Source organism: Leptopilina boulardi, unplaced genomic scaffold (genome assembly GCF_019393585.1).
Source record: "Leptopilina boulardi isolate dan_hultmark-lab unplaced genomic scaffold, ZJU_Lbou_2.1 LbouV2_392, whole genome shotgun sequence".
Lineage (NCBI taxonomy): Eukaryota > Metazoa > Arthropoda > Insecta > Hymenoptera > Figitidae > Leptopilina > Leptopilina boulardi.
Window position 1 is genome coordinate 1678890 of NW_026137965.1, and position 144179 is coordinate 1823068.

The 144179-nt window shown below is 28.9% G+C and overlaps 1 protein-coding gene across 6 annotated transcripts; it reads left to right on the forward strand.

The window, feature by feature from the left end:
* Window positions 1-3763: 3763 nt before the first annotated feature.
* On the forward strand, window positions 3764-65510 carry LOC127288621 (uncharacterized). Of its 6 annotated transcripts, none has more exons than XM_051316196.1 (6): window positions 3764-3930; window positions 17114-17280; window positions 17393-17521; window positions 18233-18394; window positions 19325-19624; window positions 19726-20464. In XM_051316196.1, the coding sequence occupies exons 2-6, from the start codon at window positions 17172-17174 to the stop codon at window positions 20136-20138; spliced, it is 1113 nt and encodes a 370-aa protein (XP_051172153.1). In that variant the 5' UTR covers window positions 3764-3930; window positions 17114-17171; the 3' UTR covers window positions 20139-20464. The 6 variants fall into 6 exon arrangements, with proteins under 6 accessions (XP_051172153.1, XP_051172150.1, XP_051172154.1 ...); XM_051316193.1 differs by lacking the exons at window positions 17114-17280; window positions 17393-17521; window positions 18233-18394; window positions 19325-19624; window positions 19726-20464 and adding exons at window positions 60889-61097; window positions 61804-61932; window positions 62421-62579; window positions 64685-64975; window positions 65077-65510 and having other exon boundaries at window positions 3776-3930; XM_051316194.1 differs by lacking the exons at window positions 3764-3930; window positions 17114-17280; window positions 17393-17521; ... (1 more) ...; window positions 19325-19624; window positions 19726-20464 and adding exons at window positions 45457-45611; window positions 60889-61097; window positions 61804-61932; ... (1 more) ...; window positions 64685-64975; window positions 65077-65510.
* The last annotated feature ends 78669 nt before the right edge of the window (window positions 65511-144179 follow it).

Here is a 144179-nt window from a genome sequence, read left to right on the forward strand (position 1 = left end):
CGCAATGACAAAAAATTCAATATCTCCGAAAGTTTAAGACATACCATTAATTTCTTGGTCTTAAAATACTCATGAAATCTTAAGGAATCCAAATATCAACAGTGAAAAAAATAAAAAATACAGTTATAAACAAAAAATTTGTTTAAACAATAAAAAATTTTTTTTTTACAACACTAACCTCTAAAGTTAAATTTTACACACCGTAAAGTGTGTGTAAAAAAGCTCTTTTTAAAACGGTGTGTAAAGTGATTCACTTTACGCACTGAAATTTACTTTACGCACCGAAATTTATATCACATAATGTAAGGATTGTTTTAGACCATACAAAACCACAAACTTAAAGAAAGAACTTTACTTTTAAATTTACAAAAAAATTTGGACTCATATTTGTTGCATTTCAAAATGAGTGTATGTTAAATGACATAGAACGTGGCGCCATCTGCCTGTCTCATTTTTTATGCGTATCAAATTGAGTATAAATTTTGTACTCAATTTGAGATTAGGTTTTTTCTGTGTTTATACACTACTGCTTAATGATATTTTTCCTGATCTTCGATTGTTTTTTTTAATTCTATACAATAAAAATTATTCTAATATAGAGTTGGAATTCTTCATAATAGGTACTTAACTTTAGAGGTGGGTGTTGCAAAAAATGTTGTATGATACACGTGCGTAAATTCATCCATTGCTCTTGAAGATATAACGATTTCATAATTTAAAAAAAAAATTTTAATTCCGTAAATCCAAAAATTTTTAATATTTTCAAAAATTACTTTTAGAAATTTTATTTACATGCATTTCTTTACCTTTTTACTAAGTTTTATTAAAATCGATAAAGTAGGGGACAACATTGATATTTTAGGCCTGGTTTCACCCTACTTTAAAAGTTAAACTTCTTCTTCGCATTTCTAGCAATTTTGACTCCAGAAATAGTAAAATTTACTCCTGAAATATGTATATCGATTTTAGTCTTATTTCACGGAACCCTTCTTAAGGGTATGTGTGAACCTTCCACGTGACCTAGTATGGGAAAATGTGTTTTGTGTAGTATACATCTTACTCTAAAATGAAAAAAGATTTTTGTCTAAAATTTTAAAGGGTGATAGATGTGGGTACAAGGAATCTCGCTGTTCCCCGAAAAATACATAATATTGCGTTAAATTGTTAAAAAATGAAGTTTAAAAAGTGACAGTTTGAAACGAAAATGAAAACAAACATGGCGGTGCTTACACAAACGTTGCTTGAGTGTGTCATATCCTTAATGCACAAATTTTAGTCAAAACAATTCCAAAACTGTCAGTATGGAAAGATAATTTTTCTTTGTGTATAGGTGCATCTATGAAATGCTGTTGAATACTCCTGCTAGCTTTAGATAACTAGAAGTAATAGGTTCAAGTTCAACGACACAAGTAACATTTTTTAGATGAATGAGAGTAATTTAATAAAAACCACCTTTCATATTATATCCACCATTTAAAAGTTTTGAAAACTAACACCAGATTTATGATCAGCGACTCCGAAAACCCCCGAGTAATAATTTTAAAGTGAATCCAACAAATAATTTTTAAATTAGCCGACATATTGTATTCGCCATTTTGAATTTTGAATAATCGACATCGTATTCGTAATCAGCGACCTCAAAAACCCCCGAGTATACATTTTCAAGTAAATCCAATGAAGTTTTAAAACAAAGTCCGTCATATTGTATCCGCCATTTTGAATTTTGAAAAACTGACGGTAGTGTTACGTCTCAAATAGAGAAATAACTAACGAAATCATATTTTATTTATGGCCGCTCGGTGATTCAGTGAATTTCTGTTTCATTTACAGAGCAGAAGGCTCTGAGCTAAGGGTAGAGAGAAGAAAGAGAATATTAATTTTTAATGACAAGGTTACAAGTTTATTTAGATAAATATTTAGTGTTATAAAATTGATCTTTGAAAGAGAGTATGTTAAGCAACCATTCTTGAAATAGGGAAGTTAGCATTCCACTGCAACAAGGAATGTAAAGGTTACTACAAATTTTATAAGGAGTTAGGAAAGTTTTATATAAAAAGTATTACTACTTACCTTAAAAATTTCAATGTAAGATGTATGAAAAAGGACCACTGATGTGTTCTTAAATATGGGCAGGAAAACGGCTGGTACCAGATGTCGTTTATGAGTGCTCAGGAGGGTTGACGGGCCTAGGTGGTTCCCACAGGTCCAGAGTTCAATGCACTGTAATGAAAGCCCAAATATCCTTTGTATGGAAATGAGAAGATGTTTCCAATTATTATGGCAGGATACTAGTCGTATACTTGGAAGGCTCCTCCTTGATGTAGAGACTTTTAAATAATTGACTTGAAATTCTTATAAGTCGAACTTGAGTATGAAATCGATCAGAGTAACAATGCTTGTACTAGATTTCGTATAAGACGAAGACGTGCTGATACCAAAATATGAACTGAACTCTCCAGGCAAATGTGGACCTTTTTATACAAGATTTTTACAAAGAGCGCGCACAAATTTTCATATGAGGGTTGCAGTTTCCACCCTTTTTAATAAGTAAGAAGTTAACTAAATGTTATGAATTAAGGTGACTCCCTTTTACATTCAATAAGTTTGTGATAACACAAGGTATTTTCTCTCAATAAAACAGGATATTAAAATAATCCAACAAATTTTATATTTTTGGAATTCTAAGAGAAACCGATGTTAATATAAGTGGAATTGTACAATTTAATTATCGAAACTTACAGATGGTCGGCTTTATGAGTTTATTGCCCATTTCCTGTACACTTGTAGGGCTGCTTAAAGGGGTATAAAACATTTAATGGAAAATCTACGTTATCATATCTGATTTTCCGATTCATTAAATAATATTGAAATACTTAGTCAGTCAGACTACTGTCGCGACTAAAGTATTGATTTTATACAGAAAAGTTAAACAAGTAAGGGCCTTTGTTACAAAAATGCAGCAACAATGTTTAACAACGTTACGGTGACGTGACATTAGAATCGTAATCCCCGACCCCAAAAATCCTCGAGTAACAATTTTCAAGTGAAACCAATGAAATTTTTTTTTAATAAGCCGCCATATTGGATCTGTCATTTTGAATTTTGAAAAAAGCCACTCAGCATTTAAAAGTATTTGTTTTTATTAAAATTTTAAGCCCTTGTCCGATTTTTTATATCTAAAACAATTTTGGAGAGAGGGGGGCTTCTGTTGATAAAGAATGCCTCATATATATATATAATAGGTGTACTAAATATAAAAAATTTATAAGTAATGTTTTTAAAACTAGTTTAATGAAGATTAATAAGACACTGATGAAATATCTCAATAAAACTTTGAGCGATTTTTGTCAGGTTTCTAATTAATGCAGTATAATAAAAGAAGATGAATATTGCTAAATTAGTCATTACTTATAGTTGATCTGTGCAGGGACTGTCACAAAATATTTAGAACTGTCACGCATGGTCCAGGGAAGGGTCCAGGCATACATTTTTACAGTATTGTCAGGAGTATATAAATTGTCGAAATAAAAATATCTAAAAACGTGACTTTTCACTGTTTGTACGTTGATAAAAAATAATAAAATTTTAATTTCAAATGATGAAACAAGATGAAATATTGCAATATTGTCTACTTGTGAGTCACCAGTATATAAATCGTTGAAATAAAAAATATCTAAAAACGTGACTTTTAATGTAGCTTAGTTATTAAATTTTAATATACTGCATCTATTTTATATACTCCATATCTGCATGCAGAAGAAAAGTGTACATGAAATGAACACAAAAAATTAATATTTTAACTTGATAGCGTTCTTTTTATTATTTTACTGTGTTATCTACCTGCTGTCAGCAGTATATAAATGGTCGAAATTTATATTAAAGACATAGTAAAACTAAAGAAGTCTAAAGAAGAAGAAGAAGGCAGAAGAGGTAACTATAAAAATAACTTAACATTCGCTTGTATTTCAATATAACATTTGTTAAAACCTGAAAACATAACCTCTATATTTAAACTAATGAACTACGATACGATATTTAGTTTTGTTAGGCTTAATTGTCTGATACTCTTTAATTGTTAATAATATCCTTGAAAAGTTTGACAAGTTTAATTAGACTCAGCGAGAATTGCTTTAGTGCCGCCCGGCACATTGTATTTCTGGTTTTGATATTTGATGCCGCTCGGCACACTTATCAATTGGGCCTTCTTGAATTGTTAAAAATATATAAATATATTCTAATAGAATTTGTTCATTGTGCCGCTCGGCACATGACATATTTGGCATTGACATTTGGTGCCGCACGGATCACCTTTCAAGGTAAAATTCTCCTTCCTTTTCCACAATAATTAAAAAATATATCAGCGAACTCGAAATCCCCCAAGTGACGAATAAAAAAATTTGTTCTGAGGATTTCACTTATCTCAACATTTTTATAAAAATTAAAAGAAATTAACTATTTAATTTTTAACTATTTATAGAAATTTTTGTAAATCTAGAATCCTGAACATTTAGATCTTTCAAATATCTCATTTTCATATTAATTAATAATAAAAATGAAGAAATTTTTTTTTCAAATTTAATGGCTTCCTTAAGATCATAGACTTCAATAGTAGAGGCTCAGAGTGGCCTTTGAAATTTTGACCTTGATTTTTAAGTCATTGTGTATATGGGGCGTTCTATGCCAAACCAACATATCGTCAACATTGACATTTTCGATTTGGCTCAAGTTTTTTTTACCGTTTTATACTCTCCGAAAAAGAGCTTCATGATTTTTTCAAAGTCTTTCATCAAGCACGATGTGCCTTAACCAGACTCAAACCCAAAAGTCTTTGCTTAGTAAAAATTTTTTTTTTTCAGTGAAAGTATATGAAAAATAGAAACTTTTCTCACAAAAATCAATATAATCTGTGGAGCCGTTTTTAAGAACGGTCCCATTAAATATTTTTGCCATTAAAAGTACATTTTTTAAAATGAAAATAGCGAAAAGAAGTTTATTATTGTATTACAGTTTCTGTCGCGGATCCAGAATCACATTTACATGCCCACCCCCAAGAAACATAGTGGGGTTTTGGGGTTGAAACCTCCACCCACGTGAAATTTTGAATTTTTTTGAGAAATCTAAGCAAACATAAAATCTTTTCTGAAACTTTTTTTTTCCTTCGCCCCTGAAAAAAACAATTGAACTTATAATAATTTTTCTCGCCAACTTGTCTGTTTGTCAAATTAATTTTTACAACGAAATAATAATCGTTTTGTATTGTATACGAGTGTGAATTAAGAAAATATTATAGGACAAAAATTTTAGTGTTTTCGTTAATGGAAACATCTCTTTTATCTTGCAAAAGCATAATAAATTCACTTTTAAACGATTTTCATCTCACTGTAAAAAGTCATAAGGGAATTTTCCTAAATTTTTTTCACTATCACTGATAGAGAATTTAAAATCGTTGGTAATAGCAGTTCTTATAATGCGGCAAAAATACAGAATCTAAAATGAAGAACATAAAATTTTTTAATTTTCCCATTTTAAATAATTGTCAAATCTCCGATGATTTTGATACTTTCATTGTGTAACAATTTTAGTTATTTATTTTAAGTTATAAAAAAAAGAATAGCTGAATTACTATTTTTCTTTAATATCTCCAAAATATTTAAAATCATTAGATTTAAATATAGATTATTCTCGTTTCAGAGTGGTAAAATGAGTCCAGCTTCTGGCCTATTAATTCAGGCCGTTTCCGTTCTTATTTGTATTATAATATTTCTTTTATTGGTTTTGGAATGTTTTGTTTGTTGAATAAATTGTTAAAGTCATTTGCATAAAAGTATAAAATTTTATTGAATATTTTTGTTTTCCCCCTTGTAATGTTACATTAAATTGTTTTTAATTTTATTATTTTTTTTTTTTGTAAAAAAAAATCTTTTTAAATTAAAATTTATATTGTGTGTGTTTTGTGTTGTGGAACGATACCCTTTACATTACCGATTTTTGATGAGATTTGCTGAGTTTTCCTTGTCCTTGATTTTTCTTTATTTTTACTTTTATAAAATTTTAGTTTAACTTTAATTCTACCTCAAAAAAAAATTTTGAGGGCAATCAATTTGAAAAAAAATTTATTAACTGTAGTAAAGTTGTTTAAACAAGGTAGAAATTCGAAAGACCACTTGCTTCGTGTTGCTTTGAAATCTATCTACTAATGTTTAATAAATGTATTTAATTCATTCATAACTTCTTCATGCCACTTGCTTCGTGGGAATGTAGAAATTTTATGAATTTATTAAACAATTTAACGTCACTATTAGATAATTTTAGCGAGGCCACTTGCTTCGTAGGAGTTCGCGAATTTCTATTCTATTATGACGGACAATTACAATCTCTACCGCGATAATATAATTAATCGCACATACGGATGGAGAAGAAATGCGACAGGTACTTCCTCACATCATTCATTGTCACCTCGGTCCCCTTGTGCTACTTATGGTGGGGAGAAACTACTCTCAGTGGGCCTCCGCGGTCGCTGGCGTCTACGCGGTCAATTTTTGCTGAATTTGGAATTCACACGCTCTAATGGTATTCTTGCGCGAAAGTAGTGCAGGTAGACTGATGTCCCTCTACCCCTCGCGCAACTCGGTCTTGGTGCATCTATATGATTGTCTCTTATTAATGTATATCTATTTTTATTATCTTTTTCAATTTATAATTTAACATTAAACTTCCCGCGTGAAAAACGAACTATGGGAAAAAGCTATCAAAAGCTGGCAAAAGATGGGAGAAGATTTTCGCCATTGTTTTTAAGTTTTATCCCATACTTCAAAGAATTGCAAAAAGCTCACAAACCATTGCTTATGAGCCTTTCCCATACTTTTTTTTAATATCATATAACATTGCTAAAATCTTGCCAAAGTATTGCAAAAATATGGGAATAAAATAAAGTCAATTTTTTCTAACTTACTTCTTATTTTTCTCATTTTTTTTCTGAAAATCATTGCAAAACAATGGGAAAAAGATTAAGAAAGAAAAAATTTATTTTTCTCATTTTTTCATCTTTAAAAATTAGATTTTTAAAGTATTGCTAAAACCTGGCAAAAATATACGAACAAAATTAATCAATTTTTCTCGTTCTTTTAGCTTTAAAAATCTGATTTTTGAAGTATTGCAAAAATATGGGAATAAGATTTTGAAAGAAAAAATCAATTTTCCTCTATTTTTCAACTTTGAAAATTTGATTTTTAAAGTATTGCAAAAATATGGGAAAAAGATTTTGAAAGAAAAAATCAATTTTTCTCTATTTTTCAACTTTAAAAATTTGATTTTTAAAGTATTGCAAAAATAAAGAGGAAAAAGATTGGTAGTGAAAAAATCAATTTTCCTTATTTTTTAAACTTTAAAACTTTGTTTTTTAAAGTATTGCAAAAATATGGGAAAAAGATTTTGAAAGAAAAAATCAATTTTCCTCTATTTTTCAACTTTAAAAATTTGATTTAAAGTATTGCAAAAATATGGGAAAAAGATTTTGAAAGAAAAAATCAATTTTCCTCTATTTTTCAACTTTAAAAATTTGATTTTTAAAGTATTGCAAAAATATGGGAAAAAGATTTTGAAAGAAAAAATCAATTTTCCTCTATTTTTCAACTTTGAAAATTTGAGTTTTAAAGTATTGCAAAAATATGGGAAAAAGATTTTGAAAGAAAAAATCAATTTTCCTCTATTTTTCAACTTTGAAAATTTGATTTTTAAAGTATTGCAAAAATATGGGAAAAAGATTTTGAAAGAAAAAATCAATTTTCCTCTATTTTTCAACTTTAAAAATTTGATTTTTAAAGTATTGCAAAAATATGGGAAAAAGATTTTGAAAGAAAAAATCAATTTTCCTCTATTTTTCAACTTTAAAAATTTAATTTTTAAAGTATTGCAAAAATATGGGAAAAAGATTTTAAAAGGAAAAATCAAATTTCCTCTATTTTTCAACTTTAAAAATTTAATTTTTAAAGTATTGCAAAAATATGGGAAAAAGATTTTGAAAGGAAAAATCAATTCTTCTCTAATTTTCAATTTTAAAAATTTGATTTTTAAAGTATTGCAAAAATATGTGAAAAAGATTTTGAAAGAAAAAATCAATTTTTCTCTATTTTTCAACTTTAAAAATTTGATTTTTAAAGTATTGCAAAAATAAAGAGGAAAAAGATTGGTAGTGAAAAAATCAATTTTCCTTATTTTTTAAACTTTAAAACTTTGTTTTTTAAAGTATTGCAAAAATATGGGAAAAAGATTTTGAAAGAAAAAATCAATTTTCCTCTATTTTTCAACTTTAAAAATTTGATTTAAAGTATTGCAAAAATATGGGAAAAAGATTTTGAAAGAAAAAATCAATTTTCCTCTATTTTTCAACTTTAAAAATTTGATTTAAAGTATTGCAAAAATATGGGAAAAAGATTTTGAAAGAAAAAATCAATTTTCCTCTATTTTTCAACTTTAAAAATTTGATTTTTAAAGTATTGCAAAAATATGGGAAAAAGATTTTGAAAGAAAAAATCAATTTTCCTGTATTTTTCAACTTTAAAAATTTGATTTTTAAAGTATTGCAAAAATATGGGAAAAAGATTTTGAAAGAAAAAATCAATTTTCCTCTATTTTTCAACTTTAAAAATTTAATTTTTAAAGTATTGCAAAAATATGGGAAAAAGATTTTAAAAGGAAAAATCAAATTTCCTCTATTTTTCAACTTTAAAAATTTAATTTTTAAAGTATTGCAAAAATATGGGAAAAAGATTTTGAAAGGAAAAATCAATTCTCCTCTAATTTTCAATTTTAAAAATTTGATTTTTAAAGTATTGCAAAAATATGGGAAAAAGATTTTAAAAGGAAAAATCAAATTTCCTCTATTTTTCAACTTTAAAAATTTAATTTTTAAAGTATTGCAAAAATATGGGAAAAAGATTTTGAAAGGAAAAATCAATTTTCCTCTAATTTTCAATTTTAAAAATTTGATTTTTAAAGTATTTTCCTCTATTTTTCAATTTTAAAAATTTGAGTTTTAAAGTATTGCAAAAATATGGGAAAATTGATTTTTCCTTTCAAAATCTTTTTCCCATATTTTTGCAATACTTTAAAAATTTAATTTTTAAAGTTGAAAAATAGAGGAAAATTGATTTTTCCTTTCAAAATCTTTTTCCCATATTTTTGCAATACTTTAAAAATCCAATTTTTAAAGTTGAAAAATAGAGGAAAATTGATTTTTTTTTTCAAAATCTTTTTCCCATATTTTTGCAATACTTTAAAAATCAAATTTTCAAAGTTGAAAAATAGAGGAAAATTGATTTTTTCTTTCAAAATCTTATTCCCATATTTTTGCAATACTTCAAAAATCAGATTTTTAAAGCTAAAATAACGAGAAAAATTGATTAATTTTGTTCGTATATTTTTGCCAGGTTTTAGCAATACTTTAAAAATCTAATTTTTAAAGATGAAAAAATGAGAAAAATAAATTTTTTCTTTCTTAATCTTTTTCCCATTGTTTTGCAATGATTTTCAGAAAAAAAATGAGAAAAATAAGAAGTATGTTAGAAAAAATTGACTTTATTTTATTCCCATATTTTTGCAATACTTTGGCAAGATTTTAGCAATGTTATATGATATTAAAAAAAAGTGTGGGAAAGGCTCATAAGCAATGGTTTGTGAGCTTTTTGCAATTCTTTGAAGTATGGGATAAAACTTAAAAACAATGGCGAAAATCTTCTCCCATCTTTTGCCAGCTTTTGATAGCTTTTTCCCATAGTTCGTTTTTCACGCGATTGATCGATAATTAATCAATAGTATTGTTTTTTTTATTTGACTTTTCAATTTTATTGAAATTTTTATCCTTCTTTAGGTGATAAAATTATGGCCGAGGTACGCGAATAGTAATTTGATCACTTCCGGTATCGAGCCAGCGAATGCACAAACTCACTGATAGTAGCCTCAAGCAGAAATAATATAATAAATTTGTTTTCTAGTTTAATTTCCTGATTTTAGTTTGCTCAGCAATTCTCATTTACAATTTAGTAAATAATATGAATATAGTAGAACAATTTAGAAGAATATAATTTGAGCTAAATATAGTTTTAACAATTTTATTTATTTATTTTTTTTTATTTTTTTAAAAAAAATCATAGCATATAATTTGGATTAAATCTGAGCGTGACACATTGTAGGTAATAATAGTACCAACTTTTAATGTAGCAAAATAACTAATGAAATTACAGCAGATGGGAAAATTCTCATTGCCGAACGTAAACTTACCATGTTTAAAATAGCAATTATCTGGAAGGTGGGAATTTTCTTTTTACCAAATCAAGGACTATTGATAATTTTAATATGGTACAATTATTTGTTTAACCCATATCGGACAGCTACAATTCCAGACGCACTTACAAATGTAAGTGGCATAATTATTGTAATTGTTTATCAATTTTTGATCTTTAAAAATTTGAACTTTGTTGAAGTTTGACTAGTCGAACAGTTTGTTCGGTCCTATATGGGTTAAGTATAAGTGATACATTAAAAGTGGATAATAATCGCTCCCTCTTTCAAACAGTTAAAATTCTTTAATACTTTATACAGTGCATGCGTAAACGCATGATCTTTGGACATTTTTAATATTTTCTTAATTCACACTTGTATACAATATTTATACCCTTCACCCTTATGTATACCCTCCCCAAGGAGGGTTCTGATACCGGATCAGTATCGGACCGATGTCGGATTTTGACATACCAATGTCGTCTCGATACTGATATTCGGTACTGTTTCGGTATCGAAAGGATGTTGGAATGTAAGATCGAACCGATACAAGTTATTTTCTCTCAATAAAACAGGACACTAAAATAATCCTACAAATTTTATATTTTTTGAATTCGAGGAGAAATCGATGTTAATATAAGTGAGATTAGACATTTTGATTATCGAAAATTACAGAGGGTCGGATTATGATTTTATTTCCCATTTTCTATACACTTGTAGGGCTGCTCAGAGGGGTATATACCATTTAATGAGAAATCTACGTGATTTTCCGATTCATTAAATAATATTGAAATACTTAGTCAATCAGACTACTCTCGCGACTATAGTATTGATTTTATACAGAAAAGTTAAAACAAATAAGGGCCTTTCTTACAAAAATGCAGCTGCAATGTTTAGTAACGTTACGGTGACATGACAAATGCATGAAATGCATAAGATATAAAAAATGTATTTCAATAAAATCTACAACTACTTTCTAAAAGTTTTTTTAATTTTGCATATTCTACCCAATAAATGAAATAAAACAAAAATTTTATTACTTTTTTTATTGTTTTCACCCTAAAAAATGAATGGCGTCATTGCGGGAAGTCTATATAACAGATTTTGAAATGTAACTACAGAAAGATTTTTTTTACAATTTTATATATATATTATTATATTTAATAACAATAATAACATTTATGAAATATTTTTGATTATTTTAGAAATTTTATTTTTTCACAACATTGAAATTTAAAATACAATATGTTTAGAATTCAATGAAATTGACAAACTTGTGAACTTGCAAATTTTCCTGATCGGTAGTATTTTCACTAGGCTAATTCTCAAAAAATGATTTTTTTTGTAAAAAAAAATTAAAAATTTCGAAAAATATTTAATCAATTGAAATTTCTTCAAACATATATCAAGACTTTAAACCAACAAACACTCTTACTGAGTACCCATGTAGAGAAATCTTCTGCAACGTCTAAAGTCAAGCCTAGAGCAAGCTAGAAAGCGTCTAGCATCGCTAGTCTGCAAGGTCTGGCTTGGCCCAGTTCTGGTACTACTTAGCCTCTAGTCAGACCTTATTCTTTTGCAAACTACTTTAGTTTAACTATATCGATAAAACAAATTTTAACCATTTATATAATGCTGACAACAGATCTATTGCAGCAACGATTGCTTGTGTTTCTAATATGGTTCTAATATTTACATGACCTAATTCTCATTTGGCCTATTTTTACTATATCCTAATTTTAACTTGTTCTAATATTTATCTAATCTAATTCTCAATTCACCTAATCTTAATGTAATCTAATTCTCATTTGGCCTGATCCTTACCTGGCCTAAATTTTATTAGTCACCCGCTCATGAACGCGAATCATGAGAGAGAAAGTGACAGAACATATTTTTGTTCTTTTCTCTCTTATTATTCACGTTCAAGAATGTGTAACAAATAAAGTTTAGGCCAAGTGAGAATTAGATCAAATGAGGATTAAGCCAAATGAGAATTAGATTACATTTAGATAAGGCGAATTAAAAATTAGATTAGATTAATATGAGAACAAGTAAAAATTAGGATATAGTAAAATTAGGCCAAAAGAGAATTAGGACATGTAAATATTAGAACCATATTAGGTTATAATATGATTAGGCCAAATAAGAATTAGGTTTTATAAAAATTAAATTACATGGAAATTAGTTTAAGCAGCGTTTAGTCCAAACAATAATTGTGCCAGATGAAAACTATTTCAAATGAGAATTATGGCGAATGATGTTTAGGCCAAGTATAATAATTAAGTCAGATAAAAATGAGTCCAAAAAAGTATATAGTTACAGAAAATTTAGGCCAAGTAAGATTTAAGGCAGATATATATTATGTTAAATCAGAATTAGGTTATTTTAAGATTAGGCCAAATGAGAATTAGGACAAATGATGATTAATACAAATGAGGATTAGATTGAATGAAGATTAGGTCAAATAAGAATTAGGTTATATACAGATTATGCCAAGTAATAGTTAGTCCATACGACTTTTAGGACAATTGAATTTAGGTCAAATAAGTGTTAGGTCATTTTAAATCTAGAGAAAATTTATGCGCCTCATTATTTGTTTTCGATTTTAAAAACTGTTGAATAAACTTTCTGGCACCTTGAACTACCCTTCCGGCGAACAATGATTTATCGGCGCATCACGTTGCTGTAGAAGGGGTTGAAAAAATTAATTTTTTGACAAAAGTATATTTTATTCCGTTTAGTAGTTTTCGAGAAAAATTAGTATTAATATTTTACTTTCCTTCTCCATAACTCCCGTAAAAATTTTAATTATGGATTCATACTTTCAGAATTTTATACTCATATGTGTAGCAATATATGGTGCAAATATTATTTGAATATATGCAGGGGCAACTTTTGGATACTTATCCTCCTCTGCCCTTTAAAAATTAAATTTAAATTTAAAAAAATGTGTTTTTTCTTAATTAAACTTAATGATGGACGCGTTTTACATTTAAAAAATGGAAATATAGGACTCTATTCTTTTTATTAATTAATAATAGTAAAATAATAAAATAATACATATTATTTTATATATTTTATATACCTATCTATATAGTTTAAATATTAAATAATATTGCTTAATTCAGAATAATTTTTGAATATTTGCATTTTGATAAAAATTAATGAAATGTTTAAACAAAATGATGAAACACAAGGAATCGTTGCTACAATTGATCGGTTGTCAGCATTATATAAATTATTATAATTTGTATTATCGATATAATAAAACTGAAGTAGTTTGAAAAAGAATAAGGCAGAAGGTAACAATAAATTGTCAATCACTATAATTTTCTAAATTCCTAGAAATAGAATTAATGTTTATAATAAAAAATGATTATATTTATAAAAATTTGTTTGAAACTTTTTTAAAAATCTCAATTGTTTGAATTTGATTTCTTTTTGCAATTTTTAATTGCCAATATGTATTAAATTCATATATATGAAGTAAATTTATCTAAAAAGACGTTTTTTATAATTAATTTTAAACGTTTAAAAAACTTGATTTTATAGATGTTGTCATCTTTTATAACAATTTTCAATTGCTAAAATGTATTTAATTTCTAGATTTAATCTGAATTTTTGCGAAAAAATATTTTTCTTTAAAATTATCATGAAGTGTATTTTCGAGCATCTAGTTGCGCATCACACTTTCGAGCGCGAGTGCTATGATGAGAATGTTATCCTTAAAGTCAAAAACTTTAAGAAAATTTATTTTATTTTGTACATGAATATAATTATTATTTCTCATGTATGCTAAAAAAATTTAAATAATATACAACTAATTTTTTAAACTATTACATTGAAGTTTTTTTATTACAATGTTTCAACATTGCTATATTATAATTCCCCAGACAGCACAAAAACTTGCAACAACCTTGCAGCATTATAAAATGCCAGGTTCCCAAGCTTGCGCGGCAAGCTTCCAGCAAGATTGCTTCAAGTAACAAAATGTCCCACATTAGCAAGCTTGCAATGAAAGGTTGCTGTAAGCTGTCAAAAAATGTTGCCGCAATCTTCGAATGAAAGGTTGCTGCAAGCTTTCAAAAAAATGTTGCCGCAATCTTGCAATGAAAGATTGTTGCAATCTTGCAGTAAAAGCTTAATGTAAGCTTTCAATAAAACGTTCATATGTGCTTAACACAAGCTTACAATATGCTTGCTGCAATCTTACAAAAGACTTGTGCTTAAAATCACAAAAGGAAAAAATTTTAATTTTTTATTTATTAAGTTTTTTCTTTGCATTATATATATTTTTCTATGTTAACTAAATATTACACGAAAAAATCTTGGGGGGTATGGGGATTCGAAATCTGATTTTACGCACGCAAGTCGAGAACGCTAATCGATCTACTACAACGGACACGTATGAGAGAATAAAATTTACTCTCTTTTATGCAATCGAAACATAAGAGCATCGAAATGTAAGAGCATAAGAGAGAGTTAATTTTATTCTCTCATACGTGTCCGTGGTAGTAGATCGGTTAGCGTTCTCGACTTGCGTGCGTAAAATCAGGTTTCGAATCCCCATACCCGCCAAGATTTTATCGTGTAATATTTAGTTAACATAGAAAAATATATATAATGCAAAGAAAAAACTTAAGGGGGGGGGGGTAAGGTTAATTCCATGAAAAAAATGCATATTTTTACGAATTTTTTTGGCTATACAGAAAGAGTTAATATATTTATTAAATTTTTATATAATAGTACAACATTTGAACAGTATTTCACCAAAGTTTCATTGCAAAATATTGAGAATTGTTCGAGTGACAGTACATTTCCTCTGGCTCCCCAAAAAAAAGTTATTTTGCGGTGTTCACTGTAACTCGCAATAGAATCATCTAAAACAAAAGAATCAAAATGGATTTGTTAAAGGAGATGTTTTTTTAGGGATCCCTGCACAGAGAGAAATCTGCTGCGATTTGCGCATGAGCAAGTCCATAGGAATATAGCATTGACACTTCCAAGCAAAAACCATAAGATTCCATCTGAATATCAGGTGAGACTCATACAATAATACCTCGCTCACTTAGGATTTTTGCTTGAAAGCGTCTATTACTATATTCCTAAGGACATGCTCATGCGTAAATCGCACCAGATTTCTCTCCGTGTGGGAGGGTTTTTTTTTTTTATTTTTGAATTTTTTGTAGCACTTTGAAGCCAAAAACCCGATTTTCTCTATAAAAAATCAGCCGGGTTTTGGCTTCAAAGTGCTACAAAAAATTCAAAAATAAAAAAAAAAAACCCTCCCACACGGAGAGAAATCTGGTGCGATTTACGCATGAGCATGTCCTTAGGAATATAGTAATAGACGCTTTCAAGCAAAAATCCTAAGTGAGCGAGGTATTATTGTATGAGTCTCACCTGATATTCAGATGGAATCTTATGGTTTTTGCTTGGAAGTGTCAATGCTATATTCCTATGGACTTGCTCATGCGCAAATCGCAGCAGATTTCTCTCTGTGCAGGGATCCCTAAAAAAACATCTCCTTTAACAAATCCATTTTGATTCTTTTGTTTTAGATGATTCTATTGCGAGTTACAGTGAACACCGCAAAATAACTTTTTTTTGTGGAGCCAGAGGAAATGTACTGTCACTCGATCAATTCTCAATATTTTGCAATGAAACTTTGGTGAAATACTATTCAAATGTTGTACTATTATATAAAAATTTAATAAATATATTAACTCTTTCTGTATAGCCAAAAAAAATTCGTAAAAATATGCATTTTTTTCATGGAATTAACCTTACCCCCCCCCCCCTTAATAAATAAAAAATTAAAATTTTTTCCTTTTGTGATTTTAAGAACAAGTCTTTTGTAAGATTGCAGCAAGCATATTGTAAGCTTGTGTTAAGCACATATGAACCTTTTACTGAAAGCTTACATTAAGCTTTCACTGCAAGGTTGCAACAATCTGTCATTGCAAAATTGCGGCTACATTTTTTTGAAAGCTTGCAGCAACCTTTCATTGCAAGCTTGCCAAAGTGGGACATTTTGTTACTTGAGGCAATCTTGTTGGAAGCTTGCCGCGCAAGCTTGAGAACCTGGCATTTTTATAATGCTGCAAGGTTGTTGCAAGTTTTTGTGCTGTCTGGGTCGTTTCTATGCGTTAATCCTATTTCGATTTCCAATGAACCTTACAAGCTCAAAGTTTGCTGAGGAGTAAAGATGTTAAAAAATAATGAACTAAAAAGATATACCTTTGAAGTATAGCCAAACATAAGTCTTAAAGTAATTTCATTACTTTATATAAAAAAAAGATTGAATAATTTTTAGTACGAAAAAAGATTAAAATGCCTATAAATATTAATCCTGATTAATTAGGCATATTGTTACAAAAATTATGTAAATCATGTAAACATGCCAACAAAAGCAGTTTTCATTTTTCAACCCAATATTAGATATATTAAATTAAAATTTATCAAACTACTAATCTATTTAATGATGTCTATGATGATCCTATAAGTAAAACATGAAAATAATTAGACACAAGATATGGACTAGGCATCATGCGTGTGGTTAACGACCGCATTCGATAATACCTAAATTAAAAATTCAAGAATTTTCAGATTAAAATTAATATTATACATGGAAAATTACATTTTGCTTACTGGCTTTCATGCCTTTAATGAAATTAATTTTAGGCCAGTAAATTTGTTTCTGTAGTATCATTTATGTCTTTAAAATCACACTTATGCTAGAGAGGTAGAAGCATTATAACTCCGACTTGTTTTATTATTTATTACTATTTGAGCTTATTTTTTTTACACTGATGTGTTTCAATATATTATTCAGGCTGCCACATCTGATCTTACTCTATTGATTGCTTACCTAAACCATAATCGTTAGCAAAATGTCAATTACAAGATTATTGGGTTTCTATTCACCCATTATCACCATTCTGTCAATATTCGTTCACACATATTGTCAAACGACACCAAGTGAGAATAGTTCTTCAGAAGGTAAGAAGGATTTAATTATAATTAGTTGTTTTCACTTCATACTTAATTATCAGCTTTGGTAAATTGTTTTCTATATTCGTATTTTATTTTAATTTCATATTTTTCTTAACAGGTATCTGTTTTAGTTCCAATGATGAGGTTTATGTGGAAATGAAAACATCAGGTAATTTCACCCTGAAATGGAAAAAGCCCAATCGCACTGGTTTAATAATTTATCAAATAAGTCCTTATAAAACTTATGGTGAGTAACAATTTGTTGAAAAATAAGTTTCTGTTATCAATAGACTCGTGAGATAAAACTGTGTCTAATACTCGAAATTAAAAATGTAAATTTTAATTATTTGTTAAAATTAATTAGTATTGAATTGACAGTAATTTGCAAAAAATTTTGAATACATTGGAAAGAAAACACACGAAGTTCTTAGCGTATTTCAAAATCTGCAAAAGACATTAAATACATCGCGAATTACAGTTTAAAATCATACGCCAGGACTTTAGTGTTTTTTAATCTGTAAATTTTTATGAATTTTTTACATTGGATTTGCTCTAAAATATCTCACAAGTGCATTATTAAATGCAATTGTTTAAATAATCAATTTTTAACCCCTTCACTGTTATTGACCTCTATAGAGGCATAAAAATATCGTGCCACCAGTGTGTATGACCGCTATAGTAGCATCTAGAAAAAAATAAGTAGACACAATACGATAAACTTGTCAATAGGTATTCTTAGGTATGGTAACATCAAGTTTTTTTTTAAAAAATTTTTTTTACCACATACGGGGCACGGAAGCTTTATTTCTGCTACACAGCGAAGGGGTTAATTGCAAAATTAGATATTGTACTAGCAATTGAATGAGTGAATAAATTGTTTTTTCATTACGGTGTATTGATACCATAATAATTTTATAAAACAACGAATTAATATTAGACATATATGTTTTCCTTGTAGAATCTGGGTATTGTCATTATTATAGTACTAGTGATGATTGTCCAACTTATACATTATTCAATGTGATTGAAGATAAATATGTTCAATTTTTTGTTCGTATTTTTGACGGTACTCCTTATAGTACGTTGTCTAGCTCTAGATTTAACTTCACAGAAATAAAGGGTATGTATCTGAACATTCAGTAATTAGTTGTAATATTAACTTTTATTAGGCTTAGTAAAAACCATTTGAAAATCAGGATTCTTATTTTGCATTTTAAAGTTTCATGAAATAATTCTTAAAAAGAATTGTAAAACAACAACACACATTTTAAAAAATGATGTTTCTTCATTTTTGTCGTATTTTAAATTTTTGAGAATAATCACTAAAGATTGACAAAACATTTATGAAACTTAAGTGTTTAGGAACATAAGCTAATAGAGTAAAATATTGGGCTGAAGAACGTAATGTTAAAAGTTTAACAAAAACAAAATTCATATTTATGCATTCAATTCAATAAAAATAACGAACATTATACATCAAACACTTAAATAGTAAATATTAAAAGCAAATCTAAGTGATTTTGATGTGCGACAAATTTTAATTTTTTGGGTGATTGCAATCGTTAATGTTAAAAACGGAAAATATTTTTTTTCTTCGTTGAGTTTCAACCCTTAGCGCTCTTCAAAATTAAAAAAATATGGACGTTTTCGACACATTTTTTGGTGCTCTTTTGAATGGCATGATTTAAGAGTGTAACAAATTTTTATTTTTTAGTAATTGCAATCGTTAATGTTGAGAACGAAAGATATTTGTTTTCTTTGTATTAAAATGCATTATTTTCCCTATTATTATCAAAATCACTTAGATTTGCTTTTAATATTTACTATTTAAGTGTTTGATGTATAATGTTCGTTATTTTTATTGAATTGAATGCATAATTATGAATTTTGTTTTTGTTAAACTTTTAACATTACGTTCTTCAACCTAATAGTAAAATTAACTTTTCAGTTTAAAGCTTAATTCAAACTTTTGTTTTAATACACATTAACAACCTGTTAAGGGTAATTTTTAAATTTGAATTTTATTGTAATTGTATATTTTAATTTCTAGATGGTTGTCTACTTAGGGGAGGTTTAGAAGTATTTAATATCACTGTAACATCTGTCATTCTACAATGGAACAAGCCTAAAAATTGTAACTACATGTTTGTGAATTATACTGTGTTGATAAATCATCTGCGGACATTTGAAAAGGTATATCAGGAAATACCTTTTCCTTTTAATTCTACCAATTTCACAGTGAAAAATCTTTTACCAAGAACCGTATACGAATTTACATTAGTTGTTCATCATTTCGGAGCAGAAACTAGTAATATCTATAGCCCACATATCAGAACTAAACATCATTTAGGTACGAAACAGCATTTAGAATTCACATATCCTTCTTTTTTAATGCTTATTAATTAACATGCATTGAAAAAATACTGCTATTTTAATAATATTCTGTTACAGATTCAAAACTTGATTCTTATATCAGGGAAACTGGCGATGTTAAACTCGTCAATGTTTTAAAAGTCACTAATAGTAGCGTCACAATTGAGTGGACTATACCTGAGATTTCCGTCGCTGCAGACATGGAGATTTTTATAATCGATTTAGATAATACTGGGGAACCTGAATTGTTTGAAAGTGCATTTCCTTTTAGACTAGGACATATCTTTCCTGACACTTTTTCGTTAAAATCTTGGTATAAGGAAAAGACAATCTCAAATTTAAAATTCCAAACAAATTATATATTTCTAGTTGCGTATACGGATGAGAAGGGAGTTATTTTTCTCAAAAGCAAAAAAGTTTTTACTTTACTCACAAAAGCTGATGAATTTAATGAATTATTTCATGGATATAGATTTAGGCTTAATTATTAAAATATATAAGGAGAGTCAAGTATAGATGAATGTGGGAGATAAGACAAATGTAAACCAAGTCTGTTTCTGGACCAAATAGGTTGAAATAAATAAATTATTATATATATTACAAAACTCCCAATACAGTACGATTTCGGTAAGTGTCAGGTTTGATAAGTGTCGGATCGCGATATATGTCGGATTTTTTCCACGCCTACAATCTTGGCAAGTGTCGGGTGCCTTTCTCCTACTTTTTGCGTGCGCATCAAAAACCAACGCCGTATAAAAATGTTTTCAAATATGTACGTTAATAAAATAAAAATAATGTTTTTACTTATGAATTTTAAGTAGGTAAATTGAATTAATTTTGGTTGTAACATATCCTTTATATATACGAATCGATTCGTTTCAATGCAAGGAATATAATTATTTTATGTATTAACTTGAATTTATATAAACACAACATTTTTTGGCTAAAATATGAATTTTTTATTCTTCAATTTTCATCGATTCTTAAAATTTAAATCAAATCTATACTTTATATATACCAATCGATTAGTTTCAATGCAAAAAATAAAATTATTTCATATATAACCTTGAGTTTAAGTAAGCATAAATTTTTTTAGCTAAAATGTGAATTTTTGATTTTTAACTTTCATTAATTCTATAAATTTAAATTAAACATACACTTTATATATATTAATCGATTCGTCTTGACGTAAGGAAGACGATTTTATTATATGTGACCTTAAATTTTTCTATTTAAAAACTTTTTCAATTAAAAAAAAAATTTTGGAAAAAAGACGATAAAATTTTTTTAGGGGTATTTTTAAAAATTATCTCGTCATTTTTGAGAGATTAATGTGATAAATAAGCCTACCAAATTTTACCTAAATCGATTTAAACCTGTTAAAGATATCGTGTTCACAAAAACGATCCACACATACATCGTCCGGAAATTTGACCAGGATCTCATATAACATGTTTTTATATAGAGGAAAATTTGTTTTCACCATTTTTAAAAATTTTATAAACGAAAGGACTACAAAGCTTCCTCCAGGAGGAAGCAATATATTTACGAGACATAATATACATACTAGAACTAATTTTTACGCTCTACGTGCGTCCATTTATTCATCTTGGACTACTATTATGAATGAAATAGTCCATACCATCTATTACAACTTATCTATACTCCTTCCCTAAACTGTAGATATATTTACTTTAATTGAAAACTAGCAATGCCGAAAATCCTTAAATAACAACTTTTTGAAAAATTCCAAACTAATTAAATTTTTTTCGTCGCGGTATTAGATCAGCCATTTTGAATTATTAAAATCTAACATTATATTCATAATCAGCGTTCTCGAAAACCCCTGAGTAATGAGTTTCAAAATCCTCTGGTGAATTTTTTAAATTTCACCCACCATATTAAAACCGCCATTTTGAATTTGCAAAAACAGACATGATATTTGTAATCAGCGGCCCCGAAAACCCCTTTGGCAACTGTTTTATACGAATCTGATGAATTTTTAATTTTTGGGCCGCCATATTAAATCCGACATCATATTCGTAATCAGCATACCAAAAACTTTAAAAATGATATATGTTGAGGAATTATTATTACGATAGTTAATTTGCACCTTAAAGGGTTAAATAATTTTTTCATTTCTAACATAAAAATTTTATTTTTTATTTCTTTACTTAGTTAATTATACGTTAATATATAACTTAAAATAAAAATTTTTAGATCAACGTTTAATAAAATTTTAGAAAACAATAGACCCGTTATAATGATAGACTTTCGCGCGTTAATAAAAATCCGCGTGCACCGTCCACATTAACCGAACGCTAAATAATGATCACAAATTACGCTGAAAAATACCAAAGGGAGATTCCAACCAAGTTAAACCATCGGTGCATTGATGATCCCAGAATAAGATTAACCATGAAGGAACTCAGCAACGTTGAAATGCCGACACTAAGACGACGTTGCCTGACGCTGATAAATCCAAATAACACAAACAATAACTCATATTTAGTTAACAAGGATAAAGATTTATTTAAAACATATAACAATTACTTAAAAGAATAATTATGTAAGATTATCTGGTACGTATATTTATTAAAACAAATAATTTACAGGTTAAAAAAGTCACTCCACATAAAATAAAGATATACATTCATTATACTTTTTATACATCGAACTTAACACGGTAGCGGTTCGCGAGTCAATCTGATCTCTATCCTCATTTCCCCGACCGTCTCCCACTCTTATCATACGTTAAGTGTACGTCACTCATTCCCTACAATTAAGCGTGTAACGCGATAATTAATTATGAGCCCCGCGAGAGGGTCTTTCTTTCAATATGATCGAAAATCGACTGCCTATTGACGCCGACTTTTCCTAGATCTCGTAATCTGTTAAGAGGGGTGCGCTATCCCTTTTTCTCGTCACCCCTATATCGCTCCATCCTTCTCCCTGGATGATTTTGGCGGCAGCTCCCTGGAAAACCTAGATAACGACGCTGACAATCGGGCCTTTAAGCGGCACAAACATGCGCAGATCCTCACGCAGAAAAACTGCCAGAACACATTTTCATGGCACGCTGACACGAAAAACTAAATAGCTGACTGATCGAGAGAGGCAAAAACGCATACAGATACCAACTAATATAAGTAACGATTTACATCGGAACACCTTTTTAATGACTCAAAATGCAGATTAAGATATATACTTTCAATACCAAAAAAAACTAGAAGGACGTTTTTTTCGAGACAATAATTAATTAATTAATGTTTATAACAAATGAAATATTTTACAAACAAATAAAGTTACCGTAATTCTGAAGTTAGCAATTGAAAGTTAACGTAATTCCGCCTCCTGAATGGGAGAACTGTCCAAAAGAAGGACGTCCTCTTCTTCGTCGGGTCTGATCTCTGAGTGTCCCCCGCTTGGCGGGGGATGTTTATGTACGCATAAACGAAAGAAAAATTAATCAATATAAATATCATTTCAGTTTTTGATAAAAATAATTAATGAAAAATTTATTTCCAATTTTTAATTTTATTACTTTTTAATTATTAGTTCAAATTCCTTTTACCTTTATTTAAGTTTTTTGTGGTTATGTAGGTTTAAATTTTTTTTGTATCTACTATCGGATCAAATATTAACGTCCACGTCAAACTTACCTTATATTTAGAAATTAAATGAAATTTAACTTATAATTATTTACACTTCTTACACTTATAACAATTCGAAACTTTGAATCCCTTTTAATATGTGTACATAATATTATTAAATAATACTACTGCGCATGAGCAGTACCAAAATTCGAACACGAAACTGTTGCTTCGAGTGGTTAAGACCACTCGTTGTATTTCACTCGAATCGTTTCGTCTACGAACGCCTAGTGAACAGTTCGAGAATACAGTTTTCGTCAAAGTTATTCGAAAGTCTTCGATTCGTGCACGGAACTCATTTCGAGAATAGCACCCCTGATCTCTGGCGTTTAAGGAACCTAACAGCGGTTTCACATGTATGCGAAGTCGCTGAGTCGTTGCGAGCCCCGTATCCCCACTGCGCCATTTACTCAATGCACTCCCCTTCTGACGTCACGGAGGGGAGTGCATTGAGTAGATGACGCAGTGGGGATACGGGGCTCGCAACGACTCTGCGACTTCGCATACATGTGGAACCGCTGTAACGATTTCCCTGGCGTAGGGGGGAGTTCGTCCTTCGTCGGCGGCTCCCAGAGAGAGCGGTTCCCCCTCTCCAATTCAATCTTTCTCTAGGTTTCTCCCTACAGCTGCTTCATCTGCCGATATGACGGAGGAACCACGACGTGGATCCCGGAGGGCACGATGCTTTGGAGGTGACGCGCAAGCCGCCTCTTGTTAGCTAGAAGATTCCTGGGTTTTGGTCGGTTCCTGCTTACAATCTTGTCCCTTTCGGGAAGTCGTTCTCGCTGATCTGCCACGATGGTTTCAGTAGGATAAGAAAAGGCAAAGTCTCGTCGCCTAGAGTCAACAAAGTAGGATGGCGAATCGGCGTCTCCGAGCGGGAATCAGCGCAAAGGTTTTAAAGAAAGTGAACAGGAGAAATATCTCGAAACACAGATTTTATTTTTGAATTTTACTACACAGATGTGTCTCGTATCGTAGCGGAGGTTCTACAGAGCGCGACGGTGGACGTTCGTTCCTTTTTACGGCTCGTAGCGAGCTGTGACCCCCTCCACTCGACACTCTTGGACGAGTGGGAGTTTTTTTGGCGTGATTGGTCGGACCGAGGATGGAGGGGAGATCGGCCGAATCCACCCGACATCCTCGCTCGACAGACCCAAGTTGCCTTGCTTGTTTTTTCATCTCGACGATGCAAGTAAAAATAAATCAAATTTTATGCACTTTCGTGTGCGACAGTTTATTATTAAAGATAAAAAGTAATTTTTCTCAATAGACGTATTGATCGATTTTTTCAAAAAAACTACTTCCTTTCACGAAAATTTTGAGCTGAGTCCGATAGTGGGTAAACGATTTTTACTATATTTTCGGAATTTTTTAAAATTTGTATTTTGATTTTTTAAAATATATTTTTGTTTTTTTGCTTCCTCGTGGAGGAAGCTTTGTAGTCCTTTCGTTTATAAAACTTTTCAAAAAGGCGGAAACAATTTTTTTTCTTTATAGAAACATGTTATATGAGATCCTGATCAATTGTCCGGATGTATGTATGTGTGTGTGTATGTGTGTGTGTGGATCCCTTTTTTGTTTAGAAGATAACTTTAACAGGTTTAATGGATTTAAATAAAATTTGGTAGGCTCATTTATCATATTAATATCTCAAATCTGACCAAAGGATTTTGAAAAATACCCAAAAAAAAATTTTACCGTCTTTTTTCCAAAAATTTTTTTTCAATCGAAAAAATTTTTAAATAGAAAAATTTAAGGTTATATATAATAAAATTGTATTCCTTACGTCAGGACAAATCGATGGATATATATAAAGTATACATTTGAGGTAAATTTAAAGAATTAATGAAAGTTAAAAAATCAAAAACTCACATTTTGGCTATAAAATTTTGTTATTTTTTAAATTGAAGTTTATATATGAAATAATTGTATTCCTTACGTCAAGACGAATCGATTGATATATATAAAGTATACATTTGAGGAAAAATTAAAGAATTAATGAAAGTTAAAAATCAAAATCACATTTTGTCAATAAAATTTTGCTTTCTCCACGAGGAAGCAAATTTTTTTGCTGATCGTAAAGAGGAAGCAAAATGTTCATGTAATGAACATCTGCATTTACAACTTGTTTATACTATGTACTTTTATGTATTTTGATGCGAAAATACGCTGATTACGAAAATCATAGTGATAATACCCGAAAATTTTATTTTTATGGTGACAATCATAAAAAAGACTTAAAATTTATGATTTTTTTCGTTTATTCGGTAAAATATGCAAAATTTTTAAAAAGTGCATAAAATATAAAAAGTGTAATTTAATAAGGTTGTTACGTCTCAAATACAGAAATAACTAACGAAATAATATTTTATTTTTGGTTGCTGGGTGATTCAGTGAATTCCTGTTTCATTTACAGAGCAGAAGGCTCTGATATAAGGGTACAGGGAAGAAAGAGAATACTGATTATTAATGACAAAGTTACAAGTTTATTTAGACAAACATTTAGAGTTATAAAATTGTACTTTGAGAGAGAGTATCCTGAAGCAACCATTCTTGAAATAAGGAAATCAGCATTCCACTGCAACAAGGAATGTAAAGTGTTGGATTTATTTTATATAGAAATAATATATTTTTCGCTAATTAAGATTTTTTTGAAAATAACGAAATTAAAGAATTCGACTTCATCAGCAAAGTGACATCTATTAGATGTCATTTAAACTCCTTGGTTCAGAGTTAGGTGTTTCATGTGATAATTATATCGATATGATTTGTCGACAAATAATTACCAATTTTTGAATTAATTTTTGATCTGAAAAAATAACCTGCGTGCTCGATTCAATTTCATAATTTTTAAAAAAAATCTTAATCAGCGAAAAATATAGTATTTCTATATAAAATATATATAACATTAACTATAGCTCTTGACTAGTTATGGGCTTGATCTGAGAATATAAGAGGCTTGGTCGTTCAGGCTGTGTTGGTATGGTGCATTTGCCGGCAGAAGTCCGGCGTTAGGCAGCAACTAAGGAGGTTCGAGTCCTCGCAGATGGACAGTGTACTCGAGCACGCAGCTTATTTTTTCAGATCAAAAATTAATTCAAAAATCGATAATTCTTTGTCGAAAAATCATATCGATATAATTATCTCATGAAACACCTAACTCTGAACCAAGAAGTTTAAATGACATCTAATAGATGTCACTTTGCTGATAAAGTCGAATTCTTAAATTTCGTAATTATCAAAAGGAATGTAAAGGTTACTACAAATTTAATAAGGAGTTAGTTAGGATTTAGATAAAAAGTATTACGACTTACCTTGAAAAATTAGATGCAAGATTTATAGAAAAAAGACCACTGCTATGTCTTTAAATATAAGCAAGAACGACTGGTACCAGATATCGTTTAAGAGCTAACAGGGGTGCGTTCACGTAACTCTCACACTCACTCTCACCCTCATTCTCACCCTCACTCTCACTCTCACTCAAAAATTTTTCTCTCTCACTCTCACTCTCACCCTCACTCTCACTCTCACTCAAAAATTTTTCACTCTCACTCTCACTCAAAAATTTTTCTCTCTCACTCTCACCCTCACTCTCACTCTCACTCAAAAATTTTTTTCTCTCACTCTCACCCTCACTCTCACTCTCACTCTCACTCAAAAATTTTTCTCTCTCACTCTCACCCTCACTCAAAAATTTTTCTCTCTCAGTCTCACCCTCACTCTCACTCTCAATCAAAAATTTTTCTCTCTCACCCTCACCCTCACTCTCACTCAAAAATTTTTCTCTCTCACTCTCACCCTCACTCTCATTCTCACTCAAAAATTTTTCTTTCTCACTCTCACTCAAAAATTTTCCTCTCTCATTCTCACTCTCACTTAAAAATTTTTCTCTCACTCTCACTCAAAAATTTTTAACTCTCAATCTTACTCTCACTCTCGCTCAAAAATTTTTCTCTCTCACTCTCACTCAAAAATTTATCACTATCATTCTTACTCTCATTCAAAAATTCTTCACTATCATTCTCACTCTTACTAAAAAAGTTTTCTCTTTCACTCTCACTCATAAATTTTTCACTATCATTCTCACTCTCATTTAAAAAATTTTCTCTTTCGCACTCACTCTCACTCCAAAATTTTTCTCTCTCACTCTCACTCAAAATTTTTTCTCTCTCACTCTCACTCAAATTTTTTCTCTCTCACACTCACCCTCACTCTCACTCAAAAATTTTTCTCTCTCACTCTTACCCTCATTTAAAAATTTTTCTTTCTCACTCTCACTCAAAAATTTTCCTCTCTCATTCTCATTCTCACAAAAATTTTTCTCTCTCTCTCACTCTCACTCAAAAATTTATCACTATCATTCTTACTCTCATTCAAAAATTTTTCACTATCATTCTCACTCTTACTAAAAAAATTTTCTCTTTCACTCTCACTCATAAATTTTAACTATCATTCTCACTCTCATTCAAAAATTTTTCTTTCTCGCACTCACTCTCACTCAAAAATTTTTCACTATCATTTTTGCGAGGCCGATTACGAAACTGACATCAAATTTGTAATCAGTAACCTCAGAAATACCCGAGTCATAAGTGTCAATCAAATCTGTTAAATTGTTATAAAATTGGTTTGTATAATTTTAGAATCCGCCATTTGAAATTGTTAAATTCATTTTCGTAATCAGCGACTCCATAAATCTCTAAGTAAAAAGTTTCGTGACAAATCTGACAATTTTTAATTTTTGCATAAGCTATATTAGACCTGCCATTTTGTGTTTCGAAAAACCGTCCTCGAATTTGTGATCATAACCCCAAAAACCCACGAGTAATAAATTTTAAGCGAATTAAGTAAAATCTTATAAATTATCCGCCATATTGGATCCGCCAATTTCAATTTTAAAAAATTAACCACGGATTCGTAATCAGCGGCCCCAAAAACCCCCGAGTAAACAGTTTCAAGTGAATTAAATGAATTTTAAAAATCGTTGGCCATATTGGATCTGCCATTTTGAATTTTTGAATTTTAACTTCATATTTGTAATAAGCGACCCCACAAAGCTTTGAATATTAAGTGTTTGAACAATTGAACTTAAAATTTTAATAGAAGCACCATATTGACCGTGTATAGTTGTAATTCCAAAATCGCCACGTGGCAAAGGAAACTACAAATAAGCTACAATTTCCCGTATTAAATGATTTTTTAATTCGAATTGCTGTTGCTCTAGAAGCTCAAAATAATTTACTCCGTTCATCTTAAATTTATTTAATTCTTTAATTTATCTTTACTTTATTTATATTTATCTTTTGTTCTATGAATAGTTTTATTACAAATTTCTTGTATTTTAAATTTTAATAAAAATGTTTATAAATTATGACATTTCTATTGTTTGAAATTTAATTTTTGACATCTGTCAATAGAAATTTTTTTAAAAAGTATAAGCTTCAGTAATCACAAGTTTATTATAAATTTATTTAATATTATTTAAGTATTTTTTTATTTAATTTTTTATTGTATTATTAAAATTAATATTATTATTAATTACGATTAATATTAAAATTAATAATTCGTCACATAACTGCGAATCAATTCAATTTTATTTGAATTAAAAATTGTTATTTTTTAATGGCGTTAAATTCTATTGTTTATATGAGTATATACTGTTACATTATACGAAGACAAAGAAAGGTATGTATATTCATATTAAATAGTAAAATTGAAAGAGAGTATCAGAGAGTGTTAAAACTTTAGTAAAAGGGAAAGTAAGAGTGTAAGATTAAGTAAGAAAAATTTTTTTTAAATAAAATTGAAAGCGTAAGTGATAAAGTGAGTGTGAAAACAAAAAAATTTCAATTTGAAAGTGCGAGAAAAAATTATAGTGAATGTTGGAGTAAAGGTGAAAATTTTTGTTCGAAAGTGAAAATGAAATTATGAGTGGGAGTCCGAGTGAAATTTTTCTGAATTGAAATGAAAGGGAATTTTTTAGTTTAGCTGAAAATTGTAAGTGAAAGGGAACAATTTTTGAGTGAAAGTAAGAGAGACAAATTTTAATGTGAGAGTAAGAGAGAAAAATTTTTAAGTGAGAGTGAAATTGAGAGAGAAAAATTTCTGAGTCAGAGTGAGAGTGAAAAATTTTTGAGTGAAAGTGAGAGTGAGAGAGAAAAATTTTTGAGTGAGAGTGAGAGAAAAAATATTGAGTGAGGGTGAAAGTGAGAGTAAAATTTTTTAATGAGAGTGAGAGTGAGAGAGAAAAATTTTTGAGTGAGAGTGAGTGCGAGAGAGAAAATTTTTTGAATGAGAGTGAGAGTGATAGTGAAAAATTTATGAGTGAGAGTGAAAGAGAAAACTTTTTTAGTAAGAGTGAGAATGATAGTGAAGAATTTTTGAATGAGAGTAAGAGTGATAGTGATAAATTTTTGAGTGAGAGTGAGAGAGAAAAATTTTTGAGCGAGAGTGAGATTGAGAGTTAAAAATTTTTGAGTGAGAGTGAGAGAAAAATTTTTAAGTGAGAGTGAGAATGAGAGAGGAAAATTTTTGAGTGAGAGTGAGAAAGAAAAATTTTAGAGTTAGAGTGAGGGTGAGAGTGAGAGAGAAAAATTTTTGAGTGAGAGTGAGAGTGAGGGTGAGAGTGAGAGAGAAAAATTTTTGAGTGAGGGTGAGAGTGAGAGAGAAAAATTTTTGAGTGAGAGTGAGAGTGAGAGAGAAAAATTTTTGAGTGAGAGTGAGAGTGAGAGTGAGGGTGAGAGAGAAAAATTTTTGAGTGAGAGTGAGAGTGAAAAATTTTTGAGTGAGAGTGAGAGTGAGGGTGAGAGAGAAAAATTTTTGAGTGAGAGTGAGAGTGAGGGTGAGAGTGAGAGAGAAAAATTTTTGAGTGAGAGTGAGAGTGAGGGTGAGAGAGAAAAATTTTTGAGTGAGAGTGAGAGTGAGAGTGAGGGTGAGAGTGAGGGTGAGAGTGAGGGTGAGAGTGAGGGTGAGAGAGAAAAATTTTTGAGTGAGAGTGAGAGTGAGAGTGAGAGTGAGAGTGAGGGTGAGAGTGAGGGTGAGAGTTACGTGAACGCACCCCTGGAAGGTTGACGGGCCTTGGTAATGACCACAGGTCCGGAGTTTAGTTGACCGCGATGAAAATCCAAATAAATAAATTCTTCCAGTATAGGAAAAATAGATAATTTCCAAATATTATGCGAGAGTCAAAGCCTTGAGTACTTGGATGAGTTCTTCTTGACGTAGAAACTTTTAATATTTAACATAGAGATTCTTCTAAGTTCAACTTGAGTATAAAATTAGAGACAATTTAGGGTTTAGAGACAATTTCTGAATTGAAGTAGCAGGTTCGGTTGCAATTTCTGAACTGGTCTCTCCGTAAAAATGTAATCCTTTTATATCGAATTTTCGTAAGAGAATAGATAAAATTTTATTGTCTTGTGTTGCTTTTTCCACCCTAATATTAGAAGCCAAAAGTTGAAAGCTTTCTCTCAGTTGAACGTTAAAAGAGGGGTACGTCCGATTTTTTTACAGAATAGAAAGAGAGCATTTTTGTTTCGCAATCGCAGCTGTAGAAGAGAGACACTAGAGGGGTTCATCTGATTTTAGTACATGAGTATTATAGAGAAAATTAGAATGAGAACATTGTTGTACTCACTTTCAGGTAGCAGCACGGTAAATATTCCTAGAAATTTCTCTCCGTGTATTTGTATATTTTTAGAAATACAGTATATTAACGTTGGAGGATTCAAAACGCAGGGATCTTTTATATATAAAAAAAAGTGTTTAGATGCGTAACAAAAGCACGGGTGTTTGCTGCAGAGAAACAAAATTCGGTATTGATTAAGAAAAGGATTCTTATAATATGAACGTAAAAGTTACGGTGATGTGACAAGATCTATAACTTTTGTCTAAAAGTTTTTTTTTAATTTTGCCTGTTTTACCCAATAACCGAAAAAACCATAGATTTTAGGACTTTTGTGTGGTTTTCACCATAAAAATAAAATTTTTGGGTATTGTCACTATGATTTTCGTAATCAGCGAATCAAAATACATAAAAGTATGTAGTATGAGAAAAAACCAAACATATTTTTAAAAAATTCAAAATTAATAAAAAATTTTAAAAGATTTCGAAAATATAGTAAAAATTATTTACCCACGATCAGACTAGGCTTAAAATTTTCGTCAAAGGAAGCAGTTTTTTTGAAAATTTTTTGAAAAAATCGATCAGTACGTCAATTGAGAAAAATGACTTTATCTCTAAAACTTACAAATTTGATAGTAATAGAATTCGAAAAATATTTTCGGTTTTTTTTAAAAGTAGGTTTAAAAACACTTATCGTTAAAAAAAACTTTTTAAAATTGATGCATTTTAAAATTGTACAAATGAATCATTGAAAATTTGATGAATGCAATTAATTTATAATTTTATTAATTATTAAAAACAACATTTTAATAAAACTATAAATTAAAATTGACTTTATCAAATTTTCAAAGATTCATTTGCACAATGTTAAAAACAAATTATTTTATGTAAAAATTTGTTTTTATATAACGTAATGGTCATATGGGGTAAAGCGGACCCCACGCAGCAGAACAGTTGTGTTACAGAGCATAAGGCTCTGAGCTAAGGGTACAGGTAAGAAAGAGAAATATTTTAAATATTAAGCTTACACTTTATTTTATGACAAACATTTAGAGTTATAAAAATTGTTCTTTGAGAGAGAGAATCTTGAAGCAAGCAATCCAAGGAAATAAGAGTTCAGCATTCCACTGAAACAAGGAATGCAAAGGTAACTACAAATTTACGAACCAGTACAACCGCTGCACCAAAATTTTTTCCGTGTATGAATTAGGACCACTGCGGTGTCTTCTGTAATGACAAGAAAGAGGCTGGTACCAGGTATGATGAATTATGAGCCTGAGGAAGGTTGACGAGCCTAGGTACAGGTCCGGAGTTCGTAATTGCCGTGACAAAGACCCAACAATGAGATTCCTCCACAAAAGGAAAGATAGATGTTTTTCCAAATATATGGAAAGAGTAGGTCCTTGTATAGATGAGTAATCCTTAATGTTGAGGTTTATAACACTTGACTAGAAATCACTCGTAAAATGAACTTATATAGAAATCGTCCAAGGTAAATAGATTTCGTATATAAAGACAATGAAGTGGCACCAAATATCCAAATATGAAGTAGTAGTAACGTGTATGATGAAAAGCTTTGAACTGAACTTTCCGTAAAAATGTAGCCCTTTTATATCAAATTTACGTAAGAGACTATAAAATTTTATCACAGGTGCACGGAGAGAAATCTGGTGCGATTTACGCATGAGCATGTCCTTAGGAATATAGTAACAGACGCTTTCAAGCAAAAATCCTAAGTGAGCGAGGTATTATTGTATGAGTCTCACCTGATATTCAGATGGAATCTTATAGTTTTTGCTTGGAAGTGTCCATGCTATATTCCTATGGACTTGCTCATGCGCAAATCGCAGCAGATTTCTCTCCGTGTGTGAAACACCTAGGCGAGAAACACTAGAGGGGTAGTACATGAGTAGAAAGAGAGCGCCTTAGTGTCAAATTGCAGGTGTAAGAAAGGGACACTCGTTTATGCCCTTTTACGGAAATACTGAGTTTCTCGCTTCTAATTGTATATTTTTAGAAATACAATATACTGAAGGATACAAAACGCAGAGGCTTTTATATATAAAAGAAAAGATGTTTAGCCGCGCGACAAAGGGGCAGGAGTTTTCCATTTAAGAGAAAGGCATTTAGATACGTAACAAAAACACGGGTGTTTGTAGCAGGAAAATACAACTCGGTATTGATTAAGAAAAAGATTCTTATAGGTAACATGAATGTAAAAGTTACGGTGACTTGACAGTTGCTATTTCCCTTCTACTTAATTCTTCGACTCAATTCTGTAACTGAATTTTAGTTGACGAACTAATCTATAAAATCCAATACAGTTTTTCGACATTTAAAATTTTTTGCATATTGAAAAAATGTAAAAAGATATTGCAATTTTTTTTTTAATTCATAAAAAATTTAATTCTTAAGATAAAATAAACACAAATTAAGCATTTTTTACGACCAGTAGGAAAAAAACTGCTTTTTTAAAAAAGAAAATTTTAATTGTTTTTTGAATTCAACTCGCGACAGCTCAGACTATTTTACGAATCTCTTAATGAAACAATAATGAAACTGCGTGTTATTATTTTCTACGAGTGACTATTAAAAAAAAGTTGTCTTGATTAAAAAAAAATTATTAATTTTTTATTGAGACATTGAAAATTTGTAAAATGCAATTTTCTCCATGCGGGAAAGTCCAACATATTTTCAGCAGCAACAAACTTTCAGTGAGAAAGTTGTTCATTAATTAAAATTTATTAAATTTTCTATAAAAATGTTCTTAAAAAAAAATAAAAAATGAGTTTGTAATAGATTTACGAAAAGAAGTTTTGCTACTTTAAAATTTATTTGTTTTAAAAAATATGTCTATTTGAAGAGAACAATAAATAAAAAATATAAAAAGCTTTTAAAATTTTAAGGAAAAGAAAAAAATATTTTTTATGTCTAATGCACGCGAATTGAAAAATAATTATCTTAATCGCGTGCAATTTACATTGAAAATATTATTTTATTTTTCTTAATATTGTTGGTTTTTTATACTTCTTATTTATGTTTCTAGTCTAAATTTTAAATTTATGTGTTTTTGAAAACAAAGTTTTAAAGCAGTAAAATTTTTTTTTTAATATCAACATTTTACAATATTATTAAAATCAAATTATTACGTTGGAATATGGAAATCGAAAAAACATATCACTTCTCAAATCCCTAAGAGATATTAGGAAATAAACTATATTTCATAACTTTCGTATTTCAGTATATGATGCATTCCACGCTAAATTCGAAGTGCATCTGCAATTGCATGTCCGGTTTTTTAAAGATTTTTCTCAATTGACAGACTGGTCGATTTTCTCAAAAAAACATTCTTTGATCCGGCATCTCAATTTAAGAAAAAAATTCGATTTATAAAACCGAATAATGCCATTTGATATAACGAAGAAAAATATGCAACTTTTCTCTTTTCAATTTTTTTATTCGTCCACACCTTTTTGCAAAAAAAAAATTTTTAATCAGTTAATAATAAAGAGAAAAGTTGCACATTTTTCTACATTCTTTCGAATGGCTGTATTGGTTTATTAAAAATCGATTTTTTTAAATAAATTGTTTAAAAAAATTATTTGGCAAAAAGAAAAAATAGGTGTATTTTTTCCGGTTATGATATGAATCCAATATTTAGTTTGACGTTAGAAAGGCTGTTTAATCTTTTAGCATTAATGGCATTTAATTAATTAAATTTGTGTATTTATAACAATACTGTTTAAACAATTAGCGTCAATTTTATGTTTTATATAACCCTAAAAACATCTTTAATTTAAAAAAATCGGATAAGTGCGAGTTACTCTTGCATTAAAACCGAGGGTTCCGTACCCTTAAACCTAAAATTTGAAGGGGATGTCACAAAATAATAAAGATATCAACAGTTAAAAAATGGCAAAAGATAAAAAATGTTAAATGGCCAAAATGTCAGATTATAAAGAATGGCAAAACTCTACAAAAAAAATATAGCAAGCACAATTGGAGATGAAAAAAAACAGGAATTTTTCACCCAAAAACGAAGAAAATTTTATCTTTATAGGTCAAAAATTGTATGTTGATTAAATCATGTTTATTAAATTTTTACTATAATCTACACGTAAAAATATATAAATTTGAAGCCCTTTAGATAAAATTTTCTTCGTTTTTTGGAGAAAAATCATGATTTTTATCGAAAATTATCAGTTTTTCCTTGAAAACGCTATGATAATCAACTCCAATCGTTCTCTATATATTTTTTTTGTAATCTACATGTAAAAATACGTAAAAATGTATAAATTTGAATCCCTTAAGATAAAATTTTCTTCTTTTTTTATTCGAAAAATCCATGATTTTTTCTAAAAATATGAGTTTTCCTTAAAAACAATATAATCATCAACTCTAATCGTGCTCGCTATATTTTTTCTGTGATCTAGACGCAAAAATACGCATGTATACCAAATATGAACTGTTTTGGTCAAATAGTGTGTGCGCTAGGAGGATTAAACGCTTTTTTTAAAAATTTTTGATTTTTCCTTGATAACGCTATGTAAATCGATCCGAATCATGTTCGCTATATTTTTCCTGTAATTTTCACGTAAAAATACATAAGTGTACCAAACTTAAGCTCTCTATGTAAAAAGATGTGGCCACCAGGGGGGGGGGGTACATAGCCATTTTTAGGGATTTTTCGTAAAAATTCATGGTTTTTCCTTGACAACGCTATGATAATCAATTTTTATGAGATTCGCTTTATTTTTCCTGTAATCTATAACCAAAAATACATATTTGTACCAAATTTCAGCCCTCTAGATAAATTCGTGTGGTCGCTAGAAGGGGGGTACATGCCTTGCTTCACTAGTCTCATTAATAGGGTTCCCCCTTCGGGTAAGGAACTCTAAAAAATCAAAAATCCGTTAAGAATAGTGCTTCCTAGCCACATTGAAACATCTTATGTCATTGCAGCCACTCGATTTTTGGTCTTGCACGCAATGACAAAAATTTCAATATCTCCGAAAGTTTAAGACATACCATTGATTTCTTGGTCTTAAAATACTCATGAAATCATAAGGAATCCAAATATCAACATCTTGAAAAAATGTAAAAAGAAATTGCAATTTTTTTAAAAAATTAATTCATAAAAAATTTAATTCTTAAGATAAAATAAACACAAATTAAGCATTTTTTACGACCATTAGGAAAAATGGCGCTAATGTTTGAAATGTGTCTTACATGGGGATGGGGGGGGTCAAAATACCCCAAAAAAAGTCTTACGTAATTTATGGACCTCTTTAGTTTTACTTTATCAATAATACAAATTGCAACCAGTTATATACTGCTGACAACAGATTTGTTGCAGCAACGTTTGCTTGTGTTATATCATTTCGTTTAAAATTTTTATTTTTTTTTATCAAAATTTAAAATATATAATTCTGAAATTATTCTGATTTAAACAATATTATTAACACAATTGTTTATACATCCATATAGTAATTAAATTTCATTCTTGTATGTTTAATACACTTTTTCAAAAAAATTGTAAGCTTAAATATGCAATTGAGCTGCCGGATCGAAGAAGGTCACATAAATTTTTTCCGCTGGAAAACAGAGTCTCCTGTCCACTAAAAATTCAACTTAAAAATTTTAATGTTCTTTAAGCATCTTTTTTTGTTAATAAGAAATTTTCCATCTTTTTCCGTTTTCGAAATATAAGAGAAAAACAGTTTTTTTAAAGAAGAAAATTTTAATTGTTTATTGACTTCAACTCGCGACAGCTCAGACTATTTTACGAATTTCTTAATGAAACAAAAACGAAACTACGTGTTATTATTTTCTACGAGTGACTATTAAGAAAAAGTTGTCTTGATTTTCAAAAAAATTATTAATTTTTTATTGAGACATTGCGAAATTCGTGAAATGCATTTTTCTACATGCGGGGAAGTCCAACAAATTTTCAGCAGCAACAAACTTTCAGTGAAAAAGTTATTCATTAATTAAAATTTATTAAATTTTCTATAAAAATGTTCTTAAAAAAATAAAAAATGAGTTTGTAATAGATTTATGAAAAGAAGTTTTACTACTTTAAAATTTATTTGTTTTGAAAAATATGTCTATCTGAAAAGAACAATAAATAAAAAATCTAAAAAGCTTTTAAAATTTTAAGGAAAAGAAAAAAATATTTTTTATGTCTAATGCACGCGAATTGAAAAATAATTATCTTAATCGCGTGCAATTTACATTGAAAATATTATTTTATTTTTCTTAATATTGTTGGTTTTTTATACTTCTTATTTATGTTTCTAGTTCTAAATTTCAAAATTATGTGTTTTTGAAAACAAAGTTTTAAAGCAGTAAAATTTATTTTTTTTTAATATCAACATTTTACAATATTATTAAAATCAAATTATCACGTTGGAATATGGAAATCGAAAAAACATATCACTTCTCAAATCCCTAAGAGATATTAGGAAATAAACTATATTTCATAACTTTCGTATTTCAGTATATGATGCATTCCACGCCAAATTCGAAGTCCATCTGCAATTGCATGTCCGGTTTTTTAAAGATTTTTCTCAATTGACAGACTGGTCGATTTTCTCAAAAAAACATTCTTTGATCCGGCATCTCAATTTAAGAAAAAAATTCGATTTATAAAAACGAATAATGCCATTTGATATAACGAAGAAAAATATGCAACTTTTCTCTTTTCAACTTTTTTATTCGTCTACACCTTTTTGCAAAAAAAAATTTTTAATCAGTTAATAATAAAGAGAAAAGTTGCTTATTTTTCTACATTCTTTCGAATGGCTGTATTGGTTTATTAAAAATCGATTTTTTTAAATAAATTGTTTAAAAAAATTATTTTGCAAAAAGAAAAAATAGGTGTATTTTTTCCGGTTATGATATGAATCCAATATTTAGTTTGACGTTAGAAAGGCTGTTTAATCTTTTGGCATTAATGGCATTTAATTAATTAAATTTGTTTATTTATAACAATACTGTTTAAACAATTAGCGTCAATTTTACTTTTATATAACCCTAAAAACAGCTTTAAATTTAAAAAAATCAAAAATCCGTTAAGAATGATGCTTCCTAGCGACATTGAAACATTTTATGTCATTGCAGCCACTCGCTTTTTGGTCTTGTACGCAATGACAAAAAATTTAATATCTCCGAAAGTTTAAGACATACTGTTAAAGACGGAAGTTAATTAACAAAAAATAAAATAAAATAAATTTGAAGAAAAAATAATAAAGTTAGAATTAACACTAATTTTTATTATTAATAATTCCGCTTATTCAGAAAGCGTAAATTGCTCTTCGCTAACAGAGTTAGTTTGAGGTAGTGGACTGTCACCTAGAATATTATTTATTCAATACACCCGGGTAGACGGTATTTTAGTGAAAATGATTACAAAGAAGAAATGAGAAAAAATCATCAAAAGGTGATTAAATAAATTAAAACTGAATTACCACAAAATCAAGAATACATTTATTCACTCAACCCCCAAACAGTGTACATCTAGTTTCCCAAAATGATCATTGATAAAATTATAATGTTTACAATTAAAAAAGCCATTTACTTTAATTTACTTGAACAAATTCAATTCTCACAAAGAATGGTTTATTTCAACCAAAAAAAGCAAAATGTTCAAATGAAAGAAATATTCAATAATAAAGTGAAAATAGTTTGTTTATCATAAAGTTGAGACAACAAATAATAAATTGTACGTGTAAGAAATGTGTGTGTTATGTGGATGTTTCTTTATGAGATTCTTTATTCTTTAAATAGAGAATAAATATTCAGAGTAACTCACCAGAATAATAATAACTAAAATGATACAGAAAAGTATCATATTACTTTTTAGCTTTGTGGAGTTCAACACTCGAATTCGTCATACGACTTCACTTATGCGGAAGTTGCTTTTATTTCCTTTTAATTCTTTATATCTTTTTATTTCCAATAAATTTGCAATGATTACTTTAATGAGCAATTATTTCAATATTACAAATTCCGTTTTAAAATTCAGAACATTGGGTTCACCAAGTCTGAATTTACTATACAGTTAATTTGAAATATAAATAATTGTTTTTTTTAAATAAAACACTTAAGATTTTCGCTGAATCTACACTTTAATCCTTTATGACACTTTATACGGACTGATTCAATTTCCTTTTTCAATGAACTTTTGTATGATTACCAAATTCGCAAATTATGGAAAATTCACTTGTATTTTTATAAACAAACTCGACGAATTTCTACCCTTACTGCGGGGAACAAATAATACTCTCTACCACTCTTAGTGGGAGTTAAACTTTTAATAATCCTCCGCCTTCTTGCGGGAAAAACAATATAAGACTCCCTAAAGAATAATTCGGTGGCAACGATCACACCCTGTTGGTATGTAATGTAAGGAAGTGGGACGGTCGATTTTTCAATTAGCACCTCGTTGTTTCCATGCAAGTTTTAGCAAACTTGCATTTTATTAGAGGCGTGATCGGTTCAACCACTTGAATTACCTTTATGATTTCTTATATTTCCTAATTTTCCAAACTAATGTGGAAACTTTTATACGTTGTAAATCTCACAATTGGCAAACTTGATCATATTTTTAGTCCGTGTTATTTCGCAACCTGAAGTTCAATAATCTCAATTTATTTGCGAAATAACCATTGATTTCGGAATTAAAATAAATATAAAATAAAATTACTAATAATTGTTAACTAAATTTGAATTAATAATTGAATATTTAAGATTAGCAAAATTTACATATGTATGTGTGGGTGTTACATTTGTTGTTTGATTATAATTGAGAAGAATGTTTACAATATCTTAATAACAAATATTATTTTTAATGAATAATATTAAACAAAAAAAAATTAAAAAGTTACGGAATTCCGTCCGTAACACATACCATTGATTTCTTGGTCTTAAAATACTCATGAAATCATAAGGAATCCAAATATCAACATCTTGAAAAAATGTAAAAAGAAATTGCAATTTTTTTAAAAAATTAATTCATAAAAAATTTAATTCTTAAGATAAAATAAACACAAATTAAGCATTTTTTACGAACAGTAGGAAAAATGGCGCTAATGTTTGTAATGTGTCTTACATGGGGGTGGGGGGGGTCAAAATACCCCAAAAAAAGTCTTACGTAATTTATGGACCTCTTTAGTTTTACTTTATCGATAATACAAATTGCAACCAGTTATATACTGCTGACAACTGATTTGTTGCAGCAACGTTTGCTTGTGTTATATCATTTAGTTTAAAATTTTTATTTTTTTTTATCAAAATTAAAAATATATAATTCTGAAATTATTCTGAATTAAACAATATTATTAACACAATTGTTTATACATCCATATAGTAATTAAATTTCATTCTTGTATGTTTAATACACTTTTTCACAAAAATTGTAACCTTCAATATACAATTGAGCTGCCGGGTCGAAGAAGGTCACATAAATTTATTCCGCTGGAAAACAGAGTCCCCTGTCCACTAAAAATTCAACTTAAAAATTTTAATGTTCTTTAAGCATCTTTTTTCGATAATAAGAAATTTTCCATCTTTTTCCGATTTCAAAATATAAGAGAAAAACTGTTTTTTTTAAGAAGAAAATTTTAATTGTTTTTTGACTTCAACTCGCGACAGCTCAGACTATTTTACGAATTTCTTAATGAAACAAAAACGAAACTACGTGTTATTATTTTCTAAAAGTGACTATTAAAAAAAAAGTTGTCTTGATTAAAAAAAAATTATTTATTTTTTATTGAGACATTGCAAAATTCGTAAAATGCAATTTTCTCCATGCGGGGAAGTCCAACAAATTTTCAGCAGCAACAAACTTTCAGTGAGAAAGTTGTTCATTAATTAAAATTTATTAAAGTTTCTTTAAAAATGTTCTTAAAAAAATAAAAATGAGTTTGTAATAGATTTACGAAAAGAAGTTTTACTACTTTAAAATTTATTTGTTTTGAAAAATATGTCTATCTGAAAAGAACAATAAATAAAAAAATTTAAAAAGCTTGTAAAATTTTAAGGAAAAGAAAAAAATATTTTTTATGTCTAATGCACGCGAATTGAAAAATAATTATCTTAATCGCGTGCAATTTACATTGAAAATATTATTTTATTTTTCTTAATATTGTTGGTTTTTTATACTTCTTATATATGTTTCTAGTTCTAAATTTTAAATTTATGTGTTTTTGAAAATAAAGTTTTAAAGCAGTAAAATTTATTTTTTTCAATATCAACATTTTACAATATTATTAAAATCAAATTATCACGTTGGAATATGGAAATCGAAAAAGACATGTCACTTCTCAAATCTCTAAGAGAAATTAGAAAATAAACTATATTTCATAACTTTTGTATTTCAGTATATGATGCATTCCACGCCAAATTCGAAGTCCATCTGCAATTGCATGTCCGGTTTTTTAAAGATTTTTCTCAATTGACAGACTGGTCGATTTTCTCAAAAAAACATTCTTTGATCCGGCATCTCAATTTAAGAAAAAAATTCAAGTTATAAAAACGAATAATGCCATTTGATATAACAAAGAAAAATATGCAACTTTTCTCTTTTTAACTTTTTTATTCGTCCACACCTTTTTGCAAAAAAAAATTTTTAATCAGTTAATAATAAAGAGAAAAGTTGCTTATTTTTCTACATTCTTTCGAATGGCTGTATTGGTTTATTAAAAATCGATTTTTTTAAATAAATTGTTTAAAAAAATTATTTGGCAAAAAGAAAAAATAGGTGTATTTTTTCCGGTTATGCTATGAATCCAATATTTAGTTTGACGTTAGAAAGGCTGTTTAATCTTTTAGCATTAATGGCATTTAATTAATTAAATTTGTTTATTTATAACAATACTGTTTAAACAATTAGCGTCAATTTAACGTTTTATATAACCCTAAAAACAGCTTTAATTTTTAAAAAATCAAAAATCCGTTAAGAATGATGCTTCCTAGCGACATTGAAACATCTTATGCCATTGCAGCCACTCGCTTTTTGATCTTGCACGCAATGACAAAAAATTCAATATCTCCGAAAGTTTAAGACATACCATTGATTTCTTGGTCTTAAAATACTCATGAAATCATAAGGAATGCAAATATCAACATTGAAAAAAAATAATAATTGTTTATTAATAAATAAAAAACTTTAAAATTAATTTTTGCAAATTTGTGAATTTTTAATTAATAAATAATATTTAAAAAAATAATTAATTTTATAATAACCTCTTTACATAACCTTCAGTCATGGTTTTACAACATTATTTCAGTACACTTTTAATTTTTATATTCACCTGCAATGTGAATATTCAGAATATTCAAATATCTCCCTGAAAAACCTTTTTAAATGAGCCCGCCCTTTTAGGTCGATAAGTATGATTACTTTTCTATCGGCAAGTTGTAGAGCCTGTGGAAGATTTTTTTTTCTCAGCCAGATATCTGTAGTGTAGTGGTTAGGGTCTTTAGCTAGCGCGCGGCGAATGTAGGTTCAATCCCCAGCACCCCATAATTTGTTTACAAAAGTTCTTGCTCAACAAGCATCCAGTGCTTGATTCAATCTGAATCATAGCAGAACAACAATGTTTGTATATTATTTATTTTATTTTTAATCCCAGATAGTAAATTTTTTTTATTGATAATAATAATAATAATAAAGATCTATCTATCTATCTATCTATCTATCTATTATTATTAATATTAATTATAATATTAATACTTCTTAATATTATTTTTGTATTTTTTACAAATATTTTCGTCCAACCATTTCTGAAAATTTAATTTAAATTTTTAGGAAATGTTCGTCACAAAAATTGAATGAATATTTAAATTACATTTTCACTCAACTTTCGGTATTATGATTCCCTATTTTATCACCAGTATTTTAAAAAAAAAAAGTCAGTATATTGCATTTGGTCAAAAGTTATTAATATATTTGTGATCGCGGTCCGAGAACTAAGTGGAACGCCGCGCCGGACTAATACGCTGAAACACGTTAGAACACGAGCGCGCTCTTGGACCTTGCTGTTCTTTTGAGTGCATGTGTATAATTTAATTTTTAAATTCATATTTATTTGTAATTTCCCTTACTATTAAAAAATTATATCTGCATAATATTTAATAATTTTTCTATTTGTACAGAATATTTTGTATACGTAAGTATTTTAAATGCCTATTCGTTCACGAGTATTTTAAAGTTTATTGTTTATGAAAATTATAACCTTATATCACAAATATTTTTCACACTCTGCTTCTATTTCTCATGAAAAATAAAAATGCCGTCACCAAATGTATGCTGCAACCCCTTGTTAAAGAAAAATCATAGACGTGTCGCTGTTCATAATATTACGTTAAATTATTAAAAAATGAAGTTTAAGAAGTTACATTTTGAAATGAAAATGAAAATAAACATGGCGGTGCTTACACTGACGTTGCTTGAGTGTGTCAGTGCTCTAGGAAATAACGCCAATTCAAGCAAGTGACCACTGAATGAACTATGATAAAACACATTATTTTACTATTTATTGCTTTATTTTTATTAATTTTGCGTTATGTTATAGTAAATGAGTAGATCAGCGAGATTCTTTGTACCAAACAAAATCATTTCTCCGAAATTTTAACTCGACTTCATTTTTTATTTCAGAGAAAGTTTAAAACTACATAAAACGTCCTTTGGGAGTGTTCGTAAATAATGTCACGCACTTTTTCAAGATTTTTAACCCCTACTACTCCTGTCCCGCTATTTTACTATATTTTCTTACAGAAAAAATACATTGTAAAGGTTATTACAAATTTTTAAAAGGAGTTAGGAAAGATTTATGTAAAAAGTATTAGGACTGACCTTAAAAATTTAGATGTTAGATGTATAAAAAAGGACCACTGATATATGTGTCCTTAAATGTGTGAAGGAAAACGGCTAGTACCAGATGTCGATTATGAGTGCTTAGGAGGGTTGATGGGCCTAGGTGGTTTGCACAAGGTCCGGAGTTCAATGCACTATGATGAAAGCCCAAATATCCTTTGTATGGAAATGAGAAGATGTTTCCCAAATATTATGACAGGATATTAGTCGTATACTTGGAAGGCTCCTTCTTGATTTAGAGACTTTTAATTAATTGACTTGAAATTCTTGTAAGTCGAACTTGAGTATGAAATTGATCAGAGTAACAATGCTTGTACTAGATTTCGTATATGACGAAGACGTGCTGATACCAAAATATGAACTGAACTTTCCAGGCAAATGTGGACCTTTTTATACAAGATTTTCACATAGAGCGCGCACAAATTTTCATGTAAGGGTTGCATTGTCCACCCTTTTTAATGAGTAAGGAGCAAACTAAATGTTATGGATTAGGGTGACTACCTTTTACATTCCATAAGTTTGTGATAATACAAGGTATTTTCTTTCAATAAAACAGAAAATTAAAATAATCCTACAAATTTTATATTTTCTGAATTTTAAGAGAAACCGATGTTAATAAAAGTGGGATTATACAATTTAATTATCGAAAATTACAGAGGGTCGGATTTATGAGTTTATTACCCATTTTCTGTACACTTGTAGGGCTGCTTAAAGGGGTATAAAACATTTAATGGAAAATTTACGTTATCATATCTGATTTTCCGAATCATTAAATAATATTGAAATACTTAGTCAGAATAGTTAAACAAGTAAGGGCCTTTGTTACAAAAATGCAGCTGCAATGTTTAACAACGTTAAGGTGACGTGACATTAGATTCGTAATCCGCGACCCCAAAAATCCTCGAGTAACAATTTTCAAGTGAAACCAATGAAATTTTTTTTTTAATAAGCCGCCATATTGGATCTGTCATTTTGAATTTTGAAAAAAGCCACTCAGCATTTAAAAGTATTTGTTTTTATTAAAATTTTAAGCCCTTGCCAGATTTTTTATATCTAAAACAATTTTGTAGAGGGGGGGGGGCATCCGTTGATAAAGAATGCCTCATATATATATAATAGGAGTACTAAATATAAAAAATTTATAAGTAATGTTTTTAAAACTAGTTTAATGAAGATTAATAAGACACTGATGAAATATCTCAATAAAACTTTGAGCGATTTTTGTCAGGTTTCTAATTAATGCAGTATAATAAAAGAAGATGAATACTGCTAAATTAGTCATTACTTATAGTTGATTTGTGCAGGGACTGTTACAAAATATTTAGAACTGCCACGCATGGTCCAGGGAAGGGTCCAGGCATACATTTTTACAGTATTGTCAGGAGTATATAAATTGTCGAAATAAAAATATCTAAAAACGTGACTTTTCACTGTTTGTACGTTGATAAAAAATAATAAAATTTTAATTTCAAATGATGAAACAAGAAGAAATATTGCAATATTGTCTACTTGTGAGTCAGCAGTATATAAATCGTTGAAATAAAAAATATCTAAAAACGTGACTTTTAATGTAGCTTAGTTATTAAATTTTAATATACTGCATCTATTTTATATACTCCATATCTGCATGCAGAAGAAAAGTGTACATGAAATGAACACAAAAAATTAATATTTTAACTTGATAGCGTTCTTTTTATTATTTTACTGTGTTATCTACCTGCTGTCAGCAGTATATAAATGGTCGAAATTTATATTAAAGACATAGTAAAACTAAAGAAGTCTAAAGAAGAAGAAGAAGGCAGAAGAGGTAACTATAAAAATAACTTAACATTCGCTTGTATTTCAATATAACATTTGTTAAAACCTGAAAACATAACCTCTATATTTAAACTAATGAACTACGATACGATATTTAGTTTTGTTAGGCTTAATTGTCTGATACTCTTTAATTGTTAATAATATCCTTGAAAAGTTTGACAAGTTTAATTAGACTCAGCGAGAATTGCTTTAGTGCCGCCCGGCACATTGTATTTCTGGTTTTGATATTTGATGCCGCTCGGCACACTTATCAATTGGGCCTTCTTGAATTGTTAAAAATATATAAATATATTCTAATAGAATTTGTTCATTGTGCCGCTCGGCACATGACATATTTGGCATTGACATTTGGTGCCGCACGGATCACCTGTCAAGGTAAAATTCTCCTTCCTTTTCCACAATAATTAAAAAATATATCAGTGAACTCGAAATCCCCCAAGTGACGAATAAAAAAATTTGTTCTGAGGATTTCACTTATCTCAAAATTTTTATAAAAATTAAAAGAAATTAACTATTTAATTTTTAACTATTTATAGAAATTTTTGTAAATCTAGAATCCTGAACATTCAGATCTTTCAAATATCTCATTTTCATATTAATTTATAATAAAAATGAAGAAAATTTTTTTTTTCAAATTTAATGGCTTCCTTAAGATCATAGACTTCAATAGTAGAGGCTCTGAGTGGCCTTTGAAATTTTGACCTTGATTTTTAAGTCATTGTGTATATGGGGCGTTCTATGCCAAACCAACATATCGTCAACATTGACATTTTCGATTTGGCTCAAGTTTTTTTTACCGTTTTATACTCTCCGAAAAAGAGCTTCATGATTTTTTTCAAAGTCTTTCATCAAGCACGATGTGCCTTAACCAGACTCAAACCCAAAAGTCTTTGCTTAGTAAAAATTTTTTTTCAGTGAAAGTATATGAAAAATAGAAACTTTTCTCACAAAAATCAAAATAATTTGTGGAGTCGTTTTTAAGAACGGTCCCATTAAATATTTTTGCCATTAGAAGTACATTTTTTAAAATGAAAATAGCGAAAAGAAGTTTATTATTGTATTACAGTTTCTGTCGCGGATCCAGGGTCACATTTACATGCCCACCCCTAAGAAACATCCCGAGTAGAAATGTGCCACTGGCATAGTACTGACCCAACACTGCCAGTCAATATAACAGTACTGACTGCCGTACTGGGCTAGTAGTGGGCCAGCCCTGGCTGGTAACGCTGTCCAGTACTGATTTTGTCCCGCTCACCAGTACTAACGTAGTACTGGAATAATACTGGCAAAGTACTCATCCGGAGTTAAAATCTCATTTTTTCTACAAAATGCTATAATACTCTTTTCATTACAAATTTCATCCATATAAGCTTATTACTCCCATTTTTACCACGAAAAGGTAATGTGAGGTCAATAATAGTTAATTTAATTTAGAATATATAAACTATTATTAATAATAAATAATTAAAATAATAATTATCATTTATGTTAATTAAATTATATTATTTTTAAAAAAAATTAATTTACAAAAAATATTTTTGTGTTGTAATTTTTTTTTAATTCATACACGGAGAGAAAAATCTGCCTTTTATAGTATAGAAAGGTTTACATTTAATGCACAGAAATTTTCTATGCTATATAGGCATGAAATTTGAGTAATTATAGTACAATCGTATGTCTTTTTAGCATGAAACTTGTCTATGCTAATAAAGTTTGTCATATAGCCTCTTATTACATACTTATTATACTTTTAATCCAACGGCGCCATGCGAAGATCGCACATAACATCATCCTACTATGTTTGCATAAGTTCTATGCTTTTTCGGGGATAGACTCTTGCAACTGGCGATTAGGGCAGTTCCAATTCAGTAAAGGTGGGCGTGGCCTAATCGCCAGTTGCAAGAGTCTATCCCCGAAAAAGCATAGAACTTATGCAAACATAGTAGGATGATGTTATGTGCGATCTTCGCATGGCGTTGTTGCTATTAAACTACATGTTTTGTACTATAGAAGCATATATACTATGCTTTTTTAGTACGGACAAATACTATCCTAAAAATTCTCAAATCTTTGCTCTATTAGTATGAAAAGTTTAAAGAAAAATAGCAGCAATCTATTTCATACTATAAAAGGCAGATTTTTCTCTCCGTGTACTATTTAATTTTTTTTAATTTGCACTTATACTTAATTAATTAATTATTTAATAATTAATATTACAGATAAACAAATATTGTACTTATAACACTTAAAACTAAGAATGAAAAATCTCGCACGCATGGGGGATCGAACCCTAAACCCTAAGATCGCAAGTCGGATACGCATACCGCACAGCCGCGCTGGCTTGAAGTGCTGACCTAATAATTTTTAAAAAGATTTTATGAAATAAAACTGGATATCAATTTCCGTTAAATTTTTTTAATAAATTATTCTTACCGTGAATAATAATATTAAAACAGAAAAAAATGATTGATGTATTACATAATTAAAAATAAGTTAATAAAAGCCGACTGTAAAATATGAATGGTAAACATTTTTTAAAATTTAATATTTAATTATTCATAATATTTAAAAATTTCAGTAAAAAAATTACATTTGCTTTATTTTTAAAACTATAAGAAAAAAATTCTCAACTTACTGTTATTGTATGCATGATAAATAACTTAATGCACATATTTCAAAGAGTATTAAAATAACTAATAAACACATAAATATATTTTATATATATAATAATAATACATTACAATGATATAAAAAATTTTGAGAGAAAGTATTGGAAAGAAATTAATAAACATATTTTTTTAATAAAAAATCATCGTTTTCTACCTATTGAAATAATTTAAAGACTTTTTCATTTAATGTTTTTTTACCACCGACATAGTACTGATTCGGTGTGAATGACAGTGTACTGCCAGTACTGGTTTTAATATTTTTTTACCTTCCACATAGTACTGATTCGGTGTATTAGTCAGTGCACTGCCAGTACTGAAAGTCAATACCGACGGACAGTATTGGATCAGTACCATACCAGTGTTTAATTACGGCGAGCTACGGACATTTCTACTTGGGATAGTGGGGTTAAAACCTCTACCCACGTGAAATTTTGAATTTTTTTAAGAAATCTAAACAAACATAAAATCTTTTCTGAAACTTTTTTTTTCCTTTGCCCCTGAAAAAAACAATTGAACTTATAATAATTTTTCTTGCCAACTTGTCTGTTTTTCAATTTAATTTTTTCAACGAAATAATAATCGTTTTGTATTGTGTACGAGTGTGAATTAAGAAAATATAATAGGACAAAAATTTTAGTGTTTTCGTTAATGGAAACATCTCTTTTATCTTGCAAAAGCATAATAAATTCACTTTTAAACGATTTTCATCTCACTGTAAAAAGTCATAAGGGAATTTTCCTAAATTTTTTTCACTATCACTGATAGAGAATTTAAAATCGTTGGTAATAGCAGTTCTTATAATGCGGCAAAAATACAGAATCTAAAATGAAGAACATAAAATTTTTTAATTTTCCCATTTTAAATAATTGTCAAATCTCCGATGATTTTGACACTTTCATTGTAGGTAATAATAGTACCAACTTTTAATGTAGCAAAATAACTAATGAAATTACAGCAGATGGGAAAATTCTCATTGCCGAACTTAAACTTACCATGTTTAAAATAGCAATTATCTGGAAGGTGGGAATTTTCTTTTTGCCAAATCAAGGACTATTGATATTTTTAATATGGTACAATCATTTGTTTAACCCATATCGGACAGCTACAATTCCAGACGCACTTACAAATGTAAGTGGCATAATTATTGTAATTGTTTATCAATTTTTGATCTTTAAAAATTTGAACTTTGTTGAAGTTTGACTAGTCGAACAGTTTGTTCGGTCCTATATGGGTTAAGTATAAGTGATACATTAAAAGTGGGTAATAATCGCTCCCTCTTTCAAACAGTTAAAATTCTTTAATACTTTATACAGTGCATGCGTAAACGCATGATCTTTGAACATTTTTAATATTTTCTTAATTCACACTTGTATACAATATGAGCCCAAGGAGGGTTCTGATACCGGATCAGTATCGGACCGATGTCGGATTTCGACATACCAATGTCGTCTCGATACTGATATTCGGTACTGTTTCGGTATCGAAAGGATGTTTGAATGTAAGATCGGATCGATACTGTTTTCCTACACCGTTACAATATTGGAATCCGACATTGGCCCGATACTGAAATTTATCCTCGATCCAATATTGGATTCCATCATTAAATTTAAAAAAATAATTTAAAAAAATTTATTTAATTTATTAAGTTAAATTAATGTTACTTTTTATTTTCTGTAGATTCCACATACATGATTTTTTTCCCTACCTTAAACGCAATTGAACGCACAACTCGCATATTTTGAAAAATCCTAACCGATGCCGAGATTCGAAGACCCTAACCTAACACTAAACGCATATTACGAACCAAAAGCACTAACCGCAGAGCCATCGAGGCCTTGATAGTTATTATTGTAACTATCAATTATATTATAATTGATCATTATTATAAGTTCATTTGTTTTTTCATGGGCGTAGGCAAAAAAGAAGTCTTAGGAAAGATTTTATGTTTGCTCAGATTTGTCAAAGAAATTCAAAATTTCACGTTGGTGGAGGTTTTAACCCCAAAACTACCCACTATGTTTCTTGGGGGTGGGCATGTATATGTGACCCCTGGATCCACGTCTGATACTGTAATACAATAATGAACTTCTTTTCGCTATTTTCATTTAAATAACTATATTTTTAATAGTGAAAATATTCAATGGGACCGTTCTCAAAAATGGCTCCATAGATTATTTTGATTTTTTTGAGAAAAGTTTCTATTTTCCATATACTTTCACGAGAAAAAAATTTTTTACTGAGCAAAGACTTTTGCGTTGAGTCTGGTTAAGGCACACCGTGCAAGCCGTTTACGAGTTATGAATTTTTAAAAATTAAAGAATTTTAATCATTTTTTATTTTTGAATGCTCATAACTTCCTTAAAAATGCATCAGTTGTAAAATTTTTTTTCCAAATGTGTGTTTTTAACTGAGCTTTTCAAAAATTTCATGCAAAAAATTATAAAATTAAAATTTACTATATGTTTTGTAATTTAAAAGTTAAAATCTTGTTTTTAAAACTGTTTGTATCCTTTAATTTGTTCAAAAATTTTTTTTAAAAACTATTTTCATTTACAAAAATTTTAAGCCTAGTCCGGTCGTGGGAAAACAATTTTTTCAATATTTTCGGAATTTTTAATTTTTTAAAAATATTTCCGGTTTTACTTTATACTACGTAGGGGAGAGCGGGGCAAAGCCGCTATGCGGGGCAAAGGCGTTTTTCGAAATATCTTCTTTCTTTCTAATCTATTACCATTTTCGTTAACAGTTTATTATTAATACGATTAAAGCAATAGATTGGAAAAGAAACAGCTAAAAAATATTAAATATATTAGGAAATATAACATAAAAATAGTTTTTGCAAGGAAAAGATGAAAATTTCGTTGATCGAAGATTCAGATTTAAAAAATTGTTTTAAGCACTTAGGTCTTAAAAACTTTTTGCTTGAATAAATGAAACATTTAACTACACGATCTGCATGAAATTTAGGTTTTATTTTTTATTTAAATAAATTAAATTTTAAAAATAAAAAATGTATGTGATTGGGGGCAAAGCCGTTTAAAAAGTGTTTCGTAAAAACAGTTGAAAATGAAAATCTGCATTACCTTCATATTTGAAGTTTTTCTAACTTCACGTGAATCAAGTGTCAACAAATATTAACCTGATTTTTTAACCAAAACATAAATTGAAATTAATAAATTAATATTAAATAAAATAATATTAAATAATTGTTTTTATTTATTTTCAAAAATTACATATTTCAATTTAATTATTTTTTATTATTATTGTTATTATCTTACATTACCTGTATTATTATGTTACATTATTTCACAAAATCAAATAAAATAAAGGAAATTAGTTATTTTTATGTAAAAAATCTGTGTTTATTATATAATATATTAAAATAGTATAATTTTAAAATAATATTTCATTTAGAACATAAATTAATTTATTAGTATTCAAATTTATTATTAACATTAAAAAAATGATCAATTTTATGTAAATATAATATTAATATTTCATAATATTTTCGCGCCGTTATGTAAATTATTTTTGAATTTGAACAGTCGGTAAAGTAGACTTTTCAACGAAAAAGTGAAGAGTTGAATTCAAAATGTGAGGTTAAAAATACAAGTATTGATATTTTTTATAAAATAACTTAAAACTCTTTAAAAAATGTATAAAATACTTATGTTTCAAAGATATTAGGTCATTTACTGCAACTTCGTCCAGTTTTAACAGCTATAATTTTCTACCTTTAAAAAATATAAGCAAAAACGTCGCTGCCCCGCCATACGGGGCAAAGCCGTTTTTTTGCATCTCTTTGAAAATAATTAAATTAATTAATCAAGCTTATAATAAATTAAATAATTACTATTGAAATTTGTTATTAATTAGTTTTAGATGAAATAGAAAAAAAAATCACGTCAATTGAAGGTGTAATAACAAAAATATTTATAAATAAATGTTACATCAGCGGCTTTGCCCCGCTTTCCCCTACCTTGAAAATTTAGATGTAAGATGAATGAAAAAGGACCACTGCTTTGTCCTATTTATAATAGGAACGTCTGTTACCGGATATCGTTTAAGAGTTCACAGGAATTCTTCCAGAAAAGGAAAAAAATATGATTTTTAAATATTATGCGAAAGTCAAAGCCTTGGATACTTGGATGAGTTCTTCTTGACGTAGAAACTTTTAATACTCGACACAGAGATTTTTCTAAGTTCAACTTGAGTATAAAATTGGGCAGAGTACTTCTGCAAGCTTCTGAGAATGAGAATTAGATAACATTAAGTTTAGGCCAAAGGAGAATTAGGTCATGTAAATTTTAGAACCATATTAGGTTATAATATGATTAGGCCAAATTAGAATTAGGTTTTATAAAGTTTAAATTAAATGAAAATTAGTTTAAGCAGCGTTTAGTCCAAACAATAATTGGGGCAGATGAAAACTACTTCTAATGAGAATGATGTTTATGCCAAGTAATAATTAAGCCAGATAAAAATGATTTCAAAAAAGTATTAAGTTACAAAAAATTTAGGCCAAGTGAGATTTAAGGCAGATAAATATTATGTTAAATCAGAATTAGGTTATTTTAAGATTAGGCCAAATGAGAATTAGGACAAATGATGATTAGTACAAATGAGGATTAGATTGAATTAAAATTAGGTCAAATAAGAATTGTAATGGTAATGGGAGCTTTTAAATTTCAAGTACACAGAGACTTTGAATTTCGTGGAAATAACTCGGAAAACTTGAACAATCTTCCTGTATGTCATACGAAAACAAACGGTCACATTTCTGACAGATTTTTTAGAAACTACAAGGAAAAATCAAGTTTTCGAGATTTTCTTCCTAAATGGAAAATATTTCCGGATATCAAAGTAAATGGTTAAAAATTTATTATTTAATTATGTTTTGTGATTTTATTAGAGATACATATGTGTAGATTTAGATACATGAATAAAAATACAGGTAATAATTAAATTTGTTTATGTTTTTCCTTTTTATTCAAATTGCGGACTGTGAAAACTCTTAAGGTTAATGGGAAAATTGTGCCAGCCAGCAGAGTTTCGTTACCTTGATATGGCTTTTTTTATTTTTTTGAAAATTAAACAAGATTCATTTATAAAATTTGATATTGTTTCATATTTAATTGCTAAGAATCAATATTTGTGTTTTATTGTCTAAATTGTTTATTATTGGATATTCTAATACTAAAGAAGCTGTAGGTCTTTTTTATGTCTCTAATATTTTGTAAAATGTTCATTTATCGAGAACTATTGACAAAATAAGAAAAATATCTAAAGAAAATAAAAATTATATCATTTTATTGGAATTTCAAGTGAGAGCTCCCAATACCCCACTGGTGGGGTAATGGGAGAAAATGCATCGTTTTAGAAAACATTTTTTTTTGCAAACTTACTTTTTTGTTCTTAATTTCTAATTAATTATAATTTAAGATAAATAACAAAAGGAGTAAAAAATGACCAAAACAACACAGAGAGAAATAGATGGTAAGAACTTATGATCTTAACCTTCGCGCTACCGACGTTTTTTTGTATACGCGGACTACCAGGGACCACCCAGGGTGACCCAAACGTTTTTTTTTATGTCGCACAAAAAACAAAACTCATCAAGATTTTTCATTACAATTGTATCTAAATACAAGTGATGTATTTTAGAAATAGTTATATAAAGTAGTAATCTTAGTAATTGATGCAAAACTCGAGTAGATTTTAAACATTTTTTGACACCAGGTGGCTCTCGGTAGCGCGAAGGTTAAAATGGTAAAAAGCAGATGTTATCCGGTACTATCATTATGCTACTCGGTACCATGAAGTAGGATAAGGAGAGGTAACGCCTGTAGCCAATCGCTAGAAAACTTGACACCATATAGGGGGGACCACAGTAGTACGACTTTCTATTTTCCTACTGTTGACAGCGCTTGCGGTGGGAAATATTTGAATTATATTTTATCACGTGACCTACCGCGAAAAGAGAAACATAACCTGAATGTTTCACATGGTGTTTTTGTTGTTAAAATTCAGTCGTTTGTTTTACACATGAAGTATTTCAGTAATGTGTTAGTGTTTTGAAAACAATTTGCCAAGCGTTGTCTCATCCATTAGGCAATACAACATAATAAATTCCAGTGTCAATATTAAACTATTATTTGATTTTTAAAATATTTCTGACATTTTACAGTTAATGTATTTGCATAATACCTTCATATTCATTAACTTAACCTAACGTTGTAAACAGCTGACTTGCAGCCATGTTGCAGACGATAAATTTTAATTCTTCGCTTTCCTCAAAGGAGCGCTCGCGACATTAGGAAAAAAGAAAGCCTACTACTGTGGTCCGTCTATCTGAGGGCCAATGAATATACGCCGTTACCTCTCCTTATCCTACTTCATGCTCGGTACTATCAAAGATGTTACAAAATGTATGGTTATGTTACCCACTACAATTAAGATGTTACTCCGTACAATCTGGATAGTAACTGATAGAATCTAGATTGTTGTCCGTATATGTAAGATCAAATATGGTACCTGGTACTATCTAGATAGTACCCCGTACCATCTATTTCTCTCCGTGAATATTTTATTATAACAATAAGTTGGTTTTTTTAATCATTGTCCTTAAGGGGCTCCAATTCCCTCACCTTCCCCTATATACAGATTAGGCCAAGTAATAGTTAGTCCATACGACTTTTAGGACAATTGAATTTAGGTCAATTAAGTGTTAGGTCATTTTAAATTTGGAGAAAATTTATGCGCCTCATTATTTGTTTTCGATTTTAAAAACTGTTGAATTCACTTTCTGGCACCTTGAACTACCTAAATTACAAAAAAAATAATCAAATGTGCTCGACAATTTTGATAAAATACCCTTCCGGCGAACCATGATTTATCGGCGTATCACATTGCTGTAGAAGGAGTTGAAAAAATTAATTTTTCGCCAAAAGTATATTTTATTCCGTTCAGTAGTTTTCGAGAAAAATTAGTATTAATATTTTTCTTTCCCCTTCCATAACTCCCGTAAAAATTTGAATTATGAATTCATACTTTCAGAATTTTATACTCATATGTGTAGCAATATATGGTGCAAATATTATTTGAATATATGCGGGGGCAACTTTTGGATACTTATCCCCCTCTGCCCTTTAAAAATTAAATTTAAAAAAATATTTTTTTTGTTAATTAAACTTAACTTATAAAATCAATTGTTTATTCCAATGATATTTTTATTGTCCACAATCCATTAGTTTATTTAGATGTGTAATTTTTAAAAATAATTTTTTTCTAAATATATGGAGGCGTTTTACATTTAAAAAGTGGAAATATACTACTCTTTTCTTTTTATTAATTTATAATAGTAAAATAATAAAATAATACATATTATTTTACATATTTTATATTCATAGTTATAGTTTATTTAGAGTTTAAATATTTAATAATATTGCTAAATTCAAAACAATTTTTAAATTTTTGCATTTTGATAAAAATTAATAAAATTTTTAAACGAAATTATGAAACACAAGCAATTGTTGCTGCAATTGATCTGTTGTCAGCATTATATAAATGATTAAAATTTGTATTATCGATATAGTAAAACTAAAGTAGTTTGAAAAAGAATAAGGCAGAAGGTAACAATAAATTGTCAATTACTATAATTTATTAAATTCCTATAGAAATAAAATTAATGTTCATAAGAAAAAATCATTATATTTATAAAAATTTATTTGAAACTTTTTTAAAAATCTCAATTCTTTGAATTTGATTTCTTTTTGCAATTTTTAATTGACAATATGTATTAAATTCATATAAATGAAGTAAATTTATATTACCTAAAAAGACGTTTTTTTCAATTGTTAAAATGTATTTAATTTCTAGATTTAATCTGAATTTTTTGCGAAAAAATATTTTTCTTTGAAATTGTTATGAAGTATATTTTCGAGCATCTAGTTGCGCATCACACTTTCGAGCGCGAGTGCTATGATGAGAATGTTATCCTTAAAGTCGAAAAACTTTAAGAAAATTTATTTTATTTTATACATGAATATAATTATTATTTCTCATGTATGCTAAAAAAATTGAACTAATATAAAAATAATTTTTCAAACTATTACATTGAAGTTTTTTATTACAATGTTTCAACATGGCTATATATTATAATCCGTTTCTATCCGTTAATCCTATTTCGATTTCCAATGAACCTTACAAGCTCAAAATTTTCTGAGGAGTAAAGATGTTAAAAAATAATTTTTCTATAATTTAATGAACTAAAATATATACCTTTGAAGAATAGCCAAAATAAGTTCTAAAATAATTTCATTACTTTATATAAAAAAAAAATTGAATAATTTTTAGAACGAAAAAAGATTAAAAAACCTATAAATATTAATCCCGAAGAATAAGACATAATGTTACAAAAATTATGTAAATCACATAAACATTCCAACAAAAGCATTTTTCTTTTTTCAACCCAATATTAGATATGTGCCATTCCATAAGTTTTTTCTCACCTTTCCAAATTAAGTGAAACATTTTTTTTATAATAGCTATTAATATAAAGGTCCAAAATAATCACTTTTTAAGTAAAAACAATTGTTTATTTGAAAAATACAACAATAAATAATGAAAAAAATTCACTTTTTTTCTGCACCACCAAATAAATTGGTTTAAAAATCAAAATTTTCCTTATTTTTCAAGCTTTAATACCTCACAAGAAAAATGATGTGATTCAAAATAGTTAACTCACAATTTATTAAACAATGTTTGTAGAGGTTTCACAATAAATAAAATACAAAAAGAAAACAAACATTGTTTAATAAATTGTGAATTAACTATTTCGAATCATCTCATTTTTCTTGTGCAGTATTAGAGCTTTAAAAATAAGAAAAATTTTGATCTTTAAACCAATTTATTTGGTAGTGCAGAAGAAAAGTGAATTTTTTTCATTATTTATTATTGTATTTTTTAAAAAAACAATTGTTTTTACTTAAAAAGTGATTATTTTGGACCTTCATATTAATAAATATTATAAAAAAAATGTTTCATTTCATTTGGAAAGGTTACTTTGAAAAGTGATAAAAAAACTCATGGAATGGCACATATATAAAATGAAAATTTATTAAACTACTCATACATTTAATGATGTCCATGATGATCCTGTAAGTAAAACATGAAAATAATTAGACACAAATTATGGACAATACTAGGCATCATGCGTGTGGTTAACGAGCGCATTCGATAATAAATTAAAAATGCAAGAATTGTCAAATTAAAAATTAATATTATACATGGAAAATTACATATTACTTACAGGCTTATGCCTTTAAGGGGGAGTCTGGTCCATGTGGTCGAAAAAATTAATTTTTTTTGTGCAACACCTTAAAAAAAGCATTACCCCGAGTGAAAATCGAAGTATGGGAAAAAACCATCAAATGCCAGCAAAGTATGGGAAAAATTTTTTACCAAATTTTCAGATTTTTCGCGCACTTTAAAGTATGGGCAAAATTAAGCAAACCTTGGGTTATGAGCCTTTCCCATACTTTGCTTTCACATTACAAAATCACAAAAATCTCGTCAAAATTAGTTCTTCAAAGTACGGCAAACATTGGAAAAAACTAAGGGCTAAGAAGAAATAATTTTTTTCATTTTTTTACTTTTTAAAATTAGTTTTTCAAAGTACGGGAAAATTTGGGAAAAATTCGGGGCCAAGAAAATTTCATTTTTTTACTTTCTAAAATTAGTTTTTCAAAGTACGGGAAAATTTGGGAAAAATTCGGGGCCAAGAAAATTTCATTTTTTTACTTTCTAAAATTAGTTTTTCAAAGTACGGGAAAATTTGGGAAAAATTCGGGGCCAAGAAAATTTCATTTTTTTACTTTCTAAAATTAGTTTTGCAAAGTACGGGAAAATTTGGGAAAAATTCGGGGCCAAGAAAATTTCATTTTTTTCTTTTCTTTACTTTTTAAAATTTGTTTCTCAAAGTACGGGAAAATTTGGGAAAAATTCGCGGCCAAGAAAAATTAATTTTTTCTCATTTTTTACTTTTCAAAATTAGTTTTCGCAACACTAACCTCTAAAGTTAAATTTTACACACCGAAAAGTGTGTGTAAAGAAGCTCTTTTTCAAACGGTGTGTAAAGTGATTCACTTTACGCACTGAAATTTACTTTACGCACTGAAATATTACTTTACACACTGAAATTCACTTTACGCACCGAAATTTCTCTCACATAAGATAATGGATTGTTTTAGACCATACAAAACCACAAAATTAAAAAACGAACTTTTCTTTTAAATTTATACACTCCTGCTTAATGATATTTTTCCTGATCTTCGATTGATTTTTTTAATTCTATACAATCGAAATTATTCTAACAGAGAGTTGGAATTCTTCATAATAGGTACTTAACTTTAGAGGTGGGTGTTGCAAAAAGTGTTGTATGATATACGTGCATAAATCTGATTATACTCGTGTGATTTGCATCACTCGTATAATCACTCACTTTACGCACTTGTATCATAAATAACTATTTTAAAACTACGGGAAAATTTGGGAAAAATTCGAGGCCAAGAAAAATTCATTTTTCCTCAATTTTTTACATTCTAAAATTAGTTTTTCAAAGTACGGGAAAATTTGGGAAAAATTCGGGGCCAAGAAAAATTAATTTTTTTCATTTTTTTACTTCCTAAAATTAGTTTTTCAAAGTACGGGAAATTTTGGGAAAAATTCGGGGCCAAGAAAATTTCATTTTTTTCTTTTCTTTACTTTTTAAAATTTGTTTCTCAAAGTACGGGAAAATTTGGGAAAAATTCGCGGCCAAGAAAAATTAATTTTTTCTCATTTTTTACTTTTTAAAATTAGTTTTTAAAACTACGGGAAAATTTGGGAAAAATTCGCGGCCAAGAAAAATTCATTTTTCCTCAATTATTTACATTCTAAAATTAGTTTTTCAAAGAACGGGAAAATTTGGGAAAAATTCGGGGCCTAGAAAAATTCATTTTTTTTCTTTTCTTTACTTTTTAAAATTTGTTTCTCAAAGTACGGGAAAATTTGGGAAAATTCGGGGCCAAGAAAAATTCATTTTTCCTCTTTTTTTCCCGTACTTTGAAAAACTAATTTTAAAAAGTAAAGAAAAGAAAAAAATGAAATTTTCTTGGCCCCGAATTTTTCCCAAATTTTCCCGTACTTTGAAAAACTAATTTTAGAAAGTAAAAAAATGAAATTTTCTTGGCCCCGAATTTTTCCCAAATTTTCCCGTACTTTGAAAAACTAATTTTGAAAAGTAAAAAAATGAAAAAAATTATTTCTTCTTAGCCCTTAGTTTTTTCCAATGTTTGCCGTACTTTGAGGAACTAATTTTGACGAGATTTTTGTGATTTTGTTATGTGAAAGCAAAGTATGGGAAACGCTCATAACCCAAGGTTATGTGCGCGAAAAATCTGAAAATTTGGTAAAAAATTTTTCCCATTCTTTGCTGGCTTTTGATGGTTTTTTCCCATACTTCGATTTTCACGCGGGTTTACATGCTTGTAAAGAAGGCGCAAAACATTACTTTGCTGCACTAGTGCAGAAAAGTACTTTGAAGGATGTTTACAAGTATGTACGCTGGCAGCATCGAGCGTTATGACTTTATTTTTGTAGAACTTTGACTGTTGCTCGCTATTGGCAGTTGAATTTGTGTACAAAACTAATTATATAGAAATTATTACATATTTTATGAATTTAATAAATATTTTTTATTTTAATTATAAACAATAATTGTAGCTTGTTATTCACTTAATAAAAAGCATTTTCTCTAAATTGGTGTTGCACAAAGTACTGTGTGCACCAAGTACCGAAAGAAGCTGTTTCCCGACAAGTGCAAAATTTGCACGAAGTCGAAAAACAGCTTCTTTCGGTACTTGGTGCACTATATACTATTTTATTGCTTAAATATATTCCTAAACATGTGGAGAATGCTCTCCTGTAATTGTTTAAACAAATTCGAACTGCAAATATAGTTAAATATTAATATTATTATTAACCTCGAATATTTATGAATTTTTATTATAAAAAAAAAGTTAGAGCAAAATAAGTGACAAAATTTTTCACCCACTTTTTTTTATTTTTCTTGCCATTTTTGCAAAAAAAAAATTTTTGCAACTTGAGGTTCATCCGCATTCTACGTTCATATTTTAACCAAAAGTTCTTGGGATTTTTGTTTTAGACGATTTTTATGGATTCCAGAGCTCCCGCCAATTTTAAAGACCCCCTAGGCTTTATATTTATATATATATATATTTATATTTATATAAAAAATAATTCTTTTTTTAAATTTTCTTCTCCATATGTTCCTTTTTGTTTAAAAAAATTTTATGTAATAAAAATATATAATATTATTGAAAAAAACACATTGGAAGAAACCCTCGGCTGGACCAGACTTCCCCCTTAATGAAATTGCTTTTAGGCCAGTAAATATGTTTTTATAGTATCATTTCTGTCTCTAAAATCACACTTATGCTAGATAGGTAGAAGTATTATAACTCCGACATGTTTTATTATTTATTACTACTTAAGCTTAATTTTTTCTCAATTGTTGTGTTTCAATTTATTATTTAGGCTTCCACATCTAATCTGATTCTATTGATTGCTAACGTAAACCATAATCGTTAGCAAAATGGCAACGACAAGATCATTATGTTTCTATCTAACCATTATCACCATTCTGTCGTTGACAGATTCCATATGTGACTTTTCAGGGCCTCCACCTTCAGTATTACGTGACAGTAATCCTCTAATAATTCTACGTGAGAATAGTTCTTCAGAAGGTAAGAAGGTTTTAATTATAGTTACCCAGGTGCGAATTTTTGGTCGGCCCAACTTCTCGTGCTATTGGTTGGCCTAACCATACATATGATAACAGTTTACCGTCCTTTAGCGACGATGGTTGGCCCGACAACTGATCTCAAAGTCGGGACAACTTTAAATAGGGAATAATAACAACCATTAAAAAAATAATTAAAAAATTAAATTATTTATACGATTAACACATTATTATTATCGGAGACACTACATATAACCTATACTTATTATAATTAAACACAATCGCTCACATACATTTTCGAAAATATCTAACGCTCGCTGGGATCGAACCCTTAACTTAACGCACCGAAGTCTTATACGCTAACCATTATGCTACGCTTACATGGGATTATATAAAAAAAATGCATTTAAAAGTTGCCAACCGTCGGGCCAACCATCACCCAGAGTTTGGCCAACCAATAATTTTAAGTCGGTTATACTACGTTCTTCGAAGTTTTGACAACCGTCGGGCCAACTTGTAACTGACAAAGTTGGGCAAACTTTGGCATAACTCCAGAAGCCAAAGTTAGGCCAATTTTGGGCCAACCTTCAAACTCTGGCGGCCAACCGAAATTCGCACCTGGGTAGTTGTTTCAGCTTCATACTTAATTAACAACTTTGGTAAATTGTTTTCTATATTCGTATTTTATTTTGATATCTAATTTTTGTTAGCAGGTACCTGTGTTAGTTCTGATAAGCAAGTTCTTGTGGAAGTAGAAAATTTTGGAATTTTCACCTTGAAATGGAGAAAGCCCAATCGCGAAGGTTTAATAAGATATCACATATGTGCAGTAGATATAAGTGAGTAACATTTTGTTGAAAAATAAGCTTTTGTTATCAATAGACTCGTGAGATAAAACTGTATCTAACACTCGAAATTAAAAGTGTAAAATTTAATTATTTGTTAAAATTAATTAATATTGAATTGACAGCAATTTGCAAAAAATTATTGAATACATTGGAAAGAAAACACACGAAGTTCTTAGCATATTTCAAAATCTGCAAAAGACATTAAATACATCGCGAATTACAGTTTAAAATCATACGCCAGGATTTCTGTATTTTTTAATCTGTAAATTTTTATGTACATTTTTTACTTTGGATTTGCCCTAAAACATCTCACAAGTGCATTAATTAATGAAATTGTTTAAATAATCAATTTTTAATTGCAAAAATTAGAAAGAGTACTTGCAATTTAGCGAATTGTTTTTTTATTACGATGTATTTATATCATACTAATGTTTATAAAAGAACGAATTAATAATGTACATATATGTTTTTTCTCGAAGATGTGGGTATATGTATAGGTTATGAAAGTAGTGCTGATTGTCCAACCATTTCAATTTCACTAACGAATGGCTATCTTGACAGATTGCAATTTAGGGTTAATATCATTGATATGGGTTATTCGTTGTTTAGCTCTGAATTCAAGTTCTCAGAAATAAAGGGTATGAATCTCAACATTCAGTAATCAGTTATAATATTAACTTTTATTATACTAAGAAAAACCCAATCCCGTGTGGAAATTTATCGTGGAAATGTATTGGAAACTGTACAGTTGGGCTAGATTCAATCGAGCAACTTGAGAGGAAAACTGGACAGAATCAAGTAGGGTATGTGACGCTAGGGATAGCTAGTTTTTTTCCAGGACTGTTGTCTAATCTCTTTCTAGTAAAATAAAAATTTCTAGCCAGTTTCATTTATATAAAAATATACAGTTTCTATCTACCCAAGGGTCGACCCAACTTCAAATAGATAGTAACACCTACATAAAAAAAAATTAAATATGGAATTAATTATACAATTATCACATTATTTATAATTGGAGACCTTATATTTACCCCTACCTATTCACAGGCCAACAAAATTAGCAAACTTTTTTGGTGCGGCAAATGTCAGACCTGTTTCTGATAAGTTTTTTCATGTCGAACACGAATCCGTAAACGAAAATTTCCTATCAGCTCTAGTTTTTGAGAAAAACGGGTTTTAAATGTTCAAAAATCGCGTGCAACATAGGTCATTTTTGGGGATAATAGTTAAAACATTAAGCTTCAAATTAAGCCCAAGTGGAAGGTTCTACGACCTTTTATTTCAGTGCTAGAGGTACTCAAAGTTAGCCAAAAACGCGATTTTTGAACATTTAAAACCCGTTTTTCTCAAAAACTAGAGCTGATAGGAACTTTTCGTTTACGGATTTGTGTTCAGCATGAAAAAACATATCAAAAACAGGTCTGACATCTGCCGCACCAAAATCAGTGTTGGCCTGTGTTATTATTTAACGCAATCGCTTACATAAATTTTGGAAAATATTTAACGCTTGCTGGGATCGAACCCCCTAACCTCGCTCCGCAGGCTAACACGCTAACCATTACGCCACCTTAACATGGGAAAATAAATACAAAATTGATTAGATAAGTTGCGACTGAAGAAAATGAAGACTTGAGGAGCAGAACAATAAAAAAACAATAATTATATATAGATTATAATTTATTTTTAATGTTAAATAATTTATTTAACAAATATAAGTCAATATTTTCATTTTTTTTATTTTTACCATTTAGTAAAGAAACCTTTTTTTGTTTAAAATAAGATTATTTTTTTCATTTTTAAATTAATTTGTGTAAATTAAAATTGAAATTAATAATTCTTATTAATTTAATCAATTAAATTTAAATTTATATTATACAACATAAAAATAACAATAATTAAATAAATATATTTTCATTGATTTATTTATTTAATTTGTTATTATGAATATATGTTATCTTAAATCAAATTTTATTTATGCTTTCTTGTTTTACTTGTCAATATTAACCCAATAAAATAAAAATTTCAAATCAATTAAACTTATTATTTGTAATATAATGCTTACATAATATAATAATAGCCAGAAGCATATATGCACGTCAAAAATTGAATTCGTCTGATAGCTAGTTACTATAGAGAATTCAGTGACACCTGCTGGACGTACTTATTAATTTTTTATGAATTCTAGGCCGCATCTTGGTAAATTCTAGACAGCCTACTGTACGAACTTGTTTAAAAGTTTCAAGTAAGCATTCTAGACAATAACTAACTAAATTCTAGAAAGGCTGCATATCTAAGGAAATAAAGGGAAACCTGTATAAAAACTGCACATGAACTTTGAGTGGCCATTGCAGTTATTTGACAATAAATTTCCACGACAAACACGGTCTAGCTATAGGCTAACACTAGGACGGCCACGATAAATTTCTACACGGGATTGAAAATGTGGATTCTTCTTTAGCATTTTAAAGTTTCATGAAAAAATTTTAAAACAACAACACACAATTTTAACAATGTTGTTACTTCATTTTTGTTGTATTCTAAATTTTTGAGAATAATCATTAAAGGTTGACATAAAATTTATGAAACTTTAGTATTTAGGAACATAAGCTAATAGAGAAAAATTAACTTTTCAGTTTAATGCTTAATTCAAACTTTTTTTTTAATAATTTAATACACATTAACAACCTGTTAGAGGTAATTTTTAAATTTTGATTTTATTGTAACTTTATATTTTAATTTGTAGATGGTTGTTCACTTAGGGGAGATTTAAAAGTGTTTAATATCACTGAAACATCTGCTATTATACAATGGGAAGAGCCTAAAAATTGTAACTACAAGTTTGTGACATATAGTGTGTCGTATGAGGCATGGGATGAATATAACAATTTGTATCTACCTTTAAATTTTAATACTACTAATGTCACAGTAACAAATCTTCGACCAGGATTCATATACACGTTCACATTACATGCATTTCATTACGGACATGAAACTCAAGAAATCAGCTCAATTAACAGAATTAAGCATCATTTAGGTACGAAACAGCATTTAGAATTCACATGTCCTTCTTTTTTAATACTTATCAATTAACATGCATTGAAACAATACCGATATTGTAATAATATTCTATTACAGATTCAAAAATTGATTCTTATCTCAGGGAAACATCTAATTTAACTGACCATGATGAACTCATCGAAGTTTCAGATGTCACTGAACAGAGCGCCAGTATTTTTTGGAATGTCCCTGTGAATATTTCCAGACATGCAGACGCAGATGTTTTTAGAATCGAATCAAATAATACTATGGAACCTATCTTGATGAAACCTATACATCATCCTCCACCGAAGTATAATGATCATCTCTTCATTGATCCTTATACTATAAGGAGATTCTCAGGGTTAAAAGCCGAAACTAATTATACATTTGTAGTTGCGTATTCGGATGACAAGGGTGTTATTTTGCTCAGAAGCAGAGAAATCACTACTCAGAAAGTGGTTCATATTCCGACAATCATTATAAAAAGTTAAACATTATAGTAAAGAAGTAAATATATTTGATTGAACATACTATGAGAATATATTCTGATACTTTTTATAATAATTCCCGTCCGATCCTCGGCAGAAATTGACGATAGACAAATTGGTTTAGTACGGAAAAATGAAAACCAGTAGTGACTTTAATACATATAATGTGTTAGTACGAATTTTCTGTTCAGGCCAGTAGTAGAGCAAGGCTAGAGAAATATAACCTCCAATTATTAACGAAAACTTTATTTAATTTTATTTTTCTGATCTCAACCATAAATTATGGAAGCAAACGTTTCGATTGTTCTTAAATAAAAATTCTTTATTCACGAGTGCAAATAGATACCCAGTAAAAAAATAATTTAGAGTGAGCGAAAAGAATTGGTGGTAACTTAAGCTGAATTCGGTTTGGCGAAAAAACCGAATTGGAACGTTACGGTGAATTATTTTTTTCTTACCGTGAATTCTTTTCTCTTGAACATTTGAATTGACGTTTGTTTATTCAAGTTTGCATTATAAATGAATATAATAAATGTTTCAAAGTTTAAAAAAGCCGATTTGGAATAAGAAATATATAATTTTTTAAAAAGAAATAAAAGCGAAGTGTGACAGATTCACCAACAATTTTATCAAGTGTAATATTAACCGGTAATATTACCATGAGGCAGACATTTTAATATTACGTGCTACTTGGGATATTTCTAAGTTAATTTTATACCATTAAAATACTGTTTTAAGACATTTGATATTAACTTAAAATACTAAAGAAAAGTCAATTAAAAATTCCTAATATAATTAATATAGTATCAATAAAAAATTCAAACCATTCGATATATTTCAATTTCGAAATTGAACATTAAGTTTATAATAAATTTACTAATAATGAAAATAAAGTTATTTATAAAGTTAACTTAAAACTGTAAGTTTATCTTTAAATTAAAAATTTTGTTTGTTTGATGGTTTTAATTGTTCTTATATGCAAAAAATAAAATATTTTATTTAGATTTTTTGACTGTGTTTTCAATTGACTTACTTGTAATGCGGGTATATATGTAGTAAAAATTCATTTTGAAAAAAATTACGTTTTACACGGGGAAAAAGTTCAGTAAAAGTTTACGGGGGGGGGGGGGGGGGTTAATAAGTGGCAAAAATGTGTCTACATAGTTTATGAACGCTCCGATAACACAAAAAAAATTTTTGATTTATATTAACATCCCAGGCGAGAAAAACCAATGCTGACGATGGGTTAAAGGTAGATTCTAGCTTGGACGCCCAGCGTGGGTCTGTAAAAATTTTTTCTCGTAACATTACCACTTTCTACGTAGGTCCAAAATCTTACCTACTGTGAAAGTGGCATAAGTACATAAAACAGTATAACAGCATCTACAATGGGGAAGTTTATACACTCAAAAAAAATTCATGGTAAATTTGACTAATTTTAACTATTTCTCCTAGTTCCAAGAGGCACCTATTAACAAAAAGTAGTTGAGATAACTATGTAAAAACGGGTAAATCAACTGTAAAATTTAGTAAAAAAAACTATATAGTAAAATTATTATTATTAATATTATTATTGAGATCCATTTTTTTACCCTCTCCCCTACTACTTTCGTTTATATATGCCTTATAATATTTAATTTTTGTATACCTAACAGAGAAAAATCCCTAAACGCTGGGGATTGAACGCACGACCCTAACATTCGCAAGCCGACAACTTAACCATCTAACCGCGCACGCCAGCTAAGATGGCTTGCTTGATATTTGAGGACATTCTTTCATCTACACAAATCCTAAAAATAACAATTTCCAACAGTAGTTTTTACTATTAAAATGTTGTAAAGCCATTTAAAATCACGTGACAGTTATTTCAACTACAAATATTAGTAATTTTCACTCGGTGAAATTGACTACTAAAATTTAGTACCACCAACTGTCTGAGTTTAGTTTAAATAGTTCTGAATATGGTACTTTTAACTGCTTTTTTTAACTACACATTTTCAGTCATTTTTACGAATGCTATTTTTTTGTGTGTAATCGTATTAAAAATATTTTAATTGAAATTTATTTTTATATTATAAAATTATTACTTTTCTTCATTGCAATAAAAAATATGTGATACAAATAATCAAATTTATATAAACATTTATTTGAAACAAATTATTTTATTATTATTTGAGTTACAATATATAATAATACATATATTAATATATTATGTATGTGACGAGATATGAATAAAATGGAATATAATGAGCAAAAAAATTTTAGGTTACATTGCGTTTCATATCGGGTCATATATATATATATATATATATATATTATATTAATAATATTATTAAAAAACGAAAAGTAATTTACAACACCTAAGTATTATCATAACTATTACTTTTAAGGTGACAAATGGGGTATATTTACTTTTATATGCAAAAGTGAGAAAAATTGTATTTGTTTCATTTTCAAAGTTGAAAACTACTGGGTTTTTTAAATTTACTATTTTGAGTGCGTTTATTTAATTTTTAAAAATGTAAATTTACACAAAAAAATATAACATCACAATTTTGTGTACTTGTACATTATAGAGTACTTTTGTCGCTTTCAAAGAGGGTCCATTTTCTTACCTACTTGGAAACTCACACAAAAGCAATTTAATCTTGTACTATTACAATGTTTTGTTCTTTTACCACTACGAAAATTGTAAAGTTACAAGTTCGATTGTATTTCTAAATTCAAAAAGTGTATAAATATCTCACTGAAAATATAGTAAAATTACACAAATTCTAAAATGTTATTTTACTATTTCAAAATGTAAATTTTTTATTTTTCACAATGCAGTCCTCAACCAAGCTTCATAAAGCTTGAACCCATTGTCACTTCGCGCCTGAGCAGTTTTTATTTTTTAAAAAAAAAAATTTAAAACCTCCAACCATATAATATATTGTTAATAAATCGTAAAATTGGAAAAAAGCATAATTTTCTGCATTTTTACTCAAGTGCATATAAATTCTTCATTTGCAGTTCAAATAATAATAAAATATATAATAATCATAATATATTAATAATAAAAATAATAAAAATGTATAAATAATTAATTAAAAATTAATAATAACTAATTTTTTCTGTGATATATTTACGAAAAATTATTTTTAATTCTTTGAAAACAAATAATTAGTAAATTTTCTAATTTTACATAAATTTCTTTAAAAATAATTATATAGTTTTAAATAAAAAAGTATAGCTTTTAAAAAATTGTGTTTTTAGTTTTGCATTTTTTACTAATTTTAATTGATGATAGGTACTAAAATATTAAATATAGTAATTTAGATAAAAATGTGTTATTTTAACAAAATTCTTAAAATACATAATGGAATTATTATATCCAATTTGATATTGAAGCAAAAACAAAATTTTGTTTGTTTCATTTATTAATGATATATATATTATTTTTTTTCAAAAGTCAATGTGCAAATATTTTCGCATACAAATCAAAGGCTTGATAGTTAGGGTTGGGTTTTGCATTTCTCATGCGAATGAGATCAAGAGTCTCTCATCTGGTCTCTCGCGTTATAATCAGTCCCATACGCCCACTCTTACGCGACATGCATAAATAAGACTTAACGTTCTTCTTTATCACTGATATAATAACATTGTGCTGACGGTTCCCGTGAAATCGCTCGTTACTTTATTTTTTAAAAATATTTTTTATTATTTTTCGCTTCTTGAAACGTTTTTCTTTTTTTTCTTTTATTTTTTTTGCTTACTTAACATTCGGACAAATCAGCACATTTAAAATTGCACGGTTAGTCTCGTTTTGAAAAGGGATTTATTAGCATAAGAGAGATTTTTCGAGAGATGTAAATAAAAATTTTCTTTTCCTCTTTTTAAAAGATAAATTGATAATCATGAATATATATATATATATATATATATATATATATATATATATATATATATATATATCATGATATATATGAGAGATTCTTTTTCAATCGCCCCAGCCCAAAAAGTCAATGTTCTGGGATTGGCTTCATACTTTGGTAAATTGTTGTCCTATATGATAGTAATAAATCCCTAAAATATAAACTCATTAAAAAAATATTTGTAGAAAGTAGAGGGGGTTGAAGTTTTTACGTTAAGGGTAACATTGTCATTTTCAAATCCGTATAACTATGACAAAAGTTAATGGATTTTAATTTATCTCTAATGAATTTTAATGCATTTTTCACGTACTTTTCAAAAATGTATACAAAATTTAAAAAAAAATTTTTTTGACCCCTTTTTTTCAAAATCAACCATTATTTTTCGATTTTCACCCCTTCGGGAATTTTTTTTTTAATTTTTTTTAGTTTCATTGGAAAGCTGAGGTTTTTTCCCATGAGCTATGTAAATATGAAAGTGGGACAACAATAATTTTGCGAGAAACATAATATTAAATTAGATGGTGCCTACCTAAATCCTCAAATATGGTCTCCAGGTACACCCCTTATCGGCACCGCCTACTTTAATATTCTGTTACTCACAAAATTATTGTTGTCCCATTTTCATATTTACATAGCTCATCGGAAAAAACCTCAGCTTTCCAATGAAAATAAAATAAAAAAAAAAAATACCCGAAGGGGTGAAAATCGAAAAATAATGGTTGATTTTGGAAAAAAAGGGGTCAAAAAATTTTTTTTTTAAATTTCATATACATTTTTGAAAAGTACGTGAAAAATGCATTAAAATTCATTAGAGATAAATTAAAATCCATTAACTTTTGTCATAGTTATACGGATTTGAAAATGACAATGTTACCCTTAACGTAAAAACTTCAACCCCCTCTACTTTCTACAAATATTTTTTTAATGAGTTTATATTTTAGGGATTTATTACTATCATATAGGACAACAATTTACCAAAGTATGAAGCCAATCCCAGAACATTGACTTTTTGGGCTGGGGCGATTGAAAAAGAATCTCTCATATATAGGTATATATATATATTTTTTTTAATTTCACGATTAATTTGTTTTTACAGAAATTAATTACTGTCCCAAAAATGTTTATAATTGTAAATTTTTTTTTAAATATTAAAATAAATAATAATTTTGATAAATAAATAATATAATATATAGTATATTTATTGTTTTAAATTCACAGAATTCATACAATAGAGATCCGTATACAAAAATCACGATCGATAAAATAAGATATAATAAAATTACAGATTTTTTCTTCATCTTTAGTATAAGCTCGTTCTTTAGTATCTCACAATAATACAAACAAAAACACACACAAATAAATAATTAAAATACAAATATTAAGCTTAATATATTGCTATGTAAGGACAGATCGCGCTCGTATCGCTCTCACTACGAAGTTCGCAAATGTTCTCAACATCCCCCCAGCAAACACTGTTACAGGTCAGTTATAGAACTGTTACAAATTTTTTGAGAACGAATTTTTTTCTGTAACTGGTTATGAACCTGTGAGTCACTGGTTATGCAAAATGTCGTACTCAGCGGATATGTAAAATTCTGTAATAGATCTAGAATATAGTTACAAATGTATTTGTAATAGTTCTAGAACTGGTTTGTAACAACTATAAAATGGTACATAACTATTATCGCACGATTATTACCTAAAAATACATGCAAAATATTTTTATTCTTAATAAAAATATTAAAACTTGATGTAATAGAAAAAGGAAACTCTAAAATAAACATAGTTAGAACAGTGTCAAATTTCAACTGTTCTATAACAATATCGCTTCACAGGCTAATACGCTAACCATTACGCTACCCTAACATGGGAATATAAATACAAAATTAATTTGATAACTTGCGACTGAGGAGGATTTAAAAATTGTATTGCTTATATATAAAAAAAACAATAAGACTATGTGATGTATACTTAAGTAAAATGAACTATTTATTTATTAATTCCATAGGAAATAGTGAAGCTACTTATGAACACTTCAAAATTTTTAATCTCGGGTACAAATATATTCCAGAACTGAACTTCATCAAAATTTTAGAACAGTTACATATCATTGTTCCGATATAGTTCTAGATATGCGATGGAACATTAGTTACAAAAAATTTGTGGCTGTAGTGTTATAGAAATGTTATGTAACACTGTTGCAGAATTGTTCCCATTTTTAGGTACAAATGTCATCCAGAACTAATCTGCAACAAAATTTTAGAACAGCTATACATAACACTTTTCAGACACAGTTCTAGAACGTGTTTGCTGGGCCTTTATCGTCAAAAGTCATCAGATGGGACCAAAACCACCCTTCGGAGAAACTCAAATTGGTGTTCTTAAATACTTCCTCTCTAAGACCTGAATAAAATGGACATATTGCTAAGATATGGAACATTGTTTCCTTTTCTTGAGAATTGCAAATCGAGCAAACTTGGGATTAATTAGAAAAGTTTATTTTTTAAATTTGATTCTCTGCCTTATACTTGAGGTCATTCGAATTTGACAAATTACTCGAACTGTGGACATTTTTAATCCCGCGTTCAGGTAAAAAGAAATGTTTCTCTCGATTGGCAAGGATGTCAGGATCTGAAGACTTTCTGTTTTTAACAGTCTAGCCTTATCAGTCTCTACAAGAAATTTTTCGCACACTTTCATAATATCGCTCGCCTCCGTTAACAAAACATTTACATCCAAGGTGTCATTATTTTTATTATAACCCATATTTCTAATTAAGGCTTCGACCTGTAACGCCTAATTATACTTTTGACAGGTTCTCTCGCGTTGTCTTGCTAGGCTAAAAATTTTATCGCAGCAGATTTTAGGGTATCTATTTTCTGACATACCATGAAGCTTTTCCATCCATTTAAATAACGACTTTTAAATGGTAAACGATAAATGAATTCTTTTTGCTTCTACTCTTATAGCATAATTTGGCGTATTGCTCAGTAACATTAATAACATCTTAAAAAAGTATGTCTGGGATTTTTCTATGGTATCTAAAAATTGCAGTCCCCAGACCTCTGCTCCGTAAACTGCAACCGTTTTTACCATGGCATCGAATAACCTGATTTTCAGTTCCCACGTGTCCGATTTAGATTTTTCTAGAATATTTAGCACCGATTCTGTAGCCAATTTTGCTGCCGTTTGCGCTCTGTCTGCAGCTGCATTGAAATAGCCCGAATTCGAGAAATGCGTGCCCAGATAGGTGTATTCCCTGACTATCTCTAACTCGGATTTATCGTAGGTAAACAAATATTTTTTTCTGCGAGCCCCCTTTTGAAAAATTATTATTTTTGATTTTTTGAGATTAACTTTTAATTCGTTTTCATTGCAGTACTTATGTAAAATCTTTCATTTTCTTTGTAAGTCGCTAGCCGAATAGGCCAAGATGACGATATCATCCGCGTAGGCTATAATTATAATTTCATTCTTTAAATCGATAGAAATACCCCTGGCGCCATGTTCGCGAAAATATATTTCCATGTCACTAATATATAAAGAGAAACATAAAGGACTTAAGGTTTCTCCCTGTAACACGCCTTTAGTAACTTCTACCCAGTTCGAGATTTCTTTTTTTCATCGAATTCCAATAGTGGCCTGATCATATAAATTTTTACAGATTCTGACAAGCTTCGAGCTCACTCCTAATTTAAAAAGTTTATACCACAATTTGTTATGATTTATCGACGGAAACGCGCTCTCAAAGTCCAAAAAAATGGCAAATAGTTTACCCTTCTCTCTGCTTAAGTGTATTTGAATCATAGAATTTAACACAAAGATATTGTCTAAGCAGCTTCTTTTTTCTCTAAATAATAAATAAAATAATAAATAAAAATTTTAAAAATACATTGTATTTATTAATAATTACAGAAGTTTTTTTCCGATGACGATATAAATTATTTGTTTGCAAATCTGGTTTTTAGCGGAAAATATGTCATTTATTTTAATTAAGACGACTGTTTGCGATTCTAGAAAGTCGATATAGAATGCGAGATATTCGTCGTTGATGCGATTCTTAGGATAGGATTCAAAAATATCTTGCTCCAATTTTGTTTAGGGCCAACATGTCAAATTGTGGGACCAACTTTCGTGATAGTTTCTTGAAGGCCATTTTAAAAATTAAAAACGCTGTCAAAATTGATAAAGCTAACCGAGCGTGATTTAGTTTTGTTTTTTTTCTAAAATCGCATTTTTTAGATGACACGAATAATTCATATTGCGAGTTCAGTAATTTGATAAATACAAAACGTTATTGTTTCTATATAAACTTATTTTTGACAAAAATTTATTTAATATTTTTTTATTACATTTTTTAAAATTATTTATTTATTTTTTTAAGTTTTATTATTTTATTATAAATTATTCCATTTTTAAGAAATAATTAAATCATAATATAAATATTATTTATTTTTATTATCCATATAAGTATAATTTTACTGAAAACAAAAAAATATATAGAAATTAATTTTAATTTATATTATTTATTTTATTTACCTACTTATTTGTTATTATATCTCGTATAATAATATATAATTAATTAATAAATAAAAAAATTTCAATTTGTTCAAATATATATTAGAATTTTCAAAAAAAGCATATTTGAAATTTCAAATTTTGCGCGCTGCGAAAATATCCTCATCACTAATTTACCAACCACTCGAGTGATGGCGCTACTGTAACACGCCCAAAGTGTCTTTAACTTTGCTTTTGGCGCTCAAACAATGTGTTTGATTTTGTTTCCTTTATTTGTTTTAAAGCTCGTATTTCAATCTGTGCTTTATTTTAATAATTCCCTCTATTATTTTTATAAAGAAATTAAAAATAGAAGTAATTACACAAGTGTTTCAGCATATAAAAAGTGTGTAATGCGAGTGTCCGATGTGTCTCAAATCTTCATGATTTCAAGGTTATATTGACCAAAAAAAAGTTGAAACCGAAATAAAATTCCATTTTCACATAACAAACAAACGTCAACAATTGTTAAAGTACATTGTTATAACAAAAAGAGAAAAAAGTGAAAAGTTATGTTTGGAGTTCATTTTTTCAGTTAAGTTTTTTTTCTTCTAATTCCTGCTGCATTGGGCAAATTTATTGATTTTTTTTTATTTTTTATGTTATTCATCAATTTTGAGTGTTGATTGAAAAAATTATTAACAACTACCTAATTATTTAATATAATTACAATTTGAATTTACAGTAGCCCGTGTAGAAAAATTTCCTGGGGCTGGCCTGATTCCTATACCTAACCTGAAACCTAATCTAACGCTTTAACGACCGCGGCTAAATCGTCTGAAATTTTTTTATTCAAATTGTCTATATGAATTACAATTGTAAAAATCTTAATTTATATTATTAATTTTACTTAATTTAACTATTTAATAATAGTTATACTCTTTTCACTATAAAAAAAGTTAGAAGGATTATTTTTATTATTATTTTTAATAATTTTGTAATTGAATTGTTTAATATGAAATGTCCTTTTTTAAAAAATAAATAAAATATATGTCAGCTTAAATTAAATGAAAAAGAAATTGAAAAATCCGATTAATCTTAATTATGTTGTCATGTCAACAAATAAAAAATTTTAGTTATCTATTTCTTCTGGCCAGCACCGGAGCTGGTTCGGCTAGACCTTCCAGACCAGCATCGCTAGATACAGTCTAGAAATTCCCAATGAAAAAATTTTAATTATCTATTAGTTCTGATGAGCCAAAAGTTCTGAACGTTCAAATGAACGAAATATTTTTTCCAATCTATAAATTATTAAAAATTCTAATGACAATGTAAAATAAAACAGTAAATTAAACAATTATTAAATTAATAACTTCTTTTTAGATATTTAAAACAATATTTCGTAATAAAAATCGTACTTAAAGAAGTTGCAAAAAAAAATTTTGTTCATTTGAACGTTTAAAACTTTTGGCTCATTAGTTCTGGAAAGCATCAGGGCTGGGTCTGGCTAGACCTTTCAGACCAACATCGCTGGACACAGTCTAGAAATTACAAAATAAAAATTTTCAGTTACCTAGACCTTCTGTCCAGCACCAGAACTGGGTCTGGCTAGACTTTCCAGACTAGCGACGCTATTCAGGGTCTGACTAGTGTCTGAGTAGCACTAGAACTGGGCCAAGCCAGATCGTCCAGACTAGCGATGCTAGATGCTTTCTATATTGCGCCAGGCTTGACTCTAGGCGTTCCAGAAGATTTTTCTACACGGGAGAGTATGAAAATTTAGAAATTTCAGGAAAAATACCAAAAGTCGTTGGTTATTTAGATAAAATATTTTTTACAGTGCTTTCAATTTATTTCAATTAGGTATTATCGACATAAATTTTATAACATGCATAAAAGTAATTTTGATGATTAGTTTACTGATGAAATATATTTTTTCACTATGTGCTGCTTTTAATGTAATTTCGTATTTTATATCATTTTTGTTTCGTGTAAAGTGCCCACACGTGCACAATATGTTACTCTAAGCTTACCTCAAGCTTACATGTAAGTTTTGTAAGCTAACACTGTAAGCTTCCGGTAAGGTCGAGGTATGCTTATAGCAATATATATTATGCTGTGTGGGTGTTTATATTTTTCAATATTTTGAGCATTTATAATAATAATATTTATTCTTTTATTATTATTATTATTATTATTATTATTATTATTATTATTATTATACAGGATGTCTAACAAGGATTGAGAAAAAAATTCCCTGACTCCTCCCTGACATTTTTTGATTTTTCCCTGACTTTTTAATAACCTTATTTCTGCTTTCTTTGGACAAAAATATGGTTACTGACATATTTAACAATAAATTAATTTCTAATGGTAGTAACAAATGGTAATAAAAACCATTCAAGTTTTTTTAGATTAAAAAATTTTTAAATTCACAAAAAAATTTTATTATTGTATTTATTGTTTTTTTTATTGTATTGTTATTATTGTATTTTTATTATTATTTTTAATATTTGTCTATATTTTATTTCTTTATATAAATTTTTTTTTTAAATTCTCTTTTAGTTTTTGCTGCAATTTTTTCTCCCCCATTGAATTTAATGAAGTCAGCCTAGCGTTCACCTTGGATCGTTTACAAATTACAATACTAAGTAAGTGCCATATTACAACATTCAATTATTTTCCTAATCTCAATTACAAACATAATCCTGGCAATGCATAATAGCCACTAATTTCACAAATTTATTTCCAACTTCTTGGAAGAGATAATTATGAGTTTCTCTCTTATTGCAATGGAAAAACGAATGCAATACTAATGATGCAAATTAGAGTAAATTGTTTAATTAACATATAAATACAAATTGACAAAAATTGTTGCACGTTGCAATCACAGCTGATTCTAGTTTTTTTTTCTAAATTCTTAATTTTTTCATTGTCAGTAACGGTGTTTTTTAATATTATTATTATAAACAATAAAAATGTCGACATAAAAAAAAGATATTAAAATATCTCTAAATAAAATTTTTAAAAATTAAAAAAAAAGTGCCCTCATAACAAAAGGATATCCCTAGAATATCCTAGAATGATCCCCATTATATCTTGGGATATCCATAGGATATCCCTAGGATATCCAAACCGCCGGTCTTTGGGACATCAACAGGACATCCATAGGATATCCATAAGACATCCACAAAATATCTATTGGATATTATATCGCAGGATATCCATGGGATATTCTCAGGATGTCCGTGGGATATTCTTAGGATATTCACGGGATATTTAATATCTCAACATACATTTTTAAAGGTTAAAATTGTTAAGCTAATATAATGAATAATAATATAATAAAAACAAAAATCTTATGAGCTTCTAATTTATTTTAAATGAAGATTTGAAACGCATTTTTCAAAGTTTTTAAATAAACTCATGCACTTAATGTATAATTAATATTAATTGTTATTCGTTATTTGCGGGGAAGAATTTATATTGTTTAAAGCCAATTTATTTTCTGACAATATTAAGCATATGAATAAAGGAATGAATCACGAATGAGAAAAAAATTAGTTAATAATTTTTCAAATTAAACAACTTTCTCGAAAAACAAGTTGCATTTTATTTTATTTATATAAAATTTAATTCACAGAATATTCTCACTCGTAGTCTCATAATGACTTTAAAAACAGTATCCTGAGGATATCTTCTTGACATCCAGAAGATATACTGAGAATATCCTGATGATATCTGTGGGATATCCTGACGATATCTATGGAATATCTGGAGGACATTTATGAAAGTCTATAGAGATATCCAGAAGATATCCATGGGATATCCAAACCGTCGATTTTTTGGATATCCTTAAGAGATCCTTTTGATATCCATAGGACATCCCTAGGACATCTGCGGGATATTATCAATATATCCCACGATATCTTGTGTTATTATGGAAGTAATAGTTTAAATTGGAAGTATAGTTTAAATTAATATAGCGAGTTTGTAAAAAATAAAAATAGTCGTAAATAATAGAATTTTTCATTTATATATATTTATTTCTATACATGGAGACCGCCTACGACGAGACAAGTTCTCTTATTTGGCGTAAACTTTTAGAACCCCGTGGACTGTACATTTCGATTAGGTTTACTTGGTGCGACTGATCTGGTTGCTGCCAAGACATGTCAGATTTCTTCGTTCAGCGGGATACCTGATTTTGAACCGGCAGGTCACATGTTTCACCATTGAAAAAGTGGAATTTTATACTCACACTGTGATGTCCATAAACGCACTCACTTTACGAAATGCAATTATTCCCTACTGCTATAGCTCTCTGTGTTACGAAAATGCTAATTAATTTTAATTGATTCATTTCTCCAGTTTTTCGTTGTCACGTTTATTTTTATTTTTTTTTTCAATGAAACTTTGCTCACAGTTTATTATTAAAAATAATTTTTAGAAAATAATTTTATTTTTTAATTCATTAATTTAGTTTAAAGTTTTTAACTAAATTTTATTTAGTTATTTTTCGATTTTTAAATTTATTATTATTATTTATTGCGACTGTTATTGATTATAAACTTAATGATTTGTTTTGTAGATTTTAATTAGAAAAATTTCGATCATGATCGATAATCCATAAATTTTTTATTTTTTTGTCTTGTGAAAGTAAATTAATGTTCTAATTAAAATCTCAACAAGTGACTTTGTCTTCAGTAAACACAATGGTTTCTCTTAAATAATGATTCATTTGATTATTTTTCGTTCATTATCCTAATTATGTTCTTAGGAAATATATTCATAAAAAATCGACATCTAATTTATATCATTTTTTAATAGTTTTATTAAGCAATTTTAATTGGATATTTTAAAGAATCGCATAATTTTTTTAAATTTTCTTTTATTTTCTGAAAATTATATTTATTTTCAGCTTTCTAATATGTTTCATAATTCTTAAAATATTGATTTAAATTTTTTTCGCTTTCAAATGAGAAATTCTTATTTAAACAAACATTTTTTGAATATTTTAAGTGTTTAATTATTTTTGTTTTTCTTTTAGTAATTTCGCTTATATATTGAATATAAAGTATATTTAAGACACATTCTTCATTTTGTATAAATAAACACAGACACATACACTGTATTGGAATTGGAGAAAAATTTTAATTGAAAAGAGAATACTTTTTATCCTTTTTTGTGCGCACTGTCAATCTGTCTAATGAATTTACCCATTAGAGTTTAGGTGTGTGTCAAAGCAATAACATTTATTGAGCCTTGGATAGTGTAGAATGTCGAGATACGAGTTTGCTGATTTTGTTCCAACGAGAACGAAGAATTCTTAGACACGACCTGTTCGACCTAACAAACAAGGTAACGCACTTGGCAAATCTATATAAAACAAGCGTCTCCGTTGCTCTTCACTGCCAATCATGAAAAATCTTCTTTGCACTTATAACTTTTTTTTTACTCTCTCACTCACTCACTCAAGTGCATATTAGCACTCGTGTTATATAGATCACTCCTAGAGATAATGAAGAAAAAAATATGAAACAATATTACACAATTTTTAATTGTCCTTTATTTCAATGATTCTACTTTAAAACCAAAATTTGTAATTATCACAAAATTAATTTTTTAATATTTACATTAATTAAATTTTAATTCATTAAATTTACTAATTAATTTTAAAAAAAAATTCTGTTCTTCAAAACTGTTTTCAATATATTTTTTTAAATATAATGGAAATTTTCCTACTAGGCATTGTCTACAAAATTAGTTTTTGAAATCAGTTTTTTTTTTATAGTGTTTGTGATCAAAATTTGGAACAATCGAGACAATTTTCCATGAAATCGAACGTTTTTGATTAAGAGGCAATCCAGATGGCATTTTCCAGTTCCTTCCCTAATAACACAAGATATCTTGGGATATATTGATAATATCCCGTAGATATCCTAGGGATGTCCTATGGATATCAAAAGGATCTCTTAAGGATATCCAAAAAATCGGTGGTTTGGATATCCCATGGATATCTTCTAGATATCTCTATAGACTTTCATAAATGTCCTCCAGATATCCCATAGATATCGTCAGGATATCCCACAGATATCATCAGGATATCCCATGGATATCGTCAGGATATCCCACAGATATTTTCAGGATATTCTCAGTATATCTTCTGGATGTCAAGAAGATATTCTCAGGATACTGTTTTTAAAGTCATTATGAGACTACGAGTGAGAATATTCTGTGAATTAAATTTTATATAAATAAAATAAAATGCAACTTGTTTTTCGAGAAAGTTGTTTAATTTGAAAAATTATTAACTAATTTTTTTCTCATTCGTGATTCATTCCTTTATTCATATGCTTAATATTGTCAGAAAATAAATTCGCTTTAAACAATATAAATTCTTCCCCGCAAATAACGAATAACTATTAATATTAATTATAAATTAAGTGCATGAGTTTATTTAAAAACTTTGAAAAATGCGTTTCAAATCTTCATTTAAAATAAATTAGAAGCTCATAAGATTTTTGTTTTTATTATATTATTATTCATTATATTAGCTTAACAATTTTAACCTTTAAAAATATATGTTGAGATATTAAATGTCCCGTGAATATCCTAAGAATATCCCACGGACATCCTGAGAATATCCCATGGATATCCTGCGATATAATATCCAATAGATATTTTGTGGATGTCTTAGGGATATCCTGTGGATATCCTATGGATGTCCTATGGATGTCCTGTTGATGTCCTACAGACCGGCGGTTTGGATATCCTAGGGATATCCTATGGATATTCCAAGATATCCTGGAGACCATTCTAGGATATCGACCATTGATATGGATATCCTAGGGATATCCTTTTGTTATGAGGGTTTCTTCTTTGAAAAGGATGTTGCAGATGACCACAAAAAAAATTGAGATTCTCTCATCAAGTGTTCTGTTTGGAAAAATGCACAATACCACCGGTCATTAAATCGACTATTAAATCAGAAAAACTTGGAATATTAATACGATTTTATTTTCTTATTCCTCAGCAGTAAGGAGGTTTTTTTTTATCAGTATCAATTAATTATTTAAAGAAATCTCTCACATAAAGTGGAAATTGCCTTTGGGGTTTTTTTTCTGTTTTTTTTTTATTTCATGGAATTCTTGTAAATTTCTGACCAAAAGAAGATTTCACATTTATCTTCCTGTTATGGTCGAACCGCTTGAGTGGGTCAGTCAACCCTGTAGGCCATCTACCTATCGCCACCCGTATCAGAATCTCGATCGATCTATCGAACCGAATCAAGTCTTTCTGTTTGCTCGGATGACCGAACATAGAAACCGCCCTAATGGATCTACAGGGAATCCGATAAGGTTTTCTGTTATTGTACGAGCAGAATGCAGAGTGAGAAAGAGAGGAGTCTTCGGGATTAATTTTTATGGTATTTGTTTCTTACATGGAGTGCAATGAATACCAAACGTGTTTTCAAAAAAGTGTAACATGTCACACTGCCGACTAATTTATTATTCTTCTATTGCGCGCGTTCTTGGAATGGAAACTTTGGCCGATTATCTAAAGTTGAATATATTTCTTCTATAATCCACTCGTTCATTTCCTTTCTATATTAGAGGAAACTATTTTATTGAATAATTTCAATTGAAACTATTAGAAATATTTTTTTTACTCTAATTTTAATTTCAATCAATTGCAGGGGAAAAAAATTTATCTGGAACAGCGAAACGGTACACTAGAATAGCAAACGTTTTAATTGTTTCAATATCTTTCACTATTCTAGCGAAACTTTTCACTGTTCCAGATGAAGTTTTCAGGTCTTTTTTTCGACTTATTTTAATAAAAGGTGACTTTCGACTTGTTTTAGAAAATAAAATAAAATTATTAATTTTATTAAATTTAAAACAAAATAACCTCTGACGTTTCTAGTAGAAACTGTAGCTCTTCCAAAATTCATTTATTTTGAAAATTTAAATCTAAAAAGTCTTTGCAAAATTAATTATTTTCAATAATTTTAATGAAATTCTTCGAAAATTCAATTATTTCAAACTATTTTTAATTAAAAATTCTATTATTGCCTAAAATTCTTTTTAAAAAAATCTTCTGCAAATTTTTACAAAATTTTCATTTTAAAATCTCCTGACATTTGATTAATTTTTAATTTTAAAAATCTAAACTGTAGCACTTCTGAAATTTTTTAATAATTTTTTAAATTAAAAACAAAAAAACTCTGATTTTTTTTAGTACAATTTATAAAGGTCTTTGTGAAATTAATTATTTTCAATAATTTAACAGAATTCTTCAAAAATTGAATTACTTCAAACTATTTGTAATTAAAAATTCTCTAAAATTCTTCTAAAAAAATCTTCAGCAATTCAAATTTACAAAATTGTCAGTTAAAATCTCCTGAAATTTGATTAATTCTAAAAATCTAAACTGTAGCACTTCTGAAATTCAATTATTTTTTAAATTTCTAGTTGAAATTCTTCGCCAAGTAAATTATTATTTTTAATAATTTTAATCAAGTTCTTCTAAAATCCAATTATTTAAAACATTTTTAAGAAAAAATGCTTCCATTTCCCATAAAGTATCTTTGTTATTAAAAAGTGACTGAATTTTTTTTTAACCATTTGAACTTCAAACTTTGACAAAATTCTAAATTCATAAATAATTTGCATAAATCAGACTTGAATTTTTTTTAAAAAAGAGTAACATTCATATTTTTTTTATAAATCTAATGTTTTTGAAAATTTGTCCCAAGTCAATTTTGAAATATTATAAATAAAATTTCTTGATTAACTCTTGAGCCTGAGCTTTTTTCCGTGTAGTAAATATTTTAATTAATTATATTTTTTAGTAAGCCCAAAAAAAATCTTCATCTAAAACAGCTGAAAGTTTTACTAGAATAGTGAAAAATTTAAGTGAAATAATTAAAATTTTTGTTTAATGAAAACTTTTGCTATTTTGAAGAATACTTTCTCTGTTCCAGATAAATATTTTTCTCCGTGATTCAAATTTTTAAATAAATTATTAAATTAAATTAAAATTCGATATGTTAAGTGAAATTAATCGGAAATCTTAATTTTCAGCGATCGTGAGTCTGCCAGTGAGACAAAGGAACAAAGGATTTCCAAACTCGAAGGAACTTTGGACAAAGGATCCTTTCATCCCGGTGAGTCATTAAAATTAGCTAAATTTTTTCGTATTATTATAATAATCAAACACGATTTTCTGCAATAAAAACCAACAAGATTTTTTTAAAATCCCCTAAAAATTGTTTTTAAAAAGTTCCTATAAAGTGATTTTAAAAATAGAAGGATATTTTAGGATTTATTTTATCGAAAAAAAAATTGTACACATTATTATTTTATAGTTCAAAAACCATATATAAATTTAAAGAAGAAAAAAATACACCGAAAAATTCTTGGCATTGTGGAAAAAAAAAGTTTTGCAATTAAAAAAAAGGGGCAAACAATGGAAGGACGAGGCAAAGACATTTTAAAGTCAAACTTTTCTCTGAATGGTTCTCTCTCTCTCTCTCTCCCTCGCAAGCGCGTCCGCAGTTGCGAATGTATGGAATTTATTCGTCTGACGATTTACAATACTTTATGGTGTTGGGCTCGCTGCATCAACAAATAATTGCCAATTAAACGCCGTCCTGACATCGATCGTCGACTCGATCACAATTACGAAATCGATGATCGTTGATCGCAAACTGTGTATTCAGCAGGCAACTTTTCCTCTTTATTCGGCTTGATTCTCCACTGTTTGAATGCTCAAAAATAATCCGACGTCATTACCAACCCAAAGGAATATTGTTGATCTCTCAATTCGAAATTCACAAAGACGGATATAATAATCTCATTCTCTTTCACGATTTGGGAAAATTTTTCAATTTATTTTCTCACCATGTCATCAATTTAATTTTTAGAAATTTTTTTTACTTTTTTTTAAAGATTAATATTTGCTTCTTGTAGTTTTAGTATCACTTTATCGTTTCGATCTTTTGTGGGTTTTCAATTTTTTGTGAAAATTTAATTTAATTTTTTAATAATTTCAATTCTTTGTTTCAGGGCTGAAACAAACTTTATAACAAATTGGCAAATTAAACAAATATAAATTTAAAATATATTTATTATTATAATTATATTAATTCATATATCGAAGAATAGTGATTTTTTGTACCTTTGGACGAGATTAAAAAATTTTTGTCCATTCTTTATTTGAGAAAAAAATGCAAATCGGACTATATAAGAATCAACAATGCCACTGGGGGACTCCCTTTTAAAATCATTCTGGGTCCTTTTGCGTTTCCGTTTTTATTCTTTTTATCTCGTAAAGCTTGTCTAGAACTGCTACTATTTTTTTTGTCTCTTATCGGCAAAGAATAACGCGATTCTTACCCACGTCTTTTGGGGCATTGGGAGACGACAAAAAAATGGTGGAAACGCCCCCGTCACTTTATATATATATATAAATGTACTATGGACCAAGAACGGAATACAATACTAACGCCTTACTAAACATGAATAAATGTATTTGCGTTTTGATGTAGGTGTGCCGCATACCCGTCTTATGAGCCACCCACAATATATATTTTATATATGCTCCAAAAAAGTCGAGCGAAATCTATCTCAAATGGAAACCTTTCCCCCTTCGAAAAAAAGAATTATTTTTCCAACACAAGATATATACACGTCTCTTTTATTCTATATGGGTCAGAATTTCTCAAATGGTTCACTTAAAATTTACAAAAAATTATTAAATTTATTAAATTACCTAGATTCCGGATTCCACTTTTCACATTCCGTATTACAAATTCCACATTTTGGATTCCATATTTCGATTTCCACATTCCGGATCCCACATTGTTGATTCCATTTTCCACATTCCGTATTCTGGATTCCACTCTCAGAATATATGTACGTAGGATGTGGAATCAGAAATGTTAAATTCGGAATCCGGAATGTAGGATCTGAAATACGGAATGTGAAATGTAGAATCCGGAATTTTAAAAGTAGACTTCGGAATGTGGAATTTAAAATACGGAATCCGGAAAAAGTTACGTAATTGACCCTCTGAACGTTGAAATGAACGAAAAATTTGTTTATTACTTTTTTAAATTTAAATTTTATTATTAAATATTGTTTTCTGCATCCAAAAATAAATTACTGATTTATTAAATGTTTAAAGTACTTTTTTATTTTTCATTGCTGTAGTAATGAATTTAATTTAATTTAATTTTTCAAAAATTCGTAGACCAAAAAAATGATTCCGTTCATTTGAACGTTCAGAATTTCAGACACATATAATATTTTCAGAAACTTATTTTGATCACAGTTAGGGCTAAAAAAAACCATTTAAGATTAAAAATTAAATTTTTTAATTTTAAATGATCCGTTTGCGAAATATCAACCCATATAAATTCACAAATAATAAAAACCCCAAGAAAGATAAAAATGTTTTGAAACAAATTAAAAAAAAATTTGTGAAGAAAGTTGAAGGTATTAAATCTCATTTACAAAATTTTATAATTATAAATATTTTGTTATAATAATTGGAGTTTATAATATGATTTTGATAGTAATCGGAATTGATAGAAGATATATAGAATTGGATAATAATGATTAGAAAATAAAGAAGGATGATTTACAGGCTATTTCGAAAGCTGCGTCGATATTTGTAGTTTTGTAGCATTAGTTTCTTAAATCAACTATTAACTTCTGTATTTGTGTGATTTGAGTGACGTTTATTGACTTCGATACTTTGGTCACTCCCTCTTGACATTTATCTGAACAAACGATCATAAGCTTGTTGAAGCAAACGATCACAGAAAATGAGTAATCGCGTGCGTAAAACAGATTGAGTGCACTGATATATATATATATAGTGAGCATTTTCTGCATCCGATCTAAATCCTGATATTAGCTCTGAGAAGCACTACTGACAAGCTTCTTTAATATCATCCATCAAGACTTCGATTATATGTTTCCAGCATACATTCCACTTTTAACGTTAGGTTTCTAGTGTTGTTAAATTTAACAAAATATCACTCTTTTTTAAAAAAAAGTATTTAATTTAAGTTTTATAATATTCAAAATTTTGAGCTTCAATTTCAATGATAACTTCTTTAAGTTGGAACCAAATTATTTATTTCTGTTTTTTTTTTTTTTGGTAAAAAAGTTATTGTAACAAAAATCATGCTTTCTGCGGTTTTTTAACATAATTATAAAAAAAAAAAGAAATGAAAAGTTCTCTATTAAATAACAACCTTTTAACATCTAAGGAAAAAAATAACAGTGATAAATTTTATTATTGTTGTAAATTTCTATTCTCAGTTTTAATAACATTGTGGCTAACCATAGCGTCATTTGCCAAACTGATGTGTCCCCCCCCTCCCCTCTCATCATCATGATTTGTTAAATGAACGGTTCTTTAGCATGAGAATCATGTCAAACTCCCACGCAGTCGTGTTGCTCGCGAAACCACAAACTGTTGAACTAAACCAGTCAAAACTAATCTTTAAATAACAAACCGTTGGTGTATCTTTGTATATGAGAAGATAATTTATTGTTTTCGTTTCCATCATCATTATTCTCATTATATTATACACGTTATTATTTGACATGGGACGCATGAATATTACGCCGCACATTGAACTTATATGGATTTTTGCGGCGTTGAATTAAAAAATTATCGAATTTCTTTTTAAGAGAATTTTATAAAATAGATTTTTTATATTCAACAAAATTTCATAAAAACGAATACAACAACGAATTTTCATACAAAATTGTTTTTATTTATCTGAATATTTATGTAACAGAATTTTTATTTAGCTGAACTTTTACATAGCAGATAGAATTTTCAATTAACACAATTTACATTTACTTCTTTAATCCAATTTCTACTTATCCAAATATTTACTTCAAAATATTTTCATTTCATTTAATTAAAATTCAACGGAATTTATATATAACATAACTTTTATTTAACAGAATTTTCAAAAAGCAGAATTTTTATTCTAACAAAATTCTCATAAAACGGAATTTCTGTTTAGCTTAATTTTCAAATAGCAGAGTTTCCACTTCATCGATTTTTAAAAAATTGAAAATCGTCACTCCTCTTCAGGAGGAAAGGAAGCAATACTGTTCAATGAATATTCAGATAAACAGAAATTTTATTGAAAATCAATTCTAGTAAATTAAAGTTATTTTTTGTGTAAATTTTGGAATTTGGATAATTATAAATTCTCTTAAACGAAAATTACGTTAAATGGAAATTTTGTGAATTAGAGAATCTGCTTTATAAAGTTCGGCTAAATGAAAATTTTACGATGAAAAAAATTCTAAGGGTCGATTACGTAACTTTTTCCGGATTCCGTATTCCACTTTCCATATTCCGTGTTCCACTTTCCATATTCCGAAATCCATATTCTGTATGCCACATTCTGACTTCCACTTTCCGTATTCCGGATTCCACATTTCAGCAACTTGATTTTTCAAGATTTAATAATTATTATTTTCGTAATAATTTTATTTGTTTGTTGTGGGATCCGCAATGTAGAATGTGGAATCCGGAATATGGAAAGTGGAATCCGGAATGTGGGATCCGTCATACGGAATATGGAAAGTGGAATCAGGAATGTGGGATCTGGAATACGGAATGTGGAATCTGGAAAAAGTTACCTAATTGACTCCCTGATGTTAGTTTTAATATTTATTTTATAAAATTCTGTTGACCCATTAGTTACCATAGCCACAAACAAGCAGATATCGAAAATACAACTATTAAGTTCCCAGCATGACCCCTAATTATAATTTTTGACGTTAAAAATTTAATAAAAAAATTTTTTTTAAACAAATAAATGAGAATAACTCGATCACTTTAATTGTTTATAACATTTTCATAACAGTGTAAAAAAAATTAAATAATACATATTCCTATAGTAATTTTTCACGTAGAATCGAATGGCGCTATTAGTTTTTTAAAAGTCACAATTTATATATTTGTTTATAACAAATTAAAAAATATTTTTTTCATAAAATTTTTAACGTCAAAAATTATTATTAAATTATTAATTTTTAATTCGACACCTCAAAAATTCTAATAAGTTAAATGTATAGGGAATATATTCATGCGTCCCAATTGACATTACGAGGCATGGTTTTTGGATTATAAATTTTTAATGCATGTATGCGCGTATAAGGAAAAAGGTGCTTTCAAAGTTTATGACCACGTGAAAGAAAGGAAAGCGCACGATAAAAAAAGGGTACACCCCACCCCCACAAGAGTGGGAGGCGATGGGGGTATACATAAACAGAGTGACTATAAATCGCGAGGACGCGACCAAATAATATAATGCGAATGCGTGGGCGGCCATTGTTCGAAGAGCACACATATATACAAGCATTCGAGTCACGAATGAGAAATGCCAGTTTTGAATAAATTCCACTTTCGGCACTCGCAACTGACAAAATGAAAAGTACTGAAAAAAAATTCCATTAATTCCAGGTAACCATTTAAAAACTTACAGAATTAATGCGTGTTTATTCTTTAGTAAATAGGAATTTTAATTCTTTTATAAGATTAAATTAGTTGTTTTTATTTTTTGTGTAATTTTATAGAAATAATTTTGATGATTTCAACCTTTTGGTAGATTCAAATTTTGGTAATTTTTACCTATGTTTCTTTTGTTGTTATGGTTTTTTTCTACCCAGTGGGAAATTGCCAAAACTACACGGAGAGAAATAGGATTGTGATGCAAACAAATTTTGGATTGTTGTCAGTAGATTTGTTGATATTACAATTCAAAATGTTAATATTACAATTCGGATTGTTGTCAATACAAATGTACACTGGAACGCCGGTTATTCGGAAACTGATTGTTTAAAAAGCTTAGGCAGCTTACGATCTGAACGCAGTAGCGCATCTATTAAAGAGTCCGTTCCCCGCCTTGATTTAATGTATTATTTTGCAATCATTTATTAGTGTTATATGATTATGATAAAAATTAATAAGCTGTGTGACAATTTTGCAAAGTAAAATTTGTTTTATTTCTAAAAAACAATTAATATTTCTCACTTAATTAATATTTTCTTTTGGCACGTCTCATGCGTCTAACCTCAAAATTGTTGGTCAACTGTCAGACTTTGGTTATGTATTTCAATCGAAGGCAAAAAAAAAAACTTCTTACGGCCCTGCAAGATTATGCTTTTTCGTCAAGGTGACCTTTCCGGATTATTCTGACACACACCCGAGCTGTCCGAATAACCGGCGTTCCAGTGTATGTTATTTTAACAACAATACGAATTTTTTGTTGTCAGTTATGTTCAGTATGCAATTCCATACAGTTACAGAAGCAAACTCTCTGTCGATTGCTGATGGAACAATTCGGATTTGTTCAGCTGACAGGTTTATTGTTCCGTGTCACGTGGTCATATTGAATTCTCGCAAACTGGCATGCAGATCGTCGCGTCGTTTGTTTTTGGCCCATATGCCACTTTTGCTTTTATTATTAGTTTTTTTAAATGACAAAGTTTTGTTAAATAATGAATCCGGTTAAAGTGAGAAATATATTGCAAGTGTGGTGAATGGATGAAGAGACAATTTCATCGTTTATCGGTAAGTTATACTCGGTTACTATTGAACATAACCTCACCTTAAAAAATACAAAATGTATTAAATATTATTTAACAACAAATTTCAACTCAAAATAATTTTTTGGTTTCAGGTCGAAGAATTTGATTCAGAAGCTGCATGTTCCACAGATTTCAATGAAAATAAAACTGGTGATATGACCTACCCCAGATAACAATAATGCGCGCATTTAAGATCGCACTTAGTGATTCTCCTATGGTGCATGCAAAAGCAGTATGCTGATGCGACGCATGCGCTTACAGTCGCATTCATGCTAGCAAGAAGTTCTCTTTATGCCTTCACGTATGCGATCTCCTACAATGCATTTGAAATGCGCCTTCAATGAACTCACACAGTATGCGAATTACAATAAAAATCATTTAATTTAAATAGCTTAAAACATGAGTAATATTATGTTAAGATGAAAATTCACTCTTGAAAACATAATTAATAAAAGTTAATAAGAAAGTAATTATTACTCTCTAAATCTGAATTAGTGAAATACTACTAACAAATAGTAAAATTTGACTAATATTAGTGGAAGACTTTCCCCCTTTTTATTAGTTAAATATAACTAATTTTTAGTAAATATTCACTAATTTTTTAGTATTATTTCACTAATTGAGGGCCTCCATGCAATAAGGGGACGAACGTGATTTTCGTTGTCTCCTTGCGCAGCTGGCAGCGCGCCGTCCGCGGGGACTTCTACTGGCGCGCTCGTCCCCTTATTGCATGGAGGCCCTCAATTACTAGTCATCTGTCTGACTAAATGAATTAGTCAAACTGTTTTATTGACTGTTAATAAGGCGGAATGACTAATTCGTTAGTCAAATTCTACTAACAATTAGTAAAATTTCACTAAATGTTAGTTAAATTGTTACTAAATCATTTAGTCTTTTCATTAGTAAAAAACTACTAATTTAGATTTAGAGAATAAATTAAAGTTAATAATAAAGTTTGTTGATCAGCTTTATATGAAATGGACTTTTAAAAATGTGAGAATTTTATAACAAACTTATGAATTTATGGGCATATCTCTGGAACTTTTAACTTTTCAATAAAGGAAAAAAAAATTCTTTTTTTCGAGCACAGTATTGAAACTCTGTCAACATAAACTTCAAGTACGAAGATTTCAAATTATATAAGTGGACAGATAAAATTTTTTGTCTTAAAAAAGTTATTAATTATTTAAAATTGCAAATTATTGTTAACCTAAAACAGAAAAGTATTCAACAGGTGGTTGATTTTGGAATGAAAAACAATGGAAAGGAAATTACTGTGAAGTTACAATTTTTTAAAAATGATAAAATTTGGTTAATAATTTCAACATTTATTTAAAATAAAATTCTCATTTTGTACACACGTGTTTTCTGTTATTAAAATTACAATAATTTTTTTAAGACACGAGGCACATCAATTTAATATGTCTCAAAATAATTCTAATGACTTGAACTTTAATTTCTCATAAGTTATTTTGGTGTGCCAATTGTCTTATCAAAGAAAAATGCTAAATAAGAGGATTGCAGTCAAAAAGGTTAAAAGTGAGGGACAACTTTTAAAAGCTTATAACTGTTTTTACAATTTACAAAATGTTAATTTTCTTGCGAAAATGTGTTCATCGTTTAATTAACTTTAAAATGACGTATCTTAGAACTGGTAATTTTTTTTAATAATAAAGTTTTATCGTTTAAAGCACCACAAAGTATGGTTAGGGACAAGTAGAAATTGTTGAAAATCGTGCATTGAAAATTAAATAATTATTTATTTATTTAATAAATTAATGTGAAACCTGTTGGAAATGATTGCTCGTATCAAGTATTGATTTTTCCAACAAAAACCAGGTAAAATTTCATTGGAATTAACAAAATATACGCGAGGGACATAATAGTTAAAAGTTCCAGAGATTTTCCCTTATATATTTTTATTAAAATTCCTGTGACGAAAGTCCTTGAAAAATTTTGTATTCTTTGAATATATAAAATTCCAGTAGCAATCGTTTTGAGTGGTATCAGAAATCAATTTCGATTTTATCAATTAAGTAATTGATGCCTCCTTTCCAATTAGATATTTTTAATTCATCGAATAGATTAAAATTCCCGCGTCTGATTCACGTTCCCGAATGTAGGTGGCGCGTAATGCACTTGAGTCAGCTGATAGCTGGAAAATGTCTATGTCAACTAATTCATAAGATAAGAAACGGTAAGAATAATATCATATTTTTATATAAATCGTGCGTATTTATAATTTAATGTGTTTATATCTTTGTGTTGTGATCTATAGAGGTAAGTTCGATTAATCAACATTTATTAATAAGATTAGTGATCCAATCGTGGCCTCGATATCAGTGGTGGTCATGTGCATATATAATTTTAGGTTATTTTTTGAGTTTGGCTTAGAAGAAGAAAAATATAAATATGTCTCTTCACTTTAATAAAAAACTAGAGTAGTAAAAAATGTTAACAGAAATATAATATTTATCGTATTATATAACAAGTATTAAATAATCAATTGATGTTTCTAACCTCAAATGTACTAGCACAAGGATCGCATTTAACTCGCTTGAATGCGAACTCATGTAAGAGACGCATAGGATCGTCCATGGATGACCCATCAGCATGCAACTATGAGATCACTGAGTGCGAATTAATTAGCACGTATGCGACTCTTTATGTTTGCACTATTCAAGCATTTTGTTATCTGGGACGGAAATCTGCTATCGATTATTTTAGAAGACGAAGAAACTGAACAAATTGTATTAGACGGATCAAAGCTTTGTTAATAATACAAATTGTATTGCCGATTTAACAATTTAGTTTTGTTATTTCAACTGTACCGTAACAATTTTCTTTGTTCACCGAACAATCCGAATAGTTTTAATAACAATCCCATTTTAACAATTTTTTTGTCCCAAACACAAATAGAACTGCTGGTTCTATATTGACAATCTGGAATTGTTGTGTGGACTTAATTTTTAGTAACCACAATAATACTTTTTTCTCCGTGTGATGCAATATTGGATGCCAATAATGGTCCAATATTCAGCCAATGGTCTAGTACTTATTTTCCAATGATTCTTGATTTTAAATAAATCAGTAGTTTTCTAAGTCATATTTAATTAAAAATTAGTCAAAAAGGATAGAAATTAATTAAATTTAATGAAGTAACGCAGTTGAATTAATAAAATTAACTAAGAAAGTAGCAATAAAAGTTTTCGGATGGTTTCACAATAATTAATAAAATCCATTTAAAAAAACGAAAATTTCGATGTATAAGAAACGGAGGAAAACTTTTGGAGGTCAGATAAATTGGCAGGTGATATAGGAATTGTTGGAAGGTTGCGAGGCACCAAGTGATCTTTCCTGATGATTGAGGTTGGTGGGTGGCCCGACTGATGCAGCATGACGTTGGTAATGCCCTCTAATAACAATTTTACCTCCACCATCGTGCTCAAATTCGATTCCAAGCTGTACCTATCTTGAAAATTACCGACTTACATTCTGGTGTTACGATAATGAAAATCGAGTTATTATACACAAGAATATATACCTATACAAGATTTTCAATCTACACGGAGAAAAATGGGATTGTTGTGCAAACAATTTTTGGATTGGTGTTAATTAATTTGATGATATTACAATTCGAAATGTTAATATTACAATTCGGATTGTTGTCAATACAAATGTATATTGTTTTAACAACAATACGAATTTTTTGTTGTCAGTTTTGTTCGGTTTGCAATTGCGTACAGTTGCAGAAGCAAACTCTCTGTCGATTGCTGATGGAACAATCCGGATTTGTTCAGCTGACAGGTTTATTGTTCCGTGTCACGTGGTCATCTTGAATTCTCGCAAACTGGCATGCAGATCGTCGCGTCGTTTGTTTTTGGCCCATATGCCACTTTTGCTTTTATTATTAGTTTTTTTTTAAATGACAAAGTTCTGTTAAATAATGAATCCGGTTAAAGTGAGAATTCTATTGCAAGTGTGGTGAATGAATGAAGAGACAATTTCATCGTTTATCGGTAAGTTATACTCGGTTACTATTGAACATAACCTCACCTTAAAAAATACAAAATGTATTAAATATTATTTAACAACAAATTTCAACTCAAAATAATTTTTTGGTTTCAGGTCGAAGAATTTGATTCAGAAGCTGCATGTTCCACAGATTTCAATGAAAATAAAACTGGTGATATGACCTACGGAAATCTGCTATCGATTATTTTAGAAGGCGAAGAAACTGAACAAATTGTATTAGACGGATCAAAGCTTTGTTAATAAAACAAATTGTATTGCCGATTTAACAATTTAGTTTTGTTATTTCAACTGTTCCATAACAATTTTCTTTGTTCATCAAACAATTCTATTTGTTCACCGAACAATCCCATTTAACAATTTTTTTGTCCCAACAACAAATAGAACTGCTGGTTCTATATTGACAATCCGGAATTGTTGTGTGGACTTAATTTTTAGTAACCACAACAATTCTTTTTTTTCCGTGTATTGTGCCAATTTTTTTTACACATTATCTTTTTATTCACTTTTTCGAAAGAGCAGTTTCTTCTCATATACTTTATAATTTTTTTTCTATAATGAATTATTACTTTTTAAAAAACACATATCGTTGTTTTTTCTTTCAAAGTATTTTTTGGTGCAACAATTTTTTTTATTTTTTTTATATCTTATTTTTTATTCCTTACTATAAATGTGTGTTATAGGATTTTTGAAACATATATGGAAATTGTAAAATAGTTTGTTCATGGTATATATGGCACCACGTGTGTTATACGAGAATAGTGTGATTTACGAGCGATACTATATTTTTATTAATAGATTTTTACCTATATAGAATCTCCGTGAGTTTGGATTACTCTATTCAAATCAGTGATAGAACATTCTCGTGTAAAATATATAAAACGATAAAACTATACGGCAGCAAACCGAGTTACATCTTTCTCGATACATCAATCTCCATCAGGTCGAGTAGGCTGTATATATAATATATATGTATCTACGAGCGTTGTGAGGAACCTCTCAGATTTACTGTGATTTACGAGCGCACTGAAAAATTATTCTAGAATGCTATAACAATTATTTTCAAAACGGTTTCAAAAGATGTACTGTATAAAATATATGTATACTATATCTTCTCGAACATACAAGAAACAAAATGGTATTTTTAATATTGATTATTGATATAGTTAATATAATAGTTATTATACAATATTTTTGGTGGTAGTTTTAAAAAATGTTAGTTTACACTGTTAGAAAAATCTGTATTAGTTTTAGTTTTATTTTCAATATGTTCACAATATTTAGAAGCGATGATTATTCCATAAAAATAATTAGTTAAAATTTTCAGAAAGAATTTTGTTGATTTATTTATTTAATTTTATTTTTCGGATTCAGCAATGTTAAAACTATTAGAGAAAATACTTTGTTTTTGCTTTCCTCTCTTTGCAGATTTTGACCAATTATATAATAATTATTTTAAGACGAATTTTCATTGTTTGCCTTTAACAGAATTTCTTTTAAAACGAATTTTTGTTTAACAAAATTTCAAGGTACCAAACTTTTATTTGACAGATTTTTAATTGATTTTTTTGAACAGATTTTTTAATTTGACAAATTTTTAATTGAAAGAATTTTAATTTAACCAAATTTTAATTTGACATAATTCTTATTCAATAGAATTTTAAGTACTTCGAATTTTAAAATGTCTAAATTTGTAATTCACCAAATCATAATTTGATTGAATTTTTATTTTATATTCTTACATTAACGAATTTCATTTACAATGCAAAAAATTGTTTAAAGAGAAATTCTGTAAAATAAAAAATACCTAAAAATTCTGTAAAGTAAAAATTCGTTTTAAAATGAATTTTGTCAAATGCTAATTCGAAACTAATTCGCATCGACATATAGGTTTTGTAAAATCGCTTTAACATGAACTGCGTATATTCCATGCGGCAAACTATACAATTATAAACATTTAATGCACATTATATGTTGAGTTACAAAATACGAAAGGTAAAATACACAAGGAAACGCATGATTTCACCCACATTGTTTACTTAAAAAGAGACTGACATATTTTTTTTGCACATTTTACGTTTGTTAATAGTCATTACATATAACTTGAAGAAAAAGTAACCTAGTTTATTTAACCTGATTTACAATGCAAATTTTATTTTTTAATATTTTCGTTTTTAAGTTATTATTTCATTATTATGTTTATGACTTCTTTGAATATTTTTCAAGAATATTAAAAAAAATGAATAAAACTCCATATGGAAAAAATTAATAAAATATCATTCGTTTTACGTTATAGTAATATAATTGCGGTGGTGTATATAATCAAATAATTTTCAGAATTGTATAATCATTTAAACACTTAATTTTGTTAAAATAAGTCAAAAACAAGCATTATTTTTTTTTTGAATAGCCAAGGAAGAATTGAGTTTACAACTAAAAATTACAGATCCATTAAGTTTCTGCTTTTGAGTATTGTACACGGAAATCGCCACTATATATAGGCACTATAGTAGCGAGCAATTTTATTTGTTTCCCTCGAGTTCCAACACATTTTGAATGTATCTGGCACGTTCGTATATGCACACATACACACACACACACGTACATAGATTTACTGACGTTAACCATAAAAACCTATTGGTCGCGGCATATTTACATTCCACAACACTTGCGAGAGAGATTTCTCTCAGAACAAATATATAAAGGTGAAAATGTGCGACGAAGGATAAGAAAAACGGGAATCGAGAATAAAGAAACGTGAGTTGGCGCGTCAGGCTTTAAAAAAAAGAAGGGTTTCCTCTTTGCAAATTCGTGTGTACTTGTACAATAAGTCTTTTCTTTTGTTTAAAAAAGCAGGAATTAGAAATTATCAAAACTAACAAATTTGTTGGCATTTTTCTTATCCTTATAAGGATAATAAATAAGGGTATAATTATCGTTATAAGGAATAATAAAAATTATAATTTTTCTGTATAGTTTCTTCAATAACAGATTTTTGGTAATTTTAAGTTTTATTAGCTTTAATATATATTTTATATAGTTTCCCAATTTGTTAGTTTAGAAAAAGGGTTTGGTTTTGATATCAGAACGTTTGGTTGGTACACAGAGAAAAATGAAAAAAAGAATAATAAAGTAACTTTTACTACTTTAAAAGTAAAACCGGAACTATCCGCAGTTTCTGCGCATTTCTGATAATTTTTACTCCATAAATAGTAAAATTTACTCCTGAAATAGTAAAAATTATTCTGGAAATAGTAAATTTTACTATTTCTGTCGAAAAAATGCCAGAAATGTGCAGAAACTGGGACAGTTCAGCTTTTACTTTTAAAGTAGTAAAAGTTACTTTATTTGTTTTTACATTTTTCTCCGTGTATTTAAAAAAGCAAAATTTTTTCCTTGGCTCAACAAAATTTTATCTAAATTGAATTAGTGACTCACTTTTTGCTTTTGAATTAAATTTTACTATTTTATTTGTACTGACTGAGGTTATATTTGCTCCATCAGGTCAGGATTTTTTTCTAATTTTTTTTTTATATTTAATTTTTTTAAATAAATTTTCACGGAACTTGGTGTATCTAGTGGTTTTCGGGGTCGCTGATTACAAATCTGAACTCAGATTTTAAAAATTCAAATAAAACCTTTTTAAAAAAATTTTCGTCATTTTGTATTTTTGATATCTGACTTCAGATTTGTAATTAACGACCCCAAAAATCCCTAGATACCAAGTAATGTGAAAATTAAAAAAAAATTAATTCGTCCGCCATTTTGAATTTTGAAAATTTAACTTCATATTTGTAATCAGCGACCCCAAAAACCCCCGAGGAACGAGTTTTAAGTGAATCCAACCAATTTTTAAAAAATTTGTATGTTACATGAAATCTAACATGTTCTTTGAGGTTAGAAAAAAATTCTAACCTGATTTGTGTTCAGCGCACCTAACGAAAGCAAAAAGTGAGTCACTAATTGAAATTAGTTAAAATTTTTACTAATTCAATTTTAAAGAATAAGATGAGTTAGTTCTTAAAAGTTACTAGCAAATGGATTTTATTTCTCTCCTCGGGTTACTATTTTGGCATGTAATTTTAAATGCATGTAACGATTGCATTACGTCTGTCAGAGGCGGTTTTTTTTAAAATAGTAAATAAAATAAATCTATCTTGTCTGGCGTTACGGACCGGTGGTTACGCGCGTGCCCATGCAAATGCTTTGTACATATAAAATATATATATATATATATATATATGATGTTGGAGCCCCATAGACATGTAGGTACATAGACGCGCGTATATAGAGAAGGATTGCGTGACACGTCGCGCCACGTCCTTGTAAGGCCACTTGCCTTCTGTACTTTGAATGTGCGTGTATATATATATGCAATGTGCACATGACCGTATCGTGCAATGTTCAGTGTTCACTGTTCACTTTTCTCTCATACACCACACATCCCATGTGTATACACTTTAAAGTACAGTATGTAAGCACAAGTGTACCTCTTGTGTACCACTTGCACACGCATCTAGCAAAATGCCCTGCGCTGGCACTGACGCAATATACGATACCAATGCTCGTAATTTCACTCAAAAGACACACGGGGAATTTTTCCCCATTATCAATATTATATCTATGGTATACGTACTTGCGGCGCGTATATCTCGCTTCCTGCTAATTGATTTCTTTATGCTCTGGACAATCGTTTTTCTTCGTTTCATATATATTTATATTTACCTCACTGTAAACTTGATGGTATCATTTTAGAATACAATGTTTTCAATCAATATAAGGTATCAAATTGATCCAAATATTTGGATCATTTTCAAGAAATGATCCAGAATATGGGATCATTTTTTGATACCTGAATTGGCATTAAAGTATAACTGTCATGGCTGACATGCTCTTATTGACAAGTTTATTAATTAATTTATTCACTGCACTGAATATTCAGGATTCTGTTTCACGTTTAAGGTTAACGCACATGTAATTTTGAAATAGGGCAAAACTGAATAATTATTTTTTAATAGTTTTGTTAAAAATAATTTGAACTGTAAAAATAATGAAAAAAATTCAAATATTGCGATTTTTGTTCAGACAAATGAAAATTCTATTAATTAGAAATTCTGATAAGAGTGTCGAACGTTGTCTTGATCAAAAACATGAAAAACTATAGTCTGTTTCACTTTCACCTCTTAATTGCAATGTTTTAACTAATGAAATTTAATGTTTAATGTTAAAATTTTAAAAATAAATGTTTAATGTTAATTTTAATTTAATGTTTCAATCAATGAAACTAAACTGTACTTTTATAAACAGGTTGAGAACCTTTTCGTGATAACTGAGCGCTCATAGCGAGAATTTGGAAAATGCATACACTTTTTGAAAATTATTGTTGGACATAATTTCAATCCTACCCAACTCTGCTTTGGACGAAAATATTTTGGGCTCTTGTTTCCCAACCCTGCTTGTTTACAAATGTCATATATGTCGATTATGATATTGTGTAATAGGAAATTATTAATTGCATTAATTGACAACGCATTAGAAATATATATCAAGCGTGCATTGCTTAAATTTTGTTGATTTATAATAAATAGATTATTGATAATTATTTGAACCATAAAAATAATTAAAAATTTTCAAGTGTTGTGATTCTGAACTTAACTTAAATCTTATGTGATAAACATAAATAAAGGTTAGTGTATTTCATTTTATTTCGAAATAAATTTTTTCTTATTTAATTGCTCGCAATTTATAAGTTTTCGCTTCTCTCTTTCTTAAAATTCATAATAAAAGTATTTTTAATATCTGAATATTCAGTGCAGTGAATAAATTAATTAATAAACTTGTCAATAAGAGCATGCCAGCCATGACAGTTATACTTTGATACCAATTCAGGTATCAAAAAATGATCCCATATTCTGGATCATTTCTTGAAAATGATCCAAATATTTGGATCAAATTTGATACCTTATATCGAATCAAAACGTTGCATGAGTTGATCTTAATTCTTGTATCAATTTGATACACACAAGAAAACTGTACGCTCTATAAGATGTGAGGCAAAAGAACCCCGCACCGCATACATGGGAAATTTCTTGAAACTTCGCAATTTTGTAGATTTTGACCTCGTGAACAAAAAATGTTAATGACAAAATTAAAAAAATATGGACAGTTTTTTTATTAATTTAGTTTTAAGTTTAAAAAAAAGAACTGTGTTAAAATAAGTGAAAACAGTATTTTTAAAACTTAAATCTTAACAAAAAATCTATCCATTTTTTTGAACTTTATCACGAGGTTAAAATCTACAAAATTGCGAAGTTTCAAGAAATTTCACCGGAACCCAATTTCCCATGTATGCGGTGCATACATTTAGTATACAATGTGTCAGTACTTTACTCCTATAAATTATTATTAATTTTTATCAAAATTTATCATTTTGCTTAATTGTTTAATTTTTTTAAAAAGTATTTTGAAAACATATTTCTCCAATAAAGTTGTTTTTAAAGGAATTTTAATATTTCAGTGGAAGAAAAAAAAGTTTTTTGAAAAAAAGAAACAATTTTAAAAACGGATTTGGTTTTTTATATTAATATACGGTTAATAACGAACTTTTTTTGTGTATAGAAAGAAAAAAATTATTTATAATAATAATAATAAGAGAATAATATAAAAATGAAAAAGAATTCTCATCCTCAATGCAATATATTAGAGCAAAAGATCCGAGTAGTACAGTGCCTGCTTTGGTCAGACACAGTGGGACAATGTATAGAATAATTATGAACTTAAAATTGATCTTAATTTATTGAATGAAGTATTTTAATTGTTAATTTATAAAATACATTTTTCAAGGCATAGTGTTTAACTTTTAGTGGATTTAACTTTTGGTAGTTTTCACTTTTTAGTAGTTGTATACTCACTAAATTTAAATTAGTGAAAATTCGTTCACTAATTTTAGTGAAATATTACTATTTGATTTAGTAATATTTATTTTTTTTACTAAAATTTTGGTAAATAATGACTAAAAATTAGTAAAAACTTTCACTGATTTTTAGTGAACGAATTCTGACTAATTTAAAAGAATGGTTGTTCAAAAGTAAAAGTAGTAATATAAAATTAAAGTATAGGCTTTATAGTTGTTTTAAAGTTTTGTAAATTCAATCATCATTTGTAATTTTAGCCGTTGGTATAGTTTTAGTGAATAAAAAAAGAATTAGTAAAATAAAAAAATAATAATAAATAAATAAATATGTAAAAAATTAGTAAAAGTTTATAACTAATTTGTGTTAGGGACTGACTTTAAATATTCAAAATAATGATAATTCGACATCTATTATCTAAATTTTCTATAAATGTGGCATCACATATCAGTTGGCAGACTTCGCTGCTCTCATCCCCCCGCGGAAACGATATTTTCAAAAAGAATTTTATATAAAATGAAGGTAATCATTTTTGATCAAAAATTAAGCGCCCATAAAATCGTTGAATTTATCAGTTTCGTGCGAATATTTATGTAAATGACGGGTACGTATATATACAGGGCTGACAAGTCACGATCAATATATATATATATATACATATATATCACGAATCGATGTGGGATGTGCAATCCAGACAAGACATCACACCGATGATCGTAATAAGACTTTATAATAATTTCATGCCCTCGAGATTTCGATTTCTCGATTGGATCGACGAAAAAACATCCGAGCGAGATCTATTAAGTGCAATTTTGATTTGATCTTATAAATATCCTATGTGACTTGCGCCTTCGGCATTTTGAAACATTTGTTTTGCTCAGCAAAAGATTAGACTCTGATGATCATCTTTTCTCTGTATATTTTAAAACGCATAGATCAATCAAATTTTCTTTTAAGAATTAATTTATACTTTGTTCTTTTTTTTTAATTCAAAAATTATAAGAAATTGTAATTTATACCCATATAAAAATGGCTAGAATGAATATTTCCCAAATTTTATTAGACATAAAATCATTTAACATAAATTTCAGTTAGCATAAAATTTATTTGATATAAATCTGTTTTGATATAAACCGCAATTGGCATAAATTTCATTTGACTTAAATCTCATTTGACATAAACCACATATGACATAAAACTTATTTGATATAAATCTCTTTTGACATAAACCACAATTGGAATAATATTTATTTGACATAAGTTTTATTCGACATAAATCTCATTTAACGCAAATTTCATTTGATATAAATCTCATTTGATATAAATCTCATTTGATATAAATCTCATTTGACATAAATCTCATTTAACATAAATTTTATTTCATATAAATCTCATTTGACATAAACTAACCACATTTGACATAAATCGCAATTGACATAAATTTCATTTAACAAAAATTTCATTTGACACAAATCTCATTTAACATAAATTTCTTTTGACGTAAAACTCATTTAACATAGGCTTCAGTGTGTAAGACGAGAAGAAATAGAGCAACTTTGAAGACATCAGTTTTATGTCAAATAAAAATTTTAAATGAGATTTACGTGAAATGAAATTTATGTCAATTGCGATTTATGTCAAATGTGGTTTGTATCAAATGTGATTTATCTCAAATGAAATTTATGTTAAATAAAATTTAAGTCAAATAAAATTTAAGTCAAATAAGATTTTCGTCAAATGAGATTTATGTCAAATGTGGTTTATGTCAAATGAGATTTATTTCAAATATAATTTATGTTATGTGAGATGTATGCCAATTGTGTTTTATGTTAAATTATTTTATGTGAAATTTGATTTATGTCAATTACGGTTTATGCCAAATGAAATTTATGTCAACTGCAGTTTATGTTAAATGTGGTTTATGTCAAACGAAATTTATGTTTAATGAGATTTATGTCAAATGTGGTTTATGTCAAATGAGATTTATGCCAATTGTGGTTTATGTCAAATGATTTTATGTGAAATGTGATTTATGTTAAATGCGGTTAATGTCAAATGAAATTTTTGTTTAATGAGATTTATGTCAAATGTGGTTTATGTCAAATGAGATTTATTTCAAATGTAATTTATGTTATGTGAGATTTATGCCAATTGTGGTTTATGTCAAATGATTTTATGAGAAATGTGATTTATGTCAATTACGGTTTATGACAAATGAAATTGATATCAATTGCGATTTACGTTAAAGGTGGTTTATGTCAAATGAAATTTATGTTCAATTAGATTTATGTCAAATGTGGTTTATGTCAAATGAGATTTATATGAAATGTAATTTATGTTATGTGAGATTTATGCCGATTGTGGTTTATGTCAAATGATTTTATGTGAAATGTGATTTATGTCAATTACGGTTTATGACAAATGAAGTTGATATCAATTGCGATTTACGTTAAATGTGGTTTATGTCATATGATTTTATGTTAAATTAGTTTTATGCCAAATAAGATTTGGGTATTATTCATGCGAGACAATTTTATTAGAAATAAAGAAATCTGACAAGATCTTTACAAAAATCCTATTGTAATTTTTGCATGGAAAGTAATCGCGATTTATGTATTTTGAAATTATAACGGAATGGTTTTCAAAAAGTATATATTAATCGTTCGCATCTCTCTTGGATTTATCAGTCGTCACGCGCAAAAATAATTCCAAACACGTTCGCGTCATTTGAACGTTGCTCGAAGCAGCTTTGTGCGTTTATACATATATATTGGCTGCGGGCAGCCAAAGAGATTGTCGAAAGTGAAAGGAGCCGCAGAATCGAGATGATCATAGTGTGTTGCGTATCCAATAAAATACAACAACGCTCTCTCAACGCAACTTTATCCAATATATATATATGTATACACGCACCTCGGCTGATGTCAGTGGTACAAGGACTCTTTCAATGAACGATGGCGTCCTATAATGACAAAAAAAAAATTCCAATATATATACCTAATAAATGATGATGACAGAAAATTACATAAAGAATCCCGTAAATTGAATCTATCGTTAAATACCAATCACTCCATCAAAAATTGACGTCTTCAACATAAGTTTTACACACATATATACATCACTTACAAAATACAAAATTATTTATTTATTACATCAGATGTGAAACATGTTCACAAAATTCCTTTATGATCGATTGATATTTTTTACCATTTTATATTCTTTTATTTTATACACATCTTGCGTCATTTGTTCAAATAGTTTGAAAAGGTTCATAATTTTTCATGTTAAAAGGGTATTTTTTAAAAAAATTTTAGTCATTCTAGATGATTGCAATTCATACATAATATAATTTTTTGGTAATTTCAGTTGTCTAGTAGTTTCGATGAGTTTTTTTAGTAATTGGCACAATTGATATAATAACCAATTTTGGTAGTTTTTATAGTATCAACCAATTATTTATTATATGTATAATTTTTCTGTTATTAAAAAAAATTCTAAAATTCTATTAAAAAAAAAATTTTACACCACCAATATTTATCTTTTTTTGTTATAGCAATGTTAGATGATGGCTTATTCACGATAAGACTCAAGCGCACAATGGAATCTGTTTATTATTTTACAAAGATTGTTTTATAGTGACCTTTTCGAATTACAATTACGTAAAGGAGTGTTGAAATGAGAAAATTAAAAAAAAAATTATTTTTCTTCCATTGAAGATTCTTATATTGTGAAATTATACGCAAATTTTTAATATTGAATTTTTGTTTTAATTAAGATTTTGCTATTTTTATTTTATTCTCATTGAAAAAAAAGGATAAGAAATTAATTGAGTACAAATAATCGTTTTCTTGATTAAGTCGTTCAGAGTCAATAAACAATATAATGCCTAGTATATATACATATATACGCTACAAGTTTGAAGGTATTTTATGAGTTTTAAATACGCTGTCAATAAGCAGTGCACAATTTAATGGCTTCTTTTATGTCCGCTTTAGTTATTGACTGTCAACATGAACTCAATCATGTCTCTCAGGTGAACAATAATTGAAAACCTGTCTTTCTTTATTAGAGTTTAGAATTTTTGCAAGAGAGAATAATAATTTATTCAGTTTATTGCAATATTTTATTTTTTTTACTAACTGGTTGCAAATATAGTGACGTAGGAACCTAGGGGGCAGGGGGGGGGGGTTAAGAAAATACAAGCAAAGTTATCTATATATAGTTTTGCCCTCTTAAAATAAAAATTCGTAGGTGGTTTCATACATTTGATATCCAGAATTAGTAACTTTAATGTCCAAAATTAAATTTAAATTAAAAAATAAAGGGCATTCTTTGTCAAAAAGACAATGTTAAAAAAACCTTCAATATTATCGAAAAAAGTTTTTTTTAACACAGGGTTAAAACTAATTTTTTAAATAAAAATCGATTACCGGTACAGAAATCTACATTATCGACTGATGGTAAAACACGAGAATAATGATATAAAAATTACCGACATAGAAATCTACATTAATTCCTGATGGTAAAACAAGAAAATGAAAATATAAAAATTACCGACATAGAAATCTACATTACTGAATGATGGTAAAACACGAGAATAATTATATAAAAATAACCGACATAGAAATCTATATTACCGACATAATTTCATTTTCCTGCTTCTACCATTAGTCGACAATATAGATTTCTGTGCCGGTAATCGATTTTTATTTTTAAAAAAAGTTTTAACTTTTAAAAATATTACTTTTTTCGATAATATTGAAGGTTTTTTTTAACATTTGTGGTTCCCCAAGTTTAATATTTAAAAAGTGCCATACAGCATCAAAAAGCAGACAAAATTTGCTGTAATGTAATCCCATATAGATCATTTTTTAATTAAATCTATTCCGGGCTATTCTTTTTGACAAAGAACGCTCCATAAACATAAAAAAATTAAATTAAAATCTCTTTAATTGAAAGAAGAAAAAAAAATGGTAATTAATTAATTAATTAATTCTTATCCAATTTTCAAATTAGTCTTCGAGTTTTTTTTAATGATTTCTTCAAATAACTCAACTTTAATTTCTCAAGGGAAAAATGTCTCAGGATTGGTTAATGATTTTTTTTCCTTCCTTTAAATACGAGTATTTACGTCACGCGTTCTTTCTATTTCCATATAGTTTACTGATTGTAATTTAATTCCACATTTAAAGTAAGAGAAGCGAAATAATGGAGCAAACTTCTCTTTCTCTCTTTTGTGCTATTGACTCCTTTTCTCATTGCCAGATGTTAAATAGATAAAAAGGTTCTTGAAAATAATTATTAATCTCTTCTCTGAAAGCTTATACGTTATTGTCACGTGATCTGACATGACCAAATATTTGTCCAATTTATTTAGACAAATATTTTGTAATAATTATTTCCTGTAATATATATATATAGAGTTCTAATTTATTTTTAATGACAATTTCATTTGGAAAAAATTATTTATTCTTTGCGTGTATTCTTTAGATATATTTATCGATCAACGCGCAAATCTCTACTGACATTAGACTTTCTCTCTCCTTGCTACATACACTTTCCATATACCAAGTAATTGAATTCACGGATTAATTGAGTAATATAGGAATAATACGTGTCTCACGTGAGTCAGTAGACGTTTTTCCTTTAACAGAAAAGGGTTTTTTTTCTTTGACGAAATTTTTTTTTTTAATATGCGAACAAATTATTTTTTAATGAATAACTTGATCTATGAAAAAATTAATTACCTAATTCCTATAAAAATTTATACTGGCGTGATATTGGTACCATTACTGTCAATAATGTAATTAATAATAACTAATTTAAATTAGTGACTCACTTTTTGCTTTTAAATTAGTTAAATTATACCAATTCGATAGTAACTTAAAAATTTTTTTTTACTAATTTAGATTTAGACCAGTAGTCTATGAATTGTTTGTTCGGCCATTTGCAAATTAGATGAAATAAAAAATTCGACGTTTTAAAAGATTTAGAAAATGAAAATTCGGTAAACTAAAGTGTCTACCATGTAAAAATTGGACTACATAAAAATTCTGTTACATAAAATTTCAGATAAATAAAAATTGTTTCGTGTGAAAATTCGGTTGAATATAAAATCAATTTCACAGAAAATTAAAAGGCATTAAAATAAGCTGCAACGCTTATTATTTTAATCCAATTTTGCTTATTTTAATACCAAAATGTATTAAAATAAACAAAATTGAATTAAAATAATAAGCGTTGCAGCTTATTTTAATGTCTTTTAATTTTCTGTGTTAATAATAAATTCCATTAAATATATATTCGATAATTTTTAATTCAACACCGCAAAAATTCTTATATAAGTTCAATGTGGGTAATAACAATGTTTATATTGTTATTTATAAAATAAATCTTATCGTTATTATTTATATAATTAGTGTTCTTAGTATGACAGTAATGTTATTTATTTTCCCCAAATCACGTTTCCTGCACGTTGTAATAGAAGCTTTATTTTAATTATAAAATTATTTCCTTTTTCTATATTCAAATGGTTGATATAACTCATTGTCAGCAGTTAGAGAGGGTTATTATGTGCTTTCGGCATTTGTTGAGAATTTAACGTTCTAAAGAACCTTTTGTTAAATTGTTAGTAACAGATGTAAGATATCCTCCCTCATTACGTGAATAAATTTATATAATTAATTATACATTCGCTGAATTATTATTATTAATTTATGAGTAAATTATTATTTTTTATACTTTTAAAAATTTACAAATCTTACAAAATTTTTTTTTTTGCACAGTAAATTGTGGGATATTATTTTAATGCCAAAATGAATTAAAATAATCCATCCAAAGATTAAAGTTATACAAACTTTCATAAATTGTAGATAGAAACAAATATTTATCAAATTGAAATAAAATTAATCAAAAAAAAAGGATTATTTTAATCATTTATTTTTTAATACCTCATAGATTCCGTTTTAACCGTGTGGGTTAAATTTTAACTCTGCTTAGACACTTTAACCTGTTCTTTTAATCTGCGCGGAGATAAAATTTAACCCAGGTGTAAACGGCGTCAGTTTACTGTGGATTTAAAAATTTAAACTTTTTTAGGAAGTTAATGTCATATCCCGTGTAGAAATGTCCCTACACGTGTAGAAATGTCCCTAAGCTTCCCAACGTGATAATGGATTCCGACTAAAACCGCGCTAGAAAATCTAGCCTAGAAAAGTCGTACTCGAACCTGATTAGATTCTTGTGAGAAATTCAGAATAGAAATATCTGCTGAGATCCCGTTTGAATTCTAGAAAGGCAATTCAAACTAGAAAAATCTGATTAAGCCCTTACTAAATTCTAGTCAGAAATACCTCGAATCGGACTTAGATTATTTTTCGATGTTTTCTTTATTTATAAAATATGAATTTAATTATGTTCAATAAGGGACACGAATATTTTTAAAATGTTCGTTTTAGAAATAATAATAAAAAGAATAAATATTAATAATAATAAATTATAATAATAAAATTATTAATTAAATTAAATTTATTATTAAATACCACCGAGTGATAGAATCAAAATAATATTATTAATAAATTACATTATTATATATAGTTTCACTTTTTATTTAATTTAAAAATAATATTTAAATTTAAATCGAAAATATTGAAATCGATGTATCGAAGTTTTCAATATATCGATGTTCCATCGTCGAGAATGATGACATGAATGGTGCAAGTGCAGATGTCATTTTGTGTGAACCTGAATTTTATTGTTCTTTTGTTAATTAATAATGGAAAATAATGAGAGGAAAAAAAAGCAATCGCGAATGCGTAGCAAACAATATCGTGAGGTGAAATCCGTACGCGCTGAATTAAATAGAATGCAATATGTTCAAGAGCAAGTTATGGATATTAACAATTTAGATGACTCAAATCACTCATCTTCTTTATCAGGAGGTAAATATTAACATAATATTATCAATTTAAGAATATTTAATATTTAGCCAACAAACATGAAATATGTACTTAGAATATTAAAAGTAAAAAATATATTGATTGGTTTTCTAACCTCAAATTTTGTCTTTATGTTAATATCATTATTGCAAATTTTTAATTTTTACTATGATTATTCCAATTTCTTCAGGTAATATTATGATTTCTAACTTTTTTATTTATAATTCTGGTTAAAATTTGCGTTAGTACTGTTTGGAGGTTAGGAAGTTCAATTAAACTTCACGACTATAATAAATAGCATAACGGGCGTTTTTAACTCTACAATTTCAAAAATACACACGGAAGAAAGGACGTTGGATCTTTATATAAATATGTTTGTTGGATTTATTAAATATTTATTAATTATTATTTAATAATAATCGATTAAAGGGAGCTAATAGGGTTCTAGCAAGAACCCTTTACTTCTGGTAGGGAAATCGCAAGGATATCCCTGCTAGATCCCTACCAACATTCCTCGCTGTCGTCGATCGTGACGAAAAATGCCGGGTCCCGCCTAAAGTTTCCCTTCCGGAACCCATCTGGCGAAAGGGACGCACAGCGAGGTCCCTATTAAAATCTAACTCAAATTTCTGTACGGGATTAAGATACTTTTTATTTGATTATAATAATAATTTTACGTGCTTTAAATGTTTCGCAATAAATTTTCCAAATTGGAAAATATATTTAAAAAAAAAAATTGTTTAGAATTTTCTCAAATTTGAATTTTGCATAAAGTGTTTCGATGACATTGCGCCTCTATGTCGTTGGAACACCTGTCATTACGAATGCATTCAACGTATACAGTACTCGAGGTTCAGTTTCAATTAAATTCAGTTTCGCAATATACTCTTTACTATATACGCGAATAACAACGACAGCATATATACGTATAACTTGTGCGCTCGTATATATATATATATTGCATTTTCCGCACTCGAGATTTAAAACCCATCCACTTTTATGGCACTATCAGTTCGATCTCACTCGATACGAGTCTATTCATGCCTCTTTGAAACAAAATTTATTACGAAGGAAGAAATTTCCTAATGAATTTATTTCAAGTGAATGATGATGATAATTATTCTCGCGGTTGTTTCCCTTGATAGTTTTAATTTTAATCGACTGAAACTTTTTTTCAAATTGCATTTGTAAAAAAATGATGGGGTTAAAAATTTTAAACTCTAGTAATTTTTCCAACTAAAAAAAAATGCAAGCATTTTAAAATGCTATTAAATAAAATCCAAAGGCGACTTGAACTTCCAGCGACTGATGATATTTTTTTTTGTTGTTTATATTGTGAATGAAATTCCAATTTAGATAAAGTAATCCTTATATTGTGCTCTAGAATGAAAAGTGCTCGTCTCTCTTTCTCTCTCTCTCTCATTCTCTCAGAGAAAATCAATGATGGCTTCGAGAAACCGTTTACAAGGTTTCCGGTCTAACAAGTCGAAGATTCCATGCGGCTAAGTGGTCTTAAAAGAGATTTGAGTGGAAAGTTTATCGCGAGATATCTCGCTCTCCACTGGATTCTTGGCACCTGGTAATGGCGTAAAAACCTATAATAATACTTGTCGTGTGGTAGCGCCGATTGGATATTTATTAATTAAATAATCGAACGAGAGATAAATTTGTGCAGCGAAGAAAAAGAGGGTCATGATAATATACATGAAAGTTTGCTATTAGCTGATATTATTTTATCTTATAGCAACCATAATTGATGAAATTGCATTTTGCAATATATATATATATACAAAGAAAATAAACACCATTGATTTTTAATTTATTCTTTTTTTCTATTTCAATGGAACGCTTTTCATATTCTATCAAAGGTAAAAAAAATTTCTCTGGAAATTTTTCAAGAAATTTTCCAAGAAATTCCACTTGAAAATTTCTTATAAATTTCATGTAGTTTCCATGGAATTTCCTTTACATTTTCATAAAATTTCTATAGGAATTACATGGAAATTTTTAAATGATTTTATATGGAAATCTAAGGAAAATTTAATTGAATTTTTTTGAAAAATTCATGGAAAGTCCACTGAAATTGTATGGAAATTTGATGGAATTTCTACAAAATTACTAAAGAATTTAGAAAGAAATTCTATTGAAATTTCACAAAGTTTCCATGGAATTTTAATTACATTTCCATAAATTTTCTGCAAGGATACCATCGAAAATTTATGGAGTTTCCATGGAAAGGCAATGAAAATTTCATTAAATCTCTTTCGAAATTAAATAAAAAATCCTTGGAAATTTTTTATGGAATTTATATGAACTTTTTCTTGGAGAATTGATGCATAGTACTTGGAAATGTAATGGAATTTCACTTAGTTTCCATGGAATTTACATCACATGTCCATAAAATTTCCATAAGAATGCCATGAAAAATTTATGGAATTTCCATGTAAAGGCAATGAAAATTTAATTAAATTTCTTTAAAAATTAAATAAACAATCCTTAGGAATTTTTATGCAATTTATATTGAAATTCCATGAAAATTTAATTGATTTTTAGTGGAAAGTGGAAAGTTTTCTATATATAATTCACTCATAGGCTTTCCTTATACTATTTTTGTAAAATAGTTGGGAGCATTTTCCCGATTCTATACTAAATATTTTCATTTACATAGTTATATTTAGAATTTCATAATCTAGCTAAGGCGATACATACCTCGATCGATACGAATTCAAATCTCCCCTCCCTCCTTCGAGAGAGTGTAAGTTCAAAACAATTCATCAAAACCTATCGCTCGTATATCCTGTTTCGTTGACAGATCCAAGTTGTATAAACACTCGTTTCTTGCTGTAGCTATTTGTAATTTATTCAGATTTATTTTAATCGAAATAATAGTTGAGCATGTCTCTAAATCGGGAAATGTACTCACTATTTGTCAAATTGAACTTTGTTGTATATATATATATATATATATATAGTTTATTTTTATTAAACGAGTTTAGAAATAAAAGTTTTAATTCTTTAAACACGACTGTTGATTTTCAAGGAAGATTTTCAAGTTTCTCGATTAATTGCTACAGTTATTATATACTTTAAATAGGTAAAGAAGGGTGGACAACACACGGTTAACGGTTTTAATTACAGGTCATATTGCCTGGTTCAAAGACGTGAAGGATTCCAGGAAGGATAATAATTTTTATAAGAACACTTTCGTCGTAGCATATAATTGTTTAATTTTCAAAACGGGAATTTCACTTAGGGATTAGATCACGCAGATTCCAGTTTTGTATTCTTCAACAAGCACTTCTTTCTCTCAGTCAAAAATTTTATATATTCAATCATTATAATTAAAAAATTATAAAAGGAAACGTTTTCCAAAAAAAAATTCTGAAATCTCGTTGCGAATAAAAAGGGGTGGGGTTCAAAGACCAGAAAAGATATATCGTAGTCAGTAAATTTTTCGAGATACATCATCAAGATTTCCGTGAGGTCGTTCTTGTCACCCTAAGTCTCTGATGAGATCAGCATTTTGAGCTCGTGATGCTCATAAAAGATGAGGTGACGATTTCCTGAGTTCGCAAAGATTAGGTGACCTCCCATGCTGGATCCTATCTTTCGCAACAGTATCAAGTTTATACAACATAAGATGTGACAAGATTTACATCATCTCATTTCGAGAATGAACAGAAAAAAGTGTAAATTTATAGAGTGAAGTAATTAATCAAGTTAATAATAATAATAATAATAATAAAAAAGGAATGGAATATAAATAATTGGGAGGAGGTTTTCAGGGTTAGTTGAATTTTTGGAGGTGGTATTAATAAAAAATATTAATTGGCTAAAAAAACAACCAACTTCTAATTTTTTTCAATTTTCAAAGTGATCTATTTTGCTAACTTTTTAGCAGCTCCAGCAAAAATTTTAGTTTCTGTAGAAAAATTTTGTTTCTTTAGCATCTGCAGCTAATTAATTCTCTTCTGTGTAGCATTTTTTGTGGTTTATTGTGATAAAGAAAAAAAAAAAATTTTGAATGAATGTCGAAGCTGAGAAAATGTTTCTTGAAAAGATTATAATCATTGGAAAATAGTGTGGTTCATTTTGAAAATGAGGATTGGTATCAAAAGAGATTTCTGGGGAATTGAGCACGTTCTTGTCTTGACAGGACAAAGAGGCCACTCCTAAAAGTGATCCATCATCGTAACAATTAGACGGTGTGTGTTGGTTTTTTTTTTTTAACCCTATCGACTAAAGTCGTAGGAGGTGTGGGTGTGTGACACTCGCGTTCCTGAAGATGATTCAACGACCGATTGTATTAATGAGGAAGGCATATATTTCATGTTTGACCAAGTAAGGTTCTATAGTTAATTCTTCTCCTTTGTTCTCAAGTTCGTCACTTCTTTTTTAATGCTCCTTCCTCGTTTATATAGATTCTCTTATAACTTTTTTTTTATGCTTTCATTATTCTTCTGAATAATGAACACAATTCCTTCAGACATTTATATAATGAATCGAAATAAAAAAATTTATATGACACAAGAAAATAGTTTTTGTATTAGGTTAATTTTAAAGGATGTTAATGTTAACATATAATGTTTATATAATAATTAACTATTAATTACGCTACTATTATACTAAAGTATATAATAATACTAGAAGGTTTTTGGGATCGCTGATTACGAATCCAATGTCAGTTTTTCAAAATTCAAAATGGCGGATTCAATATGGCGGACTTTTTTTTCAAAAAACGTTAAAATTCGCTTGAAACTCTCTAATCGGGGGTTTTCACGGCCGCTGATTTCGAATCCAGTGTCAGTTTCTCAAAATTCTTTTATTGATTCCACATTCTGGATCCCACATTTCACATTCTATATTGCGGATTCCACTTTTCAGATTTCGAATTCCACATTCCGGATTCCACTTTCAAAATTCCGTATTTCAGATTCCACATTTCACATTCCGTATTCCACTTTTCACATTCCGTATTCCGATTTACACATTCCGGATTCCACTTTCGGAATGTGGGATGTGGAATCCAAAATTTTGAAAGTGGAATCCGGAATGTGGAAAGTGTAATCCGGAATATGGGATTCAAAATGTAGAATCCGGAATGTGGGATCTAGAATACGGAATTTTGAAATTGGGATCCGGAATACGGAATTTTGAAAGTATAGAAAAAAGTGACTTTTTCGAGCACAGTGTAATTGTCAGATAAACGATTATTTAAATGAAATAAATTTTTGTTTTTTGTATAATGTTAATATAATTTAATATAAATAACTATAAAAGGAGAGAGAGAGAGAGAATAAAAAAATTCTAAAATTGCAAAATCCGATTAACGAAAGTCTTTTTTTTCTTGGAAATTCAGCTCGGGAACATTTCGTAATTACCGGAAAGCCGAATGATATAGTAGTGATTTTTATTACATCCGCGTATCGAATTCCAACGGAAGTCGTTGAAAATCTCGTTATCTCGTTTTGCCTTTAGTTATAATGTCGAACGAATTGAACTTATACATTATTCTCCAATTACGTCTTTTATTCTCTTCTATTTATTTCTTCTCATTTTATATGTAATTCTAAATTGAAGGATTTTTTTTATTTTCTATACTTTTTTTTTTGTTTCTAATTAAAAACTCTATCAATTAGAAGAAGAAAAAGTAAATAGTAGTACAATTGTAGGCTTGTAAATATTTTTTATAAATATATATTTATTTATTTTCCTCATCTCGTATTGATTCTCAACAAGGATATCAATTTCATAGGCGCATAGGTGTGTGACGCCTCTCTTGTTTTGCCACAAAAATATTTTTTGTTTTTCTCTATATAGCTACCTCTAAAGCAGTTAATGTAACGGTAGATATTAGCTGTCGGTCGTATAATCTTTGCATTAATTATACAAATACGATCAGGCAATTTTAGAACTTGAGGGGCGTTGGAAAGTTAAGTGTGTACTATACAAGAAAACAAGGTGATGTTGTGTGATAATTGTTGGGAGAGGGGGAAATTCGTGAGAAGGAGAAATGCCAATTCTAGGAAGTGGGCGGTATTATATTGCACTACACCCGACTATTATCGTAATGAACACGTGTGTATTATATACATTTTTATATGGCGCTTACAATTTGTTGAAAGAGTTGTTTTTTTTATGAAAACTAAAAACAAATAAAAAAAAAGTTTCTTTTAAAGTTACAAACAATATAAATTATATAAATAGATTTTACAATCTAAAACAATAAAGGAGAAAAATATACGCGACAGGTGGTAATATAACCGGAAGTTAGTGGGATTTCTCGTTTGGCGCAGTCAAGTGAATTTTGCTTGGGCCCTTTTTTGCAGGGATGGTAGAGAAGTGTGTGCCCTGTTGACAGCTTTGCGGTTTGTCTTATAATAGCGCAATGGTCCCGCATAGTATAATGGCTGTATGTATATGTATACATGTTCACCAACTATGCTATTTATATCACCCATCTATACGCGAACCGCCAATATACGTAAGTTACGAGTTGTAAGTGCATATTACATAGATTGCAGAAGTGCTTCTGGTCTCACGTTTAACTCGATTGGATATTAGAGTCATATACCGTCACTCTTATTTATCATTAACTTTATACCAACCAATTTAACTTCAAGAAAATGAAAAATCCATTATTTTATTATTATTATTATTACTAATTTTGTTAAAGTTATTATTTTTTTTACTGCTAGCTAACAAAATTTTTGTTTCTTGTTTTAATTAAAATGTTTGGTGATTTAAACTATTTTTGGTTAAAAATACTATTGCTCTTATCTAGCATTGATTAATTACGATTGATTGTAATTAATAATTTTAAATAGCATTTTTCGTGCAGAAATAAACGGTCCCGGGAAAGGTTAATGTCTTCCAAATCAATATAAAACAAGTGGAAAAATTTTGAACGGGCCCTAGCAGGGCCCACGTCGGGAAGTTCCCAATTCGCATAAAACAATAAATCTGTTCAAAGCTACAAAAGAAACCTTATGTCAGCCTAATTTAAATGCATTAAAACCGATATATGTCCAGAGCCTGATGTGGCCCCTGTTTCAACCAGGTCAGGGAACTCAATTGGGGCCACAGCAGGCCCTGGTCATGCCCCGGTTTTAATCAATTTTAATTGATTGGGCTTTTTTGGCCTTGACCGAATCCCGTGCAGAAATTTTGTCAGGGCCTTGATCGGGGCCTGATCAGGCTGTCCTATTAGAGAATGAAACGCCGTGCCTGATGTGGCCCTGATTAGGAAACCCACATTTTCTGGTCGCCTTGATTTAGCCCTGATCAGAGGTAGCGTGTCATTCCCTACTAGGGCTCTGATAGGGCAATTTCTACACGGGATTTAGTGTTTCATACTGACTTAAGGCAATCCGACGTGTGCATAATCCAAAATTGACACGTAGCAAAAATTATACTAAATTTTAAGATATAGTCATGTAGATATTCGCCAATCTGGCCGTGACCTGGATGAAACAGAGAACTCAACCAGGGCAAAACTATAGCCTCGTCGGGTTTTAGTTTTAATCGATTCTAATCGAAATAGGGCTTCTTCTATGGCTCAGACCAGATCTAGTGTTTTATGTGGATTTAGGGCTTCCGGATTTATGCCCTGCCAGAGCCCGTTCAACATTTTTGCTCAGCTCCTTTTTAAAATCCAGTTCAATTTTTTGTACAGAAATTTTTCTCAAATCAGGTAGCCCCAAATCGGTGTCCGACTAGCGCTTGATGTGGCCCTGGTTTCACCCATATCAGAGCCAGATTCGCGAATTTCGGTCGTTTCCAATAGTGATAGTTTAAAAAATACAAAAAATTAAAATTCCAATTTAAAAACAGTTACAAAATGGTTCTTTTTTTATGATCTATTATCATTTATATGAAAAAAAAGTTGTCCCATACTCAACGAGTGATTTATTGCAAGGCATTCTCGATCAGCAAATGGAACAAAGAGCAGAGCTAAACGGGTGTCATATATGCAGTTTGCGATAAATAAAAATAAAAGAAAAGGGAACGAGAGTATAGGAAAGAGTGTCAAGGAGTTTGTAGCTGGACTCTCGATATCTGTGACATATTAGCACAAACGTGCTTGTTGACTTGAAACATGCTGCTTTCGCAAATCTGTATATACACATGACACAAAATATATAAGAAACACTACTACTTTAATGCTCACAAACATATATAACACACGCGGAACTATCCGCACTTAAATGTTAAATTTATCTATAACGATTATAGACTAATCGTACATGAATTGCTAATATAATAGAAAAAAAATTTTTTGTCAACTACAATATAATATTGCTCTTTAATAAATTATCCATCAGTAGAAATAATTTTTAATGGAAAGTAGTAATAAAAAAAATATTAATAAATCACGTTTACTTCAACATTGAATTCTAAGGAGCATGAAAGATTTTGGATTTTAGTGGTCGCGGAATATTTAGGAGGTGTGAATGCGAAAGATGAGATAATCGAGAAAGAGAAAGTCATAACAGTGAGATATTAATCTCAAGTCTCAGACGAATAGTAAAGAAGACGAAGGAGAGAAAGCAGAGGCGTGGGTGTGTCGAACGAAAGAGGATGAAGAGATATATACAGAGGGGCCGCGTCGTCACGATAACGGAAACGATTCCGTTGTCACACATAGAAATGGGGAAGCGCGAACTTTGCATGTGTACCCACGTGGGACGACAAGCAATTATTCATCGCGTAAGGTTGCTCGTAACAAATCGCCAGTCAAGTGGCAACAACGTTTTCGTCTTCTTCGTCGACGACAACGACGACCAAGTCATCATCATAATTACGCAACTGACACACACACACACACATCGTTAAAACGACGATTCTAATACCTCCACCTACGCTCGCGTATCATTCGCGCCGCTACAACAAGTAAATTTAGCACGCGAAATACGAGAATTTTCCTACCCTTAAAAAGTAACGTTACCAATTCATTCAGTTACTTGAGAATCAGCAAATATTGTCTACAATGTAATCGTTAATTATTCATTATTTATGATTATTTATTTATATTTTGCAAATAGTTAATTCGTAATTATCAATAATCAAAAATTGAAATTATAATTGTATTAAGTTCCTTTTTCGGCTGAAACTATAGTTTTTTCAAGTTACTACTGACTGAAAAAATTGGCTAAAAATGCCATTGGTATAGAATTTAACATTAACTCTATTAATTTCTGGTAGGGTTATATTAATTTACTTAAAATTACTACTGGCTGAAACTAACCCTGAATAATATTATTTGTTACTACTTACTGAAATTAACTAAAGTTAACAGTGGCTGAAACTACCACTCAATAACAATCTCATTTTTACTGTTAGTGGTTTAAATTAACACTCAAAACAACTACTTAAAGATACAACTACCTGAAACTAAAATCGGTTAGTTACTACTACAGTTTCAGCCAGTAGCAACTTTTATTATACAAATGATTGAGGTTAACGTTGGCTGAAATTACAATTGCTTAATGTTACCACTGACTGAAATTATCACTTAATGAAACTACAATCAGTTAAAGTTACGACTGGCTGAAACTATAAACTTTTAAAATTACTACTAGTTCATAATGCAAACGTTGAAAGTTACCATTGGCTGAAACTAAAAATAATTAAAGTTAACAATCGTCGAAACTAACCCTGGTTAATATTATTATATAAATTACTACTGACTGAAATTACAATTGATTAAAGCTAAAAGTTGCTGAAATTACCATTTAATAAAAGTAATTTTTTTTACAATTCGTTATTCAAGTTAACACACTGAATTACGATTGGTTAAATTTACTACTGGCTGAAACTACTAATTGATCAAATTTAACACTTGGTGAAATTACCACGGAATGTAACAAACCCACAACTAATTATATTATTGATTGATGTTACTTTGAACTGAAACTATTATCGGTCATTACAACAGTATTGGTTAAAATTACTACTGCATGATACTACAATCAGTTAAAGTAACGATTGGCTAAAACTACAAACGATTAAAGTTACCATTGGCTGATAATACAAACATTTTAAATTAACATTGACTGAAACTACAATTGATTAAATTTACCACTGGCTAAAATTATCACTGAATGAAACTAATATTTGATTAATGTTACTAATAAATAAAACTACAATGATTTAAATTTACTATTGGCTGAAACTACATTTAAGTTAACGCCTGCTTAAACTAATCCTGATGCATTAGTGATAGTTACTTTCAGCAGGTGTGAACTTAAATGTATTTTCAGCTAATAGTAACTTTATCTGATTGTAGTTTCATTTATTAGTAACTTTATTCATTAGTAATATTAATCGAATATTAGTTTCATTGAGTGATAATTTCAGACAGTGGTAAACTTAATCAATTGTAGTTTTAGTCAATGTTAACTTTAATGTTGTTTCAGTCAATGTTAATTTTAAATATTTGTTTTAACAGCTAGTAGTAATTGTAATTGTTCAAGTTACTACTGATTAAAATTACATTTGGTTAATGTTAATTTTGGCTGAAATTACTGCTTAACAAAATTAACTCTAATTTTACTAATAGTGGTTGAAGTTAACACTCTGAACTACAATTGCTTAAAGTTACCACTGGCTGAAATTACCACTGAATGAAACTAAATCTTGATTAATTGTATTATTGGTTGAAGTAACCACTGACTAAAATTATCATCGATCATTACAACAACTGATTAAAGTTACCATTGGCAGAATTTTCATTCAAGTTATCAATGACTGAAACTACAATTTGTCAAAGTTACCACTGATTAAAACTATATAACCAAAATTCAGAATTGAAATATCTTTCATCATAATATGACAATTCAATTTATGTTTACGATTAAAATTTTATATTTTATTATAATGATGCAAACATTGGTTTTTTTTGCTGCTTTTGTTCCCTTGTGTCCATCTTGGACACTGTTCATTAAAGAGAAGTGTGCATCTTTCACGGGAACTGAGAGATGAATCGAGCGCGTCATAAACCAAGACATATCTACATACGTAAGTCTTAATGGAGTAGCGAGAGCGAGGCGACAGGAGTCGCGGAATCTGAATCCGTTGTGACATGCTTCATGGTCGAAATGAGACGCAAAAATGACATTACTGTTCTAGACAGAATTTCATTTTCATGTCTCTACATCGACAAAAAGAAAATAACAACGCCCTCTCTATATATGCCTCAACACAAAATATCATTATTATAAATAAGTGACCATTTAATTAGTTGTTCTAAATTAAATTTTCGTCTGATTTTCACATATATTCGTGACTAAATAAATTATAACATTGTCCACCAAAAAAAGGGATGGAACAAGAAGAAAAAAATTAAAATAATTTTTTATAAATAGATTTTCGTTTATATGGTATGCAACTCATTATGCGTCGCAGATGAATAGCACTATACTCCTACTAATACCACCACCAAGAGGATTATCTTTCTCGCTGTTTATAGTATATAGATAAAAGAAAGGAAGTTTAGCCAAAGTGTCCAAGAATCATTAGCCGGGCAAATGGCGTTCCGGTGTCTGGAAAACGTGGTATGAATCTCGCAGACGCAAACGACATGTCATAATCAGCTGACTGTGAAAGCAGACGAAGAAATGTACAGCCCATTAACAGAACAACCGGTCCTTTGTTGCCGCGAGAGATGACTACCAAAAAAAAAAAAACAAGAAACAGAATGAAAGTGATAAAATATGAAGGGACAAGATATGAGAATTAATACTTCTTCATTGAAACTCTTAACTACAAAAAAAGCAACGTCCATTGCGATGGTGACAAAAAGGGAGTTAGGTTTTAACTCCCAATGGGACTTAATAAGGAGCAGCACTACAAAATTTTTACTCCCAACTCTGTTTGTCGCTAACTGCACTAATTTTTGATATTTTTAATCCTCGATAATTATAAATAATCGTAGTTCTAAAAAGTTAGAACCCGTGCTGGAATTCGTCAATCTGGATTAAACAAGGAACCCGATCTGGGCCATGACAGGCCCTGATTGGATCCCGATCAAGGCTATACGAAGTGGACCCTGTCAAGACCCGTTCAAAATTTCTCTATTTCCAAAGTGTCACATAGCAAAAATTGTACTGGGTTTTAAAAAAGTACTATACTTTAGCAAAAATTCGTTAGTCTGGCCCTGAACTGGATGAAACAGGGAACCCGACCTGGGCCACAGTAGGTCCTAGGTGGGGCCCTGTTTTAATCGATTTAATTTGACCTGTTCAAACAATTTTTAACAGGACACTTCCAAATTGACATGTAACAACAATTGTAGTAGGTTTTAAAATGTTGTAGAAATTTTAAACGGGCGCTGGCAGGGCCCTCGTTTGGTTGCCACAAATCTGCATGAAACACTGTAAATTTTGTCAGGGGCCACAGAAGAAGCCCTATTTCGATTAAAATCAATTAAAACTGGGACCTGACCAGGGCCTGATAGGGTTCGGGTTGGGTTCCCTGTTTCACCCAGGTCAGGGCTAGATTTCTACACATGCGTAATCCAAAATTGACACATAGCAAAAATTATACTGCGAATATAGTCTTATGCAGAAATTCTGCAATATAGTCCTAACTTGGATGAAACTGGGAACCTAACCAGGCTCAGAACAGGCTCTGAAAGGGGCCCACGTTAGGTAGCCCTAAATCCGTATCAAACACTAAATTCAATTGAAAGCTACAAAAAAGGCCTATTTTGATTAAAATCAATTAAAACTGGGACCTGACCAGAGCCTGGTGCGGCCCCGGTTAAATTCCCTGTTTCACCCAGGTCAGGGTCAGTTTTCAACACCTGCATAATCCAAAATTGACACGTAACAAAAATTATACTGGATATAGTCTTATGCAGAAATTCATCAATCTGGCTCTGACCTGGATGAAAGAGGGAACCTGACCGGTGTCAAAACAGGCTCTGAACAGGGCCTACGTCGAGTTGCCCCAAATCCGCATCAAGCGCTACATTCAATCGGGAGTTACAGAAAAAACCCTATTTTGATTAAAATCGACCAAAATCGGGGCCCGATCAGGGCCTGCTTTTACCCTAGTCTGGTTTCCTGTTTCACCCAGGTCAGGACCAGATTAACGAATTTCTGCACTGAAAAAATTGTACCGAATTTTAAAATAAGGTCTTATGTAAAAATTCACTAATGTGTCCCTGACCTGGATGAAACAGGGAAGCCAATTAGGGCCAATTCTGGCCTCGGTCGAAGCCCGGTTTTAATCAAAATTGTCCTTCTTCCATTGCTCCTGAAAGGATTTAGTGTTTCATGCGTATTTAGGCCATGCCCAATGTGAGCCCTAACTGGGCCCGTTTAAAATTTTGGCACAAAAATGTACTACATTAAAAAAATAGTATTGACTCAAGAAAACCCATCTACTCCTATTTAATTAAATATTATTTTAAGTGACTTAATTTTAATTATAAATGATCAAACGCTATGAATAATCTTAGTGAATTAATAATTAAATTTCCCGTGTAGAAATTGACCTACCGGGTCCCTAGTCGGGAATGAAACGCCACACCTGATCAAGACGAGCAGAAAATGTGAATTTTCTAATCAGGGCCACATCAGGCGCGGCGTTTTATTCCCTAATAGAGCAGCCTGATCCGGACCCGATCTGTGCCTGGGCAAAATTTTTGGACGGGTTATTATTATTTATAAATAGTATGAATAATATTTATAAAGTAATTATATTATTATTAGTATCAGTATTAAAACAGGCTAAATAAAAAAATAGGTTATGAGAATTGTAACTACTAAATAATTCTTGGTAACTGAATTTCTAAATTCCCTTTCTAGTGCGTATATATAAAAGAAAATCAATCCTGGGAAAACTTTCGCCGTTCAACTAGCCTCATAAACCTTTGACTAAATATCAATGACGCATATGTCACATTGAACACCCTCAATTATGCAAATGTTGTCAATCAAGTAATTTCACGATCCCATGAAGTCTGCTCATAGAAGGATAAAACACGTGGGTGTAAAATAGGTCTGTTGACACATTTAAAATAGTGAAAGTCCACTATTGTTTAGTCTCCATAGTGTTCCTTGTTCTTTTTTCTCCTTTTAGTTGATTTCTTCTATGTATACAGTGTGTGTTTACATATATATATCCATACATCTTTGTTCATCCATTTCTTAATCTTTGTTATTACATCACACTCTAGGTTAATTTAGCCGTTCTATTTTTCACACATATAAAAAAGCATTGTGTGTGTGTGATGTTTTTGATGCGTCTGAGAGAAAGGAAAAGGGTACAAAAAAATCTTTGCAATTCTGCCATCGGGACATTATTATGACTACACGGTTAATTAATGTTCTGCGGATTATACATGTGAGCGTAGTCCGCGGGTTATATACCTCGTGATTCAGTCGCGAATAATTATAATCGCGGGAGTCTTCTTTGTGGGAGGGCAAAACAAGAAGGGAGAAAGAGAGACAGAAAGAAAGGGTGGACAAGAGGGATGGTACAGTGAGATATCTCATGTAGAAATATATATATACGTTCTTCTCTCGTTGTCTTATTCATTTCATTTTTCACGCGGTGTTTGAAGCGGCTGGCGCGAAAGAAATCTTAACCCTCGGGTGAAGAAAAAATGGGTGAGGGATATTTTTGAGAAAGTCGCAGTGACAAATTAATTTTCAATAAATAGAATTGAAGCATTCATAAGCTCTCAGTCCAGGGATTATTAATATATTATATAATTTCTTATTCTTATTTAATTAAATTTACGTGACACATCGATTCTGAAAAGCAAATGAGTTCAAACATGTGGCTGATAAACATAAATGTTTAGGGAAGTATCACCCACATTCTATTATCTCTAATACAAAAGAAACAATAGTATTGTTAAAATTTAAAGGGACATTATATCCTTAATTTCTATTATTCAATATAATGAAACACGTGCTAACTATATCATCAGATAAGATTGTAAACATGTAGTAAAATTTATGAATGAAAATACGTTAGTATTTATCTTTTTTTTGCTTTTCCAAATTCTATATTATACCCAAGAAGCACGTAATATAACCTCAATATCAAGGTAATATTACATGTAAGATTCGTAATATAACGTTGTAATATTACAGTAATCTTACAGTGATCTTAAAATGTCCGCCTCAAGGTAATATTACCGGTAATGTTACTGTAATATTACGCGCTAATATTAAGGTAATATTACAGTAATATTGCAGTAATATTATACCGTAATATTAAGGTAATATTACAAGAGAATATTACAGTAATATTATGGGAACATTTCTTTACGAAAAAAATCTACCCATCCAGGGAATCGAACCCCGAACTCAAAGCACACGAGTCCAGAGTTTTACCAACAAGCCAAATTGACTTATAATATATTTACTTTTTTATGGTTTATGAATAACTCAAATCAGTCTGTAATATTACTGTAATATTACTGTAATATTACCGTTAATATTACAGTAATATTCCCGGTAATGTTACCTTGAGGCGGACATTTTAAGATCACTGTAATATTACAGCGTTATATTACGAATCTCACGTGTAATATTACCTTGATATTGAGGATATATTACGTGCTTCTTGGGTACTTATATATATTTATATTCTTCTCTTTTATTTTTAAATTATTTGTCGCTTTTTAAACTAAATTAGAGGAATCTTTCCAATAATTACTTAGTTTTTTAGCTTTTGTTATTAACTTTTCAAAATTCTTTTACTTGTTTAAACAATTGATTGTTTAACGTTTCAAAGAATTTGATGCTAAAGAAAATAATGATAATAAATAAAAGAATTAGTTATTTTTATTTAAGTAATAAAAATAAACAATCAATCTGACAATATAGCTTTCTTTGTTTATAAAAACGATTGTGAGTCCTTTCTTATTATCTCTCAGTTCTGAATAGAATAAAATTTACTTTTAGTTTAATTTAGTAATTATAAATAAATAAAATAAATAAAAATACACCTTCACTTTGTGGTTATTTTGCTTGTCTATTAAATCGAAATATAAGCTTGTGGTCTATGAAAATCTACAAAAAAAATATAAAATAAATTACTTTAACCATATTGTAAAACTTTACCTAACAAAATTTTAAGGGTTAGTTTCTCCTAACTCTATTTCTGCCTTTGCTATTCTTGGTATAAAAAAATTAAACTTTAATGAGTCATCATAGTTTAACAATATATTGTTAAACTATAATATTTACATTAAACTTCAAGAGATTGCGAGGGTCAAAAAAGTTAAGAAGTAAGGTGTACATATTTATGACCACGCTTGAGAAAAGAGAGTTTACGATCAAATTTTTTTTTCACTTGAACTAATCGCATTCAATTTTTAGGACCTTAAAGTGTAAGAAATCGTCAAAATCCAAAAATCGGTTTTTTGGTTATAAACACCCTTTTCTCAAACGCGGTCACATTTGTGTTCATTTTTGCTAAAATATCTTAAAGTGCATAAAATATCGTAAATATCCCGAATTATCTTAAAGTATTGATAATTATCTTGAAATATCTTGAATAATCTTGAAGTATTTTGTATAATTATATAATTTCATATAATTATAATACTTTGTATAAAACTTTAAGATAATTCTTGATATTTAAATATCTTTGCATTAATGTAAAGATAATATCCTGAAGCACCTTGAAATTTTAAGAATTATCTTGAAATATATTGTATTACTTTGAAATATTTTGAATTATCTAAAGCATTTTGAACTACTAAAAATTAGCTTAAAATATCCTCAACTATCTTGAAGTACTGATAATTATCTTGAAATGTCCTGAATTATCTTAAAGTATTTGATGTATTTTGAATAATTTAAAGATTGTAAAATATCCTGAAGTACCTTAAAATACTTAGAATCATCTTGCAATATTTTGAATTACTTTAAAGTATTTTTACTAAACTGCAATATTTATAAGTACTCAGAATTATCTTAAAATCCCGTGTAGAAATTGAAACATGGTGCAGATCAGGACCAGATTAGGCGAAATATGGCCCACTTTCCTGTCATTAACATAATTAAAAAAAGACACGTTTGCATGTATTTTCTAGCTCAGCAATTAATAAAGTGCCGTTCGTGCTAAAAATATTTGAGATTTTACAAACTAAGTGAACAAAAATTATATAAATTATGATGTATTGATAGTAAGTAAAACATTTTGTTTAAATTACAAAAAAATAGGTTGGCTTGACAGTATTGAAAAAACTACAATGTTTCTTCCTGCTCAACATTAACATTTTAATCATATAAAGATAATTAAATCACAAATTATAATTAATAATTGAAATTTTAGTGATTCCTTAGACTGAAAAATATAAATTTTATATAAAGAAATGTTTGTTTACTTTAATTTCTAATTGGTAAAGTTTTAAATCAGTTTTTTTATTATATATCTGGTTTATGAATAAAAATATTATAATAAAAATATTAAAATAGTAATTATTATTTATAATTTATAATTAATACAATTAACTTTTGTAATAATTTTGTTTATATAAATTATTTTTACTATTAATTATTGAAAATCGAAATAAAATACTGAAATGAACAAAATTGTTAACCCTTTCATTTTAGTTAGTAAATTTTTATTTTTTTAAACAAAATGAGATTATAGGGGATACAATATATAAACGAAAAAAAGTAACACAACAGAAGTGAACTTTAAAAATCTAACTTCATCCTCATCTTGCGTCCTCCTTCCCAATCTTTTGCATTGTTAAAAGCAATTGCGAAGAGACCTAGAACGCTGTCTTCGCTCAAGTTGAATTTTTCCATCAGTACATCTGGAATAATTAAAAAAATTCGAAATTTTAATAAATAAATATCGATTAAATTTTAATAAAATAAAATTTTATATGTTTATATAATTACTTATTAGAATTATTTTTTTAATGATAAGAAAATTAAAAAGTTTCAACAATTTGTAATTTAAAAAATGTTAAATACTTCAGCAATATTAATTTCAGGAATATAATGCAAATTTAAAGCTTTTTGAAATATTTTATTTAAAAATTAAATAATTTTGTTTCGTTTAAAAATAACTTTTTGCAAAATTTCAAAAGGTATCATTAACCTAAAGAGAAATAATTTCAAGAAACATGTTTTAAAAAATAAATAATTTTTTGCAGTCATAGAAATGGGCCGCATAGATAATTTTGGTGTAATTTATCTTTGCAATATGATATTTAGATAAAGAAAAATTATAGAAGTTTCTAAAATTAAATTTTTAGAAATCTTAATTAAAAATATTTACTTACTTTCTTTAGTGTTTTGCATTAAATTTTTAAGTCCTTTTATAAATCGATATCTCCTCACTCTTTTTGTACTTTTTTCCTTTGCCATTTTATTGTAACACTTCTTTATTTTAAACATTCAGGAAAGACATTCATTGACAATCTGATATTTATTTTTATTACTTGAATGTGGTCATTAAAAAAAGAAATAACAAAGACTTCATTTATTACTTTTTTAAAAAATGATTTTTGTAGTCTAGGGCCCTATCAGGTCCCGGTAATTCCCCGATCAGGCTATAATGAGGCAACCCTTATCAGGGCCAGATAGCAAATAGGATTTAACTAGATCAATTTCTACACGGGATATCCTGAATTATCTTAAAGTACTTAAAATCTTTTAAATATTTTAATTACGTTGCAGTACTTTAAATCCAGAAGAACCTTGAATTATTTCGAAGTATTTTTAATTATCTGAAGTATCGTGAATTATCTAAATCATCCTTAATTATCTGAAGTTATGAATAACCTGAAGGTTTCTAAATTATCAAAAGAATAGTAAAGTATTCCGAATGTCTTAAAATGATAAACATTATCTGGAAGTATTATCAATTATCTAAAGTTCCGTGAATTATCTAAAGTATCGTTAAATGTCCCGAAACATCTTAAAGTGATTAACAATTAATATCTGGAAATATTTTGAATTATCTTAACGTATTTAAAGTATCCTGAATTATCTAAAGTACTGTGAATTATCTGAAGTATAGTAAAATATTCCACAATACCTTAAAACAACAAAAATTATTTGGAAATAGTTAAAGTTTCCTGAATTATATCGGAGTATTTAAAGTATTTTGAATTATCTAAAATATCTTGAATTTTCTGAATTATCGTGAAATATCCCGAAATATTTTGAAGTTTTGTAATTAGGTGTACACTGAAATTTTAGAGTTGTTAACCCCCTGCTCTCTAAATCTGAATTAGTAAAAATGTTTACTAATTTGAATTAGTGACTTACGTTTTCCTTCTGAATTAGTAAAATTTTACTAATTATTAGTAAAATTTAACTAATTCTAAAGCAAAAAGTGAGTCACTAATTTAAATTAGTAAACATTTTTACTAATTCAGATTTAGAGAGTGTAACAATGGTAGTTTCAATAAAACTGATATTGAATTAAAATTAATAAGATTTTCAATGGTCCTTTAATCACATTGAACCAAATTTGTTGATCACAGAACGAAATTAATTTCCGATTAATGTCTCTTAAAAGTTCGTTCAAAAAAAAAAAGAGAAAGAAAAACAAATCAGTTACGAATTCCAGGTGAGGGAATAAGAATTGCAACGCTATTTTAATTAGTCGAGTACCAGAAACTTTGATTAACAGACAGTTTAAAGGAGGGATATATATGTTTTTTATAAGCTTTCTTGGAAGAGAGTAATTTGCTTTCATGTCGAAAATGCTGCTGGGCAAATGCCGCTGGTAATTTCATGTACTTTCGGATCGGGACCTACACACATACAAACGCATATATATACATTGACTCGACGGGAAAGAGAGAACAGAAGCTCCGGTGCACGCCTTCGTGCTGCTGATCGGCCAGGCCGATCTCGCCCACTTGGGATAATTGCGTCGAAGACGAGGTGATTAACTGACCGGTGCAACCGCGAGAGAGAGAGGATCGTGGGTCGGAGATCTATTTCGATCGCGGCACGATCTTATATATGCTCGTCGTCGTCGTAAATCGTGATGCTCATATAGCAATTCTTGTGGTTCCCTTCCCCTTTATTGCTGAAACCATTGCATTTTCAAATTCTTATCAATTTGTATTTTTTCTTCTTCCTTGGAGATTCTTTTTAGGCTTTTTCGATTTTTGGCAATTAAATTCCAATTATTCTACTGTTACTTAACGAATAAGTTGGGTGTGGAGATTTAACCTTTAAACTGATAGAGGTCTCTGAGACCGAAACATTTTTCATCTAATACTTAAAAAAACAGAAATTTCAGCCAGTAGCTTTATATTTTATTTATTTATTATTTACTTCATAGCTATTTTCATATTTTATTTGAAATAGTGTTAGGCGAGAATGTTTAAAATTTGTATCAATGAAAATGTTGTATATATAGTGATCTGTAATACCGACATTAGTCGGTAAATTCTTGTATAGGTAACTTCTGCGCATTTTCGTGCGCAACTAATTCTGTCAGTCATCACAACCTGCAATAAATATTAAATACTACAGTTTAAAAAATACATAATTAAAAAGCAAACACAGAAAAAAGGAATTCGGTCTGACAGACCGGGGGAAAGCACTAAGCGTAATTTTTTGCCACCTATTTGAAGAATTATTTTATTTGCTTTTCTAATAAAACTCAAAAGCATCAGTATAGAAAACCATTTGATATTTTTTGTTGAAAAAAATAATAATAAACTCTAGGTTATTAACAAATGGGTAACTTATGTACTCAGCGGGATATTTTGCGTGCTCTATGAGAATAAAGAAGAGCACAGGTGGAAGAATAAGCAGCCGGCATTTGTATAAGATGCAGAACAAGAGATGAGAGGGAATGAAAAAAAAAGAAATGAGAGAGAGAGATCAGAGGGCGGTATCGCACGCGCGTGAAAGCATTGGACTTCTCGTTTTGCGACGAGTCGTTGAGCATTGTGAAGTTCTCTCTCCCCCCCCTCTCTTTTACTTACAAGATAACTTACTTTATACCGAGCACTGTATAAATTACAGGCAAATAATAGTGTCCGCAAGCAGCTCGTATATTCCACATAACCGGCGGCTTCCCTTTTATTTTCACGTTATTCGAGACGTTATATATATATATATATATATATATATATACTTCCGAATCTCAACTCACATCAAATCGACAACTTCTCCATTGTTCGTGTGCACTCAAATGGAATTTTCCATTGTCATCGTGAGCGATATTTTTTTTGCGAAGATTTTGTTATTTGCAGGTGGTCGATTATTTAATTTCATTTCCACTTCTGCCCTTCCATTTCCACTTTCAAAATTCCATTTCCACTCTTTCACTTTTGCCCTTACTTTTCCACTTCCACCATTCCATTTTCACTTTCATCTTTGCAGTTCCTCTATATCACCGTTTCACTTCCAAATTCCAATTCCATTTTTATCATTTCATGTAAACTTTTACCATACCAATTCTATATTCACAGTTCGAGTTTCGCGAAAGTGGAAATGGAATTATGAAAATGGAAAGTAAAAGTAGAAAAATGAAAGTGAAATGATCATAGTGGAAATGGAATTTGGAATGTCGAATTAAAAATGATCGACTTTATCAAGGTTGCCACAAGTCAGGGAAGTCAGGGAACAAAGAAAATTAAAAGGTATTAAAATAAGCCGCAACGCTTATTATTTTAATACCTTGTAAGTTTCTGTGAATCTGCTAAATAATAATTTATTTAAATAAGAAATTTTTTTAATGAAAATTCGGTTATATATAAGTTTTATCAAATAATTTTTAATTTAACACAGAAAACATTTTTCTAAGTATAATTTTGAGAATATTAATGCTTCCGAGTCAAGTTCCGATTGTGCCACATTCTATGTCGTTTGGTTCATTTTGAATTGCAACAAAAATGAATCCCTGCTTTTTCTCAGTATAGTATAAATTATTGCTAATTATTTTAACGATAATAATTTTTTTTCATTGTAAAATTTCAATTACTTATTTTTCTTTTCTTTGAGAAAAACATGGAGGAAAATTGAGAAATCTTTTTTCTTTTCTGCTAATGTGTATGTGTTTTGTATATAAACGTAAACCAATTTTCTTTCGTTGTTTCTTAAATGCGCGCATCGGTTGGCAAGCACCCCACGCCGCCAACTCGAATAATTCACATTGTCCGTCGGGAATGGTAGAAGAGAGAGGTGTATATACAACTCCAGGGCTTTCTTTTGCCAATTATTTCGGGACGGCCGCGCTCTTCAACGAAAAGAAAGCACTCTGTGCGCGGCAGAATAGATTCGCGTGATTTTCTGCACGCCGACTAAATTAGCTAGCCCCTGAGATTCACTGTGTCGTCGTGTGTATATAATCCACTAAAGCGCGATGCATTCATTCTTTATTATTTTCATTTTGTCGTCGTCATTGCCATTTCATTATTTCAAGCATCAGAGGTATAGTCAGTTACCTTTTCACTTTTTTTGTCACCTTTTGGGATGCATGAATTGGGGTGCATAATTATTTCATAATGTGAATTAGTTAGAATTTTCATTTAATATAATTTTATTAGATAGAATTTTGTTTGACTCGAATTTTTAAATGTCAGAATTTTCATTAAATCAAATCTTTAATTGTCCGAATTTTAATAATCACGAAATGTCATTTAATAGAAATCTTAAAACTCAGAATTTTCATTTATCCTCTATATTGCAAATGATCGAATAATCAAACGGCAGAAATATTTCGGCGCCAATTTTAAAATTGACCAATGACAATTTTCCTGTGACAGTTTCTGAATGGTCAATTTTAAAATTGGCGCCGAAATATTTCTGCCCGTTTGATTATTCGATCATTTGCAATATAGAGGATAAATGAAAATTATCTGAGTTTTAAGATTTCTATTAAATGACATTTCGTGCTAATGGAAATTCGGAAAATTTAAAATTTAGTTTAATGAAAATTCTGGCATTTAAAAATTCAACACAGACGAAATCCTTAATCCTTAGAAACCGATATTAAGGAAAAAAAGTCATTAGCAATGGTTGGTATGGGAAAAAAAGGTCATGGTAACAGTTGTAATGGAAACGGTTGTTATGGTAACGATTGTCATGGAAACGGTTCCAATAGTAACGGTTGCTATGGAAAACTGTTACCAACTCCCGTGTAGAAATGTCCCTAAGCTTCCCAACGTAATAATGGATTCCGACTAGAACCGCGCTAGAAAATCTAGCCTAGAAAAGTCGTACTCGAACCTGATTAGATTCTTGTGAGAAATTCAGACTAGAAATATCTGCTGAGATATTCTATCGTTTGAATTTCGTTTGAATTCTAGAAAGGCAATTCAAACTAGAAAAATCTGATTAAGCTAGAATTTAGTAAGCTAAATTCTAGTCAGAAATACCTCGAATCGGACTTAGATTATTTTTCGATGTTTTCTTTATTTAAAATATGAATTTAAATATGTTCAATAAGGGACACAAATATTTTTAAAATGTTCGTTTTAGAAATAATAATAAAAAGAATAAATATTAATAATAATAAATTATAATAATAAAATTATTAAATAAATTAAATTTATTATTAAATATCACCGAGTGATAGAATCAAAATAATATTAATAAATTACATTATTATATATAGTTTCACTTTTTATTTAATTTAAAAATAATATTTAAATTTAAATCGAAAATATTGAAATCGATGTATCGAAGTTTTCAATATATCGATGTTCCATCGTCGAGAATGATGACATGAATGGTGCAAGTGCACATGTCATTTTGTGTGAACCTGAATTTTATTGTTCTTTTGTTAATTAATAATGGAAAATAATGAGAGGAAAAAAAAGCAATCGCGAATGCGTAGCAAACAATATCGTGAGTTGAAATCCGTACGCGCTGAATTAAATAGAATGCAATATGTTCAAGAGCAAGTTATGGATATTAACAATTTAGATGACTCAAATCACTCATCTTCTTTATCAGGAGGTAAATATTAACATAATATTATCAATTTAAGAATATTTAATATTTAGCCAACAAACATGAAATATGTACTTAGAATATTAAAAGTAAAAAATATATTGATTGGTTTTCTAACCTCAAATTTTGTCTTTATGTTAATATCATTATTGCAAATTTTTAATTTTTACTATGATTATTCCAATTTCTTCAGGTAATATTGTGATTTCTAACTTTTTAATTTATAATTCTGGTTAAAATTTGTGTTAGTACTGTTTGGAGGTTAGGAAGTTCAATTAAACTTCACGGCTATAATAAATAGCATAACGGGCGTTTTTAACTCTACAATTTCAAAAACACACACGAAAGAAAGGACGTTGGATCTTTATATAAATATGTTTTTTGGATTTATTAAATATTTATTAATTTTTATTTAATAATAATCGATTAAAGGGAGCTAATAGGGTTCTAGCGAGAATCCTTTACTCCTGGTAGGGAAATCGCAGGGATATCCCTAAAATCTAACTCAAATTTCTTCACGGGCATATCAACTGAACATGTGTACGATGGACGGACGGACGCCAAAGAATTTATTTTTTAAATAACGGATTTTTAAATTTTAATTTTATTAAAGTTATATTTTTTTAGTATATATATCATAAAATTCCTAGTTTTGGAAATGTAATTTTGTTGATACATTCGATTAAATATGGTATTCAAGGGATGAAGTGGAGGGGCGAGGGAGCGCGCACCATTCATAATCCGAATGTTATTAGTGCAGATCGCGGTCAGATAAGTACGATGGCAGTCGTGTGGTTAAAATAAAGATGATGAATGCCTGGTCGTCTCTTGCGATGCTCGGATGCAGATTAATATCAGAAATCTCGCTTCACTTCTGCTTACATATATCCCATTTTAAACTATATATATACCTACGCACTTGATATTTTCTTCCCCCAAGTTGTTTCCTTTTTTTTTATTTTTCAAACATTTACTACTTACATGAGTTTTATCAATTGTATTTATCTATGGATAAAAAATTATATCCATAGCAAATAATTATCGGCTAAAAATAATTGATTTTAGATTTTAGAAGAAAGAAAAAATTTAGAAAGAAAGAAAGAATTTTTGAAGAGAAAAAAGATAAAATAGAATATGTTAAAATTATTGTTAAGGATAATTAATGACACTTTAAGTATAGTGTGTTTTTGATAAGAAATTTTGATACATTTGTTTGAATTTTATATAAACTCCTTGCGGGTAATTCAAGCGTTTCCCCTTTGTGAAATTTCTATCCCCCCTAGAAAATAGTAACCAGCTGTTATATGTTTCCTTGTGTTCGTGAGATGCAAGTCGTGTAAGTCGAAAGCGGGGGTGATTAAACAAGACGTCTTTCGGAGAAAATTTACGAGTAGATGGCGGGGCCTTGTATATTCCATGTTTTCGCGTTGTTAGCACAAAGACCCATCATTTTATCAACAATGAAATGGACAAACGACAGCAAGCCGTCTTACTGACCGCTTCACTGTCATTTTTCGCATTTATCACGTGACAAGCTACCGTGTCCAAATATTGTTGCGAGGGTGGATTCCACGCAGTGTCCACAAAACGAAACACACACACACACCAGATGTATATTGTCGCACCTAATTTATTACACTTTTTCATTTTTAAATGAGAGTTTCAACAAATCTTTTATAAATCGTAAAATCCGTGTCAGAGTCTAGCAAAGGGGAGGCGACATAATCTTTTTATGTTATAGAATGTAATTTTATCACAAAGGATAATATGTACTAAAAGAGGCATTTTGTGTTAATAGCTAACATTGCACTGAAAAAAAATTTATTTGATTCAAATCAGTTATTGTCAAATAAATATTTTCTTGAACCAAATAATTTTGGGGTTAATTAAATTTTATTTGTTTTAAATACAGAAATTATTACTTTAAGTCTAGAGTTTATTTGATTCAAATACAAATTATTTGTTACAAATAAATATTTATTTGATAATAGTCCAGTAACTTGTTTATCAGATAAATTTTTTTTTATAAATAATTAAGTAATAAATTAATATTGCTACAATTTTAGATGCTGTGGGGGAAAAATTTTATTTTGTATTAATATAATTTTTGAATTAGTTTAAAGAAAATTTATTTGATTCAAATAAATATTTATTTTATCTAAATAAACGTTTGGTTTATTTTAATAAATTTTTTGAACGATATAAAAAACATTAATTTAGCCAAATAAACTTTATATTAATTCAACTAAAGTTTAGTTGTTTCAAAAAAATTTTTTTCTTAGTGTTCAAGTTGTAAATGATTTCAATTTCTACAAATTAAAACTATCAACGATTGGTGCTGTCTTTCTAAATTTGAATTAGTGAAAAGTGAGCTACTAATTTACATTATTAAGAATTTTTACTAATAGTAAAATATTACTAGTAGTTAAAAATTTTTATTACTAAAGTTTTAGAAAAAGTGACTAAAAATTAGTGAAAATTCTTACTAATTTAAATTAGTAAAAATTAGTTTTCACTAATTGAGATTTAAAGAGATTATCGTTTAAAAATTATATTAAAAAATCGTTTGAAACAATATTTTACTAAAAAGTAATAAAAATTTATACTAATTTGAATTTGTAAACGAATTCTTACTAATTTTAAAGAAAATATTACTAATTGATTAAGTAAATTTTTTTACTAAAGTGCTACTGAAAAATTACTGAAAATTTCCACTAATAATTTAATAAAATATTTCTATTTGATTTAGTAATAGTTTTTTACTAAAACTTCTATTAATTTTTAGTCATTTTTCACTAAAATTTTATTTTAAAAAATATTACTAAATAAATAAATAAATATATATATATATATATAGTAATATTTTACTAAAAATAAGTGAAAATTTCTGCTAATTTTGAATTAGTAAACGAATTATTTCTAATTCAAATTTAGAGAGATAAAAAAATAAAATTCTATCTATAAATTTTTTCTATTAAAAAAAAGACGAACGCGTGATTATTTTTTTTTGCCATTTTGGAAAAGTCGCTACTATCGTAATAAAGAGGTGAGATAGGAGTATAGCTATAAAGAAGGGAGAAAGAGAGAAAGAGTGAATCTTGAGAATGGGACCCGCAACGTCACGTCATTCATCTCGAGGATGACAGGCCCCAGAATATAAGGGAGAGATCGGGTCAAGACGAAGTCGAGGGACCCCAAAGTGTATATACATATATGGGTAAAGGCGCAAGCCAAAAAGGGAAAGAGGGCAGCTGCTCCCCTCGATTGGGACACACACCAAGTCTTCTCTTTTTTTTTCTCCTTTAGCGCGTGCCATCTTCCCCTTACGATGAATCCCAAGGGATGTGGCGTAACGTACATTTCTTCTGTATATGCACCTCTTGCGGAAAAAAGAAGAAAATCAATAAAAAGTATAGATACAATCGTTAACCAAGTGTTATATTAAAATTAAAAAGAACCATTATTAATATCGTTTGTTATAGAAAAATTATAAAAATTTTGAATTTTTATCTTCATATTAATAGTTTCTTTTTTTACACGGAATTTTCTGTCATAGCTAATTTTTAGTTATGTCAACTCATAATTAATTGTAATTAAGTTATAGTTGTGAAACATGAAAGCTAATTGTTAGTAGTACCAGTTATTAAAAATTGCTAATAATATCAATTGGATTTAGCTACAGTAGCTAAATATTAACTAAAGGAGCTAAATAGTATCAAAAAGAAGATAAATATTAGCTCAAGTTGACAAATAATTGCGAAAAGAGGTAAACAGTAGAAAAAAGGAGCTAAATAGTAGGAAAAAGGAGCTAAATATTAGCTAAAGGAGCTAAATAGTAGAAAAAAGGAGCTAAGTATTAGCTAAGTTTGGTAAATAGTAGAAAAAGGAGTTAAATACTACAAAAAAGGATCTAAATATCAGCTGAAGGAGCTAAATAGTAGCAAAAAGAAGCTCAATATTAGCTAAATTTGCTAAATAGTAGCAAAAGGAGTTAAATATTAGAAAAAAGGAGCTAAATATCAGCTGAAGGATCTAAATATTAGCTAAATTTGCTAAATAGTAGCAAAAGGAGTTAAATATTAGAAAAAAGGAGCTAAATATCAGCTGAAGGATCTAAATATTAGCTAAATTTGCTAAATAGTAGCAAAAGGAGTTAAATATTAGAAAAAAGGAGCTAAATATCAGCTGAAGGAGCTAAATACAAAGAAAAAGGAGCTAAATAGCAGCAAAAAGAAGCTAAATGTTTGTTAAATTTGCTAAATAGTAGCAAAAGGAGTTGAATACTAGAAAAAAGGAGCTAAATATCTGCTGAAGGAGCTAAATACTAGAAAAAGAAGCTAAATAGTAGCAAAAAAAGGTAAATAGTAGAAAGAAGGAGCTACATATCAGCTGAAGGAGCTAAATACAAAGAAAAAAAAGCTAAATGTTTGTTAAATTTGCTAAATAGTAGAAAAAGGAGTTAAATACTACAAAAAAGGATCTAAATATCAGCTGAAGAAGCTAAATAGTAGCAAAAAGAAGCTCAATATTAGCTAAATTTGCTAAATAGTAGCAAAAGGAGTTAAATATTAGAAAAAAGGAGCTAAATATCAGCTGAAGGAGCTAAATATTAGCTAAATTTGCTAAATAGTAGCAAAAGGAGTTAAATATTATAAAAAGAGCTAAATATCAGCTGAAGGAGCTAAATACAAAGAAAAAGGAGCTAAATAGCAGCAAAAAGAAGCTAAATGTTTGTTAAATTTGCTAAATAGTAGCAAAAGGAGTTGAATTCTAGAAAAAAGGAGCTAAATATCTGCTGAAGGAGCTAAATACTAGCAAAAAAAGCTAAATAGTAGCAAAAAAAGGTAAATAGTAGAAAGAAGGAGCTAAATATTAGATGAAGCAGCTACCTTTTTTCCTTCGTGTTTAATCAAAATTAAGAAACATTATCAAAAACAACTGCCAAAAAATATTTCGAAAGCAGAGTTTTAAAAAAAATTCGCATAAACAGTTATTCTCATTTTTCAAAAATATTTTCAATGCCGAATTATTAATTACACCCATACGTGAATGAATTAACAATCTATCATATATAACATCAGGTTGCGGCATTTCTCACCGCATCTGAGTATTGATTACTCAAATTAATTATCAATATAATAAGTAGTCAATTTCAGTACAGTATATAAATATTCATTTAGGGGAAAAAGAAAAAAAAATCCAACCTCAATTATTCATGAAAAAATTAATCACATCACTATTCCTTTTTCTTAAATTTAATCTAGTATATAGTATCGAATAATTTTCACAGATATAAAATTATATTCTAAAAATATATTTTTGTCGCCTATTTAAGAATATTTTCCATGAATTTTATTCTTAAAGTTAGAATATAAGATTCTTAAAATATGACAAACAATTCTTAAAATTAAAATATATTTTTTTCAGTGATATAGACATAGAAAACAAAAGAAAATCCAAATACAATTGTCAAAAATGTTATTTCTCTCTTTGAGAAAACACAATCTACATATACACACACATATACATATCGTAATTTGCAAAGTAATGAAGCTGCCCATTTCAGAATTAATTCCCGGCTCTATTACTCACGTTGCGGTACATTTGACTTCCGCATTGGCTACCGTGTGCGAGACAAACAACAACAACAATACAAAAGAAAAATTTTATAGATGATGACTAGAAAGAGGAAGGGGGTTTAATTCTTGATGATGCGAGAAGGATGAGAAAAGGCGAAAAAAAAGAGACGTAAAACGGTCTAAAGAAGCATATATACAGCTGAGATACGTTATGAATCATGCCACGTGTATATATATATATATGTGCCAAAAGGTGCGCTCGCCAACGGCTCGGGTTTAAAGTCCTATAAAAGAGGACCTTGTCCCGTGCCTTCCTTCCCTTTCAGAGCATCCTTATTATATTCGTAAGCCTGTCCTGAAGGAGCCAGTATTTCAGTTAGGCAATATTCGATTCGTGGGGTGAGGTCTCCCCTACTCCTTAGGCAACCACGTGCTACAAAGTACAAAAACGCACGTTACTAATTTCCCCGCACAGGTCGACACAGGTCCCCCATGTACGTGTATACGTATAGAATCGCGGATTCCTACAAAAAGAAAAAGAAAGGAAGGATACACCAATTTTTGTCACTTTTTGAAATCAATATTTCTCTCTTTTCTCATTTTTATAATGTACTTAATCGATTATTGCAGTCAAGCGTAAATAAGGTACGGGATTTACTTTAGTTACCAAAAAATTTAGTTAGTATTGACTTTAGTTAACGGTAGTTTTAGTTAGTAGCAACTTTTGTTAACGGTAGTTTTAGTTAGTAGTAACTTAAGTTAACTTCTGTTTAAGATAGTTTTAAATTAAGTTAACGGTAGTTTAAGTTAATAAAATTTATTAATCAAAGTTACGTTAGATGGTAACTTTAATTAACGAAAGTATAAATTCAAGGTAACATTTGTTATTTATGGTTTAACTATATGTAAACTTCAATTAAAGGTAGCTTCAGGTAATAATAACTTTAGTTGACAGTAGCGTTAGTTAAGAGCGACTATAATTAACAGTAATTTTTGTTACTAGTAAATTTAGTTATTGGTAGTTTTATTTCATGGTAATTTTAGGTAATTCTTCTTTCAATAGGTGGTAACATTAGTTAATCGTAACTTTTGCTAAGAGTGACTATTATTATCATTAATTTTTGTTACTAATAACATTAGTTCACTGTAGTTTTAGTAAGTAAGAATTTAAGTTAACGGTAGTTTAAATAAATTGTAACTTTTTTTAATTGTAGTTTTATTGGATAGTAATTCTAATTAAAGGTTGCTTTAGGTAATATTACCTTAAGTTAATTACAGTTTTAGCTAAGTATGATTTTAATTAATAGTAGTTTTAGTTACTAGTTACTTTAGTTAACGGTAGTTAATAGTAAATTAAGTCAACGTAGCTGTTGATTAATTAACAGTAATTTTAAACGGTAGTTTAAATGAATGGTATCATTAGTTAGTAGTAACTTTAGTTAACAATAGTTTCAGTTAATAGTAACTTTAGTTAGGAAATATTAAATTAATCTAATGGTAATTTTAGTAAAAGTAGTTTAAGTTAATAATGATAAATTTATTTTACGGAACTTTTGTTTACTACAGTTACAGCTAATAGTTACTATAGTTAACAGAAGTTTTAGTCAATTGTAGTTTCAGTTGATTGTAACTTTAGTTAATTTTAGTTTAAATAGATGATAACTTTAGTCGACGGTAGTTTTAGGAAATATTAACTTTAGTTAATGGTAACTTTAATCAAATATAGTTTCAGCTAATGGTAACATTTGTTAACAGTAGCTTTTGTCAGCGCTAGTTTCAGTTAATGTTGACAATAACAGTATTTCAACGGTAGTTAAAATTTTAAGTTAACGGTAGTTTCAGTTATAATAGTAACTTTAAGTTAGTGGTTGTTTCAGCTAATGTTATCGGTAGCTTTAATAGATGATAGCTGCAGTTTGTTGAAGCTTTAATTAGTTTCATTTTTCATTTAATAGTAAGTTTAGTTAATTGTTGTTTTAATAGATTAATTTCACTTAATTGTATTTTTTTAATAAAACTAATGGTTAATTATGTACTTAAATTGTAATTTTTGGAAAGGCAATAACAAAATTTTTGCTCACCTAAAAATAATAAAAAAAAAACATATTAAATATGACAATTTATTTGGAAACAAATTTAGTCAAAGCAAAAGTGACTTTTCGCGTCTATATTTAATATAACTGTATTTATATGCATAAACGTATCACTTAAGTATAAAGCTTTATAAAGGGTCCATTTATCAGCAAGGAGGCTGACTTGAAAGACCGATATAATGACAATACTAATGTTTCCAGTGAAAGTTGGCGTTATTTGCTTTTGCTATTTTCGTGAAATGAGAAAGAGGAAGGAGTAAGAGAGAAAGAGAATGAGAGAGAATAAGAAAGAGATTTAGTTAGACAATCCTGTGAATTGGTGAAACCAGAAAGTTTTTGCCTCGTTTTGCATTGAACTCGGTCGAGACGAAGGTCGCTGAACGAATAAAGGGAGGACAATCAGTCTTACTGCACATAAGCGTTGATCTTTCGAGCATATAAGTATCGCCTTGTCCTAATTTTAGCACGATTCTCGTCTGAGTAAAATCTGTGAACACAATCGTTCGTCTCTGAGCATCGCTCAACGTCCAACATTACAAGACTCGATGGCTATAGAACGCCTTTTCGTCGCTCGTCGTTGTCATCGGGAAAAAAATTTCCCCCCTTCTTTTATTTCAATATCCCTTCTATTTGAGAGAATTTTGAAATTAGGACAATTGCATAATATTAGAGGGCTTTGAACTTCAATTTCCCATTTGGTTTATTATTATTTTAAAAATTACAGCATCTCAAAGGAAGTTCTTATTTCGAACAGAAGAATTACACGTTTTTAGCATTTATATTTTTGATATTTTAATTTTTTATTTAATAACAAGATTTTTTGTACCACAAGGAAAACAATGAACTTTTCATAAAAATTATAAGAGATTTTAACCTTGGTGTAATGTATATATATATATATATAACGTAACGTCTGTTTTCGGCATTGAAACATCTGCTCAGGCATCAGGTACTTCATTCTTTATTGATTTTTTTTACGTCCACAAAAAACGTAATCTCGGTGTATTTAAATTTAAAAGGAATGAGGAGGAGGCTGTTTAAAAGTAAAAGGGGTGAGAAGTTCGTTTTCTTCACAGGTATAAAAAAGAGTGCAGGTCCTAAAGAAAGGATAAACATACAAATATAATGTATGCATATTTTGAACGGAAATAATATAAAATGGTGCACATATGTGACGAATGTAGTCGTTGGTCGCACGAGCTACATATGAATTGCAATGTCAAAGCAAACTGGTTCGTTTCAATTCTTCTTCTTCTTCTTTTTTTTCTTAACGCCCTTTTGCATCCCTAATAAATAAACATATATGAGCTTTTCTCAACCATTAAATTTTTATATATTGTATATCGTATATTATCATGACAATTATTTTTTGCGGTTTTTTAATTTTTTTTTCTCAACAGAAAGAAAGGTTTTTTAAACTTTGAGAATTATTTTCTACTTTTCGTCACAATTGTAAAAACTACAGTATCTTTGTTTGAAATATTTGCATCATTTTTCGGTGCCTTTTTTGCGTACATTTAGAGGTTATGTTTTCACTGGTTCAGTTTTAGAGAGTAGCGCATAGACGGTGGCGTCCTCAACTAAAAATCTATTAATTTTTATACCGTTTTCTGGTTACTTTTTTTCAGTGAATAGTATCTAATAAATTCTGCTCTAAAAATGTAAATTATTTCCTCAAATCAATAATAGAAAAATAAAAATAGAATAATTTTTAAATGAAAATCAACCTTGTCGCATATAAGATGCAAATGAATATTGGAACTTGAAAAAAATCAAATAACTATTAGGCTTACACATATGTAGTATGAGACAAACGATTATTCCTGATGCAATCGGACACTTTTCTCTCGTTTACTTTTGAAGTTTACAGCATACATGACTTTCTACATGACTGTCTGGCTAATTCTAATCGCAAAGTTGATGCAGAGGTTGAAAATCGTTTGGATTATAATCCGCATAATAATGTCACCACAGATACTGTTCGCGGTGTTATATTTGTGTATATTGCGATATTCTATGTATGTATACCACACGAGAGCAATGGTTTCAACCATAAGGGAACCTCTATATATATATATACTTGCAATCGAGCAATGTTAAACATGCTCTCGAGTATCGCTAGGAACATTATCGTTAATCCATTGCTTGTCTACCTACGCATAACGACCAAACTTGTATACATATAATGTTGATAAATCTCCAGAAGCCATCGAATATTCATCAGAAATGTTTTTAAATCTTGCAAAAATTATATATATTTTTAAAAATGTTTTATGAACATTTGCTATCCAATTGTTTTTTTAATTTTTAAAATTCTTTATACTAATATTTAAGTTGGGTATAGTTGAAAAATAAAAAAGAACCTGGACTTATTTTTGTTGCATATCATTTTTTGAGTTCTGTATCCAAATGATGAGTTAGCGACAACTTTACGTTACTCAAAGTGATTCTGGCCATGCAAAAATTCTAACGACCGTTACCAAACGTAACTGCACATGCGCCACTACTTCTACTTCATTGGTAGAAAAAGGCGCTCATATTTAAAATGCTTTAATATCCCAGTGGGAAATTTACCATTGGCAAAAGGGTGGCCCAATATTGGCAGCATTGGCCCAATATTGGACCATCATTGGTTCTATAATGGCCTAATGGTTACCATTGGCAATTTCCCACTGGGATACGAAAATGTTTAAAAACACAATTGAAAAAAATTGTAAGTTTTAAATTTATTGTTTTTATGTTTAGTTATGTTTTTAATTGAAATTTAATGTTATCAATTATTTTGAGATTAATTTTCAGTAGGAATAAATTTACTAACTGTTAAAATGTCTTTTTTTCTATAGAAATTAATTTTTACTCGATTTTTACATTAAAGTAAGTTAATTAACTAATTGATTATCACAGGAATTTTTTTAATATAATTAAAAGTATTTAAATTTAAAATTTATAAATAATAATAACAATAATAATAAAGGGGAAATTGATGGGGAAAATTATATTGTACAACTTAGAAAAAGTACAATGAAGAAATAAATAAATAATAATAATAATAATAATGATAATAATAATGTTAATGATAATAAAGTTATAAAACTAAACTTAAAAACAATTAGTTTAACACTTGGAATTTCGTTTTTTTATTTTATACACATTTTCTTATATTAAAGCATTTTAAATTGGAGCGCCATTTTCTACCAATGAGAGAGTTGTAATAGCGCAAGCGCAGTTGCGTTTTGTGACGGTCATTAGCATTTTTGCTATAACCACGGAGGAGTAATAAAACTTTCTGTATTTTATGTTATACGGTTGGCATTTGTGCCTGTCAAGTAACAATTTTCAATCCTGAAAAATTTTTTATTTTGATTCATAAATTTAATAAATCAACTTTAAATATCAGTTTTTTCAAGTGTAATATGTTTCCAAATCGTAAAAAATAATTTTTTTTATTTTTTACATGGCCTTAAATTTTTCATTTGGGCCAGCATTTCAATGATAAGTAATTTTTACATTTGTTTTCCGTTTTTATTTTAATTTTTTTATGACCTTAAATTTTATTAAGGCGAAAAAAAATTAAAAATTTTTAATTATAAAAATTAAAATAATCACTAAAATCAGAAAAAATATAGAAATTACTTATCATTAAAATGCTGGATAAAAAATTTAAGAGCATTTGAACCTTCGTGACGTCACAAATCATGGCGCATGACACGCAAACTTCTCAGGTATGTGAAAAGCACAATTTTGAATATTTTTTAAAAAAACCTTTTGGAAAATGTTCAGAATAACATAGACTCTGTCTGTTATGTGCGGAAAATTCAAAATTTTGCGTTTAAAACGTTTTTTAAACAATGTTAAGGTCACAAATCATGGCGCATGACACGCAAACTTCTCAGGTATGTGAAAAACACAATTTTGAATATTTTTTAAAAAAACCTTTTGGAAAATGTTCAGAGAAACATAGACTCTGTCTGTTATGTGCGGAAAATTCAAAATTTTGCATTTAAAACGTTTTTTAAACAATGCCTACATATAAGCAATTCGTGTATTTTCCCTTACTTATGACAACCAACTTAAACATTGTTTAAAAAACGTTTTATACGCAAAATTTTGAATTTTTCGCACATAACAGACATAGTCTATGTTTCTCTGAACATTTTCCAAAAGGTTTTTTTAAAAAATATTCAAAATTGTGCTT

Coding starts and splice junctions, on each gene's coding strand:
- LOC127288621 (XM_051316193.1), top strand. CDS start 60,947: ATGGCAACGACAAGATCATTATGTTTCTATCTAACCATTATCACCATT. Junction 61,933..62,420: donor CATATGTGCAGTAGATATAA/GTGAGTAACATT, acceptor TTTTTCTCGAAG/ATGTGGGTATATGTATAGGT. Junction 62,580..64,684: donor CAAGTTCTCAGAAATAAAGG/GTATGAATCTCA, acceptor TTTAATTTGTAG/ATGGTTGTTCACTTAGGGGA.